Below are 141,377 nucleotides of genomic sequence, written 5' to 3' on the forward strand. Positions count from 1 at the left end.
GAACAGTCGCTCACCCGCCGCTTTACCCTCTGGTGGATGATCGAACACTGCTCGGAAACGGCGAGTGAACTCCAGGTAGTTGTCCCGAGCTGAGTCTGGACTGTTCCAGACTGCGTTAGCCCAGTCCAGGGCCCTGCCCGTTAAACAGGAGACGAGGAGGCTCACACTCTCCTCACCCGAGGGAGCCGGACGCACGGTAGCCAGGTAGAGCTCCAGCTGGAGCAAAAATCCCTGGCACCCAGCAGCCGCTCCATCGTACTCCCTCGGGGGGGAGAGACGTAGTGCGCCGGACCCAGAGGACGATGTAGGTGGAGTAGGTGGTGTCGGGAGTGGGGGAGCTGGGGTAGATGTCGGGAGACCACTCCGCTCCCATCGTTCCATCCTCTCCATCATCTGGTCCATCGCGGTACCAATCCGATGGAGGACAGCTGTATGGTGATGAACGCGCTCCTCCATAGTGGGGAGAGGAGTGGTCGCTGCTCCTGCTGACTCCATTTCAGGTGGTGCGGGCTTCTGTTACGATCTACTAGGTGTGGTGGGTGGAATCAGGCGCAGAGAGCAGGGTTCAGTCGTTTTCCTCAGATTTATTCCCCAGCGCAACAAAAACAGTCACGCCAACACACAGGGCGTAAATACGTTGCTAGTCCAAAACAACAACAGGACTAAACAGTCCGGAGAATAAATACAATAATAAATCACACCAACAAAACACAGAGTAACAAAAACAAGCCCGCACAAATACCCAGCGGGCCTAGTGCCCTTAAATACCATACAAACAAATCCTAATACAAAACAGGTGTACCCAATTAACCAATAACCCAAAACAAACGGAAAGGGAATCGATGGCAGCTAATAGGCCGGCGACGACGACCGCCGAGCACCGCCCGAACAGGAAGAGGCACCAACCTCGGCGAGGTTCGTGACAATGGGACCACGTAGCCGTCATACCGCTCAGGAAGGAGACGCGTTCTGTATCCTAGAGATGAACATACTTTGGTAGGAAAACTGCAAATCAATTCCAGAACAACAGCAAAGGACCTTGTGAAGATGCTGGAGGAAACCGGTACAAAAGTATCTATATCCACAGTAAAACGAGTCCTATATCGACATAACCTGAAAAGCCGCTCAGCAAGGAAGAAGCCACTGCTCCAAAACCTCCATAAAAAGACAGAATACGGTTTGCAACTGCACATGGGGACAAAGATCATTCTTTTTGGAGAAATGTCCTCTGGTCTGATGAAACAAAAATAGAACTGTTTGGCCATAATGACCATTGTGATGTTTGGAGGGAAAAGGGGGAGGCTTGCAAACCGAAGAACACCATCCCAACCGTGAAGCACGGGGTGGCATCATCATGTTGTGGGGATGCTTCGCTGCAGGAGGGACTGGTGCACTTCACAAAATAGATGGCATCATGAGGCAGGAAAATTAGGTGGATATACTGAAGCAACATCTCAAGATATCAAGTTAATCAAGCTTGGGTCTTCCAAATGGGTCTTCAAAATGTGGCTTAAGGACAACAAAGTCAAGGTATTGGAGTGGCCATCACAAAGCCCTGACCTCAATCCTATAGAAAATGTGTGGGCATAACTGAAAAGCATGTGTGAGCAAGGAGGCCTACAAACCTGACTCAGTTACACCTGCTCTGTTAGGAGGAATGGGCCAAAATTCACCCGACTTATTGTGGGAAGCTTGTGGAAGGCTACCTGAAATGTATGACCCAAGTTAAACAATTTAAGGGCAATGCTACCAAATACTAATTGAGTGTATGTAAACGTCTGACCCACTGGGAATGTGATGAAAGAAATAAAGGCTGAAATAAATAATTATCTCTACTATTATTCTGACATTTCACATTCGTAAAATAAAGTGGCAATCCTAACTGACCTAAGACAGGGAATTTTTACTCTGATTAAATGTCAGGAATTGTGAAAAACTGAGTTTAAATGTATTTGACTAAGGTGTATGTAAACCTTCAACTTCAACTGTACATGAGATGAGTAATGCAAGATATGTAAACATTATTAAAGTGACTAGTGTTCCATTATTAAAGTGGTTAAGTGTAGAAGGTGGGATCAAGAAGAGGGCATCCTTTCATTTATTCATTCACTCGTTCATTTATTTTACATGGCTTATGCGGCTGATTGCCAGAAATGTACGTTTTTGTAAAAGACACTTTGTGTTCCGCCTCCTGATAACACATCCAGACATGACCAATCTCTCAGTTCAAGTGTCTATCACTTTAATCTAATACTGTAACTGATGCATAGTCCATCCCTATCAGTTAATAGTCCCTCCCTATTAGCTGTCTCTTACCTGTGACACAGTAGAGATAAGTGATACATGTTCTGGGTGTGAATGTGCTGAGTCTTACCAGATAGTTACTGCCTGGCCATGCTATTACAGAAGTATTACAACTACCCTAAAACACACATGGGCCTTGTAGACCTGTCACACATTACAGCCAGACATTTGGGCTCTGCACAGGGTTGTAAAACTTTATTATTCCTTGCCTCTCTCTCCTATTGCTCTCTGCCTCTCTCCGCCAGGATGGCAGGTAGCTTAGTGGTTACACCGTTGGGCCAGTAACTGAAAGGTTGCTGGATTGAATCCCCAAGCTGACAAGGTCAAATCTGTCATTCTGCCCCTGAACAAGGCAGTTAACCCACTGTTCCCCGGTAGGCCGTCATTGTAAATAAGAATTTGTTCATAACTGACTTGCATAGTTAAATAAATAAAAATATGGACGAGGTGCAGTCATACACTGTAGCATAGCCTTAGGCATACCCTATATGAAGCAATGGGCCTGCCTCTTTATCTTATATGGTGACTGACTGCATGTATAAGACACTTTATGTAAGTTACTTTGTTTTCACTTGTAGAAGTAGTCTCTTCAGTCTACACATTTGTATTTTAAAATGTTTTATTACAGTGGTGACTGCATGGTGATGACTGATGATGACAATATAGGACTAGAAAATACTGATGATTTCTTCCTAACAGTGGACATCACCCATAGACTTTCAGTAATATAATGTCTTCGATGTCTGTGGCCGTGTCTCTAGGGGGGTTGTCTGTTTGAGCAGGTGCTTGCCCTCAGAGAAGTCCTGCCTCTTGATCAGGCATCCACAGAGAGAAAGAGAGAGAGTTTATTTCGCTTCTGTTTATCAATTTCACTTGCTTTGGCAATGTAAACATATGTTTCCCATGCCAACAAAGCCCCTTGAATTGAATTGAGAGAGAGAGAGTAAATACTGTATATACTGTATAACATTTTAAATATCTCTATTATTTTGAAACTTTTGTTCGTGAAATGTTTACTGTTCATTTCTGATTGTTCATTTTACTTTTATTTATTTCACTTCCTTTGGCAAACATATGTTTCCCATGCCAATAAATGCACTTGAATTGAGATAGAGAGAAATAAAGCTAGAGCTAGCAAGTGGCGCGAGAGAGAGATACAGAGGGAGGGAGAGAGAGAGAGAGCGAGAGAGAAACAGAGAGAGAGAGAGAAACAGAGAGAGAGAGAGAAAGAGACAGAGCGAGAGAGAGAGAAACAGAGAGAGAGAGAGAGAGAGACAGAGCGAGAGAGAAACAGAGAGAGCGAGAGAGAAACAGAGAGAGAGAGAGACAGTGAGAGAGAGCGAGAGAGAGAGAAAAAGCTCGCGCGAACGCGCGCGCGAGAGAGAGAGAGATAGAGAGAGAGAGTGGTAGAGTACACCTCGCTATTTCATATGAGTCTATGCCAAGGAACAGCGGTAGCCGATGGTTCGTCTTTTATACTGGGATTAACGCAAAACCGAGGATTTAACCGTCTCTGTTTACGCGGTAAGTAGCCTAAACTAGTTGAAGTAGTATATGGGCGTTTAGTGCTCGTGTACCTCGTTAATTTATGTGGTTAGCCTACGTGTGAAATGTGTGTTATCGCTCCAGAAGTTGATTGAATCAGATAGAGGGAAAGATACGCACTGCTGATGCCGCGGCCGTCTTCGTCTCTGCGCTCTCCATGTAGGCTACCGCTGTGGTACAGTATGTCTGTAGTGAGGATGGATCTCTCTCTCTCTCTTTCTCTCGTTCTTGTGGTATGTGTTATATGATTAATTTAATACCCATTTATGGTTTTTTTTATTATAAAATTGAAGCGTAGCCCAGTCAATAACAGCTTGTGTCAATGTTTGCTGTGGAAGTTCAGTAGCTGGCAAACTAGTCCTTAGTCAAACAGAGGGCCAAGCAAGTCGTCTTGTTTAGCTGTGTGGTTGGAAAGTCATTACTCCATGAAGAGTAGCTACTCATGAGGGTGTATGTTACATAAGTTCCGCTGTAGGTAGAAGGGACCTTTAACAACACCATCATGTTTATCTACTTTAATGGCTCCGGCCTCATTGCTCTGCATTCAAATGGATCAGATACGCTTTGTGTGTAGGCTACACTCCCAGCAGGTAGAGTAGGCCAAACACACACACACTTTCCCACAGACGGGTAGATACAGTGTTGTAGCAGGTGTGGAGCAGCAGAGGAGATAAGCCATTTCACACACACACACACACACACACACACACACACACACACACACACACACACACACACACACACACACACACAATGTGCAGCTGACCTGTGGTAGAGCAGCTGTTCAGCAGGGGTAGAGTAGCCTACACTAAACCAACAAGTCTCCTCTCCTATAGGATTCACTAAAAAAAAGTGTTTTAGCAAACATTCTTATCCAGAGGAACTTACAGGAGCAATTGGGGTTAAGTGCCTTGCATAAGAGCACATCAACAGATTTTTCACCTAGGTGGCTGCAAGGCTACCTGCCGTGCACTGGTGTCTGCCTGGACTGCACTGGTGTCTGCCTGGACTGCACAGGTGCATTCAACAAGCTCTCACAATCTCACTGCAGAATTAAACGTTCAGCCACGTTCTCCAAACGTCAAATTTCGAAGTTGCTCCCAACGTCAAATTTCAAAGAGTTTTTGTTGCTCTTGCTACTCTGTATCGTTCCATTTCTCCAAATGTAAAATGTCAAAGTTAAGGGTTAAGTTTACGCACTCATTCCAAATGGTTAAGGTTTTGGATAAGGTTCAATTAAAAAATATACAAAAACAGTGTTCACGACTGGGATTGAAGACACAATCTTCAGATCCAGAGTCATAGGATTACTTACTTACAGTTGAAGTCGGAAGTTTACATACACTTTGGTTGGAGTCATTAAAACTTGTTTTTCAACCACTCCACAAATTTATTGTTAAAAAACGATAGTTTTGGCAAATCTGTTAGGACATCTACTTTGTGCATGACACAGGAAATTTTACCAACAATTGTTTACAGATAGATTATTTCACTTATAATTCACTGTATCACAATTCCAGTGGGTCAGATGTTTACATATACTAAGTTGACTGTGTCTTTAAACAGCTTGGAAAATTCCAGAAAATTATGTCATGGCTTTAGAAGCTTCTGATAGGCTAATTGACATAATTTGAGTCAATTGGAGGTGTACCTGTTGATGTATTTCAAGGGCTACCTTCAAACTCAGTGCCTCTTTGCTTGACATCATGAGGAAATCAAAAGAAATCAACCAAGACCTCAGAAAAAAATTGTAGACCTCCACAAGTCTGGTCCATCCTTGGGAGCAATTTCCAAATGCCTGAAGGTACCACGTTCATCTGTACAAACAATAGTACGCAAGTATAAACACCATGGGACCACGCAGCCATCATACCGCTCAGGAAGGAGAGGCGTTCTGTCTCCTAGAGATGAACGTACTTTGGTGCGAAAAGTGCAAATCAATCCTAGAACAACAGCAAAGGACCACTCAGCAAGGAAGAAGTCACTGCTCCAAAACCGCCATAAAATGTCAGACTACGGTTTGCAACTGCACATGGGGACAAAGATCATACTTTTTGGAGAAATGTCCTCTGGTCTGATGAAACAAAAATATAACTGTTTGAACATAATAACCATTGTTATGTTTGGAGGAAAAAGGGGGAGGCTTGCAAGCCGAAGGACACCATCCCAACCGTGAAGCACGGGGTGGCAGCATCATGTTGTGGGGGTGCTTTGCTGCAGGAGGGACTGGTGCACTTCACAAAATAGATGGCATCATGGGGAGGGAAATTACGTGGATATATTGAAGCAACATCTCAAGACATCAGTCAGGAAGTTAAAGTTTGGTCGCAAATGGGTCTTCCAAATGGACAATGACCCCAAGCATACTTCCAAAGTTGTGGCAAAATGGCTTAAGGACAACAAAGTCAAGGTATTGGAGTGGCCATCACAAAGCCCTGACCTCAATCCTATAGAACATGTGTGGGCAGAACTGAAAATGCATGTGTGAGCAAGGAGGCCTACAAACCTGACTCAGTTACACCAGCTTTGTCAGGAGGAATGGGCCAAAATTCACCCAACTTATTGTGGGAAGCTTGTGGAAGGCTAACCAAAATGTTTGACCCAAGTTAAATAATTTAAGGGCAATGTTACCAAATACTAATTGAGTGCATGTAAACTTATGACCCACTGGGAATGTGATGAAAGAAATAAAAGCTGAAAGAAATAATTCTCTCTACTATTATTCTGACATTTCACATTCTTAAAATAAAGTGGTGATCCTAACTGTCCTAAGACAGGGAATTTTTACTATGATTAAATGTCAGGAATTGTGAAAAACTGAGTTTAAATGTATTTGACTAAGGTGTATGTAAACTTCCGACTTCAACTGTACCTACTTGATTGTAATTGCACTCACTGTTGCCCCTAGTGTCTGGTTTTGAAGGCAGTTCCCAATGTCCTCAGGACATAGATAGACATCCAATTTCAAAGTCAATCTTTAACAGACCTGGCTGGGTGCTTTACCATTCACTTCACAAAACTGTATGGGCCTACTCTATTTTAATTCTTAACTCTGCATTTTGATTCAGTATGATAATGATTTACAAACAACTTACAAACGGTAAACAAATGAACCAATAATTGTTTATAAGCAGATTATAATCATACCATCTAATACATTGTTCCAGGTATTTATGCTAAAAACATCCTGAAGTTACTCAGTTATATGACTGAATGTTTGAATGCACCAACTTACTTTCCCCCTTGGTACTCTCTGTAACACCTGTTTGTGAGGAGCGGTTTGTGTATTGTGGTGTTTGTAAATGTGTGTGTGTGTGTGTGTGTGTGCGCGTGTGTGCGTGCGTGCGTGCGTGGAGAGGAGAGACAAGATGAGTATGATTCTGCTGTAGACCGCTGAGATACACACCGTCTGTTCCTCACAGACAGTCAGTCCAAGGCCCTAAGGCTGGGTAACCAGGTGTCAACCCACTGGATTTAGACCACAGCCTCCTGAGCAAACACAACACACATAGAGAAAGAAGGAGCGAGGAAGAGAGAGAGGCACACAGTGTCTAAACTCTGGTGCTCAAACACCCAGTGTGACCTAGACCTGCTATCTGAAGACCAACTAGGGTCACCCAGCCACATAATAATTCACAAAGGCGCAGACGACCTGAGAGCACAGCAGGAAAGGGTGGCCACAGCACTCAAGGCCGTGATTGAAAAAGCTTCTTCCACTTTCTCCAACTCAGAAGTGGTTATCTCCACCCTGTTACAGTGAAAATACTTTCACCCTGCTACCATACAGCAGGGTAAAAGCAAGAATTTCCTGTGACTGGACTTCAACAGTCTTTATGACCAGGTCCACCTATACAAAGCAACAGTCCCTACTTTTGCAAGAACCCTTAAATACATCTTCCTCTGCTGCAGCCCCAGCACCTCACACAAGAACAACAGAGCAATGTACACCCCACCCAGACCTGCTAGGGTTCCCCATGAACCTGCACCTAGAGGAGCCACGTTGAGAGGACCCAGGCCGAGAGGACCTAAATCAAGACCACAGCACCACCAGGCACCAGATTTTACTATCTCATCCTGGAATATACAAGGTCTGAGAGTTAATCTGCCTTTGGCCTAAAGAGCAGTAACCCAGACTTCACAAAATAAATCAGAAATACAGACGCATAGTATACAGTGGGGCAAAAAAGTATTTAGTCGGCCACCAATTGTGCAAGTTCTCCTACTTAAAAATATGAGAGAGGCCTGTAATTTTCATCATAGGTACAATTCAACTATGACAGACAAAATGAGGAAAAAAAATCCAGAAAATCACATTGTAGGATTTTTAGTTTATTTATTTGCAAATTATGGTGGAAAATAAGTATTTGGTCAATAACAAAAGTTTATCTCAATAATTTGTTATATACCCTTTGTTGGCAATGACAGAGGTCAAACGTTTTCTGTAAGTCTTCACAAGGTTTTCACACACTGTTGCTGGTATTTTGGCCCATTCCTCCATGCAGATCTCCTCTAGAGCGGTGATGTTTTGGGGCTGTTGCTGGGCAACATGGACTTTCAACTCCCTCCAAAGATCTGGAGACTGGCTAGGCCACTCCAGGACTTTGAAATGCTTCTTACGAAGCCACTCCTTCGTTGCCCGGGCGGTGTGTTTGGGATCATTGTCATGCTGAAAGACCCAGCCACGTTTCGTCTTCAATGCCCTTGCTGATGGCAGGAGGTTTTCACTCAAAATCTCACGATACATGGCCCCATTCATTCTTTCCTTTACACGGATCAGTGGTCCTGGTCCCTTTGCAGAAAAACAGCCCCAAAGCATGATGTTTCTACCCCCATGCTTCACAGTAGGTATGGTGTTCTTTGGATGCAACTCAGCATTCTTTGTCCTCCAAACACGACGAGTTGAGTTTTTACCAAAAAGTTTTATTTTGGTTTCATCTGACCATATGACATTCTCCCAATCTTCTTCTGGATCATCCAAATGCTCTCTAGCAAACTTCAGACGGGCCTGGACATGTACTGGCTTAAGCAGGGGGACACGTCTGGCACTGCAGGATTTGAGTCCCTGGCGGCATAGTGTGTTACTGATGGTAGGCTTTGTTACTTTGGTCCCAGCTCTCTGCAGGTCATTCACTAGGTCCCCCCGTGTGGTTCTGGGATTTTTGCTCACCATTCTTGTGATCATTTTGACCCCACGGGGTGAGATCTTGCGTGGAGCCCCAGATTGAGGGAGATTATCAGTGGTCTTGTATGTCTTCCATTTCCTAATAATTGCTCCCACAGTTGATTTTTTCAAACCAAGCTGCTTACCTATTGCAGATTCAGTCTTCCCAGCCTGGTGCAGGTCTACAATTTGGTTTCTGGTGTCCTTTGACAGCTCTTTGGTCTTGGCCATAGTGGAGTTTGGAGTGTGACTGTTTGAGGTTGTGGACAGGTGTCTTTTATACTGATAACAAGTTCAAACAGGTTCCATTAATACAGGTAACGAGTGGAGGACAGAGGAGCCTCTTAAAGAAGAAGTTACAGGTCTGTGAGAGCCAGAAATCTTGCTTGTTTGTAGGTGACCAAATACTTTTTTTCCACCATAATTTGTAAATAAATTCATAAAAAATCCTACAATGTGATTTTCTGGATTTTTTTTTCTTATTTTGTCTGTCATAGTTGAAGTGTACCTATGATGAAAATGACCTCTCTCATCTTTTTAAGTGTGAGAACTTGCACAATTGGTGGCTGACTAAATACTTTTTTGCCCCACTGTAGATGCGATGGACAGTATATTTGACTTATCAGCTAACATATCAAATTAAAACAATTCTAGCAGAAAACCTAAGAAAACTAACAACAACAATAAATGGTTTGATGAAGAATGCAAAAACCTAAGAAAGAAATTGTGAAACCTATCCAACCAAAAACACAGAGACCCAGAAAACCTGAACCTACACCTTCACTATGGGGAAACACTAAAACAGTCCAGAAATACACTAAGAAAAAAGAAGGAATGTCAGAATGTCAGAAAACAGCTCATTGTGATTGAAGAATCCATAGAATCAAATCACTTCTGGGAAATTGGAACAAACTAAACAAACAACAACATGAAGCGCTATCTATCCAAAATTGAGATGTATGGATAAACCACTTCTCCAGCATTTTCTGCCATATAACAAAGAACCAAGAGCAAACACATATACATGATCATTTGCAAATCAGCTATTAAAGACCAGAACTCTCCAATTACATTGGATGAGCCAAAATACAAACCCTCCAACCCAAAAAGGACTGCGGTGTTGATGGTATACTAAGCAAAATTATAAAATACACAGATCACAAATTCAAATGGGCTATTCTTAAACTCTTCAACATTGTCCTCAGCTCTTGAATCTGCGTCAATAGTAACCTAGGAGAAATCCTCTGCAGTATCATCAACAGCAGACCCCACGTATATACATCCTGCACACCCTAATTGACAACAAAAAAAACTACCAAAACAAAAGCAGTCTTTTCATGGTTTGTTGATTTCAAAAAAGCTTTTGACTCAATTTGGCATGAGCGTCTGCTATACAAATTGATGGAAAGCAGTGTTGCGGGAGATCATGAGATATTATACAATCCTTGTATACATATATCTTTCCATGGCGTGTGACAGGGACGCAGCTTGAGCCCCATTGGTGAGGGCACTGGAGCAGTCTGCAGCACCCGACCTCACCATACTAGACTCTGAAGTCAAATGTTTATTGTTTGCAGATGATCTGGTGCTTCTGTCCCCAACCAAGGAGGGCCTACAGACCTTCTGCACAGATTCGGTCAGACATTGGCCCTGACAGTAAATCTCATTAAGACATAAATAATGGTGTTCCAAAAAAAGGTCCAGTTGCCAGGACAACAAATACAAATACTATCTAGATACCACTGCCCTAGAGCACACAAATAATTATACCTACCTCTGCTGAGGGGAGGATGGATCATAAAAATGTCTGGAGCAAATGGAATGGCATCAAACACATGGGAACAATGTGTTTGATGTATTTGATACATTCCACTCATTCGGCTCCAGCCATTACCACGTGCCCGTCCTCCCCAATTAAGTTGCCACCAACCTCCTGTGCTACCTCGGCCTAAACATCAACATCAGAGGTAACTTCTACAAGACGATTTAAGAGACATGGCAAAAAATACATTCCATGCCATCAAAAGGAACATGGAACTCGACATCCCAATTAGGATCTGGCTAAAAATACTTAAATCACTTATAGAACCCATTGCTCTCTATGGTTGTGAGGTCTGGGGTCCACTCACCAACCAAGCATTCACAAAATGGGACAAACACCCAATTGAGAGTCATGCAAAAATATCCTTCATGTTCATTGCAAAACTCCAAACAATGCATGCAGAGCAGAATTAAGAACATACCTACTAAATATCCAAATCCTGAAAAGATCTGTTAAATTCTACAACCACCTAAAAGGAAGCGATGTCCACACATTCCACCACAAAGCCCTTACCTACAGCGATATTAACCTAGAGAAGAGTCCCCTCGGCCAGCTGGTTCTGGATCTCTGTTCACATACAGACCCAACAGAGCCCCAGGACAGCAACACAATTAGACCCAAACAAATTATGAGAAAACAAAAAGATAATTACTTGACACACTGGAGAGAATCAACCAAAAAACCGAGCAAACTGGAATGTTATCTGGCCCCAAACAAAGAAAATCCTTTACTATGTACAGACCCAATGAGCATAGCCTTGTTATTGAGAGAGGTTGCCATAGGCAGACTTGGCTCTTGAGAGAGGAAGGCTATGTGCACACTACTCACAAAATGACGTGGACTGAGATGCACTTCCATACCTCCTGTCAAAGTTATGACCATATTAGAGACACATATTTCCCACAGATACCACAAACCCATAAAGAATTTGAAAACAAATCAAACATTGATAAAATCTCATAACTGTTAGGAATAATACTGCAATGTGCAATCACAGTAGCAAGATTCGTGGCCCGTTGCCATGAAAACAGGGCAACAGTGGAGCACAAACAACATTATGAATACCACCAATTTTGATCTGTTTACTTATCTTCCCCTACTATTAGTACTACAACTAGTTATACATTGTTAAAAACACTGTCCATAGCTGATAATAAAACATTTGAAACGTCTATTATTTTAAAACCTTTATGAGTGCAATGTTTACTTTAATGTTTTGATGTTGTTTTTTTGTTGATGTTGTTTGTTTTGGCAATGTACATGTTTCCCATGCCAATAAAGCTCATTTGAATTGAACTGAATTGAGAGAGAGAGAAATAGTAAGAGAGAGAGAGAGCGACAGAGAGACAGAGAGAATATAACACTGTTTCATGAGAGCTCTCCTACTCCTAGAGACAATGATAAGCAGCTCTTATCACAGAAACAGTGATTACAGTGTGATTATGCTGACAAACTGCCCATAGAACGGTTCTGTTATTGTTCTCCAATGGGAGACTACAGGAACAGAACCAGTATAGGCTCAGTCCCAATTCTACAACCCCCTCCCCCTCTCTTTCCCTTTATTGCTCTTTCTTTTCCTGGTTTCCTAGCTTTCTTTCATTACTTGATCCTAGGTGAAAGGACTGGATAGGTGTACAGAAGTAAAGCTTTAACCTATCTGCACTCTTAGAGAAAATGGTTCCGAAAGGGTTCTTCGGCTGTCCCCATAGGATAACTCTTTTTAGTTCCAGGTAGAACCTTCTGTGGAAAGGGTTCTAAATGTAACCCAAAAGGGTTCTACCTGGAACCAAAATGGTTCTACCTGTAATCCAAAAATAGTTTTTCAAAGGGTTCTCCTATGGGGACAGCCGAAGAACCCTTTTAGGTTCTATATAGCACCTTGTTTTCTAAGTGCGTAGTCCTTCCAGATCAGTGTTCAAAACAGAAGAGAACATTGTGAGGGAAAGAGCCCATGACCAAACAAAAATCACGTGAAAAAAGCATGTGAACAATTTCAAGTGAAAAACGTGGTTTTCGGACACGTGTGAAGTTTCACATACATTTTTCACCTTTTTCCCTTTTTTTTCACGTTTATTTGTACACATTATTATTTTCATTACTTCCAGCTACATCTGGTTTCCGATCCAGAGACCAACCCTGCTTAGCTTCAAAAGTGAACCAGCAGTGGGATGCAGGATGCTATGTTGATGGAATGAATGTGCCAGAACTTGCAACTGGAAAAAAGGCAGAAAGGCCAGGGCAACATAAGCAAAGATAGGGAAAATTGCAGCAAAGAGGGAATCATTTATTTAATTGCGTTATCATATATATATTTTTTTTAACTTAATGTGAGAATGTGCTCACTTCCCGCAAACTTTAGATCTTGCGTATGCACATCTGTTAGTGGTTGAAATATTGTATTGCAAGCTGGCAAGTAAGTACTTTGTACAAATGGGGGCTATGATGAAAAGCTTATTCATAAAAAACTAAACCAAGAAAACATATTAACAAGAATTCAACCATTTGCCATTAGTGCGAAGAGTGAAAATCTCTGTTTTATTTTTAGCATCTAAAATAAATTGACATAGGAATCTTATTACTAGACATATAAATCTATTTCCGATTTATATGCATAGCCATTGCCGAATATACAGTATTAGTCACCTTTTCTGGCCGTGATGGGTTTATATTCCCGAAAGAGCAATACAACAAAATACCATGTAACCTATTAGCCTAGTAAATAGATAGGCTATATGTAGTCCAAGTTTTGCAATATCATAGGCAGCGCAGTTTATAATACCCGTATACAGTCAAATTTAACAGCTGATCTTACATTGAAGTAGGCCTATGTATCAAGTTTCTAGTTTTTATTGTCACGTGCACAATTACTGCAAGATATTCAAACATTCTGCCAACACAGTAAATAGACCGGTAGTGTATGTATTTGACAGTATGGGTAGGCTACAGTATTGCTGTGCGATAGGAGCGTGACATTATTGCCTATTTAATCTCAGAGCATATACTAAGGCAGGACATACAAACCCAATAATCTACTCATAAACTGAATATTGAACAACAATTTTTCTTTTGCATGCCGTGGCCTAATTCGAATAGTTCCAAATTATACAGCAAATAAGGGCGTTGTTGTCACCATAAAAGGTGAATTATCCAAGATAGCGTAGCAGTCAGGCGTCTTTGTCTTCGTCTCATCGTATCCCGTGTATATATCTTTATATATATATATTTTATATATTTTTTTTTCTGATATATATATCTTTTTTTTTCTTAGCCCCAACTTCAACACACTCTCCTGCAACCCGCCTCACCCAATGTGGTATGGATCTGCTATTTTCTTTACTTTAGAACCGGAACCCCCAACAGAAGCTAGCCAGCTAACTAGCTACTAGCTCGTAGTCAGCTAGCCACTGATAGCGGTCATCAGCTTACCTTTAGCCCGGACAACTCCTGCCAGTCTGCACTTCGAGATTCATCCCAGAGCTGTTCGGACTTCTTTTTCTCCGTATCTCCGGATTCCTACCGAAAGCTTTGAACCTCTTCACCTGGATCATCGCAGCTAGCTAGCTGCTATCAGATTGGCTTCTCCTGACTAACGTCTCTGTCCTGAAGTAAGCACCAATTAGCCTGCAGCTAGCCTATGCTAGGCCCATCTCCCGGCTAGCTGAAGAGGTCCATCAGCACTCCTTGGGCTACAATACCTATTTTGCCAATTGGCCTGGACCCTTTTAATTGCCGATACGGAGCCCCGCCGATCAATCACGACTGGACTACCGATGTAATCTGCCCGAAGGGGGTTTTCAACAGGCTCCTCCGTCGCGACGTCCCTTGAATGCCCATCTGCTAGCCTGCTAGCCGTGGTCCGCTAGCTTTCTAGCGCATACCGGACTGTTAGCTGAAGAGGTCCAACAACCAATTTCTTGGGCTACTATACCTACTTTGCCAATTGGCCTGGAAGCTTCCATCACGACTTGGTCTGCCGACGTAACCCCACGAGGGTGCTACAACAGACTTCTTCCATCGCGATGTCCCTCTAAGGCCCTTCTGCTAGTCTGCTAGCCCCGGCCCGCTAGCTGTCTGAATCGCCGTGTCTCCAGCCCGCCCAGCTACTCAGTAAACCCGGCTACACATGCCTCTTCCTAATGTCAATATTCCTTGTCCATTGCTGTTTTGATTAGTGACTATTGTCTTATAGACAATAGAGACTCCAGCCCAGCCCTGCTCTATATGCAACAGCTAACCCTTTTGTCCCATCTCCCACACATGCGGTGACCTCTCCTGGCTTAATTGATGTCTCTAGAGACAATACCTCTCTCCTCGTCACTCAATGCCTAGGTTTACTTCCACTGTATTCACATCCTACCATACCTTTGTCTGTAATTTATGCATTGAATCTATTCTTTTTTTATTTTATTTTTTGAATTTTTACCCCTTTTTCTCCCCAATTTCGTGGTATTTAATTGTTGTAGTAGCTACTATCTTGTCTCATCGCTACAACTCCCGTACGGGCTCGGGAGAGACGAAGGTTGAAAGTCATGCGTCCTCCGATACACAACCCAACCAAGCCGCACTGCTTCTTAACACAGCACGCATCCAACCCGGAAGCCAGCATCACCAATGCGCCGGAGGAAACACCGTGCACCTGGCCACCTTGGTTAGCGCACACTGCGCCCAGCCCGCCACAGGAGTCGCTCGTGCGCGATGAGACAAGGACACCCCTACCGACCAAGCCCTCACTAACCCGGGCGACGCTAGGCCAATTGTGCGTCACCCCACGGACCTCCCGGTCGCGGCCAGTTACGACAGAGCCTGGGCGCGAACCCAGGAACTCTGATGGCACAGAGTTCCTTAACCACTGCGCCACCCGGGAGGCCCTGCATTGAATCTATTCTACCGTGCCCAGAAACCTGCTCCTTTTACTCTCTGTTCCGAACGTTCTAGATGACCAGTTCTTATAGCTTTTAGCCGTACCCTTATCCTACTCCGCCACTGCTCCTCTGGTGATGTAGAGGTTAATCCAGGCCCTGCAGTGCCTAGCTCCACTCCCATTCCCCTCTCATTTGTTGACTTCTGTAACCGTAAAAGCTTTGGTTTCATGCATGTTAACATTAGAAGCCTCCTCCCTAAGTTTGTTTTATTCTGTGCTTTAGCAGACTCTGCCAACCCGGACAACCTCCACGATAAGAGACAATACTGTGCAGCTGTATTCATAGACCTGGCCAAGGCTTTCGACTCTGTCAATCACCACATTCTTATCGGGAGACTCAACAGCCTTGGTTTCTCAAATTACTGCCTCACCTGATTCACTAACTACTTCTCAGACAGAGTTCAGTGTGTCAAATCGGAGGGCCTGTTGTCCGGACCTCTGGCAGTCTCTATGGGGTTGCCACAGGATTCAATTCTCAGGCCGACTCTTTTCTCTATATACATCAATGATGGAATTCTTGCTGCTGGTGATTCTTTGATCCACCTCTATGCAGACGATACCATTCTGTATACTTCTGGCCCTTCTTTGGACACTGTGTTAACAAACCTCCAGATGAGCTTCAATGCCATACAACTCTCCTTCCGTGGCCTCCAACTGTTCTTAAATGCAAGTAAAACTAAATCCATGCTCTTCAACTAATCGCTACCAGTACCTGCCTGCCTGTCCAGCATCACTACTCTGAACGGTTCTGACTGAGAATATGTGGACATCTACAAATACATTGTTTGTCTGGTTAGACTGTAAACTCTCCTTCCAGACTCACATTAAGCTTCTCCAATCCAAAATTATATCTAGAATTTACTTCCTGTTTTGCAACAAAGCATCTTTCACTCATGCTGCCAAACATACCCTTGTAAAACTGACTATCCTACCGATCATTGACTTCGGCGATGTAATTTACAAAATAGCCTCCAACACTCTACTCAGCAAATTGGATGCAGCCTATCACAGTGCCATCCATTTTGTCACCAAAGCCCCATATACTACTCACCACTGTGACCTGTATGCTCTCATCGACTGGTCCTCGCCTCATATTTGTCGCCAAACCCACTGGCTCCAGGTCATCTATAAGTCTTTGCTAGGTAAAGCCCCGCCTTAACTCAGCTCACTGGTCACCATAGCAGCACCCACCCGTAGCATGTGCTCCAGCAGGTATATCTCACTGGTCACCCCCAAAGCCAATTCCTCCTTTGGCTGCCTTTCCTTCCAGTTCTCTGCTGCCAATGACTGGAACAAATTGCAAAAAGCACTGAAGCTGGAGTCTCATATCTCCCTCACTAACTTTAAGCACCAGCTGTCAGAGCAGCTCACAGATCACTACACCTGTACATAGCCCATCTTGTAAATAGCCCATCCAACTACCTCATCCCCATACTGTTATTGTTTTTCTTCTCCTTTGCACTCCAGTATCTCTACTTGCACATTCATCTTCTGCACATCTATCACTGAGGTGTTTAATTGCTAAATTGTATTTTTTTGCCACTATGGCCTATTTATTGCCTTACCTCCCTTATCTTACTCCTTTATATACTTTTTTCTATTGTGTTATTGACTGTATGTTTGTTAATTCCATGTGTAACTCTGTGTTGTTGTTTGTGTCGCACTGCTTTGCTTTATCTTGGCCAGGTCGGGGTTGTAAATGAGAACTTGTTCTCAACTAGCCTACCTGGTTAAATAAAGGTGAAATTAAAAATTAATTAAAAATGGAGGAGTTTTCAAGGTGGAGTCTAAATTCTGGTTCACACATGCAGTTTTATGATAGGTCTGATTTATAACGGGAAACATGTATGGCATGTGCCAAGTTTATAAATCTCGATATTTTTGTAAGTTCGAAGACTTTTAAGAAATGGTGCAGACAGAAATTTAATGTGAAATTTACACATGATTTTCCTGAGGCCCCAGGGAATTATCAACGTTTTCAGTCACAATTTGCTTTAACCTCATAATAACTTCCATGAAATTGATCAAATGAAGGCTGCTTTAACTTTAATATGGTACAGTAGCTAGTGTAAGCCTAAGCGCTCCTGTCTAGCTAAGCTTCAGCTAACTGTCAGCATTCATGTGACAATGTGAGGATGCTAGCTAGCTAGCTAGCTAACATAACCTAGCTGTGTAGCCTATATTATAATATGAATGACACTGTATGATAACATTACTGTACTTTTATATTTGTATGGGAGGGGTAAACGTTAATTATTGATATGCTAACATTACTTGATCATGAAGCATGTTGTACGTTAACTAGCTACCTAGCAGGAGTTAGCTGTGTAATGTCAGCTAATTGAATGTTTAAGGACGAGAAAATAAACCCTTGAATTGTCTGCACATGCGTGTGGATTGTTGCATTATTCAAGAGTGTAATGTGGTTTGTTTGCATTATTCAGTATTGGAATATGTTTTAGAAGAAAAGTTGCTTGAATTGTTGAAAAGTTTGTGCTTACTGGCTAGGGTCTACTGTGATATTTATGGTCAATTTGAAGTGCGGACCAAGAATGTTGCATTACCAGCCACAAGGAAATTTAAGGCAAGGATTTAATGGGAATTGAAAAGTAGAACATCTTTTCCACCAGTCCACTCCTCAGACTCTCCTTCATCTCTCATAATGGAAATCTCTCTCTCTCTCTCTCTCTCTCTCTCGCTCTCTCTTTCTCTCTCTCTCTCTCTCTCTCTCTCTCTCTCTCTCTCTCTCTCTCTCTCCTCTCTTTCCACTCTCTCTTCTATGGTAGTAAACTGTTTCCATGGAGTCTACAGCAGTTAAAAGAGTTGTATTGGCTACAGGCTATTACAGGGTTGAAGTTGTCTTGTGCTGCCATTACTATCTTTTTTTATATTTATTTTATTTGGGGGGTAGATCAGCTTTAATATTGCAGATAGATTGTGGCTTCCATCAATGTAATTGTCTGCATCATTTCCATTCCCCATGTTTTTTTTGTAAATGTATACAGTACCAGTCAAAGGTTTGGACACACCTACTCATTCCAAGGTTTTCTTAATTTTTTTTATATTTTCTACATTGTGGAATAATAGTGAATACATCAAAACTATCAAATAACACATATGGAATCATGTAGTAACCAAAAAAAAAACAGTGTTAAACAAATCAAAATATATTTTTGATTCTTCAAAGTAGCCACCCTTTGCCTTGATGACAGCTTTGCACAATCTTGGCATTCTCTCAATCAACTTCATGAGTTAGTCACCTGGAATGCATTTCAATTAACAGGTGTGCCTTGTTAAAAGTTAATTTGTGGAATTTATTTAGTTCTTAATGTGTTTCAGCTAATCAGTTGTGTTGTGACAAGGTAGGGGTGATATACAGAAGATTTCCCTATTTGACCAAGTCCATATTATGGCAAGAACAGCTCAAATAAGCAAAGAGAAACGATAGTCCATAATTTCTTTAAGTTTCTTCAAGTGCAGTCGCAAAAACCATCAAGCACTATGATGAAACTGGCTCACATGAGGACCGCCACAGGAAAGGAAGACCCAGAGTTACTTCTGCTGTAGAGGATGAGTTCATTAGAGTTACCAGCAGCATAAATAAATGCTTCACAGAGTTCAAGTAACAAACACATCTCAACATCAACTGTTCAGAGGAGACTGTTTGAATTAGGCCTTCATGGTTGAATTTCTGCAAAGAAACCACTATTAAAGGACACCAATAAGCAGAAGAGTTGGTTGGGCCAAGAAAAACGATCAATGGACATTAGATTGGTGGAATCTATCCTTTGTGAGATGCAGAGTAGGTGAGCGGATGATCTCTGCCTGTGTAGTTCCCACCATGAAGCATGGAGGAAGAGGTGGGATGGAGTGGGGGTGCTTTGCTGGTGACTCTTGTCTGTGATTTATTTCGATTTTAAGGCACACTTAACCAGCATGGCTACGACAGCATTCTGCAGCGATAAGTCACCCCATCTGGTTTGCGCTTATTGGGACTATCATTTGTTTTTCAACAGGACAATGACCAACACACATTTCACCTAGGGCTATTTCACCAAAAAAGGAGAGTGATGGAGTGCTGCATCAGATGACCTGGCCTCCACAATCGCCCGACCTCAACCCAATTGAGATGGTTTGGGATGAGTTGGACCGCAGAGTGAAGGAAAAGCAGCCAACAATTCCTCAGCATTAGTGGTAACTGCTTCAAGACTGTTGGAAAAAGCATTCCAGGTGAAGCTGGTTGAGAGAATGCCAAGAGTGTGCAAAGCTGTCATCAAGGCAAAGGGTGGCTACTTTGAAGAATCTCAAATATAAAATATATTTTGAATTGTTTAACACTTTGGTTACTACAAAATTCCATATATTTTATTTCAATGTGTGGATGTTTTCACAATTATTCTACAATGTAGAAAATAGTAAACAATAAAGAAAAACCTTGGCTAGGTCTGTCCAAACTTTTGACTGGTACTGTATATAAATTATATTTTAGAAATATGTATATTTTTCCTTTATTATTTTCCCTTAACCCCCCCCCCCCCCCCCCCCCCTAAATGGAGTACACTGATGGACAACAACACTTAGGCTCCTACTTCCAGCCTATACACATACATTTTACGGACACAGTATATTTTACAATATTTATCTTTTGTTTGTTTTCAGTCCCATCCTTCAGCTACCCTCAACCCCTCCCATCTATCTCTGAACACCATCCAGTTTTGATTTCTATTTGCAATATATTTTTCAACTGTGCTGTGATGTTTCACAAAAGTTCTGAACCTTTATATTCTTATAGATTCTACTTATTATAAATTTTTTGCCAAGAGTATTATTAGATTATTGATCGATTGACTATGATTTTTTAAGTCACCCAGCAGTGGTATTTGCAGAGTCAGCTCCAGGTAAATGTTCAATTCTTTAGCCATTCCTAAACCTGTGACCAAAAACAAGCTACATATGACAATACCAAAACAAACAAAGCAATATCTGCAGAGCTGGGATGGTTGTATTCCCCATATATATAGCATTCTATTGGTTGCAAGAATTTTGTGTGATAATTTCAATTGAAAAACTTGTTTTGTGTATTAGTTCATAAACCATGTCCATGGAATCGGTACATCAAAAATCTCTTCCCAACTAAGTTCCTATCTATATGGCACACCTGTCAATTTTTTTGGTCCTTAAATGAAACTGATATACTTTTTTATTTATCATAGTTTTCTTTAGCCAATTTAGGTCTTTAAGGCAGGGCCAACAGACAAGGTCTATACTTTCTCCCCCTTTACTTGCCTCTTCCATTTTTGTGGCAATTAGTTGGTTGTAATTTAGAGTAGAGCAGCAATTTTCCATATAATTTTGTTAGCTGCATGTGTGACATAAACCCACCAGTCCTATTTATGGTATTATCTACAAAAAGTATACTTAATTTATTATATTGTTTTTTAAAAATTAATTTGTAAATTTGAGTTTAACAATCATTTTTGTTGTAATATTACCATTACTGTCTTATTTATAACTAAGCTCTATTTCATTTTTAAAATGTTTTTTGCTATGTTTTGTTTCTACCTTAAAATAGCTTTATGTCTGTGCAGTATATATACAGTTGAAGTAGGAAGTTTACATACACTTAGGTTGGAGTCATTAAAACTCGTTTTTCAACCACTCCACTGTGCCTTTAAACAGCTTGGAAAATTCCCAAAAATTATGGTCCGCTAGCTTTCTAGCGCATACCGGACTGTTAGCTGAAGAGGTCCAACAACCAATTTCTTGGGCTACTATACCTACTTTGCCAATTGGCCTGGAAGCTTCCATCACGACTTGGTCTGCCGACGTAACCCCACGAGGGTGCTACAACAGACTTCTTCCATCGCGATGTCCCTCTAAGGCCCTTCTGCTAGTCTGCTAGCCCCGGCCCGCTAGCTGTCTGAATCGCCGTGTCTCCAGCCCGCCCAGCTACTCAGTAAACCCGGCTACACATGCCTCTTCCTAATGTCAATATTCCTTGTCCATTGCTGTTTTGATTAGTGACTATTGTCTTATAGACAATAGAGACTCCAGCCCAGCCCTGCTCTATATGCAACAGCTAACCCTTTTGTCCCATCTCCCACACATGCGGTGACCTCTCCTGGCTTAATTGATGTCTCTAGAGACAATACCTCTCTCCTCGTCACTCAATGCCTAGGTTTACTTCCACTGTATTCACATCCTACCATACCTTTGTCTGTAATTTATGCATTGAATCTATTCTTTTTTTATTTTATTTTTTGAATTTTTACCCCTTTTTCTCCCCAATTTCGTGGTATTTAATTGTTGTAGTAGCTACTATCTTGTCTCATCGCTACAACTCCCGTACGGGCTCGGGAGAGACGAAGGTTGAAAGTCATGCGTCCTCCGATACACAACCCAACCAAGCCGCACTGCTTCTTAACACAGCACGCATCCAACCCGGAAGCCAGCATCACCAATGCGCCGGAGGAAACACCGTGCACCTGGCCACCTTGGTTAGCGCACACTGCGCCCAGCCCGCCACAGGAGTCGCTCGTGCGCGATGAGACAAGGACACCCCTACCGACCAAGCCCTCACTAACCCGGGCGACGCTAGGCCAATTGTGCGTCACCCCACGGACCTCCCGGTCGCGGCCAGTTACGACAGAGCCTGGGCGCGAACCCAGGAACTCTGATGGCACAGAGTTCCTTAACCACTGCGCCACCCGGGAGGCCCTGCATTGAATCTATTCTACCGTGCCCAGAAACCTGCTCCTTTTACTCTCTGTTCCGAACGTTCTAGATGACCAGTTCTTATAGCTTTTAGCCGTACCCTTATCCTACTCCGCCACTGCTCCTCTGGTGATGTAGAGGTTAATCCAGGCCCTGCAGTGCCTAGCTCCACTCCCATTCCCCTCTCATTTGTTGACTTCTGTAACCGTAAAAGCTTTGGTTTCATGCATGTTAACATTAGAAGCCTCCTCCCTAAGTTTGTTTTATTCTGTGCTTTAGCAGACTCTGCCAACCCGGACAACCTCCACGATAAGAGACAATACTGTGCAGCTGTATTCATAGACCTGGCCAAGGCTTTCGACTCTGTCAATCACCACATTCTTATCGGGAGACTCAACAGCCTTGGTTTCTCAAATTACTGCCTCACCTGATTCACTAACTACTTCTCAGACAGAGTTCAGTGTGTCAAATCGGAGGGCCTGTTGTCCGGACCTCTGGCAGTCTCTATGGGGTTGCCACAGGATTCAATTCTCAGGCCGACTCTTTTCTCTATATACATCAATGATGGAATTCTTGCTGCTGGTGATTCTTTGATCCACCTCTATGCAGACGATACCATTCTGTATACTTCTGGCCCTTCTTTGGACACTGTGTTAACAAACCTCCAGATGAGCTTCAATGCCATACAACTCTCCTTCCGTGGCCTCCAACTGTTCTTAAATGCAAGTAAAACTAAATCCATGCTCTTCAACTAATCGCTACCAGTACCTGCCTGCCTGTCCAGCATCACTACTCTGAACGGTTCTGACTGAGAATATGTGGACATCTACAAATACATTGTTTGTCTGGTTAGACTGTAAACTCTCCTTCCAGACTCACATTAAGCTTCTCCAATCCAAAATTATATCTAGAATTTACTTCCTGTTTTGCAACAAAGCATCTTTCACTCATGCTGCCAAACATACCCTTGTAAAACTGACTATCCTACCGATCATTGACTTCGGCGATGTAATTTACAAAATAGCCTCCAACACTCTACTCAGCAAATTGGATGCAGCCTATCACAGTGCCATCCATTTTGTCACCAAAGCCCCATATACTACTCACCACTGTGACCTGTATGCTCTCATCGACTGGTCCTCGCCTCATATTTGTCGCCAAACCCACTGGCTCCAGGTCATCTATAAGTCTTTGCTAGGTAAAGCCCCGCCTTAACTCAGCTCACTGGTCACCATAGCAGCACCCACCCGTAGCATGTGCTCCAGCAGGTATATCTCACTGGTCACCCCCAAAGCCAATTCCTCCTTTGGCTGCCTTTCCTTCCAGTTCTCTGCTGCCAATGACTGGAACAAATTGCAAAAAGCACTGAAGCTGGAGTCTCATATCTCCCTCACTAACTTTAAGCACCAGCTGTCAGAGCAGCTCACAGATCACTACACCTGTACATAGCCCATCTTGTAAATAGCCCATCCAACTACCTCATCCCCATACTGTTATTGTTTTTCTTCTCCTTTGCACTCCAGTATCTCTACTTGCACATTCATCTTCTGCACATCTATCACTGAGGTGTTTAATTGCTAAATTGTATTTTTTTGCCACTATGGCCTATTTATTGCCTTACCTCCCTTATCTTACTCCTTTATATACTTTTTTCTATTGTGTTATTGACTGTATGTTTGTTAATTCCATGTGTAACTCTGTGTTGTTGTTTGTGTCGCACTGCTTTGCTTTATCTTGGCCAGGTCGGGGTTGTAAATGAGAACTTGTTCTCAACTAGCCTACCTGGTTAAATAAAGGTGAAATTAAAAATTAATTAAAAATGGAGGAGTTTTCAAGGTGGAGTCTAAATTCTGGTTCACACATGCAGTTTTATGATAGGTCTGATTTATAACGGGAAACATGTATGGCATGTGCCAAGTTTATAAATCTCGATATTTTTGTAAGTTCGAAGACTTTTAAGAAATGGTGCAGACAGAAATTTAATGTGAAATTTACACATGATTTTCCTGAGGCCCCAGGGAATTATCAACGTTTTCAGTCACAATTTGCTTTAACCTCATAATAACTTCCATGAAATTGATCAAATGAAGGCTGCTTTAACTTTAATATGGTACAGTAGCTAGTGTAAGCCTAAGCGCTCCTGTCTAGCTAAGCTTCAGCTAACTGTCAGCATTCATGTGACAATGTGAGGATGCTAGCTAGCTAGCTAGCTAACATAACCTAGCTGTGTAGCCTATATTATAATATGAATGACACTGTATGATAACATTACTGTACTTTTATATTTGTATGGGAGGGGTAAACGTTAATTATTGATATGCTAACATTACTTGATCATGAAGCATGTTGTACGTTAACTAGCTACCTAGCAGGAGTTAGCTGTGTAATGTCAGCTAATTGAATGTTTAAGGACGAGAAAATAAACCCTTGAATTGTCTGCACATGCGTGTGGATTGTTGCATTATTCAAGAGTGTAATGTGGTTTGTTTGCATTATTCAGTATTGGAATATGTTTTAGAAGAAAAGTTGCTTGAATTGTTGAAAAGTTTGTGCTTACTGGCTAGGGTCTACTGTGATATTTATGGTCAATTTGAAGTGCGGACCAAGAATGTTGCATTACCAGCCACAAGGAAATTTAAGGCAAGGATTTAATGGGAATTGAAAAGTAGAACATCTTTTCCACCAGTCCACTCCTCAGACTCTCCTTCATCTCTCATAATGGAAATCTCTCTCTCTCTCTCTCTCTCTCTCTCGCTCTCTCTTTCTCTCTCTCTCTCTCTCTCTCTCTCTCTCTCTCTCTCTCTCTCTCTCTCTCCTCTCTTTCCACTCTCTCTTCTATGGTAGTAAACTGTTTCCATGGAGTCTACAGCAGTTAAAAGAGTTGTATTGGCTACAGGCTATTACAGGGTTGAAGTTGTCTTGTGCTGCCATTACTATCTTTTTTTATATTTATTTTATTTGGGGGGTAGATCAGCTTTAATATTGCAGATAGATTGTGGCTTCCATCAATGTAATTGTCTGCATCATTTCCATTCCCCATGTTTTTTTTGTAAATGTATACAGTACCAGTCAAAGGTTTGGACACACCTACTCATTCCAAGGTTTTCTTAATTTTTTTTCTATTTTCTACATTGTGGAATAATAGTGAATACATCAAAACTATCAAATAACACATATGGAATCATGTAGTAACCAAAAAAAAAACAGTGTTAAACAAATCAAAATATATTTTTGATTCTTCAAAGTAGCCACCCTTTGCCTTGATGACAGCTTTGCACAATCTTGGCATTCTCTCAATCAACTTCATGAGTTAGTCACCTGGAATGCATTTCAATTAACAGGTGTGCCTTGTTAAAAGTTAATTTGTGGAATTTATTTAGTTCTTAATGTGTTTCAGCTAATCAGTTGTGTTGTGACAAGGTAGGGGTGATATACAGAAGATTTCCCTATTTGACCAAGTCCATATTATGGCAAGAACAGCTCAAATAAGCAAAGAGAAACGATAGTCCAGAATTTCTTTAAGTTTCTTCAAGTGCAGTCGCAAAAACCATCAAGCACTATGATGAAACTGGCTCACATGAGGACCGCCACAGGAAAGGAAGACCCAGAGTTACTTCTGCTGTAGAGGATGAGTTCATTAGAGTTACCAGCAGCATAAATAAATGCTTCACAGAGTTCAAGTAACAAACACATCTCAACATCAACTGTTCAGAGGAGACTGTTTGAATTAGGCCTTCATGGTTGAATTTCTGCAAAGAAACCACTATTAAAGGACACCAATAAGCAGAAGAGTTGGTTGGGCCAAGAAAAACGATCAATGGACATTAGATTGGTGGAATCTATCCTTTGTGAGATGCAGAGTAGGTGAGCGGATGATCTCTGCCTGTGTAGTTCCCACCATGAAGCATGGAGGAAGAGGTGGGATGGAGTGGGGGTGCTTTGCTGGTGACTCTTGTCTGTGATTTATTTAGATTTTAAGGCACACTTAACCAGCATGGCTACGACAGCATTCTGCAGCGATAAGTCACCCCATCTGGTTTGCGCTTATTGGGACTATCATTTGTTTTTCAACAGGACAATGACCAACACACATTTCACCTAGGGCTATTTCACCAAAAAAGGAGAGTGATGGAGTGCTGCATCAGATGACCTGGCCTCCACAATCGCCCGACCTCAACCCAATTGAGATGGTTTGGGATGAGTTGGACCGCAGAGTGAAGGAAAAGCAGCCAACAATTCCTCAGCATTAGTGGTAACTGCTTCAAGACTGTTGGAAAAAGCATTCCAGGTGAAGCTGGTTGAGAGAATGCCAAGAGTGTGCAAAGCTGTCATCAAGGCAAAGGGTGGCTACTTTGAAGAATCTCAAATATAAAATATATTTTGAATTGTTTAACACTTTGGTTACTACAAAATTCCATATATTTTATTTCAATGTGTGGATGTTTTCACAATTATTCTACAATGTAGAAAATAGTAAACAATAAAGAAAAACCTTGGCTAGGTCTGTCCAAACTTTTGACTGGTACTGTATATAAATTATATTTTAGAAATATGTATATTTTTCCTTTATTATTTTCCCTTAACCCCCCCCCCCCCCCCCCCCCTAAATGGAGTACACTGATGGACAACAACACTTAGGCTCCTACTTCCAGCCTATACACATACATTTTACGGACACAGTATATTTTACAATATTTATCTTTTGTTTGTTTTCAGTCCCATCCTTCAGCTACCCTCAACCCCTCCCATCTATCTCTGAACACCATCCAGTTTTGATTTCTATTTGCAATATATTTTTCAACTGTGCTGTGATGTTTCACAAAAGTTCTGAACCTTTATATTCTTATAGATTCTACTTATTATAAATTTTTTGCCAAGAGTATTATTAGATTATTGATCGATTGACTATGATTTTTTAAGTCACCCAGCAGTGGTATTTGCAGAGTCAGCTCCAGGTAAATGTTCAATTCTTTAGCCATTCCTAAACCTGTGACCAAAAACAAGCTACATATGACAATACCAAAACAAACAAAGCAATATCTGCAGAGCTGGGATGGTTGTATTCCCCATATATATAGCATTCTATTGGTTGCAAGAATTTTGTGTGATAATTTCAATTGAAAAACTTGTTTTGTGTATTAGTTCATAAACCATGTCCATGGAATCGGTACATCAAAAATCTCTTCCCAACTAAGTTCCTATCTATATGGCACACCTGTCAATTTTTTTGGTCCTTAAATGAAACTGATATACTTTTTTATTTATCATAGTTTTCTTTAGCCAATTTAGGTCTTTAAGGCAGGGCCAACAGACAAGGTCTATACTTTCTCCCCCTTTACTTGCCTCTTCCATTTTTGTGGCAATTAGTTGGTTGTAATTTAGAGTAGAGCAGCAATTTTCCATATAATTTTGTTAGCTGCATGTGTGACATAAACCCACCAGTCCTATTTATGGTATTATCTACAAAAAGTATACTTAATTTATTATATTGTTTTTTAAAAATTAATTTGTAAATTTGAGTTTAACAATCATTTTTGTTGTAATATTACCATTACTGTCTTATTTATAACTAAGCTCTATTTCATTTTTAAAATGTTTTTTGCTATGTTTTGTTTCTACCTTAAAATAGCTTTATGTCTGTGCAGTATATATACAGTTGAAGTAGGAAGTTTACATACACTTAGGTTGGAGTCATTAAAACTCGTTTTTCAACCACTCCACTGTGCCTTTAAACAGCTTGGAAAATTCCCAAAAATTATATCATGGCTTTAGAAGCTTCTGATAGGCTAATTGACATCATTTGAGTCAATTGGAGGTGTACCTGTATTTCAAGGCCTACCTTCAACCTCAGTGCCTCTTGACATCATGGGAAAATCAAAAGAAATCAACCAAGACCTCTGAAAAAAATTGTAGACCTCCACAAGTCTGGTTCATTCTTGGGAGCAATTTCCAAATGCCTGAAGGTACCACGTTCATCTGTACAAACAATAGTACAAAAGTATAAACACCATGGGACCACGCAGCCATCATACCGCTCAGGAAGGAGACGCGTTCTGTCTCGTAGAGATGAACATACTTTGGTGCGAAAAGTGCAAATCAATCCCAGAACAACAGCAAAGGACCTTGTGAAGATGCTGGAGAAAACAGGAACAAAGTATCTATATCCACAGTAAAACGAGTCCTATATCGACATAACCTGAAAAGCCACTCAGCAAGGAAGAAGCCACTGCTCCAAAACCTCCATAAAAAAAGCCAGACACATGGGGACAAAGATCATACTTTTTGGAGAAATGTCCTCTGGTCTGATGAAACAAAAATTGAACTATTTGAACATAATGACCATCGTTATGTTTGAAGGAAAAAGGGGGAGGCTTGCAAGCCAAAGAACCTCATCCCAACCGTGAAGCACGGGGGTGGCAGCATCATGTTGTGGGGGTGCTTTGCTGCAGGAGGGACTGGTGCACTTCACAAAATAGATGGCATCATGAGGCAGGAGAATTATGTGGATATATTGAAGCAACATCTCAAGACAACAGTCAGGAAGTTAAAGCTGGGTCGCAAATGGGTCTTCCAAATGGACAATGACCCCAAGCATACTTCCAAAGTTGTGGCAAAATGGCTTAAGGACAACAAAGTCAAGGTATTGGAGTGGCCATCACAAAGCCCTGACCTCAAACCTATAGAAAATTTGTGGGCAGAACTGAAAATGCGTGTGTGAAAAAGGAGGCCTACAAACCTGACTCAGTTACACCAGCTCTGTCAGGAGGAATGGGCCAAAATTCACCCAACTTATTGTGGGAGGTTTGTGGAAGGCTACCCGAAGCGTTTGACTGAAGTTAAACAACTTAAAGGCAATGCTACCAAATACTAATTGAGTGTATGTAAACTTCTGACCCACTGGGAATGTGATGAAAGAAATACAAGCTGAAATAAATCATTCTCTCTACTATTATTCAGACATTTCACATTCTTAAAATAAAGTGGTGATCCTAACTGACAGGGACTTTTTACTAGGATTAAATGTCAGGAATTGTGAAAATTTGAGTTTAAATGTGTTTGGCTAAGGTGTATGTAAACTTCTGACTTCAACTGTGTATATATGTGTGTGTTTTCAATGTTGCACTGTATGTACTGTATTGTTTGCACTATAAAATAGTTATATAGTAATGAGGTACACTACAGTAATTACTACTACCTTACATTTCCCTAGCTTCTCAGGGCTGAAGATGCTAGCTGGCAGTCTTGTCCCTGGAGTAGAGGTCGACCGATTATGATTTTTCAACGCCGATACCAATACCGATTATTGGAGGACCAAAAAAGCCGATACCGATTAATTGGCCAACTTTTTTATTTATTTATTTGTAATAATGACAATTACAACAATACTGAATGAACACTTATTTTAACTTAATATAATACATCAATAAAATCAATTTAGCCTCAAGTAAAAAATTAAATATGTTCAATTTGGTTTAAATAATGCAAAAACAAAGTGTTGGAGAAGAAATTAAAAGTGCAATATGTGCTATGTAATAAAGCTAACGTTCCAGTTCCTTGCTCAGAACATGAGAACATATGAAAGCTGGTGCTTCCTTTTAACATGAGTCTTCAATATTCTCAGGTAAGAAGTTTTAGGTTGTAGTTATTATAAGAATTATAGAACTATTTCTCTCTATACCATTTGTATTTCATTAACCTTTGACTATTGGATGTTTTTATAGGCACTTTAGTATTGCCAGTGTCTCTCCTCGCTCCTCCCTGGGCTCGAACCAGCAACACAACGACAACAGCCACCATTGAAGCAGCGTTACTCATGCAGAGCTAGGGGAACAACTACTAGAAGGCTCAGAGCGAGTTACATTTGAAACACTATTAGCGAGCGCTAACTACCTAGCCATTTCACTTCGGTTACACCAGCCTCATCTCGGGAGTTGATAGGCTTGAAGTCATAAACAGCGCAATGCTTGACGCACAACGAAGAGCTGCTGGCAAAACATACGAAAGTGCTGTTTGAATGAATGTTTACGCGCCTGCTTCTGCTTACCACCGCTCAGTCAGATACTTAGAAACTTGTATGCTTGAATGCTCAGTCAGATTATATGCAACGCAGGACACGCTAGATAATATCTAGTAATATCATCAACCATGTAGTTAACTAGTGATTATGATTGATTGTTTTTTTGTAAGATAAATTTAATGCTAGCTAGAAACTTACCTTGGCTTACTGCATTCGCGTAACAACTTGTGGAATGCAACGAGAGAGAGGCAGGTTGTTATTGCATTGGACTAGTTAACTGTAAGGTTGCAAGATTGTATCCCCCGAGCTGACAAGGTGAAAATCAGTCGTTCTGCCCCTGAACAAGGCAGTTAACCCACCGTTCCTAGGCCGTCATTGAAAATAAGAATGTGTTCTTAACTGACTTGCCTAGTTAAATAAAGGTATAAAAAAATCACTTTTTTTTATTTTTTATTGGCAAATAAACGCCTAAAAATACAGATTTCCGATTGTTATGAAAACTTGAAATCGGCCCTAATTAATCGGCCATTCCGATTAATCGGTCGACCTCTACCCTGGAGATTAGATGTTTAGGGCCATAGGATGTGTGACGCGTGATGCACAAATACTGAGTCAGCAGATAGTGTGTGTGTGTGTGACTGTGTGTGTATGTGTGTTCTTAGATGCCAGTAACTGACATCATAATGTTGTGTGATTGAGGCTGTTAATTTGAGAGATTACAATTCCTCATGCACACACACATTGCACTCGGAATTTATATTGCAGCCATGATTACGAGGATTGTAAACATTTGGCTCTGACCCTACTTTCCGTGTCAGTAGAACATAAAATCCTCTGCCAGCTACTGTATAAAACTGAAATGGGGGTAGGAGTGAGCGGTGTTTACAGTGTGTGTGTTCCATTCTCTTCCGTGGCGTAATGACAGAGCAGGAAATAACATACACATACTCTTGGGGTTAATGAGCATGGGCAGTGTAAATGCTTGTTTACCAATCCTAATGTCACACACACACACACACACACACACACACACACACACACACACACACACACACACACACACACACACAGGATGACGTTTAGAGAGCCTTGTCCTTGCGGCAGAACTGAGCGATTTCCACCAGATAGGACAGCTGCAATGTCAAAATTGGCAATATTGTACAAATTCAGGAAAACAAAATTGAGCTTTTGGTGTTAATTTAAGGTTAAGTTTAGGCATTAGAGTTAGCAGTGTGGTTAGGGTTAAGGTTATGTTTAAAAGATTGTATGACTTTGTGCCTGTGCCAGCGACTTACCACTCTGGAGAGCTGCCTCCAGAACATTATTCATGACGAAAACGCTAACCTGCCACACACACACACACACACACAAAGGATAGAGCAGGTCCCCTGCCACGCTGTGTGTGTGTGTGTGTGTGTGTGTGTGTGTGTGTGTGTGTGTGTGTGTGTGTGTGTGTGTGTGTGTCTAAGAGAGACAGAGGGCTGAGTTATTTTTTGTTTATATGTGTGTGTAAGCGCTGGGCTGTCATGTTGTCCACTCTAAACACTCCTCCATCCCTCGTCAGCCCCTGTCCCCCTGGCCAAGCATAGACTCAGGGGTCAGGGGAGAGATGTCACTGTCAGGGCCCCTGCAGCAGACAGGGCTGATGTGTGGAGACAGAGTGATGGATGAAGTCTACCCCTGCTCCTCCCTCCATCCTCATCCTCCTGCTCCTCCTCATTCTTAAGAGTGGGGGAGGAGAGAGGGAGATGAGAAGAGGTGGCTGGAGGTGTGAGGGGGAGGGGGTAGACAGGAAGGGGGAGTAGGATGGAGGGGAGAAACAAGGGTATGGTGATAGAAAGGGAGAGAGGGTGAAAGAGAAGGGAGGGGGACAGTGAGGGAATCACGTGATCGTGTAGCAGCTGCATGACTGAGAGGGCTGTTCCTGGAGGAGCGAGAACAAGACTGAGAGAACGAGAGAGAACGAGAGATAGAGAGAGCAAGACAGAGAGGGAATGAGAGAGAGACGGAGCGTGAAGAAGAAAGAGGGAGAGTGTGAAAGGGAAAGAGAGCGTGAGAGAAAAGATAATGCCAGCAGGAAGAACAGGGAGCCGGTGAGTGTTGTTTGTTATGTCCTAGTGTATGTGTGCCTGGTGTGGTGAGCATGTGTATCAGTGTGTATGTATTTTTGTGAGAGAGAAAGAGACCCAGTGAGTGAGAGAGAGAAAAGATAAACAAACCAAAGCGAGCATGGAAGGGGGAAATATAGAGGCAGTGTGTGCATTCATGTTCGTGTGAGTTATTTTGCTAAATAAGCTCAAGAGCTTGTTAGAGAAACACAGAGAGAGAGAGAGAGAAACAGAGAGACAGAGAAACAGAGAGACAGAGAAACAGAGAGACAGAGAAACAGAGAGAGAGAAACAGAGAAAGAGAGAAACAGAGAGAAACAGAGAGAGAGAGAAACAGAGAAACAGAGAGAAACAGAGAAACAGTGTGAGTGAGAGAAACAGAGAAACAGATAGAAACAGTGTGAGAGAGAGAAACAGAGAAACAGAGAGAGAGAGAAACAGAGAGAAACAGAGAAACAGTGTGAGTGAGAGAAACAGAGAAACAGTGTGAGAGAGAGAAACAGAGAAACAGAGAGAGAGAAACATAGAAAAAAAGAATCAGAGAGAGCGAGAGAAACAGAGAGAAAGAAAGAAACAGTGTGTGAGAGAGAAACAGAGAAACAGAGAGAGAGAAACAGAGAGAGAGAGAAACAGAGAAACAGTGTGAGAGAGAAACAGAGAAACAGAGAGAAAGAGAGAAACAGTGTGTGAGAGAGAAACAGAGAGAGAAACAGAGAGAGAGAAACATAAATAGTGTGAGAGAGAGAAACAGAAACAGAGAGAAACAGAGAGAAACAGTGTGAGAGAGAGAAACAGAAATGGTGTGAGAGAGAGAAACAGAGAGAAACAGTGTAAGAGAGAGAAACAGAGTTAGAGAAACAGAGAAACAGAGAGAAACAGAGAGAAACAGAGAAATGGTGTGAGAGAGAGAAACAGAGAAAAAGAGAGAGAGAAACAGAGAGAGAGAAACAGAAAGAGAGAGAAACAGAGAAATGGTGTGAGAGAGAGAAACAGAGAAACAGTGTGAGAGAGAGAAACAGAGAGAGACAGAAACAGAGAGAAACAGAGAAACATGGAGAAACAGAGTAAAAGAGAAACAGAGAGAAACAGAGAAACAGAGAGAAACAGAGAAACAGAGTGAAAGAGAAACAGAGAAACAGAGAGAGAGAGAAACAGAGAAACAGAGAGAGAAACAGAGAAACAGAACAGAGAGAAACAGAGAAACAGAGAGAGAGAGAAACAGAGAAACAGAGAGAAACAGAGAAACAGAGAGAGAAACAGAGAAACAGAGAGAGATAGAAACAGAGAGAAACAGAGAGAGAGAGAAACAGAGAGAAACAGAGAGAGATAGAAACAGGGAGAAACAGAGAGAGGGGGGCTAAAGGAGTGGGAATAGGAGAGAGAGAGAGGATGTGGCGATGTCTCAACTCACATGCAGCTGTAAGGATCTGAGTGTGTGTGTCTGTCTCTCTGTCTGTCGAAGTGGTGTGGGGGTGGGGCGGTAGAGTGTATGATGCTTGGGTTAAATTCAGTGCTAATAGCTGTATGTGGGTCACTGGGAGGGCAGTGGGGGAACACTAATAATGTTAGTGTGTGTGTGTGTGTGTGTGTGTGTGTGTGTGTGTGTGTGTGTGTGTGTGAGCGTGTGCGTCTATGCGTGTGTGTGTGTCTGCTTGCGTGTGTGTGTGTGTGTGTGTGTGTGTGTCATTGTCACGGCTCTGACAGACTAACCTGACCTCTGACCTTATACTTGACCTCAGTTCCTTCCTATCTCTCAGAGCCGTCACACACGCACTGTTCTATTATGATAGAGAGAATCCAAAGAGGCTAAATATTCCTCATTTCACTTTTTTGTCCTCTTTCCAGGTATGAACCATGAGTCAAAGTCGCGGTCATTAGGAATGATCTCCACTGCAACTCGCACCACGGCGACGGTCAGCCCTCTTACCCCGCTAGCCAACGGGAGTGTGGCTGCTCACTCCGGATTCGCTGCCGCTCTCCGTCAACTGGCCAAACAGGCTGAAGACCCAAGAGGTTAGCACAGTGACCCCCGCCTCATCTTACCTCAGGACAGACAATATCATCTATACAAAATCCATCCATCCATGTTTGTGTGTTAGCTCCTAATGCAGGTAATTACCTGCTATTACATACTCCCTCTCACCCTCTCTTTCCTTCTCTCTCACTCCCACTCACTCTCTCACCCTCTCTTTCCTTCTCTCTCACTCCCACTCACTCTCTCACCCTCTCTTTCCTTCTCTCTCACTCCCACTCACTCTCTCACCCTCTCTTTCCTTCTCTCTCACTCCCACTCACTCTCTCACCCTCTCTTTCCTTCTCTCTCACTCCCACTCACTCTCTTTCACTCTCTTTCCTTCTCTCTCACTCCCACTCACTCTTTTGCCTTCTCTCTCACTCCCACTCACTCTCTCACCCTCTCTTTCCCTCTCTCTCACTCCCACTCACTATCTTGCCCTCTCTTTCCTTCTCTCACACTCCCACTCACTCTCTCACCCTCACTTTCCTTCTCTCCCACTCACTCTCTCACTTCTCTCTCACTCCCACTCACTCTTGTCCTCTCTTTCCTTCTCTCTCACTCCCACTCACTCTCTCACCCTCTCTCTCACTCCCACTCACTATCTCGCCCTCTCTTTCCTTCTCTCTCACTCCCACTCACTATCTCACCCTCTTTCCTTTTCTTTCACTCCCACTCACTCTCTCACCCTCTCGTTCCCTCTCTCACTCACACTCTCTCTCACCCTCTCTTTCCCTCTCTCTCACTCCCACTCACTCTCTCACCCTCTCTTTCCCTTTCTCTCACTCCCACTCACTCTTGTCCTCTCTTTCCCTATCTCTCACTCCCACTCACTATCTCACCCTCTCTTTCCCTCTCTCTCACTCCCACTCACTTTCTTGCCCTCTCTTTCCCTCTCTCTCACTCCCACTCACTATCTTGCCCTCTCTTTCCTTCTCTCTCACTCCCACTCACTCTCTCACCCTCTCTCTCTTTCTCTCTCACTCCCACTCACTATCTCACCCTCTTTCCTTTTCTTTCACTCCCACTCACTCTCACTCCCACTTACTCTCTCACTTCTCTCTCTCTCCCACTCACTCTTGTCCTCTCTTTCCTTCTCTCTCTCTCACTCCCACTCACTCTCTCACCCTCTCTCTCACTCCCACTCACTATCTTGCCCCTCCTCACCCTCTCTTTCCTTCTCTCGCACTCCCACTACTCTCCTCTCTTTCCCCCTCTCTCACTCCCACTCACTATCTTGTCCTCTCTTTCCTTCTCTCTCACTCCCACTCACTCTCACCCTCTCTTTCCCTCTCTCTCACTCCCACTGACTATCTCACCCTCTCTTTCCCCCTCTCTCACTCCCACTCACTCTCTCACCCTCTCTTTACTTCTCTCTCACTCCCACTCACTCTTGTCCTCTCTTTCCCTCTCTCTCACTCCCACTCACTCTCTCACCCTCTCTTTCCTTCTCTCTCACTCCCACTCACTCTCTTTCACTCTCTTTCCTTCTCTCTCACTCCCACTCACTCTCTCACCCTCTCTTTCCTTCTCTCTCACTCCCACTCACTCTCTCACCCTCGCTTTCCCTCTCTCTCACTCCCACTCACTATCTTGCCCTCTCTTTCCTTCTCTCACTCCCAATCACTCTCTCACCCTCACTTTCCTTCTCTCTCACTCCCACTCACTATCTCACCCTCTTTCCTTTTCTTTCACTCCCACTCACTCTCACTCCCACTTACTCTCTCACTTCTCTCTCACTCCCACTCACTCTTGTCCTCTCTTTCCTTCTCTCTCACTCCCACTCACTCTCTCACCCTCTCTCTCACTCCCACTCACTATCTCGCCCTCTCTTTCCTTCTCTCTCACTCCCACTCACTATCTCACCCTCTTTCCTTTTCTTTCACTCCCACTCACTCTCTCACCCTCTCTTTCCCTCTCTCACTCACACTCTCTCTCACCCTCTCTTTCCCTCTCTCTCACTCCCACTCACTCTCTCACCCTCTCTTTCCCTTTCTCTCACTCCCACTGACTCTTGTCCTCTCTTTCCCTATCTCTCACTCCCACTCACTATCTCACCCTCTTTCCTTTTCTTTCACTCCCACTCACTCTCTTTCCCTCTCTCTCACTCACACTCTCTCTCACCCTCTCTTTCCCTCTCTCTCACTCTCTCACCCTCTCTTTCCCTTTCTCTCACTCCCACTGACTCTTGTCCTCTCTTTCTCTCTCTCTCACTCCCACTCACTCTCTCACTCTCTCTTTCCTTCTCTCTCACTCCCACTCACTATCACCCTCTCTCTCACTCCCACTCACTCTCTTGCCCTCTCTTTCCCCCTCTCTCACTCCCACTCACTATCTTGCCCTTTCTTTCTCTCTCTCTCACTCCCACTCACTCTCTCACCCTCACTTTCCTTCTCTCTCACTCCCACTCACTATCTCACCATCTTTCCTTTTCTTTCACTCCCACTCACTCTCACTCCCACTTACTCTCTCACTTCTCTCTCTCTCCCACTCACTCTTGTCCTCTCTTTCCTTCTCTCTCTCTCACTCCCACTCACTCTCTCACCCTCTCTCTCACTCCCACTCACTATCTTGCCCTCTCGTTCCTTCTCTCTCCCTCACACTCACTCTCTCACCCTCTCTTTCCTTCTCTCTCACTCCCAATCACTCTCTCACCCTCTCTTTACTTCTCTCTCACTCCCACTCACTCTTGTCCTCTCTTTCCCTCTCTCTCACTCCCACTCACTATCTTGTCCTCTCTTTCCTTCTCTCTCACTCCCACTCACTCTCACCCTCTTTTTCCCTCTCTCTCACTCCCACTGACTAGCTCACCCTCTCTTTCCCTCTCTCTCACTCCCACTCACTCTCTTGCCCTCTCTTTCCCTCTCTCTCACTCCCACTCACTCTTGTCCTCTCTTTCCTTCTCTCTCCCTCCCACTCACTATCTTACCCTCTTTCCTTTTCTTTCACTCCCACTCACTCTCTCACCCTCTCTCTCACTCCCACTCACTCTCTTGCCCTCTCTTTCCTTCTCTCTCCCTCCCACTCACTCTCTCACCCTCTCTTTCCCTCTCTCTCACTCCCACTCACTCTCTCACCCTATCTTTCCCTCACTCCCACTCACTCTCTCGCCCTCTCTGTCCCTCTCTCACTCCCACTCACTCTCGCCCCTCTGTCCCTCTCTCACTCCCACTCACTCTCGCCCTCTCTTTACCTCTCTCTCACTCCCACTCACTCTCTCACCCCCTCTTTCCTTCTCTCTCCCTCCCACTCACTCTCTCACCCTCTCTTTCCCTCTCTCTCTCTCTCACTCCCACTCACCCTCTCTTTCCTTCTCTCTCACTCCCACTCATTATCTCACCCTCTCTTTCCTTATCTCTCACTCCCACTCACTATCTCACCCTCTCTTTCATTCTCTCTCCCTCCCACTCACTCTTGTCCTCTCTTTCCCTCTCTCTCACTCCCACTCACTATCTCACCCTCTCTTTCCCTCTCTCTCACTCCCACTCACTATCTCACCCTCTCTTTCCCTCTCTCTCACTCCCACTCACTCTCTTGCCCTCTCTTTCCCTCTCTCTCACTCCCACTCACTCTCTCACCCTCTCTTCCCTCTCTCTCACTCCCACTCACTATCTCACCCTCTTTCCTTTTCTTTCACTCCCACTCACTCTCTCACCCTCTCTCTCACTCCCACTCACTCTCTCACCCTCTCTTTCCCTCACTCCCACTCACTCTCTCGCCCTCTCTGTCCCTCTCTCACTCCCACTCACTCTCGCCCTCTCTTTATCTCTCTCTCACTCCCACTCACTCTCACCCCATCTTTCATTCTCTCTCCCTCCCACTCACTCTCTCGCCCTCTCTGTCCCTCTCTCACTCCCACTCACTCTCGCCCTCTCTGTCCCTCTCTCACTCCCGCTCACTCTCGCCCTCTCTTTACCTCTCTCTCACTCCCACTCACTCTCTCACCCCCTCTTTCCTTCTCTCTCCCTCACACTCAATCTCTCACCCTCTCTTTCCCTCTCGCTCTCTCTCACTCTCACTCCCACTCACTCTCACCCTCTCTTTCCTTCTCTCTCACTCCCACTCACTATCTCACCCTCTCTTTCCCTATCTCTCACTCCCACTCACTATCTCACCCTCTCTTTCATTCTCTCTCCCTCCCACTCACTCTCTCACCCTCTCTTTACTTCTCTCTCACTCCCACTCACTCTTGTCCTCTCTTTCCCTCTCTCTCACTCCCACTCACTATCTCACCCTCTTTCATTTTCTTTCACTCCCACTCACTCTCTCACCCTCTCTTTCCCTCGCCCTCTCTGTCCCTCTCTCACTCCCACTCACTCTCGCCCTCTCTTTACCTCTCTCTCACTCCCACCCACTCTCTCACCCCCTCTTTCCTTCTCTCTCCCTCCCACTCACTCTCTCACCCTCTCTTTCCCTCTCTCTCTCTCTCTCACTCTCACTCCCACTCACTCTCACCCTCTCTTTCCTTCTCTCTCACTCCCACTCACTCTCTCACCCTCTCTTTCCCTCTCTCTCACTCCCACTCACTATCTCACCCTCTTTCCTTTTCTTTCACTCCCACTCACTCTCTCACCTCTCTCTCACCCCCACTCACTCTTGCCCTCTCTTTCCCTCTCTCACTCCCACTCACTCTCGCCCTCTCTTTACCTCTCTCTCACTCCCACTCACTCTCACCCCTCTTTCCTTCTCTCTCCCTCCCACTCACTCTCTCACCCTCACTTTCTCTCTCTCTCACTCCCACTCACTCTCCCGCCCTCTCTTTCCCTCACTCCCACTCACTCTCTCGCCCCCTCTGTCCCTCTCTCACTCCCACTCACTCTCGCCCTCTCTCGCCCTCTCTCTCACTCCCACTCACTCTCACCCCTCTTTCCATCTCTCTCCCTCCCACTCACTATCTCACCCTCTCTTTCCTTATCTCTCACTCCCACTCACTATCTCACCCTCTCTTTCATTCTCTCTCCCTCCCACTCACTCTCTCTCCCTCTCTTTCTCTCTCTCTCACTATCTCACTCTCTTCCATTCTCTCTCCCTCCCTCTCACTCTCTCACTCTCTCTTTCCTTCTCTCTCCTTCCCACTCACTCTCTCACCCTCTCTTTCCCTCTCTCTCACTCCACTCACTATCTCACCCTCTTTCCTTTTCTTTCACTCCCACTCACTCTCACCCTCTCTTTCCCTCTCTCTCACTCCCACTCACTATCTCACCCTCTCTTTCCCTCTCTCTCACTCCCACTCACTCTCTTGCCCTCTCTTTCCATATCTCACTCCCACTCACTCTCTCACCCTCTCTTTCCCTCTCTCTCACTCCCACTCACTATCTCACCCTCTTTCCTTTTCTTTCACTCCCACTCACTCTCTCACCCTCTCTCTCACCCCCACTCACTCTCTTTCCCTCTCTCACTCCCACTCACTCTCGCCCTCTCTTTACCTCACTCTCACTCCCACTAACTATCACCCCTCTTTCCTTCTCTCTCCCTCCCACTCACTCTCTCACCCTCTCTTTCTCTCTCTCTCTCACTCCCACTCACTCTCTCGCCCCCTCTGTCCCTCTCTCACTCCCACTCACTCTCGCCCTCTCTCTACCTCTCTCTCACTCCCACTCACCCCTCTTTCCATCTCTCTCCCTCCCACTCACTATCTCACCCTCTCTTTCCTTATCTCTCCCTCCCACTCACTATCTCACCCTCTCTTTCCTTATCTCTCACTCCCACTCACTATCTCACCCTCTCTTTCATTCTCTCTCCCTCCCACTCACTCTCTCTCCCTCTCTTCCATTCTCTCTCCCTCCCACTCACTCTCTCACTCTCTCTTTCCTTCTCTCTCCCTCCCACTCACTCTCTCACCCTCTCTCTCACTCCCACTCACTATCTTGCCCTCTCTTTCCTTCTCTCTCCCTCCCACTCACTCTCTCACCCTCTCTTTACTTCTCTCTCCCTCCCACTCACTCTCTCACCCTCTCTTCTTTCTCTCTCACTTCCACTCACTCTCTTGCCCTCTCTTTCCTTCTCTCTCTCTCTTTCCCTCTCTCCCTCACACTCACTCTCTCACCCTCTTGTCCCTCTCTCTCACTCCCACTCACTCTCTCACCTCTCTTTACTTCTCTCTCACTCCAACTCACTCTTCTCCTCTCTCTTCCTTCTCTCTCCCGCCCACTCACTCTCTCACTCTCTCTTTCCTTCTCTCTCAATCCCACTCACTCTCTCACCCTCTCTCTCACTCCCACTCACTATCTTGCCCTCTCTTTCCTTCTCTCTCCCTCCCACTCACTCTCTCACCCTCTCTTTCCTTCTCTCTCACTCCCACTCACTCTTGTCCTCTCTTTCCCTCTCTCTCACTATCTCACCCTCTTTCCTTTTCTTTCACTCCCACTCACTCTCAACATCTCTTTCCCTCTCTCTCACTCCCACTCACTATCTCACCCTCTCTTTCCCTCTCTCTCACTCCCACTCACTCTCTTGCCCTCTCTTTCCCTCTCTCTCACTCCCACTCACTCTCTCACCCTCTCTTTCCCTCTCTCTCACTCCCACTCACTATCTCACCCTCTTTCCTTTTCTTTCACTCCCACTCACTCTCTCACCCTCTCTCTCACTCCCACTCACTCTCTTGCCCTCTCTTTCCCTCTCTCTCACTCCCACTCACTCTCACCCTCTCACCCTCTCTTTCTCTTTCTCTCTCTCTCACTCCCACTCACTCTCTCATCCTCTCTTTCCCTCACTCCCACTCACTCGCTCGCCCTCTCTGTCCCTCTCTCACACCCACTCACTCTCGCCCTCTCTTTACCTCTCTCTCACTCCCACTCACTCTCTTGCCTTCTCTTTCCTTCTCTCTCACTCCCACTCACTCTCACCCCCTCTTTCCTTCTCTCTACCTCCCACTCACTCTCTCACCCTGTCTTTCCCTGTCTCTCACTCCCACTCACTCTCACTTTCCTTCTCTCTCACTCTCTCACCCTCTCTTTCCTTCTCTCTCACTCCCACTCACTATCTCACCCTCTCTTTCATTCTCTCTCCCTCCCACTCACTCTCACCCTCTCTTTCCTTCTCTCTCACTCACTCCCACGCACTCTCTCATCCTCTCTTTCCCTCACTCCCATTCACTCTCTCGCCCTCTCTGTCCCTCTCTCTCACACCCACTCACTCTCGCCCTCTCTTTACCTCTCACTCCCACTCACTCTCTTGCCCTCTCTTTCCTTCTCTCTCCCCTCACACTCACTCTCTCACTCTCTCTTTCCTTCTCTCTCCCTCCCACTCACTCTCTCACTCTCTCTTTCCTTCTCTCTCCCTCCCACTCACTCTCTCACCCTCTCTCACTCCCACTCACTATCTTGCCCTCTCTTTCCTTCTCTCTCTCTCCCACTCACTCTCTCACCCTCTCTTTACTTATCTCTCACTCCCACTCACTCTTGTCCTCTCTTTCCCTCTCACTCCCACTCACTATCTCACCCTCTTTCCTTTTCTTTCATGCCCACTCACTCTCACCCTCTCTTTCCCTCTCTCTCACTCCTACTCACTATCTCACCCTCTATTTCCCTCTCTCTCACTCCCACTCACTCTCTAACCCTCTCTTTACCTCTCTCACTCCCACTCACTCTTGTCCTCTCTTTCCCTCTCTCTCACTCTCACTCCCACTCACTATCTTACCCTCTTTCCTTTTCTTTCACTCCCACTCACTCTCTCACCCTCTCTTTCCCTCTCTCTCACTCCCACTCACTATCTTACCCTCTTTCCTTTTCTTTCACTCCCACTCACTCTCTCACCCTCTCTTTCCCTCTCTCACTCCCACTCACTATCTCACCCTCTTTCCTTTTCTTTCACTCCCACTCACTCTCTCACCCTCTCTGAGGTTCTGCATTGGAGATGACCCGATACCAACGGTGTCTGAGCAACCCATCAAGAGCCTGGGTAGATGGTACAACGAAAGGCTCAGGGATAAAGATCAAGTGCAGCAAGTAAGGCAGGACATCGCCGACGGTCTTGAGAAAATCAACAAGACCCTACTGCCTGGGAGGCTCAAAGTTTGTGTGAACAGTTTGGACTTCTCCCCCGGGTAATGTGGCCACTCACCGTCTATGAGGTCCCAATAACAACAGTGGAGAAGATGGAGCGAACCATTACCTCATACGTGAAGAAATGGCTGAGTGTCCCACGATGCTTGAGTAACATCGGCCTCTATGGCAAAGGGGTCCTTGAACTACCTCTTACAAGTCTAACGGAGGAGTACAAGTGCTCTAAAGTAAGACTTCAGATGACATTGAAGGACTCCAAAGACCAGACCATTAGCAAGGCTGCACCTCCCCTACAAACTGGACGGAAATGGACATCATCCAAGGCTGTGCAGCAAGCAACATCAGCCCTGAGACACCAAGACATTGTGGGGAATATCCAGCAAGCAACATCAGCTTCATCATAAGAGCTGTTTATGATGTGCTTCCATCACCAAAAAATCTACATCAATGGTATTGGCCTGAGGACTTGACCTGACCCCTCTGCCCAGCTCCAGCGACTCTCAGGCATATAATGACAGGTTGCAAGACCAGCCTCTCACAAGGCCGCTACACCTGGAGGCACAATCAGGTCCTCAAGAGCCTGGCTGCAGCACTTGAGACCAAGAGGAGTGCAACCAATTCATTACCTCCAAAAACAAGCAATCCCGTCAAAACAACAACATTCATCCGGGAGGGACAGAAAAGGCCCAAGTATCCTCCTACAAAGCCAGAAACTGGACACTAGCTATGGCCCTCGGGACTGGAAGATGCTTGTCGATATTGGCCAGCAACTAATTTTTCCACCTGAGATTGCTTCTACCAACCTTAGGCCAGACATGGTACTCTGGTCCCCTTCACGAAAGGCTGTGTACATCATAGAGCTCACAGTCCCGTGGGAAAACTCTGTTGAAGAGGCCTACGAGCGTAAGAAACTGCGTTACACAGAGTTGGCAGCAGACGCAACTCAGCGTGGCTGGAATGCAAAAGTCTGGCCAGTTGAAGTGGGATGCAGAGGATTCGTGGCTTCTTCCACCATCAGGTTGCTGAAAGAACTTGGAATCCATGACAGGCTCTGCGGCAGACCGTCAGAGCAATTTGATGGCAAATCTCATGCGAGTGCATTCCATCTATTGGCACAATGGACAGTTTTTAACATCTCGTCCCGTGTTTTATGATTCTCACTCCCACTCACTCTCTTGCCCTCTCTTTCCATCTCTCTCACTCCCACTCCCTCTCTCACCCTCTCTTTCTCTCACTCCCACTCACTCTCTCACCCTCTCTTTCTTTCACTCCCACTCACTCTCTCCCCCTCTCTTTCCCTGTCTCTCACTCCCACTCACTCTCACTTTCCTTCTCTCTCACTCTCTCACCCTCTCTTTCCTTCTCTCTCACTCCCACTCACTATCTTACCCTCTATTTCCTTATCTATCACTCCCACTCACTATCTCACCCACTCTTTCATTCTCTCTCCCTCACTATCTCACCCTCTCTTTCCTTATCTCCCACTCCCACTCACTCATCCCACCCTCTCTTTCATTCTCTCTCCCTCCCACTTACTATCTCACCCTCTCTTTCCTTCTCTCTCACTCACTCCCACTCACTATCTTGCCCTCTCTTTCCTTCTCTCTCCCTCCCACTCACTCTCTCACCCTCTATTTCCTTCTCTCTCACTCCCACTCACTCTTACACCCTCACTTCTCTCTCTCACTCCCACTCACTCTTGTCCTCTCTTTCTCTCCCCTCTCTCACTCCCAATCCACCATCTCACCCTCTTTCCTTTTCTCTCACTCCCACTCACTCTCACCCTCTCTTTCCCTCTCTCTCACTCCCACTCCTATCTCACCCTCTCTTTCCCTCTCTCACACTCCCACTCACTCTCTCACCCTCTCTTTACTTCTCTCTCACTCTTGTCCTCTCTTTCCCTCTCTCTCACCCTCACTTTCCTTCTCTCTCACTCTCTCACCCTCTCTTTCCCTCTCTCTCACTCCCACTCACTATCTCACCCCCTCTTTCCTTATCTCTCACTCCCACTCACTATCTCACCCTCTCGTTCATTCTCTCTCCTCCCACTCACTATCTCACCCTCTCTTTCCTTCTCTCTCACTCCCACTCACTATCTCAACCTCTCTTTCCTTCTCTCTCACTATCTCACCCTCTCTTTCCTTCTCTCTCCCCTCCCACTCACTATCTCACCCTCTCTTTCCTTCTCTCTCCCTCCCACTCCCTCTCTCACCCTCTCTTTCCTTCTCTCTCCCTCACACTCACTATCTCACCCTCTTTCCTTTTCTTTCACTCCCACTCACTCTCACCCTCTCTTTCCTTCTCTCTCTCACTCCCACTCACTATCTCACCCTCTCTTTCCTCTCTCTCACTCCCACTCACTATCTTGCCCTCTCTTTCCCTCTCTCTCACTCCCACTCACTCTCTCACCCTCTTTCCTTTTCTTCACTCCCACTCACTCTCTTGCCCTCTCTTTCCCTCACTCCCACTCACTCTCTCACCCTCTCTTTCTCTCTCTCTCACTCCCACTCACTCTCTCACCCTCTCTTTCCCTCACTCCCACTCACTCTCTCGCCCTCTCTGTCCCTCTCTCACTCCCACTCACTCTCTTGCCCTCTCTTTCCCTGTCTCTCTCACTCCCACTCACTCTCACCCCCTCTTTCCTTCTCTCTCCCTCCCACTCACTCTCGCACCCTCTCTTTCCCTGTCCTGTCACTCCCACTCACTCTCACCCTCACTTCCTTCTCTCTCACTCTCTCACCCTCTCTTTCCTTCTCTCTCACTCCCACTCACTATCTCTTTCCTTATCTCTCACTCCCACTCACTATCTCACCCTCTCTTTCATTCTCTCTCCCTCACTATCTCACCCTCTCTTTCCTTTTCTCTCACTCCCACTCACTATCTCACCCTCTCTTTCATTCTCTCTCCCTCCCACTCACTATCTCACCCTCTCTTTCCTCCTCCTCACTCACTCCCACCCACTATCTCACCCTCTCTTTCCTTTTCTCTCACTCACACTCACTCTCTCACTCTCTCTTTCCTGCTCTCTCCCTCCCACTCACTCTCTCACCCTCTCTCTCACTCCCACTCACTATCTTGCCCTCTCTTTCCTTCTCTCTCCCTCCCACTCACTCTCTCACCCTCTCTTTCCTTCTCTCTCACTCCCACTCACTCTCTCACCCTCTCTTTACCTCTCTCTCACTCCCAGTCACTCTTGTCCTCTCTTTCCCTCTCTCTCACTCCCACTCACTATCTCACCCTCTTTCCTTCTCTTTCACTCCCACTCACTCTCTCACCCTCTCTCTCACTCCCACTCACTCTCTTGCCCTTTCTTTCCTTCTCTCTCCCTCCCACTCACTCTCTCACCCTCTCTTTCCCTCTCACTCACTCCCACTCACTCTCTCACCCTCTCTTTCCCTCACTCCCACTCACTCTCTCGCCCTCTCTGTCCCTCTCTCACTCCCACTCACTCTCGCCCTCTCTGTCCCTCTCTCACTCCCACTCACTCTCTTGCCCTCTCTTTCCCTGTCTCTCTCACTCCCACTCACTCTCACCCCCTCTTTCCTTCTCTCTCCCTCCCATTCACTCTCGCACCCTCTCTTTCCCTGTCTCTCACTCCACTCACTCTCACCCTCACTTTCCTTCTCTCTCACTCTCTCACCCTCTCTTACTCCCACTCACTATCTCTTTCCTTATCTCTCACTCCCACTCACTATCTCACCCTCTCTTTCATTCTCTCTCCCTCACTATCTCACCCTCGCTTTCCTTTTCTCTCACTCCCACTCACTATCTCACCCTCTCTTTCATTCTCTCTCCCCTCCACTCACTATCTCACCCTCTCTTTCCTTCTCCCTCACTCACTCCCACTCACTATCTCACCCTCTTTTCCTTTTCTCTCACTCACACTCACTCTCTCACTCTCTCTTTCCTTCTCTCTCCTCCCACTCACTCTCTCACTCTCTCTTTCCTTCTCTCTCCCTCCCACTCACTCTCTCACCCTCTCTCTCACTCCCACTCACTATCTTGCCCTCTCTTTCCTTCTCTCTCCCTCCCACTCACTCTCTCACCCTCTCTTTCCTTCTCTCTCACTCCCACTCACTCTCTCACCCTATCTTTACTTCTCTCTCACTCCCAGTCACTCTTGTCCTCTCTTTCCCTCTCTCTCACTCCCACTCACTATCTCACCCTCTTTCCTTCTCTTTCACTCCCACTCACTCTCTCACCCTCTCTCTCACTCCCACTCACTCTCTTGCCCTCTCTTTCCTTCTTTCTCCCTCCCACTCACTCTCTCACCCTCTCTTTCCCTCTCTCTCACTCCCACTCACTCTCTCACCCTCTCTTTCCCTCACTCCCACTCACTCTCTCGCCCTCTCTGTCCCTCTCTCACTCCCACTCACTCTCGCCCTCTCTGTCCCTCTCTCTCACTCCCACTCACTCTCTTGCCCTCTCTTTCCTTCTCTCTCCCTCCCACTCACTCTCTCACCCTCTCTCACCCTCTCTCTCACTCCCACTCACTCTCTTGCCCTCTCTTTCCTTCTCTCTCACTCCAACTCACTCTCTCACCCTCTCTCTCACTCCCACTCACTCTCTCGCCCTCTCTGTCCCTCTCTCACTCCCACTCACTCTCGCCCTCTCTGTCCCTCTCTCACTCCCACTCACTCTCGCCCTCTCTTTACCTCTCTCTCACTCCCACTCACTCTCTCACCCTCTCTTTCCTTCTCTCTCCCTCCCACTCACTCGCTCACCCTCTCTTTCCCTCTCTCTCACTCCCACTCACTCTCTCGCCCTCTCTGTCCCTCTCTCACTCCCACTCAATCTCGCCCTCTCTGTCCCTCTCTCTCACTCCCACTCACTCTCTCGCCCTCTCTTTCCCTCTTTCTCACTCCAACTCACTCTCTCACCCTCTCTCTCACCCCCACTCACTCTCTCGCCCTCTATGTCCCTCTCTCACTCCCACCCACTCTCGCGCTCTCTGTCCCTCTCTCACTCCCACTCACTCTCGCCCTCTCTTTACCTCTTTCTCACTCACTCCCACTCACTCTCTCACCCTCTCTTTCCTTCTCTCTCACTCCCACTCACTCTCTCACCCCCTCTTTCCTTCTCTCTCCCTCCCACTCACTCTCTCATCCTCTCTTTCCCTCTCTCTCTCTCTCTCACTCCCACTCACTCTCACCCTCTCTTTCCTTCTCTCTCACTCCCACTCTCTCTCACCCTCTTTCTCTCTCTCTCTCTCACTCCCACTTACTCTCTCACTCTCTTTTTCTCTCTCTCACTCCCACTCACTCTCTTGCCCTCTCTTTCCTTCTCTCTCACTCCCACTCACTCTCTCACCCTCTCTTTCCCTCTCTCTCACTCCCACTCACTCTCTCACCCTCTCTTTCCCTCTCTCTCCCTCACACTCACTCTCTCACTCTCTCTTTCCTTCTCTCTCCCTCCCACTCACTCTCTCACTCTCGCTTTCCTTCTCTCTCCCTCCCACTCACTCTCTCACCCTCTCTTTCCTTCTCTCGCCCTCACACTCACTCTCTCGTTCTCTCCCTGACTATCCCTTATACTAACTCATTTATACTATCCCTCTCTCTTTCACTCATCTCTTCCATTTGTTTTTCCGGCATCTCTTTCCCTCTTCCTCTCTCTTTCTCTCTCTGTGGATGAGCCCCATTAGCTGATTTTGTGTGTTTACGTGCATGCGTGTGCATGCTTGTGTGTGTGTGTGTTGATTAGTGAGACATCTAATTTTTATAGTAATGGCTTTCTGATGGCCTTTTTGTTGTGAAATTCCCCCCATCTCTCTCTCTCTCCCCTAGGTTCTTCTCCCAATAGTGAGTCTCCAGTCTCCTCTCCAGCCACCAGTCTCAGTTCTCCAGTCAACACTCCTAAGAGGGGGTTGTCAGGACCACTCCAGACCCCAATTCGGGGACACGGCCTTCCCTCCACCCCTTCTGTAGTCACTATCGCCCCCACTCCCACCAAGAGCGGCAGCATTCTCTGGAGAGGAGAAGGGCGCCAGGTAAGAAGTAACACACACAGCACCTTAGAACTCTTCTCTTCACTCCTCCACTTTACTCTGTCTTTATCTCTTTATCTACCCCCTCTCCCTTCTTTTCCTGACGAGGTTATACAGGGGGTCAATGAGCCATGGCGTCATCTCCCTCTCGCTTTCTCATTTTTTCTCCCCCTTATCTTCTCTGTCTTTTTCTGTCTTTCCCCCACCCCACCTGCTACCACTTCCACCATTAAAGAAATAGTCCCAACGTTTATCCAAGTCAATGTGTCAGAATCACCCATCCCTCTCATCTCTATTTCTGTCCCCATCTCTGCTTCTCTCTGAGAGAGAGGGTAAAGAGGGAGTCACCCAGTGGGCCCATACTGGAGAGAAAAAGCAGTAGCTGTAGACGCTGTCTCCAATTGTTATATTTCCGGATTGTGTGTGTGTGTGGTGTGTGTGTGTAGTTTGAGGGAGCTTTGTGTACATTTGCTTTTGTCCCAAGACCCCTCTGTGTATGTGTGTTTGTATTTAAGCTGGAGTGAGGAACCAAGCCCCCTAAACAATCCAGGGGTTAGCCCCCTGAGCAGCCTTTCTCCCCCTCACAAAGAGCAGTCTGTCTGGCTCGGCTTCCTACCCTGGGGCTCCTATTCAGAGAGGGGTCAGCGGAAGAGAGAAAGAGAGAGCAAGGAGAGTGAGGGTTAAAGAGGCAGAGAAATGGACAGAGTGGGGGAGAGAGAAAGAGAGCGAGTGGGGGGGGGAGTGGGGGAGGGAGATGGAGAGAGAGTGGGGGAGAGAGAGAGAGAGAGAAAGAGTGGGGGGGTACAGAGAGAGAGAGAGAGAAAGAGTGGGGGGAGGGGTAGAGAGAGAGAGAGAGAGAGAGAGAGAGTGGGGGGAGAGAGAGAGAGAGAGAGAGAGAGAGAGAGAGAGAGAGAGAGAGAGAGGAGGGAGTGGGACAGAGAGAGGGGAAGTGGGGCAGACTGAAAAAGAAAGGGGGAAAAGGGATAAATAAAAGGGAGTATGAAGGAAGTTAAAGATTGAAAGGATGTGATGTTTTGACTTCCGGTACATTGATGTAGCAGGTGCTTCACATTCAGTCAGAGTACATCCAGTTCAACCAATAAGAACAGCATGTCCTGTGTCTGTAAGGCCAGGGGTCAAGGTGTGTTCTGGGAGCTGCTGCAATTATTTCTGCACCGGATAACCCCAACACACACACACGTGCACACGCACACATACATATATACACACGCAGACACAAGCATGCTTTGTCCCTTGATCCTCCTCTTTACAATGGTGGATGGAGACCAGAGAGAGGCGATAATGACTAGGGAGAGAGATCAGAGAGAGAGATCAGAGATCAGAGACCAAAGACCAAAGAGAGACCAGAAAGAGACTGGAGTGTGTTTGATCATTATTGGAAAGCCTGGTGTGAATCTGATTTCCCTGAGAGAGATAGTCAAAGATATTCAAAGCACAGAGATTTCACTGCTGCAGCCAGAAACCCTGGTTGTTGGAGTGAACCTAGACTTTATTATCCAACACTAGGCATTAGCACTGAGAGCTAATACAAGTCCTCAGCAAGGTTACTCATGTGAGGGAGTAGTTTGGTGGAGTGAGTGAATGAGTGAGTGAATGTTTATACTTTATGGAGAGAGGTAGACAGCAGAAAAAGATGAAGGGTGTAGTATAAGGAGGATGAGTTTTAGGATGTCCCCTCCTGCCCTGATCTAGACTTCCTCTGACATATCAGAAGCACTTCTCCACCCGGGTGGGCTTTTAGTTCGCAGCTGAGAGGTCATCTCCCCTCACTTTCCCCCCTCTTCTCTCCTTCCTCTACCCTACTCTCCTTCCTCTACCCTACTCTCCTTCCTCTACCCTACTCTCCATCCTTTCTCCTCTCGCTCTCCCTCCCTGCCTCAAGGCTCTTAACGTGTGAGTCTCTAACCTTGACCAAGAAGGTGTGTGTGTGTGTGTGTGTGTGTGTGTGTGTGTGTGTGTGTGTGTGTGTGAATGGCGAACAGATATGACAGGGGTGCCAAAGTAATGATGAGAGCATTACTGGCATGTGAGTCAGCGATGCTTGCTGAAAACAGAGTGGGTGGTTGGATTAGCTAGGATGTGACAGTGTTAGGATGCTATGGATAGATCAACATTAAGGGACAAATCCTGACTTGAAAGATGTCCATAAATGGAAGTTCCACATGTTGTGGGTAGGAACTTTTTTGCAAAACAAAGATTGTCTTTCTGCCTCTCTCTCCTGCTGTCTCTCCCTCTCTCTCTGTCAGGCTGAGCTGGGTGTTCTGGGGGTGAGTAGGGAGCCTGTGGGGTCTGAGCCCAGCCTTCCCCAGGAGAAAGGGGCTCATCCTGTCCTCTCTCCTCACATCCTGGCTCACCCATCCTACCCCTTCACCCTCACCCCCAGCTCTGTCATGCAGGACCGGCGACTACAGGGCCTCAGGTGAGCCACTCTATCACCTGGATGCGCACACACACACACACACACACACACACACACACACACACACACACACACACACACACACACACACACACACACACACACACACGTCTCTATACTTGCTTAAACCTTAAAACGCATACACCTCCTTTAACTCCAATTTGCAATCTGATCCCCAACTCCTCCCCCTCCTGTAGTCTACCTGGTCTGGTACAACCTGCAGTTCACTCAGGGGCGGTCCAAGAGGAGTACCTAAGAGGACTACGCCCCTTCGCCACCTCAGATGACCTCCGCCTGCGCTCGCTGCCCCTGGGGCTCGACCCCACCACTGCTGCCCACGTTACTGCTGCTGCTGCCTACTACCACCCTGCCTACCTCCACCACCTACACAGGTCAGTCTATAGACCACCCTACCTATCCCCACCACCTACACAGGTCGGTCTATAGACCATCCTGCCTACACCACCTACACAGGTCAGTCTATAGACAACCCTACCTACCTCTACCACCTGAACAGGACAGTCTATAGACTAGCATACCTACATCCACCACCTACACAGGTAAGTTTATAGACCACCCTGCCTACCTCAACCACCAACTAAGGTCTGTCGATAGACCACCCTGCCGACCTCCACCACATACACAGCTCAGTCTATACCATCCTGGCTACCTCCAACACCTACACAAGTCAGTCTATAGACCAGCATATCAATTCCATTACCTACACAGGTCAGTCTATAGGCCATCATGCCTACCTCCAACACCAACACAGGCCAGTATATAGACAACCCTACCTATACCACCTACACAGTTCACTCTATAGACTACCATGCCTTCCTCCACAAGTCAGTCTATAGACCACCCTGCCTACCTCAGCAGGTCAGTCTATAGACCACCCTGCCTACACCACCTACACTGGTCAGTCTATAGACCACCATACCAACAATACTGGTCAGTCTATAGACCATCCTGCCTACACCACCTACACAGGTCAGTCTATAGACCACTATGCCTACCTCCACCACCTACACTAGTCAGTCTATAGATCACCCTGCCTACCTCCACCACATACACAGGTAGGTTTATAGACCACCATGCCTACTTCTACCACCTACACAGGTCAGTCTATAGGCCACCATGCCTACCTCAACCACCAACACAGGTCAGTCTATAGACCACCATGCCTACCTCTACCACCTACACAGGCCAGTCTTTAGTCCACCTTGTCTTTACCACCTACACAGGACAGTCTATAGACCACCCTGTGTACATCATCTACACAGGTCAGTCTATAGACCACTCTACCTCCACCACATGTCAGTCTATAGACAATCCTGTCTACCTCCACCACCTACACAGGTCAGTCTATAGGCCACACTGGCTACCTCTACCACCTACAGTAGTCAGCATATATACCACCCTGCCTACCTCAATCACATACACAGGTCAGTCTATAGACCACCCTGCCTTTCTCCACCACATACACAGGTCCGTCTATACCATCGTGCCTACCTCCACCACCTCCACAGATCAGTTTATAGACCACAATACCTACCTCTTCCACCTACAGATGTCAGTCTATAGACTACACTGACACCTACACAGGACAGTCTATAGATCATCCTGCCTACCTCAACCACCTACACAGGTCAATCTATAGACCACCCTGCCTACACAAGTCAATCTACAGTGCCTTGCGAAAGTATTCGGCCCCCTTGAACTTTGCGACCTTTTGCCACATTTCAGGCTTCAAACATAAAGATATAAAACTGTATTTTTTTGTGAAGAATCAACAACAAGTGCGACACAATCATGAAGTGGAACGACATTTATTGGATATTTCAAACTTTTTTAACAAATCAAAAACTGAAAAATTGGGCGTGCAAAATTATTCAGCCCCTTTACTTTCAGTGCAGCAAACTCTCTCCAGAAGTTCAGTGAGGATCTCTGAATGATCCAATGTTGACCTAAATGACTAATGATGATAAATACAATCCACCTGTGTGTAATCAAGTCTCCGTATAAATGCACCTGCACTGTGATAGCCTCAGCGGTCCGTTAAAAGCGCAGAGAGCATCATGAAGAACAAGGAACACACCAGGCAGGTCCGAGATACTGTTGTGAAGAAGTTTAAAGCCGGATTTGGATACAAAAAGATTTCCCAAGCTTTAAACATCCCAAGGAGCACTGTGCAAGCGATAATATTGAAATGGAAAGAGTATCAGACCACTGCAAATCTACCAAGACCTGGCCGTCCCTCTAAACTTTCAGCTCATACAAGGAGAAGACTGATCAGAGATGCAGCCAAGAGGCCCATGATCACTCTGGATGAACTGCAGAGATCTACAGCTGAGGTGGGAGACTCTGTCCATAGGACAACAATCAGTCGTATATTGCACAAATCTGGCCTTTATGGAAGAGTGGCAAGAAGAAAGCCATTTCTTAAAGATATCCATAAAAAGTGTCGTTTAAAGTTTGCCACAAGCCACCTGGGAGACACACCAAACATGTGGAAGAAGGTGCTCTGGTCAGATGAAACCAAAATTGAACTTTTTGGCAACAATGCAAAACGTTATGTTTGGCGTAAAAGCAACACAGCTCATCATCCTGAACACACCATACCCACTGTCAAACATGGTGGTGGCAGCATTATGGTTTGGGCCTGCTTTTCTTCAGCAGGGATAGGGAAGATGGTTAAAATTGATGGGAAGATGGATGGAGCCAAATACAGGACCATTCTGGAAGAAAACCTGATGGAGTCTGCAAAAGACCTGAGACTGGGACGGAGATTTGTCTTCCAACAAGCCAATGATCCAAAACATAAAGCAAAATCTACAATGGAATGGTTCAAAAATAAACATATCCAGGTGTTAGAATGGCCAAGTCAAAGTCCAGACCTGAATCCAATCGAGAATCTGTGGAAAGAACTGAAAACTGCTGTTCACAAATGCTCTCCATCCAACCTCACTGAGCTCGAGCTGTTTTGCAAGGAGGAATGGGAAAAAATGTCAGTCTCTCGATGTGCAAAACTGATAGAGACATACCCCAAGCGACTTACAGCTGTAATCGCAGCAAAAGGTGGCGCTACAAAGTATTAACTTAAGGGGGCTGAATAATTTTGCACGCCCAATTTTTCAGTTTTTGATTTGTTAAAAAAGTTTGAAATATCCAATAAATGTCATTCCACTTCATGATTGTGTCCCACTTGTTGTTGATTCTTCACAAAAAAATACAGTTTTATATCTTTATGTTTGAAGCCTGAAATGTGGCAAAAGGTCGCCAAGTTCAAGGGGGCCGAATACTTTCGCAAGGCACTGTATAGACTACCCTGCCTTCCTGCACCATCTACACAAGTCAGTCTATAGACTACCCTGCCTTCCTCCACCATCTACATAGGTCAGTATATAGACCACCCTGCCTACCTCAACCACATATGCAGGCCAGTCTATAGACCACCCTACCAACACCACCTACACAAGTCAGTCTATAACTACCCTGCCTACCTCCACCATCTGCACAGGTCAGTCTATAGACCACCCTGTTTCCCTCCACAACCTCCACAGGTCAGTCTATATACCACCCTGCCTACCTCCACCACCTACACAGTCAGTCTACAGACCACCCTGCCTACCTCAGTCTGGCTCTGCAATTATCAGAGTCAGTTTTTTGCAGATATGGAGACAGAGACCCAGAGACAGGAAGACAGAAAGATGAAAAGACAGACAGGGACACAGGGAGACAGGGGTTTGCAGCAGCCTGTGTGTTTGTGTTTCCAGGATGAGCTGTATAAACGCGACTGAACCCCAAAGTGTGCCTTACTGTTTTCCTTTTCTCCCTCCTTTTCCACTTGTCCCTGTGTGTTCCAGGATGGAGGAGTCTTTGTGTCTTTCTGCACTACGGTCTCAGTTCTACTCTGTACCAGCAGGGGGGGCCTTCCCTCACCTCCACCCCTCTGCCCTCCACATGCAACTGCCTGGGGCACGCTACCCTGGGGAGTTCAGCCAAACACACAGTGCACTGGCTGAGAGGTACAGTAACACACACACGTATAAGACACACACACACACACACCTGCACCTTCCCACACATCACACTGGCTGAAAGGTGTTACACTCATACATGCACACAAACACACACAGTTTGTACATGCACACACACACACTCTGCAGGAAAGGCACAGGTGACTGTTATATTTTTAGAACACACCCCACCATGCTACCATAGACACATCACGAACACACACCAATACACACATCAGTGTGTGTGTGTTCATCCTGTGGTTACCTATTAATTGTTCATCTGCTCTTGCTCACTCATGCTGTTTATGTCTAATATGGTGTGTGTGTGTGTGTGTGTGTGTGTGTGTGTGTAAGTGCCTGCTTGGGCGTGTGTGTGCATAGGTGTGTGTGTTAAACAGTGTGTGGTTAATCTGCCCCATGGTGGGTGTTGCATCTCTCACCCTCTCTCTCCCCTGTGTCCTTGGTGTGTGTGTGTGTGTGTGTGTGTGTGTGTGTGTGTGTGTGTGTGTGTGTGTGTGTGTGTGTGTGTGTGTGTGTGTGTGTGTGTTTGTGTGTGTGTTTGTGTGTGTGTGTGTGTATTTTTTGACCTCCCCCACAGAATACAGATGGAGGAAGAGCTTCGCCAACGAGAAAGGGAGCGAGAGCATGAACGAGAGAAACAGAGGGAGCGTGAGCTTGAACGGGAGAGAGAGAGGGAGCGGGAGAGAGAGAGGGAGACAGAGATGGAAAGACAGAAGGATAGGCAGAGGGAGAGAGAGAGGGAGAGACAGATGGTGAGAGCGGTGAAGAGCCAGTACCTTGCTGGGCTGAAGGCTCTCACGGCTCTGCCGGAGGACAGGGTCAGACCTGGGGAGAGGCTGACACCTAACAGACTGGGTACGGTGTACACACACAGATACATGCACACACACACAGTATAGATGCAATACACACACATTGATTGGTTGATTTCCCGTTAATTATGGACCAGAGATTTATCTTTTAAGTAGAGCCTGATTACCATCAATATCATGCATTATAACATCCATAATGTATTTCAAAGTGTGTTCCTAAAATAAAATGAATCATTCATAGTAAATAACTCATCTATTTTCCCCAGATAAGCCCACCCTCCCTGCCCTCCCAGTACCTAAACCTCTACAGCCAGGCCTCCAGTCAGCCCCTCACCTCATGCCCAGCCTGGTGCCCTCTCAGATGGGGAACAGACACACTGCCTCAGCCTCTTCCGGGGGGCTCCATGGAACACTGCTCTCTGCCATGATGCTCCATCAGGCCAATGGGGAGGAGCGCAGGTTGGCACGTCAACGCAGGCAGGGGCAGGAGAGGGAGGTGTGGCCACCTGGGGAAGGGGTGGAGCCTAGGAGAGACAGCTACAGGTCAGTGTTTAATCAAGGAACAAGCAGTTGAGAAAGGTGGGGTTGACCTGTGTGTGTGTGTTTGTTTGATAACACTACAGTATCCCCCGAGTCAGTACTCTCTCTACTCTGCTGACATCTACTTTTAAATTGGCTGCATCATCAAGGTCAACTTGGATAAAACCCAGTGTGTGTTTGTGACTACATTGTGTTTGTTGTCTTCACAGATCCAACGCCAGCCAACGTGACACAGGCAACAGAGAATCTCAACCTCACCTAGGAGCCCCACCTCCACTCATCTCACCCAAACCTCACCTCCTCCCCCACCCCCCTGCCCCTTCCACCACCCTCTGGAACCCTGCCTCCCTCACTGAGACCCCCCCAGACCCTCGTTTCAGGTTCGACTCCCCTGTTCCTCCATCTCGCTCCCCTCCTAATCTGACCAGAAATGAGCGGTCCCCCAGCTGGGAGAGGGGGGAGGATGGGTGCAGGAAGAGGGGGAAGGACCCAGAGAGGCTCTCGTCTGTCAGGGGACCCATTCTGCAGGAGCCTGGCCTCTGGGACTGGGCTGAGCTTGAAAGATCCACTCACAGTCTCCACCACCATAACCACCTCCACCAGAGTGGTTCGCTGTCCGTCTCCTCCCCCAGCCCCAGCTCCAACCTAGGGGTCCAGCACCACGCCAGCTCCCCATCTCCCTCCATGGACCTCCAGAGGTCTGAACGGCCAGGCCAGGAGCCTCAGAACCCAGTGGTGTACGATGAGATCCTCCAGCAGCACCGCAGGCTGGTCAGCAAGCTGGACCTGGAGGAGAGCAGGAGGAGAGAGGCCAGGGAAGGAGGTAAGAAGAGAGGGGACGGGATATAAGAGAGATGGAGGTGAGGAGAGGGGTGTATGAGACGAGATCTGGTGTGGTCTTTAACATAAATATTGTCGGTGCTCTCTCACTCTCTCCCTCACTCTCTTTCCATCTCTCTCTCCCCCAGGGTATGACTATGATCTAGATGAGTGGTATGATGACAGTGATGAGGAGGAAGTGAGGGCCCACCTCAGAAGGGTAGCAGAGCAGCCCCCGTTAAAACTGGACACATCCTCAGAGGTAACTGCCATGCACGCACACTTAAGAACTGCCACGTCCTTACCATAATGTTGTGTGATTGTTCGTTCTCTGTAATCTGTTTTTTTGTAGAAGGTGTGTTTCCTGCGTGTCTGTGGCCTGACCACGCTGGCCCATCGTGACCAGCTGCTTCATCAGAAGAGGAGGAAGAGGAGGAGGATGTTGAGAGAGCGCAGCATCTCCCCTCCAGCAGTACGAGGCAAGAGGAAGACCTCTCCGCCTCCTGTGGCACCCGCTCCCACCCTCTGCACCACTCTCACCCCAGAGGAGATGAATTGCTCCCCTCAGCTGGAGGACAAGAAACACTTCCTCAACATGTTCAGCCTGTCCCATGTGACCAACCAGCAGAGGAGAGGTAACATACACTACACTAACCCCTATGCACTACACCCTAGCTCTTATTCTCCAACCCCTAACCACTACACTCTAGTGTACTGTAATGCTATATCCCAGGGGTATTCAAATCTTGCTCGAAGAGGTCAAGAGTACCGCTGGATTTCTTTTCTACCTGATAATGAATTGGTGTCCCAGGTCTAAATCAGTCTCATTCTCACCCTCCCCCGTCCGTCCGTCCCCCCCGTCCCCCACACACCCCCTCTCTCTCCAGATAAGGAGAAGATGGAGGGGTTGTTGAAGGCTATAAAGCTGAAGAGTGTGACGTTGGACACCATCAGATACAACCCATTACCCCTCTGTAGAAGCCCCCCTGTTTCCCCAACTGGTAAGACAAACACACACACACACACAAAGGGTAACACCCATGAGATCCTTATACTGCGTTTATGTTTATGTTATCAGGCGAATCAAACGGACTCCACTACCAAGACTCCCCAAGCCCCTCGCCCTCCTACCCCCACCACCCCAACAACCTCCATACAGACCCACTAAAACCATCCACCTATCCACCCAGCCAACCGCCTCCCCTGGCCCCCGACCCCAACAGGAAAGGACTGGGTGGAGGTCACCCAGCTAAGAGGCTCCAGTGCCTCCAGAATGGAGGAGGCCACCCTGGCCATCATTCTCAACAGAAGGTGCCCCTGGCTGTGCAGAACGGGCAGAACATAACCTGGGAAAGATTCATCCCGAAGGACTTCCACCAGTCTGTGTTGCAGTCTACCCACAAGACACTGAGTGGCTCCACCTGCGTTCCAGAGTCCAGTATAAAGTCTGAGCCCTCAGTGCCCTACAACATCCCCCCACTGAAGAGACCAGCCCTCCTCAACACATCCCTACACCCCACCAACGGGCATCACCCTTACCCCTCTCCAGCCCACCATGTACCCCTTGGCGTACGTGATGAGCTGTCAGAGGAAGAGGAGGAGGAGGAGGAGGAAGAGGAGGGAGAAGCCCCTAGGAAGTGGAGGGGCATAGAGTCAGTCTTTGAGGCGTATCAGGAGTATGTGGATGGTGCGTTTACCTTTGGGCTTTATTTGGGATGAGTCAAATAAAAATACACCGGTTTCATCTACAAATATGTTTGTTTTTTATGTTTTTGTCTCACTTGCTGCCCCCCCCCACACACTCATGTTCTCACCCTCTATGCCGCTCTCTCTATCGGTCTTCTTCTCTCTGCCTCTATGACCCCATGTCTCCCTTTACCCTCCTGTCGCTCTCTCTATATCTCTCTTACCCTCTCTCTCTCAGAGCGGTGTATGGAGAGACAGGTTCTTCACAGTCAGTGCCGGAGGCTGGAGACTCAGAACTACACTCTCAGTCTGACAGCTGAACAACTCTCACACAGCATGGCGGTAAGAACCTCAAGGCCCATAGATGCACAAAGTGTCCTCGAAGTCCACATATACACAGTGTCTCAGAGTAGGAGTGCTGATATAGGATCTGTCCATACAATCTTATTTATTATGATCTAAAAGTGGAAAGTAAAGCTTGATCAGCACTCTGACTGACAGTCTGTATGTTTCTGTCTACACTGATGTGCTTGTTCACCCCCACTCTCACTTTTAGTGACACTCTCGATCTTTATCTCTCTCTTGCTCCCATCCCTCTCTTTCTCTCTCTAGGAGCTGGTGAGTCAGAGACAGAGGGTGAGAGATGAGAGAGAGAGGCTGCAGGCTCAGCTGGAGCACTTCAGGAAGTGTCTGACCATTCCCAACGTGCACTGGGGCAAGGGGCAGGCCAAAGGTCGCCCCTCCCCGGTGACCCCCTGCCCCGCTGCAGACCGACAGACAGACCGACGACCGATGACTGATGGAGTGAGAGAGGACACTGAATTGGTTCCCAGTCAGAGGGGGCAGAGGGGGAAGAGAGCTCTGGACTGGGAAGGAAGACAGGATGATAGAAAGGGAGGAGGGAGAAAAGGAGGACAGGCCCTGTAACCTCACATGCCACTCTCCTAGACTTTGTCGTGTGGTCAGACTCACAGACTCACAAGACTGGTAGTCTAAAAGCTAGGGGACATAGCTACATAAGGGTATGGCATAATATTGGGACACACTTTAACCAATCGTAGACTTTGGGATGAATACAATGAGCAGTCACATGTCCTCCCTTTCTCCCTCTATGGTCTGGAAGGGTTTGGAAGCAACCAATAGCCAGCCAACCAACCACTGAACTGAAAGGACTTGAATCAGCCAAGATGCACTTATAGACCTAGAAGAGCTACTAGTGATCCTACTAGTGACAGTACTGTTGAAACTACCTAGAACTAAACACTGTGTTGTAGAGCTTTTACTATTCTGGAGCTTTTTTCACTTGGGTTCATGGAAGAGCAAAAACACAGGTGCAGAATATTTAAGACAGTGTTTCTATAAGGAAATAACTGGAGGTTTTGAAAAATATATTTTTAAATCAGGTTAAATACATTTTTAAAGGATTTAGAAGTCTCTGTTATGTTTTTAATAATTATACCATTGATAATGTAAATTGCCTACCTATTAAGCCAGAATGTTGTATGTTTTATTATTTTAATTATTGCTATTTAAAAGCCTTCTTTAGAATAAACATTTGGGGTAAAAACAAGATGCTTGGGATAATTTTGTGCTGTTGCTGGCCAGTATGAAATATTTAAAGAGAAGTAAACATTTTAGAAGCGCTGTATGTTAAAGGCGCTCCATAAAAGTTGTGTACTATGTCATCGCGTAATTGCTCTCGAGCCCCTGCAGCTGTGCACAAAGACATGCGCGTGCTTGGGCTTACTCTACAACCTCATTGGACAATGCCATGTCGATCTGATCCCACTTTAAGCAGTTTGGGGAGGTGAGAAAAAAGTACCCTGGAGCTGGTCCTTTCGGTTCTGCCGCCCTAGGTGAAACCAAAAAATGCTGCCCCCTGCAAAACTAGAATAATCCCCGTAAGCAAAATGACATTGAACATAGGTATTTTCTAGACGTTGAAGTTAGGGTAAATGTAGGTTATTAAAGTTGAAAAGAGGTCATTTATAGACGTCTATGTTTGGCTCAAATCAAGGCTGGTCCATAAATGTATGTCTGTGGACGTTGAAATCAAATCTGAACCAAACATAGATGTCTATGATTAGTTCAGATTTGGTCTGGACCGGACCAAAAACCAATGTCTGTGGCATTCAAGGCTGGTCCAGACTGCACCAAAAAAATATGTCCAAAAGGCGTCGCCGTCGGTCATTGCTTACTGAGGTAATATGAGGAGGAAATATAATTTTATGAATGTCCATCTATGTGGTAAACCTACCCTTTAAAATTAAAAAAAGACATCCAAAAGACGTTGGCTCGTGCTTACTGGGGTGTAGCCTACCATGTCAGCCACAATGGAATTTTATAAATGCCCATTCATGTGGTAGGACCACCGTTTGTAAAACAAGCCGATGCATTGGTTTAATTAGTTATGATACCTGTGACTAATCAATTTGGCTATTTAAGCTCTGTATATCAGCTACTCAACTTTATCAGGAGTTATCGTGAGCCTGTTTGCAATGTGTTTACACGGCGGGGAAAGCAGAAGTATTTTATTTTTCACTGTGATCAGCTTGTACAGATACAAACTTTAAACCATTGATCATGACAAAGAGGTGAAACTCCTGGACAACAGCTGTGATTGTCCATTCCATTTTGTCCATTTTACTTTGTTTGACCTATCCTGTTTTTAGGATATGTTGTTTGTTAAAATTACAGCACATATTTTATTTGATTTAGCACCATTTAGGTTAGTTAGGCTATTTGATCGGAGAAACCTGCATGATGTAAAAAAGTGCCCTTCTCATTACATTGTCTTACATTTTATCTCCATTCTTTGGCCTACATAAATGGCTACATACCCTATCTACCATATCCTATATCTGCTACATGATTTATGTTAGATTATTTTTTTGACGGAACGTTGGTGGAGTGCCGCAGCTTTGAGTCTCTCCAACAGCACCCTGGAGAGGCACGCTGGGAATGAGGAAGCAACATATTGTTCGCCCCTACCTTTGACAAAGTGGGCACTGCTTATCACAGGGCGGAATCAGCGATCACCTAAATATCCCATATGCCACTGGTTGAGAGAAATTGTCATTGTTTTGGGGCAGAAATATGTGAGGTTTTATGTATTGTTGCCGCCCTCGTCAATCTAGCCTAATCCCGCCTAATGAGCGGGCAGATGGCTGTGCGCTGGAGGCGGGGGGACACGAAGGGTAATATTTCGATAATGATAGCTATTTTATCTTCTTTTAAGCTGAGTCCCAGCCACAATCACCTTATAACCTGTCTGTCATTGAGCCATCTTCTGCCACAGGACAGAAATGACAAATAAAAGTCACACAGCTAATTGTAAACAGATGGTCCCCATGCTGACACAGGTTTACCACAGAGACCTACTGCACATTTTAGTAATGACGGGTCATCTCTCTACATCCTTTTGACTTTAGAGGAACTCAGCCCTTTCCATTGCAGATACCCAGTCTAACCCCAAAGTCTGCCCGCTCTACCTCACGCCTAACCTAGCCTACCTACAGTACATAACCACTACCCCCCCCCCCTTCCCCCACAACAAATGAAAAACAAAACAAAGACACATTCTGTGAAATCATGTTTCTACCTGCTCTAGTTAATCTTTTGCTTGTAGGCCTATAATGTAATATATATTTATGTAAATATTGCTGTAATTTTCTGATGAAAATGCAAATAAAATGTTTGTATAATTTAGAATTTGTCTAGATCAATGTCAATGGGATTTACCTGTACAAATAATCCTTTTGATCAATAAACGTTTAAATTGGAGTCATCGTTGACAACATTTTACTCCTCAGCTAGGCTACATCTCCTGTCCATCCACTCTGAACTGGGGGGGTTTATTGTATTTTTTTTTTTTTTAGATCAGTACAGATGAGGAGACAAGGAAAGGAAACCACTGTGTACTATGTAGACTCTAAGATCTGAGAAGAGAGTAAAGGGCATTGAACCATAGAAGAAAGGTAGAAAAGCTTCAAGTATTTACATGTAGTTTATGCCCTCTGCTGGCCAGACCTGGTATAACACTTTATTGGTCAATTGCACACAAGTTCCAACCAAAATGTTACTTCTCCGAAAGACACACGCATACATACAGGTTTTGGAGAGGTGCGAGAGGGTGCCACATTGGGGACCGGGGAACTGCTGTTGTGGGGGGCTAAGTGCCTTGCTCAAGGGCACAACGCCTTACAATGGCATCTAGGATTTGATGCCAGCAACGCAACGGTTGCTTGCTCACTTCCTCCAGGACTTTTCCCCCGGAGAACTGGCAAATCTCCGGTTGCTGGCTTGCCTCTCTAACCGCTAGGCTACCTGTCGCCCCTCTGATTCTGATGCTGCTCAGTCTTTTAGAAATATGATAAAAAATCCATAGTTATACCAATCAAAATGCTTTAAAACTCACAAGGTGGAGCATTTGTACACTCCAGGGAAAGTGGAGACAATCAGACCATAAAAAACCAGTGGTAAAACAGAGACGGTTTTCATATTTTTGTTTATTTATTTATTAAAGTTACAAGGGAAGCACATTTATTCATTAACTTATTTGCCTTTAAAAATGTGGGAATTTCTGGTCTTCTACATCCTTAAAGGATTAAAACAAATAACGCTTCAAATACAGTATATCTCTCATTATTGAAAGGGAGTGAATACACATACTGTAATGAATAATGTGTCCTGACGCTAAATAGCTAAAGGGAAAGGGTCCTGTCCACTCACTGATTGTTGCTTCCAACAAGTTTGCAACTCATCAAACAGTGAGAGCAGACATTATGTATTTTCTTCAGATGTTTGTTGTTCTGCTTTTGTGCCAAGTTGAATGTGTAGAATACATGTTTTCCCTCAAATTATGCTCAATTTGCTAATAGCCGACATAGTTACACACTATGGCTGTTCTCTTGTGGTAACCATTACAATACACCACAGTGTCTGGTGCCCATGTTATTGAGACGCAGTTGGCATAATGCTAAAACTACACTCATAATGTATTAGGATGCTAATGCTAACTCAAACCATCTCAAAGCTGAGGCTTTCCCATGTCAGTACAGACAGTGCATGTTTTTCAATGCAATAATTTCTCAAAGAAATGCAATTTTCCTGTCTCATTGACTCTCCTGTTCTTAGTTTAATGGAGGCAAAAGACAAATTACAGACAAATATAAACAATAGCTTCACCATCATGTGGGACTGCGGTGTGGGGCCTGTTCTGTCATCTGTAACGTCACCCTGCACCCTAATACTTAAAATTATGTTAACTATATTATTATACATTTGACAGTTGTTGCATTTTGTGAAAATGAAAACAAAGGGATTAAATCAATTGTGATTCAATTCTTGTGTACGACTAGGATGTCCCCAATGAAAGCTATGATGAATTTTCTTAAAGAAATACAGATGACATCTCGTCTTATGTGACCTGGGACAAGAGGCCAGTACACCCCCCTGTAGCAGGCTTTACGGCAGTATTACGGCAGTGTTTTGAAGCATTATGACATCTGCTTTGAGCAAAGGGTCCACATTATTATGGCAGTAATATACACCCGGCTCCTAAAGTTTAGGACCTCAACCCTTTTCAGTTACTGTACATGTCACTAGTAGCATATTGAATTGATGCACAATGTTTAGAAAATCATAGGTAGATCTGTCATGTACAGAATGGACAATATCCTCTATTGTGTGGAACAGACACCCATTCACATTGCATTTCTATCTGAAAGTCTCATATAGAATGTGCCCTATAGAATATCATAGGATTAAGCACACCAATCTGGGGATATGATTGGGCCCATGTACTGTACTGTGGCATGAATGGGACACCCTGTGTAGGTTGATGAGCCTTGACCAACCTCTCCATGAACACAATAGTAGGAGAGGAGAATCCTGGAGCACTTCCAATGTGGTGCTGCTGAGTTAGAGATCAAAGTTTGAAAAACCCAAAACACTGCTTGCCAGTCTGGGTATGTAGCTGTACTCATCTAGCCTGGGTGCCAGACAGTGTGTTTCTGCTTAAGCCCAACATGATGTCACAACAGTGAACAAAGGAGTTGGCCACAGCAGAAACAGCCAGACACCCAGGCTAGATAAGTTCACTTGCACACTGACAGTGCAGACAGAAGAGACCATTTGCATAAGAGAAAGGATACAGAGATGCAACATGCCTTTGGAGGATCAGATTCAAATCAGGAGAAGAAAAAAACAAATCTAATTAAAACTAAATGCTTCACCTTTACAGGACAATTCGATTTGAAACTAGCTTGCTATAGAAGGAATAAAACCATAGATTATAATAGGATTCACCATCTGGCACATTAACTAGCACTACGCAAGTCAAATACCTATTATAGTTGAACACAAGCAATAGGCAAAATTCCCCTACACCCCACAAGTACCCAGGTACCCCTCAACACCTCCCAGCCCAGTCCCACACAACAACCCAATCCAACCCCTAGATCAGGGCAGTCCAGTTTTATCTACAGAGGGCCAGTGATGTGGCTCCTGTACCAACCAACACACCTGATTCAACTAATTATAGTCTTCCATAAAGGTGTGTTAGTGCTTGGGTGGAATGAAGCCTGGTCATGCACTGGCCCTCAGTGGATACGACTGGACACCGCTGACATCTAGACCCATCCATCACACATGAGGTGTCTTTTCTATATTTCTACAGCAAATAAGCTCAACAAAGCACTACACAACTTAACTTCTGGATCATGCCACAAGGTACAAAAGGATGCTTAGAGAATGAAACACTTTCCTAAAACGGAGAGGAGGAGGGCTAAAGGAGTGTCTGGTGGACAACAGTGGGAGTTTGTTTAGTGACAGACAGCTCCTGGGTTGATAGTAGTTCATCTCTGTGGTTCTCTCATCCAGAGCAACAACAATGTGTCATGCTGTGTGTGTTAGGGTTGTCACAGAGATGAGAAACTACTATGGCTCTAGAAGTCTGTTTCATTTCCACCTGGGTCAGTTGGGTCTAACAATATGAGGTTCTCTCTCTCTCTCTCTCACACACACACACACACACTCTCTCTCAGGTGTTAAGTGGTGTGGTAGGTTGTCTTTGGTTGGTGAGCTGATGCTCCTGTCTACGGGGTGAAAGGCGTGTTTACAGAACAGTTTCTATGACAACCAGGGTGTGGTGGGTTGATAGGCTTGCATACTGGCCTCTGGGGCAAGGCCTGAAAGATGGGTCAACAACAGCCATATTGGATAGGTGGATCTGGATGAAACCCACCAACTGGTCCTCAGGAAGGAATGATCCTTGTTCCTGATGGTAGCTTCCAACCCCGTCCAAAGGAAGGCAGAAGATGACTTTCGAAATGGTGTAATTCCTCATTGTGGTAATAACTCCAGAGAGAGGGGGCCATGCACTAGAGACAGAGAGCTTCTGGTAGAGCATGGGGAGGAAAAAAATAGCTGTAACTGTTGAAACAGTGTTTCACTCACCAAATACAGAACAATTCTGAGAATTAAAAATCTAAACTGTGGTGGGGAGGGGGTACTGAGTAAACATTCCATCCCTGTCTCCGTCATGACAATGACAGTCTGACAGTCTTGTCTTCCCATGATGCTCTGCTCTCACCCTATCGTCGGTTCCATCATGGTTGGGTTAATCAGAATATCATCCAGACCGCAGGAGGGCATCTAGGATCATGGGAATGCTGCACTCCTTTCTGGGTAGGAGGGGGTAATAATGTGGGTGGGGTGGTGTTGGTAGAGGGCTATGGGTAAGTAATAAAGAATACCTAGACGAGGGGGAGACTGACATTTCACACCGCCACTTCTCATACATATAATCCATAAAAATCCTTGTTTGTTTAGTAATAAAACAATTGCCTTGTTTAAATATGAATATAATAGTTTGCTTCTGCTCTTTAGGAAATGATAGTCCGTGTGGGTGAGGGGAGGGCGGTTGCCAGCCCTTCACTACAACTCCATGTCCTGAGCCTCATCCTCAGAGAAGTCAGACATGGAACTCTCAGACGAGGAGTCACCTCCCTCCTCTTGCTCCTTTAGAGCCTCCTCTGTCGCATACTTTTGGAGATACTCTGGAACAGAGAGAAGGAAAAGAGTCAGACAGTCGATCGTGTGTGTGTGTGTGCGTGTATGTATATACAGTATGTATATGTGTGTGTGTATGTATATACAGTATGTATATGTGTGTGTATGTATATACAGTATGTATATGTATGTGTGTATGTATATGTGTGTATATACAGTATGTATATATGTGTGTGTGTGTGTGTATATACAGTATGTATGTGTGTGTGCCGCACCTTTGATCTTGTGTTTGTAGTCCTCTGGCCGATGCAGGTACATGGCAGCAGCGTCTCCGTTGAGAGGGTCGATGGGGTTGGGGTAGGCCAACAGCTGGGGCAGGAATGACTCAAAGATGTTGGTCAGGTCTGCAAGGGGAGGAGGGACGACCAGTGTTTTACATTATGGGGGTTAAAGAGGTGCTAATGTGCAACCTTTGACTCAAGGTAAACACTCAATGAGCTGTACTAATTGCACAACTAGTCCAACCGTACAAGTTGAACTGCAAAACAACCCCGCCACATCACAGGTATTTCATTTGGAGGTTAGTTGGCCTCACAATGTTGCATTTCATATCCAGTCCTGTCATGATGGCCTCACAATGTTGCATTTCATATCCAGTCCTGTCATGACAAATGACTACTAGGTCTCTGTTCAGCTCTCACCATCAATACAACAGCCTATCTGCTACAAGCAGTGAAGGGGCCAACAACTCAAACCAGAACAGGTGATCTGTTTCAGTCATGTTAAAACCGATTGACCCTGCTAAAAAAGACATTATAATGCCACGTCTGGTATGTCCCACTGACACAGTGTTCCTAATCGTTGAAACAAGAGTTCAAATCACAGTAACAAGGTCAATTCCTTGTACGGTTAAATTGCTAGTTCAGTTTTCAATGATAGGAACTTCTGTATGGCAATCATGCTCAGCTATTCACAAGGCGAGCCATATAAAAGCCTTATAAACACTAAGTTGAAACATTGTAGACCTGTTTTCCTAGTCGGTCGCTCTTATGTCAGCTCCTCACAGCTGCTCCCAGCAGCCACCAGCCCAGACATGATCATAGAGAAAGGGTACAGTATGTACCCATGTCATGGAACAAACCATTCAGTGAGTTTCAAACATTTCCAAACTGAAGTGGTAGCATGTCCATTTTGAAATCAATTCTGAACGGTTACTCACCATACAGGGCTGTCCACGTCTGGTTGATGACATCTAGACACACCGTCCCTGACCTGAAGGAGAAGGGAGATGAGAGAGCAGAAAATAAACAGAATTGTGAGCAGCATTTTGTGATATAACAAACATGATGTATAACTGATAAGATTGTCCAGGCCTATACGTCAACATACCGTACATTAGTTGCAAACTACTAAAACGATATCATCAAAATGAACTTACGCTTCATCAATGTTGGGATGAAAGATTTTATTAATGAATCCTGTGAGGAGAACAATACAGTTAGTTTTCATAGAAAACCTGTGTTATTGTAATTTCCACGATGCTTTAACCAGTTATGTTATTAGTTTCTATTACATAGAGATTGTTGACAGATGCATTTTTGATACTGTACCTATAGATGGAGACTTGAAGGGGTATTTGTCTGGTAAGTCTACTCGCACCTTCCATACACCTCCTTCATACGGTGCTAAAAACAACAACATTTGATTAGAAACACACACACACACACACACACACACACACGGAGGAAGATTGCCTCCATATAGCCTACCATACAGATCTTTGCATAGACACAATGAGCCCAGTGAGAAGCCAACGGAAGTCATTAGGCTGTTTATGAAAACACTTACTTCCTTGTGGGCCGTAGAACTTGACCACAAACTCATTGAGTCCGCTGAGGATGGTGACCTCATGCTTGCTCTCGATGCTGAGCACTTGTTAAGGAAAAGACACGACTGAACGTGACTAACGAGAAAGCTACAGTACAAACAACACACATTTTAAATGAAAGTAAACAAGCCAATTAAAATGAGCCACAATCAGAATCCAACTAGTTGGGTGAACTGGGTTCCGTCCCAAACGGTACTGATCAAAAGTAGTGCAATAAATAGAGTGCCATTTGGGACTCAGCCCTGGTCTGAGGTCAGTAGAACCAGTGTGTGTGTGAGAGAGAGATACTCTGGGCTAAGGTCAAACATAGGATCGATAACGCCAGCCGTGGTGTCTGATCAATAATGTAGTGATCAGACTCAGCCAACACACAAACACTTACCCTAACCAAAACTAACCACACAAATAACTAATACGTTACCTCACTCTCTTATAACAAACAATGTCATATTATAACCAGAAATAGCCTAACTTCACACAATAACCAGAATGACCCAACACCCTCAGGCTCTACCCAGAACTAACCAAATGTGGGTATCAGCTTCTCTTCTTGGGAGAATAGGAACCGAAACAATAGGAAAGCACCAGTGTCCCATCAACTAGTCTAGGCCTCTGGGAGACAATGCTCTGGCCTGATGAGGACCCCCGCTGTGGAGCTACATGCTGGGCATCAGTCACCAGGGTCTATGGATGAAAACACCTTCCACATTCTGACACCTGTGCCCTGTATTGTTTTGACCAATGAATTGAGACAGTTCAGTTGGCCAATGTTCAAGTTCACCTGGGTGAACAAGATGAGGCTGTGGGAGGGAAAAGAATGGGAGAGAAGAAAATAAAGAGTGAGACTCTCCAAACTTAGTAAACGTTTCGTAAAAATACAGACGGCTACACTTATTACTCAATTGTAAACTTGCTACTTCTCAACCCCTACTTCCGGGGGCAGCGCACAACATTCACCTGACAGTTGCCCCCCTTGAATCAGGGCAAACACAATTGTCTCATTGATCAAACACTCCTGTAGTATAAATAGTAATAGCGGAGCTGAAATGTAGACATTTTTCTAATATTTGAGACTTGTTCTATTGAGTTTTTACCTGAAATTGCAGCAACAGCATGTTACATTCTGAAATGGTCACAGTAGCTGCCAGATGCACTGGCCCTCAGTGTGGATACGACTGGACACCGCTGACATCTAGACCCATCCATCACACATGAGGTGTCTTTTCTATATTTCTACAGCAAATAAGCTCAACAAAGCACTACACAACTTAACTTCTGGATCATGCCACAAGGTACAAAAGGATGCTTAGAGAATGAAACACTTTCCTAAAACGGAGAGGAGGAGGGCTAAAGGAGTGTCTGGTGGACAACAGTGGGAGTTTGTTTAGTGACAGACAGCTCCTGGGTTGATAGTAGTTCATCTCTGTGGTTCTCTCAACCAGAGCAACAACAGTGTGTCATGCTGTGTGTGTTAGGGTTGTCACGGAGATGATAAACTACTATGGCTCTAGAAGTCTGTTTCATTTCCACCTGGGTCAGTTGGGTCTAACAACATGAGGTTCTCTCTCTCTCTCTCACACACACACAGAAATTGTCACAGTAGCTGCCAGATGCACTGAGCCATGTAAAACTATGGAAACCCATCCCACTACCAAAAACATGTAAAACAGGATATGTTTTATAACATTGTTTGGTCATTTCAGATGTGGCACCACAGGTCCTAGAGTGTATGAATTGTTTTCCTGGGGCCTAACCTAACCAACTCCCACCCTAGTTGTAGCGAATGACACGCTAATAAATCAGCTGTAAAAAAAAATACAATTAAACGGTTTTATATGGGCTTTGATGGGACAAGATTATTTTTCTAAATCAGGCCATATGATTATTTATTTTTACACCTAGAAAAAACCCTACCCTAGGGAGGATGAAAACATTAAAACACTTTACCCAAAAACAGACAAATGTGATTGGACAACAAAAGAAAGAACAGGGCCGAGCTCGCTGTATTGCAAAGGCATTGCGTAGGACTTTGCATCTGCAATTAAAAAGATACTCATACAGTATGTCATCACTACTGTGTTAATTTATTAATTCCAGTCAATCATTTTTTATATTAAGCTGTAGGTAGCCTAGCCATCAGTGTGAATATACATCAAATTTGATCAAATTCTCAGAACACAAATAAATGTGCCTATTTTAGGCTATAAATTCATAGCTTAGGCTACAAAAACATGACATTACATTTCCCCAGGCCCAGATGGGATCAGAGCGCATAGGCTTCTCTAGGCTACCTGCAGCTGTGGATGTTATCAGTAGATAGACTGATCAGACTGAAGCACAGACTAAATGTGTACGTTGACAAATCATGTGGCATTTCAGTAAAAATACATTTTAAAAATTGGGTGGCGGGTATGGGCTTCCAAATAAAACGCTTGGTCGGGGTGAATTCCCTTATACACACATTTTCAGTCGCCTTTTGCTTTAACCACGTAATGATTTGTATGACATTGATAAAAATGAAGCCTGGTTTGTTGTAATGTTGTAAGGTGCTGTACTTGTACATGCACGTGAAAGGGTTAATCTGTCATTTTTTATAGGCTAATGTAACTTGATGAAGACATGCTGTTACAGCAACTCTTTGCTTTTGTCTTGAAGCTAAAATGTAATGAGTGTAGCCTACAGATGAGAAGATAAACCCTTTAATTGACTGCACATACATGCTTGTGAATAGTTGCATTATTCAATAGCGTAATATGGTTTGGTTGCATTATTTAATAATGTAATATGTTTCAGAAGAAAAGTTTGTCATTGTTGAATAGTTTGTGCTGGCTAGTGCCTACGGCAATATTTATGGTCAATTTGAGCTGCAGACCAAGAATATTGTGTTGACCAACGAAAGGCAAGGATGTAATGTGAATTAAAAAGTAGAATTCTCTTCTGCAACTCCGCTCCTTCATATCTCGTAGAGGGAATAGGGCCATAGAGATAGCTAGATAACATGATATGTTTACAGATCTAACGCGCCACTCCAGTCCACATCAAGAAGATTTTGCTTCGGTTTTTATTTAATCTCATTCATTTCTGTATCAACCACCAAGGGCATAGGAGCCGTGGAGGACATAGTTGATAGTTATGAAGTAAAATATTTGCTTTGTGTGTATTTTATTTTGTCTCTATTGCCATTGTCCTAACTGGAAGGTTTAGTGAATGGGTCCATAGTATGTCAATAGGGCTAAATTGCTAGCTAGCTACCCACGGACAATTGACCTTGCATAACATTAGTTTTAGGTCATTTTAGCCTGTTTAACAAGCTGGCTACCTAGATTATTATTCACATGTAGCTAGCTGATAGTTAAAGTAAAACATTTGCTTTGTGTATATCTTGTTTCTTCTCCATTGTTGCCATTGTCCTGGCTAAAAGAAGGTTTAGTGAATGGGAGTTGCAGTGTGGTAATAGTGGGGGAAGTGTGATTGCTTCTCAAATTAATTCTAGTCTACATATTGAGAAACTATATCCTCCTGATTCCTGTTTACAAGCAAAAACTCCAAAAGGAAGTACCAGTGGCACGTTTAATATGGAAGTGGTCCGATGCGGATGCTAAAGTACAGGACTGTTGTTTCGCTAGCACAGATTACAATGTTCCGGGATTCATCCGATGACATTGAGGAGTTTACCACATCAGTCACCTGCTTCATTAATAATTGCATCGACGACGTCGTCCCCACAGTGACCGTACGTAATTATCCCAACCAGAAGCCATGGATTACAGGCAAAATCCACACTGAGGTAAAGGCTAAAGCTGCTGCTTTCATGGACCGGGTTGCAAAATAAATGGCAGGAGATTTTCGATGTACCAATTCCATACACTTGACTCAGAGTCTTTCAATTTAAATGATTACATAAAATTCTTGCCACCAACATAATGCTATATATATGGGGCATACAACAATCTCAGCTCTGTAGATTTTGTTGTGGAGAGACAGAATCAATAATAGCCCACCTTAACTCATCCCCATACAGTTCTTTTTTTTGCTCTTTTGCACCCCAGTATCTCTACTTGCACATCATCATCTGCATTCTCAACTGGCCTACCTGGTTAAATAAAGATGGAAAAAAATAAAACTGAGCTCAAGGCTAGAGCTGCCGCTTTCAAGGACCGGGACACTAATCCGGACGTTTATAAGCAATCCCGCTACAACCTCCGACGAGCCATCAAACAGGCAAAGCACCAGTACAGGACTAAGACCGAATCCTACTACGCCGTCTCTGACCAGGGTTCGTACAAACAGTGGCAAGTCAAATTCAAGGACTTTCAAGTACTTTTTCAAACACTATCAATTTGTAATAGTTCATATTATGCAATTGTTTCTAGTCGCCACCAGATGCCAGTATATTGCCACAACCTTATGAAAAAAACTAGTTAGTATTCAACACTACCTGACAAGTTCTACTCAATAATAAATGGTTTTACTACATACATGGAGTGTTAAGTCAGTACTGATGATGTTGTAATTTGAGTAGTGATGAGCAGAGATTTTGTACATGCCTACTGGTGAACACATTTCATATTAGCATTACTACACAATTCCAGCTTAATGACTGTTTTTATTGGGCATCTACTATTTAATAGCTACAAAAAAAAGTGTCTTGCTTCTGACTGGCAGCTTTAGGGAGAAGGGCAGATGGGCTGTGTGAGGAAAACGGCATGTGAACAGCCACCAGAACAGCAGGAGCATGGCTGCTGCTTGATAAAGCGGAATATTGTTTGCGTTCCTTGAGGTTGCTGCAGAGAATGTTGAACTGACGCTAGCGCAGGATGCAGCACTGTGTCCTTCCCCTTTCATGTGGCTCTTCAGGGCCAATTCACTCATGCTCGCAATGTCAAAGTTGCTTTTTCTGCACCTTATGCAATCATGTTTCATGAACTGAAATAAAATATATATTTTTTTAATTAAATATGTACAAAAGGCAGGATTGAATCTACATTTTAGCTATTGATGTGAGGTTTGGCAGCACCTAATCAGTCAGTTAGATACCTGCCTGGCTGAGTGGCAGTGTGGGTGGAAACCACAGTGCGAAACAAGTGAGGAAATAAAACTCAGTTGTCTGCCTAGAAATTACATTTGCAAGACCAATACGTTTTCATAAACACATTTGATTATTATCTGTTCTCCTCTCATTTTAATTCAAGTATTTTTCTTGTACCAACTTGATTTTAGAGTGCCAAATTCAAGTACTTTAAGCACCTTGTGCGAACCCCGTCTGACACTTGTCAGATGTGGCAGGGTTTGCAAACTCACGGATTACAAAATGGAAACCCAGCCGCAAGCTGCCCAGTGACGCAAGCCTACCAGACGAGCTAAATGCATCGAAGCGAGCATAGAATGCAAGCAACACTGATCCATGCATGAGCGCACCAACTTTTCCAGACGTAGTCAATGCGACTAAGACCATTAAACAGGTTAACTTTCACAAGGCAGCGGGGCATTACCAGGACGGGTACTCAGAGCAAGCGCTGACCAGCTGGCAAGTGTCTTCACTGACATTTGCCCTGACCCAGTCGGTAACATGTTTCAAGCAGACCACTATAGTCCATGAGCCCAAGAACGCCAAGGTAACCTGTCTAAATGACATGGGGGGGGGCATCAGGAGTGCGTGCTTAGTCCCCAATACTCCCTGTTCACCCACAACTCCGTGGCCGCACACAACTCCAACACAATCATTAAGTTTGCTGATGACACGACAGTGATAGGCCTGATCACCAATGAAGATGAGACAGTCTATAGGGAGGAGGTCAGTGACCTAGCAGTGTGGTGCCAGGACAAAAACCTTTCCTTCCATGTCAGCAAGACAAAGGAGCTGATCGTGGACTACAGGAAAAGGAGGGCCGAGCACGACCCCATCCACATCGACAGGGCTGTAGTGGAGCGGGTCGAGAGCTTCAAGATCCTTGGTGTCCACATCACTAAGGAATTAACATGGTCCTCACACACCAACACAGTTGTGAAGAAGACAAGACAATGTCTGTTCACCCTCAAGATGCTGAAAAATATTTGGCATGGGCCCTCAGAACCTGAAGAAGTTTTATAGCTGTAACATAGACCGTCTTGACTGGCTGCATCAAATCAAACTTTATTAGTCACATGTGCTGAATACAACAGGTGTAGTAGACCTTACAGTGAAATGCTTACTTATGAGCCCTTAACCAACAATGCAGTTTAAAACAAAAATACAGATAACAATAAGAAATATATGTAACAAGTAATTAAAGAGCAGTAGTAAAATAACAATAGCGAGACTATACACAGGGGGGTTAGTTGAGGTAATGTGTACAAGTAGGTAGAGTTATTAAAGTGACTATGCATAGATAACAACAGAGAGTAGCAGCTGTGTAAAAGGGGGGGGGGCAATGCAAATAGTCTGGGTGGCCATTTGATTAGGTGTTCAGGAGTCTTATGGCGTGGGGGTAGAAGCTATTTAGAAGCCTCATGGACCTAGACTTGGCGCTCCGGTACCGCTTGCCGTGCGGTAGCAGAGAGAACAGTCTATGACTGGGGTGGCTGGAGTCTTTGACAATTTTTAGGGCCTTTCTCTGACACTGTCTGGTATAGAGGTCCTGGATGGCAGGAAGCTTCACCGCTTGGTATGAAAATGCATCAGGCCGAGCTCCCTGCCATCCAGGACCTCTATACCAGACGGTGTCAGAGGAAGGACATACATTTTTTTAAAGACTCCAGCCACCCAAGTCATAGACAGTTCTCTCTGCTACCACACAGTAAGAGGTACCAAAGCCTGGAACCAACAGGACCCTGAACAGCTTCTACCCCCAAGCCATAAGACTGCTAAATATTTAACCAAATAGCTACCCGGACTATCTGCATCAACCACCTCTTGCATGAACTCTTTTGACTCATCACCAGGGTTGGGTAGGTAACTTTCTAAATGTTATCCGTTAAAGTTACTAGTTACCTGTCCAAAATTGTAATCAGTAATGTAACTTTTGGATTAACCAAACTCATTAACGTAATCTGATTACATTCAGTTAGACTTTTAGATTAGTAAATTACCAATTGAACAACATCTATTGCAGGATAAATCAATGTTACAGTTTACATAACTGGCCATATATGGATGTAAAATGTCTCTTTATGGGTTGGTTATGTAGGCTTCTTGAAACCCATCGCTTTCTACTACATACAATAATACGATTCATTTCTATCTTTACATTAATAAAGATACAACTACAGCTTTCCCCATCAAATCACATTGTATTGGTCACATACACATGTTTAGCAGATGTTATTGCAGGTGTAGCGAATTGCTTGTGTTTCTAGCTTCTAGCTTGTGTTTCTAGTGGAGTAATATCTAACAATTCACAACAATACACACAAACCTAAAAGTAAAAGAATGGAATTATGTAATATATAAATATTAGGATGAGACATGTCAGAATGGCATAGACTAAAATACAGTAGTCTTTAAGTCTATCAAAAGTGTACAAGTTTGAGCATGTGTCCATTAGGCCTATGGATTATTAAAACATGTATCAGCATGAATTAGATTGAGCAATAAAACAATATTTTTCTCTGTGCATTGTTGGGAAGGGCCCGTAATTAAGCATTTCACTGTTAGTCAACTCCTGCTGTTTACGAAGCATGTGGCAAATACTGTTTGGTTTGGATAGTTCTGGCTGTGTGATAAACTGATAGTGAAAGTTTTGAAGCCAAGAATACTTGCTAGCTACATAATTGCTTATGCAATTACTATCTTAGTCTCCATCATAGGGTCATGGCAGGATAGTGACAGCCAGGCAGATAGTGAGAAGTACCTCTTCAAGCGCATAGAGTTCAGAGACTGGTGATTAGTCATAGTGTCAATCAATCTGATCTCTGATGTAAGGACAGCATCTTAAGTCTAGAGGGTGTATTGCATGTGTTAGCTTCATGCAGGAGAATGGCAGCCATTATTTTATTTTGTGTAGAATTAATCATTTCTGTTTGACATTTCATGCCTAACTTCTTTCAAATTAAAACAGTTTGTTGCTGGTTATTATTACAGTATGACAACTATTATAAGTTGGAAATATTACATTAAGTTTCAAACCATACAGTATGTAGAGCACCGGTAGGGTAAGCCCAACAAAATATAGGTTTAGACATTTCCAACATTTAGAAATGATTCTAAGGAAAGTGGAGAGCAAATGAAATAATAATATCTCATATGAAGTTTACTTTACTTACAAATTGTTTAAAAAGACATCCAAATATTTGATCAAAATGTGTGAAAAGTCTGGAGTGGGCTTAATGGGTACCAAGTGTACCCTTTAAAGGCCCCTGGGTGTTCCAAATAAGTCCACCTCTTAAATAATACATTTGAATTCATTTCCAAACTTTCCAAACTGACATTTCTTATGTAATATTTGATCATATTATCTCCCCTAAAGTTAAAATAAACTGATCATTGCTATTCATCACAGATGTAGCACTCATAACAGCGGGGTGTCCAATCGTATCCACAGAAAAATGTGGACTTTGGCTATTATTCTTGCCAACCAGTGCACACCTGACTCTATTAATCAACTAATCATCGACTTCAATCAAGACATGATTAGTTTAATCAGGTGTGTTAATGCTTGGTTAGAACACAACCCTGCACCCACACTGGGCCTCTGTGGATAAGAAGCATGCACAGCCATGCCCTAACGTAAACAACTTTCAATGAATTCTCTGAAAGGTGGGGGACCTAAACAATGGATGAACCTGGATGAATGAAAGACAACAATGCCCTCACCTGAAAGTGCATGATTAGTCACCCAATTGTCATCTTCTTTTCCATTATTTGTTTCCATTTTTGGCCACCCCTTGTAGGGTTTCTATCGCTGATGTCCCTCAACCCTGATCTTATTCTTCTCTTTCTGCATCAACGACTGCCTGTCCATTCAAAACATCTTGGAGATTGTTTAATATATCCACAGTAACAGTCACACTGGCATTCAGTACAGTATGTATGAACGGCCATGGCCCTAAGACTGATTGGACTGTAATCAGAGTAAGTACCCCTCTGCAAGGCCCCCCTTAGCCTTGTAAAGGTGCCCATTTGTAAGTCCGGATTTGTCTATATCCTTTACTCAAATGTCACTAGAAATTTGCATTTAAAACCTGTTTTTCAACAACAAAAAATCTGGGGGCATGCTCCCGGACCCCGGTAGCAAAAACGTTCCCCCCCCCAACGTCAGAGTCGCTCCTATGCAGCTGTCAGCCATGTATTTATTGGTTTATCTATCTATTATGTTCAGTCTGTCTTGGTTTGCAGCTAGGCTTAAGTCACAACATCAAGAAAAAAAATGTTTTATTGGGTTTAGGAACAACTGAACAGGAGCAGGATTGAAGAACACTGGCCTAGACTAAAGGATGGGAACAGGGCAGTCAGCAGTGACTGTGACCTACAACAGACAGGACCTATAAATAAGGCTGGCTACAATGCATCTCTGTCTTGTCTTTCCCCTAGGGCCCAGGGCTGATGCGTGCACACAGACAATACCAAACACTGAAATAGTCCGTAGGTACAAAGGGAAGGGACTAGGGCCTGAAATGGAACCCGTCCCCAGAGGTCATCATGACAAACAGTCATGCGTTCTACATTGAGCATGCTCTACATTTACCTGTTCCTCTGCTGCCTGGAGTAAACAAAAGACATGCCCTCACACTGAGTGGCTGATATACACTACATGTGGACACCTGCTCGTCGAACATCTCATTCCAAATTCATGGGCATTAATGTGGAGTTGGTCCCACTTTTGCTGCTATAACCCCCTCCACTCTTCTGGGAATGCTTTCCACTAGATGTTGGAACATTGCTGCGGGGACTTGCTTCCATTCAGCCACAAAAGCATTAGTGAGGTCAGGCACTGATGTCGGGAGATTAGGCCTGGCTCGCAGTCAGCGTTCCAATTCCATCCAGTTCCATCCCAAAGGTGTTCGATGGGGTTCTGTGCAGGCCAGTCAAGTTCTTCCACACCGATCTCAACAAAACATTTCTGTATGGACCTTGCTTTGTGCACAGGGCATTGTCATGCTGAAACAGGAAAAGGCCTTCCCCAAACTGTTGTCACAAAGTTGGAAGCACAGAATCGTCTAGAATGTCATTGTATACTGTAGTGTTAAGATTTGCCTTCACTGGAACGAAGGGGCCTAGTCCGAACCATGAAAAACAGCCCCAGACTATTTTTCCTCCTCCACCAAACATTACAGTTGGCACTATGATTCGGGCAGGTAGCATTCTTCTGGCATCCGCCAAACCCAGATTTGTCCATTGGACTGCCAGATGGTGAAGCGTGATTCATCACACCAGAGAAGGCGTTTCCACTGCTTCAGAGTCCAAAGGCAGTGAGCTTTACACCACTCCAGCTGACGCTTGGTATTGTGCATAGTGACCGTAAGCTTGCTGCTCGACCATGGAAACACATTTCATGAAGCTCCCGACGAACAATGATTGTGTTGACGTTGTTTCCAGAGGCAGTTTGGAACTGGGTAGTGAGTGTTGCAACCGAGGACAGTCCATTTCTACGCGTTACAGCACTTGGCGGTCCCATTCTGTGAGCTTGTGTGGCCTACCACTTTGCAACTGAGCCGTTGTTGCTCCTACATGTTTCCACTTCACAATAACAGCACTTACAGTTGACTGGGGCAGCTCTGGCAGGGCAGAAATTTGATGAACTGACTTGTTGGAAAGGTGGCATCCTATGACGGTGTCATGTTGAAAGTCACTGAGCTCTTCAGTAAGGCCATTCTACTGCCAATGCTAGTCTATGGAGATTGCATGGCTGTGTGCTCAATTTGATACACTTGTCAGCAACAGGTGTGGCTGAAATAGCCAAATCCACTAATTTGAAGGGGTGTCCACATAATTGTGTATATAGTATATCATGCACAGCCCACATTTCTCCACTGGTGCTGGGCTAAAAACACTGGATTTACTGTGTACGGGTTTTTCTACCAGGCTTTACAATGTTCTCTTATCAGGTAAGAGAGCAGAGGCTTCACATACTAATATACAAGATCCAGTGCCAGAGACAACAGACTATGCTGATTTGGCAGGCACAAGGAAAGGACAGATTTACCACAATACCCAGCCCCCACCTAAACTTCAGGAACACCCACACGTGTATAAACCCACAAGTACACACGTGCATGCGCGCACACACACAGACACAAAACATGCTAAGACAAAAAACAAACATCTCAAGATGACACACAATCATGAAAGTATCTCTCCCTCTCCAACACATTCATGTTCCTCAGAGCGATGGCACTCAATAGGCCACTGCTCATTTGATGTTTAGCCTACTGTACTGTTCATTATTTATCCAGTGGATGAATGTTATGCAATTTATATTAATGTCGAGAGAGAACTGCCTAGGAAGGAAGCTAATTACTCATGATATCCATGCATTGATTTCAAACCAGACAGTATGTTAGGGGGGTGGGAGAAGGAGGACGCAATAGCTTTACCAAAGAGGGGAAATGTCATTGTGCATGTTTTCCCAGGTGTATTTAGCAGGTAGTCTATCCTAACCTATAGAGTGAGTAGACATCAGAAAACACACTGTCATGAGAGATTAGGTTACTAGATATTTTTAAACCCTACAGTGCTATTATCCAAAAGACACCAACCGTTTGCAACAACAAAATCTAATGTTTTCTCCAAAACCTTGACATGCACACTGAATCATCTCCAACGGATTGTTTTCATAATGGCAGGTGGGCCTCAGTTTATGGCCTGATAGGAAGTCAGTAGCTAGGCCTGTCTATTGCAAGCCCCCCATCCGCTCCCTGTGGAAGCAGGGTTTAGTGTAGGTCAGTGCTGTCCGGGGTCCTTTGGACGCCCATACCCTAAACCTATACCTTAACCATTGTCCATGTTCCCAAGAATGGAAAGGTAACTGAACTAAATGACTATCGCCCCGAAGCACTCACTTCTGTCATCATGAAGTGCTTTGAGAGACTAGTCAAGGATCATATCACCTCCACCTTACCGGTCACCCACTCCAATTTGCTTACCGCCCCAATATGTCCACAGACGATGCAATCGCCATCACACTGCCCGATACCATCTGGACAAGAGGAATACCTATGTAAGAATGCTGTTCATTGACTATAGCTCAGCATTCAACACCATAGTACCCTCCAAGCTCATCATTAAGCTCGAGGCCCTGGATCTGAACCTTGCCCTGTGGCCGCCCCCGGGTGGTGAAGGTAGGAAACAGCACCTCCACTTCGCTGATCCTCAACACTAGGGCCCCACAAGGGTGCATGCTCAGCCCCCTCCTGTACTCCTTTTTGCCTTATGGCAAGGTGCTCCATCATGCTGGAAAAGGCATTAATCGTCACCAAAATGTTCCTGGATGGTTGGGAGAAGTTGCTCTCGGAGGATGTGTTGGTACCATTCTTTATTTATGGCTGTGTTCTTGTGAGCCCACTCATGGCTTCATGGCTGCAAAATTGTGAGTGAGCCCACTCCCTTGGCTGAGAAGCAACCCCACACATGAATGGTCTCAGGATGCTTTACTGTTGGCATGACACAGGACTGATGGTAGCGCTCACCTTGTCTTCTCCGGAAAAGCTTTTTTCCGGATGCCCCTAACAATCGGGAAAGGGATTCATCAGAGAAAATGACTTTACCCCAGTCCTCAGCAGACCAATCCCTGTACCTTTTGCAGAATATCAGTCTGTCTCTGATGTTTTTCATGGAGAGAAGGGGCTTCTTTGCTGCACTTCTTGACACCAGGCCATCCTCCAAAAGTCTTCGCCTCACTGTGCGTGCAGATGCATCCACACCTGCCTGCTGCCATTCCTGAGCAATCTCTGTTCTGGTGGTGCCCAGATCCCGCAGCTGAATCAACTTTAGGAGACGGTCCTGGACTTTCTTGGGCGCCCTGAAGCCTTCTTCACAACAATTGAACCGCTCTCCTTGAAGATCCGATAAATGGTTGATTTAGGTGCAATCTTACTGGCAGCAATATCTTTGCCTGTGAAGCCCTTTTTGTGCAAAGCAATGATGATGGCACATGTTTCCTTGCAGGTAATGATTGACAGAAGAAGAACAATGATTCCAAGCACCACCCTCGTTTTGAAGCTTCCAGTCTGTTATTCGAACTCAATCAGCATGACAGAGTGATCTCCAGCCTTGTCCTCGTCAACACTCTCACCTGTGTTAACGAGAGAATTACTGACATGCCAGCTGGTCCTTTTGTGGCAGGGCTGACATTTTTGGGGATTCAGTTCATTTTTGTGGCAAAGAGGGACTTTGCAATTAATTGAGATTCATCTGATCACTCTTCATAACATTCTGGAGTATATGCAAATTGCCATCATACAAACTGAGGCAGCAGACTTTGTGAAAATTAATATGTGTCATTCTCAAAACTGTACAGGTGCATCAAAGCTGGGACCGAGAGACTGAAAAACAGCTTCTATCTCAAGGCCAACAGACTGTTAAATAGCCATTACCAGCACAGAGAGGCTGCAGCCATGGTTCGAGCCCAGGTAGGAGCGAGGAAAGGGACGGAAGCTATACTGTTACACTGGCAATACTAAAGTGCCTATAAGAACATCCAATAGTCAAAGGTTAATGAAATACAAAATGGTAGAGAGAGAGAAATAGTCCTATAATTCCTATAATAACTACAACCTAAAACTTCTTACCTGGGAATATTGAAGACTCATGTTAAAAGGAAGCACTAGCTTTCATATGTTCTCATGTTCTGCGCAAGGAACTGAAACGTTAGCTTTCTTACATAGCACATATTGCACTTTTACTTTCTTCTCCAACACTTTGTTTTTGCATTATTTAAACCAAATTGAACATGTTTCATTATTTATTTGGGGCTAAACTGATTTTATTGATGTATTATATTAAGTTAAAATAAGTGTTCATTCAGTATTGTTGTAATTGTCATTATTACAAATAAATAAAATATATATATATATTTTTTTTAAATCGGCCGATTAATTGGTATCTGCTTTTTTTTGGTCCTCCAATAATCGGTATCGGTGTTAAAATCATAATCGGTTGATAAAATCCAAGTATATACTGTATTCTATTCCATCTACTGTATCTCAATCTATGACAATTGCTCTTCCATATATTTATTTATTCTTAATTCCATTCCTTTACTAAGACTTGTGTGTATTAGGTATTTGTTGTGGAATTGTTAGACATTACTTGTTAGATATTGCTGCCCTGTCTGAACAAGAAGCACAAGCATTAACATCTGCTAAACACGTGTACGTGACAAATATAATTTTATTTGAACCATTTTAATTGTCAACGTCAATGGGAGGAGGGGAGCAAGGAGCCCCGATAGCACCACCCATTTTTTGTCACTCGAGCAGCCGTTTATCTAGTCCCACCCCCTACCAGTTTCCGGATAGTAACAGGCTGACCAATCAGGGCGCTAGCTGTCGCTACAGGAGCACAAAAACAAAACAATTCAACTCACGCTGTCTAAACCTAACCTTTCAGGCAAATTTCACAAACTAAGCGCTAGATTAAAAAACTATAATGTCCATCTACATTCTGATAATTTGGTGAAAAGGGCTACAATTTGGGGCGCAGGTAGCGTAAGCTTAGTGGTTAGAGCGTTGGGCCAGTAACCGAAAGGTTGCTAGATCGAATCCCCGAGCTGACAAGGTAATCTGTCGTTCTGCCCCGGAACATGGCCGTCATTGTAAATAAGATTTAGCTAAATTAAGATTTATACAAAAAAAATACAATAAACGTTAACTAGCGCCAATGAGAACTTTGATAAAATTCGGAATTCAACTTGCTACCATTACATCATAGTTAGCGTTGGAGAAATGCAAAACATAGTTACAACATGTACTACTTTAGGATGGAAATACATTTAACACAAACATTTCCCCATTATTATAGTACATAATTTCCACATGACTCAAGGTTGGAAAATCAAAATGGTTAAAAACAAAAACACTGGCAAACTTGACACGGCAGGGGGACATGTAAACGATTTGTAAACAAGAGAGCGATGCAATATTACTGATGGTTAACCATGCAGCTAACGTTATAACAGCAGGAGTGTCAACGTGAATGACTTCACAAGGTCGAGATATAATAGCAAGCGAAATAGCTTAGATAGGAAAGAAAGGCCAGTAAAAGGACGGACGACCGATTGCACGCAGAAAATGGTGCCTACAAGGCCATCGTCATTGTTTAGCTTTTCTAGTAATCGTCGTTCAAGAGATACAGCTAGCTAGCTATGTGTTGCATAAAATAAATCAGGGTTTGTGGAAAACAACCAAGGGTTGATGAAAGCATCACTAACATTAAGCACGCTTATTAGCTTGATAAATGATAACAACAGGTATTGGACGACATTTAGGAAGTTTTCTGATCTGAGCAAACAACTAAATAGCATATATTATTGAGGGTGAAATATTTAGCCTAGATCTGACCCAGCTATGGCTAACTGAAACGAATAGTGTGATGCTTCATCTAAACGAAATGTTTCCTACTTTTGTTGTCATAAAACCCAACAACAGCCGTTATTGTTCGCTTACACAACATGCTGTATTAGCTAGTTATTTGATGTGTCATCAGTAACCAATACATGTAATTACAAAAGTTGTAGATAGTTGTCACTACAATTTATGATTAGCTAAAGACGACAAAGATTGTTTTGCCTGTCTGTTGTTTTTGCTCAGAAAAGGATACAGTTTCACCACGTCGGTATCCATTCGCCTCTTGCCTGGACTTGGCGAAGACATTTTTGTAACGTTATTCCTTGGCTAGCTCGATACTTTACTTCGATGAGGCAATCTATTCGAACTATATGTTCTGCCTTTTCAGTTTGTCCATCGAACGAAATATTTCAACATTCCTCGCTTTCTCTCAACAACACTAGCAAATGTCTGAAGGGCTGCGTTCAGTAACTACGCTTTTACGTTCTGGAACGTTCAATTGAACGGAAACAGTACTGTACTGAACGACCAGTTGAAACGGGAAGGGGGGCGCTGTCAGCTTGTCCACTGCCCTTCAAATACGTCACTCATTGGTTCAAACCACACCCACAGAACGAGAGCAAACGTACCTCTCAGTTTGTTCAAGAACGTACAATAACATTTTGTGGAACGTGTCATTCAGTTCAAACCGTTCCGCAACGTAGCAAACGTTCAGCGAACTGAGCGCACATCAGGTCTACTCTCTCTCTCTCTCTCTCTCTGCCTAATTCTGTACAAATGTCTGTCCCGTCCTGAACAAAACAATCCCTCCGCCAGTGACATCAATCCCAACTAAGCGACATTCAATGACGAGAGAGGAGAGCTTGTGTCGTGTTCATGTACTATTCGGAACTAGGAAACTCGGAAATGTCCGACTTGCTGATTTGTAGAAAGCGGCATGTATATAACTACAAACAGTTAGCTATTTCCGAGTTTCCTAGTTCCAACTATCGCTTGAAAGCGGCATTGGAACATAGAAATAGACTTAATAGACACGACAACCATCGACATCGTTTTCTTCCCACAGATGCAAAGGAGAATTTCTACACACAGCGAATGAAAATTACTATGATAAATAATGCTTATGAACCATGGCACCGGGTGAAAACACATCATAAAACAAAACACTCATTAACTCTGGGCTCCCAAGTGGTGCAGCGTTCTAAAACACTCCATCTCAGTGTTAGGGGGGTCGCTAGTGTTAGGGGGGTCGCTATATATATATATATATATATATATATATATATATATATATATATGACATTCCTTAAAGGTAAAGAGTGACCCTGGGGCGCTACAAGCTATATCCACACCTGATAAAATATGTTATAATGATGGTAAGAGATGCTATACTTTTTGTGTGTTTCCAAAACTAAGGGGACATCTGCCTTTTCATTTTCAATGGGCATGACAGCTATGGCTACTCTTCCACAAGCCTTCTGTTGACATATAAGGGTACTAACAGAAGTGTTGGCCCAAAAAACAACAGCTATACAGATAAGATTGATCACAATGTGGGGTTCTGGAGAACAGTGACCTTCACTAACAGCACTGAGATACCATAAGGTTTTTTGGATGTGGCCCATGTGTCCACCTTTCCCCTCTTTCAAATACATGTTTATTTTGTTTACTTTGCTATTAAGAGACCTAACAATATATTTTTTTGTTATTGATCAATAATGGAAAAACCTTCTGGCATTGATGAAAAAAAAAGCTACTAAGGATGGTAGCTGACGCTATAGCCACTCCTATCTGTCATATCTTTAATCTGAGTTTATACAGTCGTGGCCAAGTTTTGAGAATGACACAAATATTAATTTTCACAAAGTCTGCTGCCTCAGTTTGTATGATGGCAATTTGCATATACTCCAGAATGTTATGAAGAGTGATCAGATGAATTGCAATTCATTGCTAAGTCCCTCTTTGCCATGCAAATGAACTGAATCCCCCAAAAACATTTCCACTCCATTTCAGCCCTACCACAAAAGGACCAGCTGACATCCTGTCAGTGATTCTCTCGTTAACACAGATGTGAGTGTTGACGAGGACAAGGCTGGAGATCACTCTGTCATGCTGATTGAGTTTGAATAACAGACTGGAAGCTTCAAAAGGAGGGTGGTGCTTGGAATCATTGTTCTTCCTCTGTCAATCATGGTTACCTGCAAGGAAACACGTGCCGTCATCATTGCTTTGCACAAAAAGGGCTTCACAGGCAAGGATGTTGCTGCCAGTAAGATTGCACCTAAATCAACCATTTATAGGATCATCAAGAACTTCAAGGAGAGGGGTTCAACTGTTGTGAAGAAGGCTTCAGGGCGCCCAAGAAAGTCCAGCAAGCGCCAGGACCGTCTCCTAAAGTTGATTCAGCTGCGGGATCGGGGCACCACCAGAACAGAGCTTGCTCAGGAATGGCAGCAGGCAGGTGTGAGTGCATCTGCACGCACAGTGAGGCGAATACTTTTGGAGGATGGCCTGGTGTCAAGAAGGGCAGCAAAGAAACCACTTCTCTCCAGGAAAAACATCAGGGACAGACTGATATTCTGCAAAAGGTACAGTGCCTTGCGAAAGTATTTGGCCCCCTTGAACTTTGCGACCTTTTGCCACATTTCAGGCTTCAAACATAGATATAAAACTGTATTTTTTTGTGAAGAATCAACAACAAGTGGGACACAATCATGAAGTGGAACGACATTTATTTGATATTTCAAACTTTTTTAACAAATCAAAAACTGAAAAATTGGGCGTGCAAAATTATTCAGCCCCCTTCAGTTAATACTTTGTAGCGCCACCTTTTACTGCAATTACAGCTGTAAGTACAGTGAAATGCCTTTCTTGCAAACTCAGAACCCAACAATGCAATAATCAATAACAATGTAATACTAGAAAAAAAACACATGAGAAATAAGAACACAATAAGTAAGTAAGCATATTTTTTACAGGGCCAGTTCCAATACCATATTTACAATGTGCAGAGATACTGGAGTGATGGGAGTATATGTATAGGGGTAAGGTGACTAGGCATCAGGATATAAGATAAACAGAGTAGCAGCAGCTTGAATGTGAGTGGGTGTGCTTGTGTGTAGAGTCAGTATAAATGTGTGCATGTTATGTGTGTCACACACTGATCTGTTTCACCTGTCTTGTGCTCGTTTCCAAATCCCCACCAGGTGTCTCCTATTTTTCCCCATTATCCCCTGTGTACCTGCGTTTTCTGTTTGTCTGTTGCCAGTTCGTCTTGTTATGTCAGGTCTTACCAGCGTTTTTTCCAGTTTCTCCTGTTCTCAAGTTTTGTTTTGTGGTCTTCCCGGTTCCGACCTTTCTGCCTGTCCTGACCTTAAGCCTGCCTGCCGTTCTGTCCCTGATTGACTCTGCCTTGGATTACGAACCTCTGCATGCCCTCGAGCCGTCATTTGCCTGTCCCTTTGTTATAATAAATATTCTGAGAATCAAACTATCTGCCTCCTGTGTCTGCATCTGGGTCATATCCTGAGTCGTGATAGTGTGAGTGAGCAGATGATGGAGTGAGTGTGTAGGGCCCAGTGAGTGTGCGTAGAGACACAAATAAAAAGGTCAATGAGGATACAAGGTTAACTCAGTCTGTGTAGCTATTTTGTTAACTATATATCAGTCGTCTTGCTTGGGGGTAGAAACTGTTCAAGAGCTTGTTGGTGCCAGACTTGATGCACCAGTACCGCTTGCCGTGCGGAATCAGAGAGAATAGTCTATGACTAGTGTGGTTGGAGTCTTTAACGATTTTCCGGGCCTTCCTATTCCACTACCTGAAATGCAGTGCATTAAAGTATTTAGACACTTGAATACTTTCCGAATGTACTTGTAGATGTCCTGGATGGCAGGGAGCTTGGCCCCAGTGATGTACTGGGTTGTCCGCACCACCCTCTGTAGAGCCACAGCTGTAGAACTTTTTATGGATTTGAGGGCCCATGCCAATCTTTTTCATCCTCCTGAGGGGGAAGAGGCGCTATTGTGCCTTCTTCACAACTGTGTGTGTGTTTGGACTATTTTAATTCTTTAGTGATTTGGACACAGAGGAACTTGAAGTTCTCGACCTGATCCACTGCGGTCCGTCGATGTGGATGGGGGCGTGCTCGCCCTCCCGTTTCCTGTAGTCCACGATCAGCTCCTTGGTCACCGGTGATCAGGCCTACCACCGTCGTCAGCAAACGTGATGAATTTTGTGCATGGCCATGCAGCCGTGGGTGAACAGGGAGTACAGGAGGGGACTAAGCACAAACCTCTGGGGGCTGCTGTGTTGAGGGTCAGTGTGGCGGAAGTGATGTTGCCTACCCTCACCACCTGGGGTAGGCCCATCAGGACGTCCAGGAAGGTGTTCAGACCCAGAGTGCTAAGCTTGGTGACGAGCTTGGAGGGGACAAGTGTATTGAACGCTGAGCTGTAGTCAGTGAACAGCATCCTCACATCGGTATTGCTCTTTTCTAAGTGGGTGAGGGCAGTGTGAAGAGCGATTGAGATTGCGTCATCTATGGATCTAATGTGTGCCATAACCAGCCTCTCAAAAGCACTTCCTGATTACAGAAGTGAGTGCTACAGGGCGGTAGTCATTGTAGCATAAATCCTTACAGTTATTGGGGACAGGAATTATGGTGGCCTTCTTAAAACATGTGGGTATTTCAGACTGGGACAAGGAGAGGTTGACAATTACTGTGAACATGCCTGCCAGCTGTTCTGCGCATACGCTGAGAACGTGCCCTGGAATTCCATCTGGCCCCGCGGCCTTGAGGGTATTGACCTGATTAAAGACCTTTTTCACGTCGGCCTTGGAGAGCGAGATCACTCAATCCTCTTGGTCGGTGACGGCACTCACACCCGGCATGATGTTGTTGTTGTCAAAGCGTGCATAAAATGCATTGTGTTCGTCTGGTAGAGAAGCATCGTTGGGCAGGTCACGGTTTAGTCTTCCTTTGTAATCCGTAATGGACTGTAGCCCCTGCCACATATGGTGGGCGTTGGAGCCTGTGTAGTAGGATTCAACCTTATTCCTATATTATCCTCTTGCTCGTTTGATGACTCTGGGAAGGTCATAGCGGGACTTCTTGTACTTGTTCCTGTCCTCGGCCATAGCCTCAGGGTTGTCTGCGATATCTCTGTGTGCGGTAGCCCTGTCCTTTAGTTTAGTGCCAACCTCTGTGTTAATACAGGGCTTTGATTGGGGAAGCAGCGAACCCTCACCGTGGGTACAGCTTGCTGCCAGCTCTTAGCAAACTGTTGAAAAAATAGTGTTTGACCAAATACAATGCTATTTCACTGTAAACAAATGAACAGACTTTCAGCATGCTTATATAGAAGGGCACTCAACGCACTGCACTGACACAAATTACCGATGACTGGTTGAAGGAAATTGATAATAAGAAGATGGAGGTAGTTGTACTGTCAGATTTCAGTGCAGCCTTTGATAATATTGACTATGACCTGTTGTTGAGAACCTCTGCCATAAAATGGATTCAGAGCTATCTAGCTAACAGAACTCAGAGGGTTTTCTTTAATGGAAGCTTCTCTAATGTAAAACATGTCAAGTGTGGAGTATCCCAGGGATGGTCTCTAGACCCTCTAGTCTTTTAAATTTACCAATGACCTGACACTGGCATTAAACCAAGCATGTGTGTGCATATATGCTGATGATTCAACCTTATACGCATCAGCAACCACAGCTAACAAAGAGTTGCACTCTGTTTTGGAATGGGTGGCCAGTAATAAACTGGTCCTGAACATCTTTTTAAGTGGGAGAACTTGCACAATTGGTGGCTGACTAAATACTTTTTTGCCCCACTGTATATAGCGCAAGTAAACAGCAAACCTGGTTAAAAAAAAACAAATAAAGCACAATGGCTCTCCCCCATGTGACCTACTTGTTGTGTGTATGTACTGATAATGTTTTAGTATGTGTAACTGATAGATGCACACACACCAAATCAAATTTGATTGGTCACATACACATATTTAGCAGATGTTACTGCTGGTGTAGTGAAATGCTTGTGTTGCTAGTTCCAACAGTGCAGTAATATCTAACAATTTACAACAATACACACAAATCTAAAAGTCAAATTATGGAAATAAGAAATATATAAATATTAGGACAAGCAATGTCAGAGTGGCATTGACTAAAATACATTAGAATATAATACAGTATATCCATATGAAATGAGTAAAGCAGTATGTAAACATTATTAAAGTGACTAGTGTTCCATTATTAAAGTGACCAGTGATTCCATGTATATGTATATAGGGCAGCAGCCTCTAAGGTGCAGGGTTGAGTAACCGGGTGGTAGCCGGCTAGTGATGGCTATTTAACAGTCTGGAAGTTGTTTTTCAGTCTCTCAGTCCCAGCTTTGATGCACCTGTACTGACCTCGCCTTCTGGATGATAACGAGGTGAACAGGCCGTGGCTCGGGTGGTTTATGTCCTTGAATATTTTTTTGGCCTTCCTGTAACATCGGGTGCTGTAGGTGTCCTGGAGGGCAGGCAGTGTGCCCCCGGTGATGCGTTGGGCAGACCGCACCACACTCTGGAGAGCCCTGCTGTTCCGGGCGGTGCGGTTGCTGTACTAGACATTGATACAGCCCCAACAGGATGCTCTCAATTGTGTATCTGTAAAAGTTTGTGAGGGTCTTTTAAAAAAAAAATTACCTTTATTTAACCAAGCAAGTCATTTTAGAACAAATTCTTATTTTCAATGACGGCCTAGGAACAGTGGGTTAACTGCCTGTTCAGGGGCAGAACGACAGATTTGTACCTTGTCAGCTCGGGGGTTTGAACTTGCAACCTTCCGGTTACTAGTCCAACGCTCTAACCACTAGGCTACCCTGCCTCCCCACAAATTACTTTGTGAGAGTCTTAGGGACCAAGCCAAATTTCTTCAGCCTCCTGAGGTTGAAGAGGCGCTGTTGTGGGTGGACCATTTCAGATTGTCAGTGATGGGTACGCCGAGAAACATGAAGCATTCCACCTTCTGCACTGTGGTCGTCAATGTGGATAGGGGCGTGCTCCCTCTGCTTTTTCCTGAAGTCCACGATCAGCTACTTCATTTTGTTGATGTTGAGGGAGAGGTTATTTTTCTTGCATCACTCCGCCATGTCACTCACCTCCTCCTTGTAGAGTGTCTCGTCATTGTTGGTAATCAGGCCTACTATGGTTGTGTCGTCTGTAAAGTTGATGATTGACTTGGAGGCGTATGTGGACACGCAGTCATAGGTGAACAGAGAGTACAGGCGGGGGCTGAGCACGCACCCTTGTGGGGCCCCTGTGTTGAGGATCAGTGAAGTGGAGGTGCTGTTTCCTACCTTCACCACCTGGGGTCGGCCCGTCAGGAAGTCCAGGACCCAGTTGCACAGGGCGGGGTTCAGACAAAATATTATTCTCAGAGGCTACCTGGAACATATCCCAGTCCGCGTGAACAATCTTGAAGCATGGATTCCGATTGTTCAGACCAGCATTGAATAGACCTAAGCACGGGTACTTCCTGTTTGAATTGCTGCCTATAGGAACAGAGGAGCAAAATGGATTTGTGATCTGATTTGCCAAAGGGAGGGTGGGGGAAGGCCTTAGAGAGAAGGAAGAGAGAATAGCAGTGGTTGAGTGCTTTTCCAGCGCAAGTACTACAGTCAATGTGTTGATAGAACTTCAGAAGAGCTTTCCTCAAATTTGCTTTGTTGAAAGCATTTTGTCTGTAATGTATTTTTCGTTATGTGTCGGACTAAGTGGAGGCTCCTCGGAGGAAGAAGGGGAGGACCATCCTCGGCAATGAATTTCATAAAAATTTAAATATTAAAACATTTAAAAATGTTATCATTTTTATATAAAACTATACTAAATATATTCACGTCACCAAATAATGGATTAAAACACACTGTTTTGCAATGAAGGTCTACAGTAGCCTCAACAGCACTCTCTCTAGGGTAGCACCATGGTGAAGGCGGAGGACAGCTAGCTTCCGTCCTCTTCTGGGTACATTGACTTCAATACACCCTTCCATAGACTTACACAGTAATTATGATAGGTTGGAGGACGTCCTCCGGAAGTTATCAGAGCTCTTGCAGCATGAACTGACATGTTGTCCACCCAATCAAAGAATGAATATAATACGGAAAGCAGAAGCTACAGCTATTTTTTTATTTTATTTTTTACCTTTATTTAACAAGGCAAGTCAGTTAAGATCAAATTCTTATTTTCAATGACGGCCTAGGAACAGTGGGTTAACTCCCTCGTTCAGGAGCAGAACGACAGATTTTTACCTTGTCAGCTCGGGGATTCGTTTTTGCAAACTTTCAGTTACTAGTCCAACACTCTAACCACTAGGCTACCTGATATCAAGCATTACAGTGCATAAAATGTGGTGAGTAGTTGACTCAAAGAGAGAGAAAGACAATAGCTGAACAGTTTTGACCAAATTACTTTCTTCAAACAGGAAGGAGAAGCAAGAGAGAGAGTGTTATTTTGTTCACTTTCAGTTTCACTTGCTTAGCTAGTAAATGCAGCTAGCTAGGTTAGCTTTCTCAAACACCCTGCTCAAACAGAAGGATGCTATGTTAGCTTCTGGCTATGATTATTCAACACAACACTGGACATCTTCCAAGCCAAGGTAGTGTAAGCTTTTGGTTTTACAAATGTATTGCCACCGATGTAAGTGCTAAACTGCTTACTGACTATACATTGTAACGTTAATGCATGATTGTAGCGGGTTTACTAACGAGTTAGTTCTATTAACTTTGTTAACTATGACGTAAGCTAATATGGCGACAACTATGTCGGCTGTGTGTAGCCGTTATGATATGGTTTGGCTTGTAAAGTTTTTTTTTGCCTGGTCATATACAGCTAATGTGTTGTGCATTGAAGTCCACAAAAGAAGAGAAAAGGTGAGAAGAAGAGAAGAAGATATGTCACAGTATAACTTTAGACCGTCCCCTCGCCCATACCTGGGCGCGAACCAGGGACTCTCTGCACACATCAACAACAGTCACCCTCAAAGCATCGTTACCCGTGCACACCACCGCTAACTAGCTAGCCGTTTCACATAGATGCCAGAAGGAATACAACGTAGCTGCCATGAAAGTGAACAGAATTTAAGTGTGATCAGGGGTGCATTCATTCCGCCAATTCTGTTGAAAAACGTTTTTTAAATGGAACTAAACGGGGGTAAACATACCTGTATTTGTCCAATAGATACTCTCATTTGCAACTGATAGACTAATGATTACACCCCAGATCAGCTAGATGCAGGCAAGAGTGTGCAATGCGGTATTGAATGTGTCACTGTCTGTCAATGTGTCAGCTCAAAATTTGCTCTCGACCTGAGTTCACCTACGCTGTAGACTTTCATTGATAGGCTAGGTTGTAGTAACCTCAATATGGGTACAGGGAACATTTTAGTATCATGTAGTAGCCTAAAACTATCAATGTTACATGAACTGGGTTAATGGAATATAAATGACAGTCATCCAATATCCTGTAACAGAAATAGGCCATGCTCCCTCATAATAACGGCACCGACCGCGACTGGTCGGACACCAGTAAGACTAGCTGCCGCCTGTTAACCCTGACTACATTTACCACCCATCTGCTTGGAAGTTTGTTTGCAAACAGTTTAAAACCCATTTCCCAACGTTTTAGAATACTGTAACTCTTGAATGCCTTCTCGATTATCTGATTGGCTGGAGCATTTCATCTGGCGTGGACGACGTTTCAAGTTGACGTGGATGCATGTCTAGCGAACTGGTGTTTAGTTTTTTTTTTTGTCCTTATCACGGTTTGTTGCGACATCATTTCAATCGATGAAAGTTTTTTATTTACTGTTAGTTACCTTTTCAAAATGTCCTTTGTTGAAGATGGTGAATGTAGTCGCGGCTTGTATCAACTCAACAAATTCGAGAAACTGTCGGGGAGGCCTCCCATCAGAGACTCAGGTTTGTAGCTAGCTGAACTGTTATTTTTCTATCTAGCTGCTATCCATGTAAAACTACCTAGCTAGAATTAGTTAGCTAGCTAAAGTAACTAACTGACGGGCAATCAAAAAAAAAAAACGAGTCAGCGTAATTGTTTAGGAAGGCATATCTTCGAATTACAATATTAGAGACAGGCGATTAACTTTATCTTGGACTTTAACCAAGTATTTTAGCCAGCTAACGTTAACTAACGTTAGCTCAGCTTGATACGGAAGTCAACTGTCGTGCAAAGAAGACTGACTAATGGTGGGAAGCATACATTTTCCCTCTGCAATCCATTGCCAGTCATTTGTACTACTGACTTTGCTGAGTAGATCTAAATGTATTTCCATAGGAAATATTGTAGTATTGACCAATCAGTGGCAACTACAGTTTTGAAACAACTCAAGTACTGATGTAAGGTTGGAAAAGTATCTTTGACTCGAGTCAAAGATACTCTAGGTTCTGAGGGGCTGGGTAGTGTCAGCCACTTATGTGGTAGCTTCACCACCAAGGCTGTGTCTCTCTCTCAAATTAAATTTTATTGGTCACATACACATATTTAGCAGCTGTTATTGCGGGTGTAGCGAAATGCTTGTGTTCCTAGCTCCAGCAGTGCAGTAGTGTTTAACAGTACACACATCTAAAGTAAAATAATGGAATTAAGAAATATATAAATATTAGGGTACCTGTGTGTGTTTGTCATACAACAATGGACAAGCCATTTGTCTAGCCTATTTGGTTAGACACTAAGCAGGCTTGAACTGAACTCCACCAAAAGCCTATGTTTGGGGTGGAATGTTGGTCTGTCTGCTTTTGTAATGTTTTTGTGGTTTTGTTCTCCGCTAATTGTGTCTGTGTGTGCACATGTCTGTATCATGGCTGGTGATTGTGGTTGGTGATGACTGGCAGGCTCTAAGAAGAGAGTAAGATGGCTTCAGGCTCGGCGGATCTTCTCCCCTTCGTGCCCCAACTTCCGCATCCCTAATAGGTTTCTGAGAGAAGGTGGGTAACTGTAACACCCGAGACTGCAGCCAAGACCACCTCTCTCTTCACCGACCAATACTAACGCAACTCTAGTGCCCTCAGACTAAAGAATGAGGGATTCAATTTAAGCTGTCCCGGGTTGAACAGGGATAGCAGGGTGCGCCATGCTAAAATTGAACAGTAATCAGCGCCATTTGGTCATCTTGTCAACAAGGCATCATGAAGCATCGTTCAGAAACATCTCTTTTCCATGAAATCTGTTTGAATTTTCAAACTAGGTTTCATTGGGAACGCAGATTAAACATGCAGATTTATCAAGCTCAATCATTTTTGCATAGAAATACACATTCTCACATATTACTCCACATATTTCACCTACTGTACGTCACTTTTGTTTTGAGCTGCTGTTGGCCAGAACGGGGCATTAATGGAATCCCCTCAATGGCAACTATGTCTCCTACAGTTGGTCAAGCACGAATGTCCTATCTGCTCTTCCACCTCCTCTCTCACTCCCTTGTCCAGTCTGCAGTGCTTCTCTTCTCCCTCCTCTCGTTTCCCCATGACTCAAGGAAATCCACTTGTACCACTCTGCTTCCTTCTCTCTTCCTCCTCTCTTCCTATCTAAACAGCCTCTTCCTCTCCCTTGTAATGGTTCTCGGTCCACTCCACCTCTTCTCTTCCTTCCTGTTCTCTTATCACTTTTCTTACTCTGATTGGCCCTGGTTCCTCCTTTCCTCTTGTCACTCATCCTCTTCAGCTTTCTTTATTGGACCCCGGGAGGCTTTCTCTCCCTCAGTGTCTCTGGGTTTGGATGTACGTTTGTCATGGAGTGTTCTGAGGTCTCGCTTTCTCTGTTCTATTTTTCTTTCTGTGAGTCGGTCATGTTGCTCCTATAACGATTGTCCTAATTGTTATAGGAAGCAATTGACCTCCGTGTGCCTATGAGAAGAAAAAAAATCACCCAAATGATAATGGTTGCAATGATGACTTCACTGTACCGCTGCCCCTGAGTGCCATGGAGAATACACTGAGCGCAGATTCATGACCGTCATGCTTGCACCATTACTACAAAGAAAATTGCTTGTTACTTCAAAAAAAGAAATTGTGCTCCTAAATTTTTCAACGTAGGCTCATAAATTAGAAAGTCAGTGTAGAGCCCTTGACCTGTGCCTCCTATTTTCCTCAGTGTCTGAAAGTAGATCCACTTGACTATTTGATCTGTTATTCCACTAAAAACATTCCTCTGGTCTTTTCAACAACAAAATATCTTGAGGCTCAATGATTCCATAGGGCTGTTTAGTCCTTTGCTGTTTACTCAAAGCTCATCATACTGATGCCTGGATATTTAATCAGTACACACGGTGAACTCCACCACCTCCACAGTGGAAATGTTACGAAGTATGTCAATAAGATATGGTTCATTATTCATTTAACATGCAGACTTTCTCCTAAGCCTGTCATATAGGGAGTACTTTAACCACATGCTTGCTTATGTGATGGCTAGGCCTATCTATCTAGATGCTTAAATAATCAGAAATGTTTTAGCATTTGCTTGTTGAAAGCGGTCTGTTTATGCAGCCATGTTCTTGGTAATCTGTGCAGCAGATTACATAATGGCTCTGGGTGGAAATCTGATGGAAACCCCCTGGATTACTTCACTGCGTTTTATTATACTCATTTATGTCTCTAGATCGGCTGTCTGTGACACACAGCTGGGAAATAACAACTAGGCCTACATATCTATGGCTTTTCAGCCCATGCAAATCATGTAGGGGCGGTCAAGTCAACAAGGGTAGGATACGTGTTTTAGATTGAAATCTAGACAATGTTTCAGGCTCCATTCCAAATAACGGCCCCTTCTGCGCTGTTGTTCCTGCCCTCATGAATCTGGCTGGACTAAATAGGTGAAAACCATATGTCAGAAAGAGAAAAGGTGGCACTATTGCTTAAAGATATCGCAGAGATCCACAAAGGGCACTAAAGAAGTGCAAGAGGAAGGACAATTCCCCTGTAACCCTGTCTCCTTCTCTCACCCTTGCTCCCTCTTCCATCCATGAAACCCCACTCTTTACTCACCTCCCCCTCAGGTCACTGTGCCCCCCCGGCCCGCAGCGGGCACCGTTGTGTGGCAGACAATGCCAACCTGTATGTGTTTGGAGGATACAATCCTGACTTTGAGGAGGCAGGTGGCTCGGAGAACGAGGACTACCCTCTTTTCAGGGAGCTGTGGAGGTTTCACTTCGCCACGGCTACCTGGCAACAGGTCCACACAGAGGGCTACATGCCCACCGAGCTGGCTTCCATGTCAGGTAAGGGATTAAGTTGAAGATTGTCTGTCCCTTTTATGTACCCATCGATCCATTGCAAAATTAACTTCCTTAACCATTATTATCCGTTCCCGGTCAGACTGAGAACAGACCGTTGAACAGTTTGTTTTGTGTTTTTCTCTGTTTGTCTCAGCTGTCTTACACGGCAACAATCTATTGGTGTTTGGGGGCACTGGGATTCCTTTTGGAGAAAGCAACGGGAATGACGTCCATGTCTGCAATGTTCACTACAAACGCTGGAAACTGCTCAACTGCCGAGGGAAGAAACCCAACCGAATCTACGGGCAGGTAAAAAGCTCTCATCTGTTGACCACCTGAGCTGTCCCACTGACACATCGTGTGGTCTGTGGAGAGTTAACGGTTAGCTTTAAACCTGGGCTGTGGCATTTTCCATTACTCCTACAGTGCTACTATAATGACAAAGCAAAAACAATTTTAGTAATGTTAGCAAATGTATTACAAATACAAAACAGAAACATTTACATAAGTATTCAGACCCTTTACTTTGTTGATGCACCTTTGGCAGCGATTACAGCCTCCAGTCTTCTTGGGTATGTCGCTACAAGCTTGGAACACCTGTATTTGGGGAGTTTCTCCCATTCTTCTCTGCAGATCCTCTCAAGCTCTGTCAGGTTGGATGGGGAGCATCGCTGCACAGTTATTTTCAGGTCTCTCCAGAGATGTTCGATCGGGTTCAAGTCCGGGCTCTGGCTGGGCCACACAAGGACATTCAGAGACATGTCCCGAAGCCACTCCTGCGTTGTCTTGGCTTTGTGCTTAGGGTTGTTGACCTGTTGGAAGGTGAACCTTTCCCTCAGTCTGAGTTCCTGAGCGCCCTAGAGCAGGTTTTGATCAAGGATCTCAGTACTTTGCTCTGTTTATCTTTCCCTCGATCCTGACTACTCTCTGTCCCTGCTGCTGAAAAACATCACGATACCACCACCAACTTGCTTCACTGTGGGGATGGTGCCATGTTATCTCCAGACGTGAAGCTTGGCATTCAGGCCAAAGAGTTCAATCTTGATTTCATCAGACCAGAGAATCTTGTTTCTCATGGTCTGGGAGCCTTTTGGCAAACTCCAAGCGGGCTGTCATGTGCCTTTTTACTGAGGAGTGGTTTCTGTCTGGCAACTCTACCATAAAGGCCTGATTGGTGGAGTGCTGCAGAGATGGGAGAACCTTCTAGAAGGACAACCATCTACACAGAGGAACTCTAGAGCTCCGTCAGTGACCATTCTCTCCGATTGCTCAGTTAGGCCATGCGGCCTGTTCTAGAAAGAGTCTTGGTGGTTCCAAACTTCTTCCATTTTTCCATGTCTTCTTGGGGCCGTTCAATGCTGCAGAAATCTTTTGGTACCCTTCCACAGATCTGTACCTTGACACAATCCTGTCTCAGAGCTCTACGGACAATTCCTTTGACCTCATGGCTTGGTTTTTGCTCTGACATGCACTGTCAACTGTAGGACCTTACATAGACAGGTGTGTGCCTTTCCAAATCATGTCCAATCAATTGAATTTACCACATGTGGAGTCAAATCAAGTTGTAGAAACATCTCAAGGATGATCAATGGAAACAGGATGCATCTGAACTCAATTTTGAGTCTCATATCAAAGGGTCTGAATGCTTACATAAATAAGGTATTGATGTTAATTTTAATACATTTGAAAAGGAATTGAGAAACATATTTGCTTTGTCACTCTGGGGTATTGTGGGTGTAGATTGATTAAATACAAATCCTCAATCTCAGGATGAGTCTGTAACGTAACAAAATGTGGAAAAAGTTAAGGGATCTGAATTAGAGGTTGACCGATTAATTAGGGCCGATTTCAAGTTTTCATAACAATCGGAAATCTTTATTTTTGGACACCGATTTGGCTGATTAAATTTTTTTTGTTGTTGAGATATATATATATATATATAAATAAATAACATCTTTATTTAACTTGGCAAGTCAGTTAAGAACACATTCTTATTTTCAATGACGGCCTAGGAACGGTGGGTTAACTGCCTCGTTCAGGGGCAGAACGACCGATTTTTACCTTGTCAGCTCGGGGGATTCAATCTTGCAACCTTACAGTTAACTCATCCAACGCTCTAACTACCTGATTATATTGCACTCCACAAGGAGCCTGCCTGTCACACGAATGCAGTAAGAAACCAAGGTAAGTTGCTAGCTAGCATTAAATGTATCTTATAAAAACTATCAATCAATCATAATCACTAGTTAACTACACATGGTTGATGATATTACTAGTTTATCTAGCGTGTCATAGCGTGAAAAAGGACTGTCGTTGCTCCAATGTGTTCCTAACCATAAACATCGATGCCTTTTCTTAAAATCAATTACACAGAAGTATATATTTTTAAACCTGCATATTTAGCTAAAAGAAATCCAGGTTAGCAGGCAATATTAACCAGGTGAAGTTGTGTCACTTCTCTTGCGTTCATTGCATGCAGAGTCGGTGTATATGCAACAGTTTGGGCCGCCTAATTTGCCAGAATTTTACGTAATTCTGATATAATATTGAAGGTTGTGCAATGTAACAGGAATATTTAGACTTAGGGATGCCACCCGTTAGATAAAATACGCAACGGTTCCGTATTTCACTGAAAGAATAAACGTCTTGTTTTCGAGACGATAGTTTCCGGATTCGACCATATTAATGACCCAAGGCTCGTATTTCTGTGTGTTATCACGTTTTTACTAAGTCTATGATTTGATAGAGCAGTCTGACTGGGCGATGGTAGGCGCCAGCAGGCTCGTAAGCATTCATTCAAACAGCACTTTCATGCGTTTGCCAGCAGTTGTTTATGACTTCAAGCCTATCAACTCCCGAGATTAGGCTGGTGTAACCGATGTGAAATGGCTAGCTAGTTAGCGGGGTGCGCGCTAATAGCGTTTCAAATGTCACTCGCTCAGAGACTTAGAGTGGTTGTTCACCTTGCTCTGCATGGGTAACGTTGCTTCGAGGGTGGCTGTTGTCGATGTGTTCATGGTTCGAGCCCAGGGAGTAGCGAGGAGAGAGACGGAAGCTATACTGTTACACTGGCAATACTAAAGTGCCTATAAGAACATCCAATAGTCAAAGGTTAATGAAATACAAAATGGTAGAGGGAGAAATAGTCCTATAATTCCTATAATAACTACAACCTTAAACTTCTTACCTGGGAATATTGAAGACTCATGTTAAAAGGAACCACCAGCTTTCATATGTTCTCATGTTCTGAGCAAGGAACTTAAACGTTAGCTTTCTTACATGACACATATTGCACTTTTACTTTCTTCTCCAACACTTTGTTTTTGCATTATTTAAACCAAATTGAACATGTTTCATTATTTATTTGAGGCTAAATTGATTTTATTGATGTATTATATTAAGTTAAAATAAGTATTCATTCAGTATTTTTGTAATTGTCATTATTACAAATACATTTTTAATCGGTATCGGCTTTTTTGGTCCTCCAATAATCGGTATCGGCGTTGAAAAATCAGAATCGTTCGCCCTCTAGTCTGAATACTTTCCAAATGCACTATATATGACTTCCTTCCTTTGTCTTTCCTAACCTCTGATCTGAAAAGATTGGCTCGGTCAAAGTAAATAACTGACACAATTATTTACATTGTTAGTCTGACCTACTGTATGTAACAAATCACTTGACCGTAAGGACATTCCCCACAACCATGCTCTCTCCCTCATTCCTTCCTCTCTCCTTCCAGGCCATGGCCATCATTAATGGCTATCTGTATGTGTTTGGAGGGACGACAGGCTACGTCTACAGCACAGACCTACACAGGCTGGACCTGACTACCAGGGAGTGGACCCACCTCAAGCCCAACAACCCCCCTACAGACCTGCCAGAGGAAAGGTCAGTCACCCCTCACCTCTTAATCTTCTGGTAGTCCCCCCCCCCCCCCCCACACACACACACATACATCTTAATCTCTCTTTCAGGTACAGACATGAGGTGGCCCATGATGGACAGAGAATATACATCCTAGGAGGCGGGACTTCCTGGACATCATATCCCCTAGACAAAGTACAGTACAGGATGAGAGAACACTGTATGTAAGGTGGTTGTTTTACTGACATATTTTAGCATGAGGGTTTACGTTCTGTTCCCCCCTCAGATACATGCCTACAACCTAGAGACTAACTCCTGGGAGGAGATTATCACGAAATCTCATGAAAAAATAGGTTGGTTGCACAAGGGTCTACTGTTGTTCATATACACATTACCGTGCACGCCTGTAAACTGATGTGTGTTCTGTTGTTGTCAGGGTATCCTGCAGCACGACGGTGTCACAGTTGTGTCCAGGTCAGGCAGGGTAAGAACTTTACATCTATTTACTAGGTTTCAGCTCTGTGTGTCCAGGCTAGGGTTAATTTTCAGTAATATTGGTAAATAACAGGTAATTTATGGTAACTTTGGTAATTTATACTTGATTAACTTGCCAAAATGATTTTAAATCCTATGTAGTGCCTTCAGAAACTATTCCCACCCCTTGACCTTTTTCCACATTTGACCTTTTTCCACATTTGACCTTTTTCCACATTTGACCTTTTTCCACATTTGACCTTTTTCCACATTTGACCTTTTTCCACATTTGACCTTTTTCCACATTTTACCTTTTTCCACATTTGACCTTTTTCCACATTTGACCTGTTACAGCCTGAATTTTAATTGGATTCAATTGAGATTTTGTTACTGGCCTACACACAATACCCCATAATGTCAAAGTGGAATTATGTGTTTTAGAAATTGTACAAATTAATTAACAATGAAAAGCTGAGATGTATTTTGTCAATACGTATTCAACTCCTTTGTTATGGCAACCCTAAATACGTTCAGGAGTGAAAATGTGCTAAAGTCCCATAATAAGTTGCATGGACTCACTCTGTGTGCAATAATAGTGTGTAACAGGATTTTTGAATAACTACCTCACACATACATCTGTAAGGTCCCTCAGTCAAGCAATGCATTTTAAACACAGATTCAAGACCAGGGAGGTTTTCCAGTGCCTCGCAAAGAACAGCACCTATTGTTAGATAGGTAGAAATAAAAAGCAGGCATTGAATATCCCTTTGAGCATGATGTAGTTTTTAATGACACTTTGGATTGTGTATCAATACACCCAGTCACTACCAAGATACAGATGCCATTCCTAACTTAGTTGCCGGAAAGGAAGGAAACCTCTCAGAGATTTCACTGTGAGGCCAATAGTGACTTTATGGGAGGTAATGCTGTAGTTACTCCACAATACTAACATAAATGACAGTGAAAAGAAGGAAGGCTGTACAGAATAAAAATATTCCAAAACATGCATCCTGTTACAATAAGGCACTAAAGTAAAACTGCTAAAAATTTGTCCTGAATACAAAGCCTTATGTTTGGAGCAAATACAACGCCACTGAGTACCTTTCTTCATATTTCTAAGCATGGTGGTGGCTGCTATGTTATGGGTATGCTTGTCATCGGCAAGGACTAAGATGTTTTTTAGGATAAAAAGAAACGGAATAGAGCTAAGCACAGGCAAAATCCTAGAGGAAAACCTGTTGGGAGACCAATTCGGCTTTCAGCAATAAACCTAATAACAATAAACCTAATAACCCAAATGTACAATAGTTGCTTACAAAGATGACATTAAATGTTCCCAAGTGGCCTAGTTACAGTTTTTACTTACAGTACCAGTCAAATGTTTGGACATACCTACTTATTCCAGGGTTTTTCTTTATTTGTACTATTTTCTACTTTGTAGAATAATAGTGAAGACATCAACACTATGAAATAACAACTGGAATCATGTAATAACCAAAAATGTGTTACATTTATCAAAATATATTAGCCCCCCTTTTCCTTGACAGCTTTGCACACTTGGCGTTCTCTCAACCAGCTTCATGAGGTAGTCACCAGGAATGCATTTCAATTAACAAGTATGTCTTGGTAAGTTGTGGAATTTCTTCAATGCGTTTGAGCCGATCAGTTGTGTTATGACAAGGTAGGGGGGTATACAGAAGAGAGCCCTATTTGCTAAAAGACCAAGTCCATAATATGGCAAGAACAGCTCAAATAAGCAAAGAGAAACGACAACTTTAAGACATGAAGGTCAGTCAATATGGAAAATGTCAAGAACTTTGAACGTTTCTTCAAGTGCAGTCGCAAAAACCATCAAGCACTATGATGAAACGGGCTCTCATGAATATACCGCTACAGGAAAGGAAGACCCTGAGTTACTTATGCTGCAGAGGACAAGGTAATTAGTTACCAGCCTCAAATTGCAGACCAAATAAACGCTTCACAGAGTTCAAATAGCAGACACATCTCAACATCAACTGTTCAGAGGAGACTGTATGAATCAAGCCTTCATGGTCAAATTGCTGCAAGAAACCACTATTAACGGACACCAATAATAAGAAGAGACTTGCTTGGGCCAAGAAACACGAGTAATGGATATTAGACTGGTGGACAATAGTCCTTTGGTCTGATGAGTCCAAATTTGAGATTTTTGGTATTAATTGTGTCTTTGAGATGCAGAGTAGGTGAACAGATGCTCTCCGCATGTGTGGTTCCCAGCGTGAAGCAAAGAGGAGGAGGTGTGATTGTGTGGGTGTGCTTTTCTGGTGACACTGTCTGTGATTTATTTAGAATTCAAGGCACACTTAACCAGCATGGCTACCACAGCATTCTGCAGTGATATGCCATCCCATCTGGTTTGCGCTTAGTCCCACCATCATTTGTTTTTCAACAGGACAATGACCCAAAACTTACCTCCAGGCTGTGTAAGGGCTAATTGACCTGGGAGAGTGACGGAGTGCTGCATCAGATGACCTGGCCTCCACAATCACCTGACTTCAACCCAATTGGGATGAGTTGAGTGAAGGAAAAGCAGCCAACAAGTGCTCAGCATATGTGGGAACTCCTTCAAGACTGTTGGAAAAGCATTCCAGGTGAAGCTGGTTAAGATAATGTCAAGAGTTTGCAAAACTGTCATCGAGGCAAAGGGTGGCTACTTTGAAGAATCCCAAATATAAAATGTAACACTTTTGGTTGCTACATGATTCCATATGTTATATCATAGTTTGTCTTCACTGTTATTCTACAATGTAGAAAATAGTCAAAATAAAGAAACCCTCGAATGAGTAGGTGTCCAAACTTTTGACTGTTACTGTAAATCAGCTTAAATCAATGGCAAGACTTAAATGGCTGTCTAGCAATGATCAACAGCCATTATGGGGTATTGTGCGTGTAAGTAAATGGGTGAGGGGAAAAATCTATTTAATCCATTCTGAATTCAGGCTGTCCAGGGATATGAGTCCAGGGATATGAGTCCAGGGATATGAATACTTTCTAAAGGCATGATATAGTATATATTTTTTATGTCCATATTGTGCATTTAGTTTCTAGGGGATAGCCATTTGGTTCACAAGAAAATAGGCTAATGAAAAGCATCAAATCAATAATGGAATTTAAAATTAACTCAGCAACTCTGGACTTCAGAACTTCCACCAGTTTGGCACCAAAACATATACATTAAAGATGTATTAAGAAAATGATATTTCATGCTAAAACCATGTTAAACACAATGGTATTCACTAAATTGATGTTTTATATTTAAGATCATGTTTTACAGCTTTGTCCAAACATTCGGATTCAGAGGTCGAGACAGCATGTGTGGTAGTCAAACAGCAGGTCCGAGACCAGTAGCACGTCCGGTAAACAGGTCAGGGTTCCATAGCCACAGGCAGAACAGTTTGAAACTGGAGCAGCAGCACGACCAGGTGGACTGGGGACAGCCAGGAGTCATCAGGCCAGGTAGTCCTGAGGCATGATCTTACGGCTCACATCCTCTGAGAGGGAGGGAGAGAGAATTAGTGGGAGCATACTTAAATTCTCACACGACACTAGATAAGACGGGAGAATTACACCAGATATAACAGACTGACTCTAGTTCCCCAGCACACAAACTATTGCAGCCTAGATACTGGAGGCTGAGACGGGTGGGTCGGGGGACACTGTGGCCCCGTCCGACGATACCCACGGACAGGGCCAACCAGGCAGGATATAACCCCACCCACTTTGCCAAAGCATTGCCCTCACACCACTAGAGGGATATCTACAGACCACCAACGTACTACCCTGAGACAAGGCTGAGAATAGCCAACGAAGGTCTCCCCCACCACACGAGCCAGAGGGGGTGCCAAACCAATGCTTCCCATAGCTGTCAAGTTGGCTGGATGTCGTTTGGGTGGTGGACCATTCTTGATACACACTGGAAACTGTTGTGTGAAAAACCGAGTAGCATTGCAGTTCTTGACACAAACCGCTGCGCCTAGCACCTACTACCATACCCCTGTTCAAAGGCACTTAAATCTTTTGTCTTGCCCGTTCACCCTCTGAATGGTGCGCGCGCACACACACAATCCATGCCTCAAGGCTTAAAAACACTTCTTGAACCTGTCTCCTCTTCATCTACACTGATTGAAGTGGATTTAACAGGTGACCTCAATAAGGGATCATATCTTTCACCTGGTCAGTGTGTCATGATAGAGCAGATGTCTTAATGTTTTGTTCACTCAGTGTATTTTACATGTGATAAGGCCACACACAGGGCCAGAATTAATTGCATAAATGTGATAATCTGAAGTACCCATTACCAAAATTCTGGTAGTTTACTGGTAAACTTTGAAAGTTACCAATAACATACCGTCCCTTTGCTTCCCTAGTCTAGGCTATGGACTGGAAGTCCGTGTTCATCCCTCTCTCTTCCCCCTCAGAGGTGTTTCTATGTGGGGGTTACAACGGGGAGCTGATCCTAGCTGACCTGTGGAAGATCAACCTGCAGACCTTCCAGTGGACCAAGCTACCCACCGTCATGCCTGAGCCTGCTTACTTCCACTGTGCTGCAGTCACACCGGTCAGTACATCACACACACGCACACTTTTCTGGATGTACGATTTTCAATCACGTCTCTCTCTCCTCCCTCTCCTCTCCCAGGCTGGCTGTATGTATGTGCATGGTGGAGTGGTGAACATGTCAGAGAACAGGAGGACTGGGTCTCTGTACAAGGTGTGGCTAGTGGTGCCCAGCCTGCTGGAGCTGACCTGGGAGAGGCTGCTCAAGGCCTTCCCTCGCCTGGCTCAGCTCTCCTCCCTGCAGCTTCTCAGCCTGGGCCTCACACACACCCTCATCCAGCGCCTCAAGTAGACCACCATGCCCTCACGGCTGACGTGGGAACAGGACAAAGCAAGGACAGCGGTGAAGGCCAACGGATTGTGGATGGAACTGAGTTGACTCCCTTTCCTGCCACCACTGAGCAGAGGGACTGAATGGCCAATGGAACAATGAACAGTTGTGTTGGCATATCTGGGAATGGACTGAGGGATGAGAAGCGATGTATACATAACGTTGTGGACATAACGTCAGGTCATCCTCAAACATTGGATGCCTTTTAAAAAATGTACGTTTTTAATGTGTGCACTTTGACTGAGTTTGAAATCCCAAGTGGAATGTTTTAAAATTTGTGTTGGAGTCCCTGGGACCTGGTCTATTTCGGGGTTTGTTTGCCTTCATATTTCATTAGCCATGGCTTACCTAGGAGAGTGGAGTTTTAGTAGAACTTGGGAGTTCACTGAATGCTACTTCTTTCACCCTTTTATGTGTTTGCATGCAGCTGACCACACTAATCATACCCGTTATCGTGAGTATCGTTTCAAAGGGCTCTACAGTCTCTAGGCAAAAGCTCTGCAACGTAGCCGATGGAGGTTAGTTTGCGTAGCTCTCTACGTAGTATTACGTATTTTCTTTTTTTGTGCTGCTGAATTTTTAGAACGTGACGCAAACGTAGCTCCGTAGACTGAAAACCACTATGGAGAGCCCTTAACTCTACTCATTATTCCTCCCACCTCCCACCACACACATGCTGTTCAAAAGGGAATAGCGGAAACTTTAAACTCAGTGGTGGTTTATTTCCTTAATGCCTAAAGGGACATTTTTTAATTTGTCTCTTTTGATACTGTGATGTATAGGTTCCTGAGGGAGACAGACCAGGTACATGATGCTGATAGACATGGTGTCTTGTTGTTTTCTGTAAGGAAGCCCACTGGTAAAGAAACAGCTGCTGCTATGTCCACTGACCGGTCTAATACGAATTGGTCTCATCTAGCAGGCTGGTGGGGCAAGGCATTGATTTAGGACAGACAGGGCAAATCTGGTTTGGTATACTTGAGCCAGTGTGACTATGTGAACCCCCTGTGACAGCACTGTGATTCTCTAGAGCCTGAGTCTTACAACTTCCATTCTTAGACACACTGATCACACAGCGGGAGCGGTGTGAAACTGTACTGTAGCTCCAAAGTGAAAAGAGCTTGCCATTTATTTCATTTAGTGCCTTTTCAGATAATTTTTTCCAGTGTGACAACTGTATTGGTTGTGTAGAGTTCTCTCTTTACCACGCATGTGTCCCTGAAGCATGGCTTTTAACTTTACTCCTAGTCACTGACAATATGGAAATGTCCATATAGCCCTCCACCAGTCTCTGTTCCCCCATGCTTTACTAATGAGCCATTGACTCGCTCATCTTTTAATGTTGTCCTCCTTCCACCTATTCTGTTTACTGACCTTTGGTCAAACCATTCTGTCCATTACAGTTCTTTTTATTTGGGTTTCTGAATGTCGATCACGCATAGTGAACCCTTAACTTGTGAATTTGTTTGGACAGACTATGTATAGAGTCATTTGGTATGGTGCAGCCCAATATGGTGACCGGAGTGTGGGTGTGTCGAAAGGAGTGGGTGTATGGAAAGTGAATCAGCTAATTGGGCAGATTTGTTGCCACTCGACTGTTTTGCCTGTCAGTTTAAGCCAGTGCGAATGACTAGTGCACCCGGTCTTGTATTGCTCCAGCACTACACGGCGGACTCAAATAACCAAATCATCATTTGTTGATTTATTTGAATCAGCTCTGTAGCGCTGGGGCAAAAACCACAACGTGCACCTCTTGGGGTCCCCAGGAAACTCTGGTGTAACCTAATAGCAGAGTACTACAATCCTTTCCACGCGCCCACTCACCCATACTCCGGGCGTCATATTGGGCTGCAGCTACCCCCTTCTGCATTTATCCTATTTTTGCTTTTAAAGATGTGCACCATGTCTTCAGGTCATTTTAACATTAAACCAAACTGGAAATGTATCTGGTGGAAAAACCAATGAAATCACGACTCTGCCTTTTTAACTTTTCAACAATGTTTAATCTCTAATATCCCCCACATTTTCCCTGTCAGACAGACTGATAGCATGTAACTCACATGTCACCTCCGGTCCTCCTTTTTTTATACTATAGTTTCTGCACAGAACACAGGTGCTCAGTCTGAAATCAATGCCAATCCTCTTGCCCCCTGGCTACTACTTGTAGATCTGGAAGACTAGCGTTGGCTTCTGACATGTTTCTTACACCCACTCACATCTTTTAGGATCATGAGAAGTATCAAGGGATAGTGCCTAAGGGTTGAGTTTGGACTGGGAAATTTGCCTTTGCTATAACTCTAATTTTTGGGAAACTGTGGGCTTCTGTATGAGACACTGCACCCAGTGGTCTGTTTTGTTGGTGATCTATGGAATAGATTTTGGAACTCCATGTCAACCTGTGAATGTAGTCACTTTACACACGCTGTACTGAATGTGGATGGACAAACAACCCGACTCTGCACAATTAAAGGCAATCATGATGATGCTGTCATGACTCCATTTAGGTTTTTTAATTGAATTGTTTGAATCAATAAATGTACTGTAAGCACTTTTTAAAAAACGTTGTTTGACTGGTGTATTATTTGGCCTGAAAAAATCCAGGTACTATGTAGTTGATTTAACTGACTCCCTTTCAAACAACTTGTTTTGACTGTATTATACTGAACAAAAATATAAACGCAACATGTAAAGTGTTGGTCCCATGTTTCATGAGTTGAAATAAAAGATCCCAGAAATGTCCCATAGGCAAAAAGTGTATTTCTCTCAAATGTTGTGCACAAATTTGTTTATATCCCTGTTAGTGAGCATTTCTCTTTTGCCAAGACACTCCACCCACTTGACATGTGGCGTATCAAGAAGCTGATTGAACGGCATGATCATTACGCAGGTGCACCTTTACAAAGGCCACTCTGAAATGTGCAATTTTGTCACAACACAATGCTCAGATGTCTCAAGTTGAGGGAGCGTGCAGTTGGCATGCTGACTGTAGAAATGTCCACCAGAGCTGTTAACAGAATTTAATTGACTGTTCATTTCTCTACCATAAGCCGCCTCACATAGTTTGAGAATTTGGCCGTATGTTCGACCGACCTCACAACTTCTGTCCATGTGTAACCACGCCAGCCCAGGACTTCCACATCTGTCTTCTTCACCAGCAGGATTGTCTGAGACCAACTACCCGGACAGCTGATGAAATTAAGTATTTCTGTCTAGATTTAAAGTGTTCTGAAAAATGTACACAAACTATGAGTTCATAAGGAAACAAGTGAATTGAAATAAAAATCATTAGGCCCTAATCTATGGATTTAACATGACTGGGCAGGGGCACAACCCTTGGCCAGGCCTAGCCACTCCGTTTGACTTTTCCCCACAAAAGTGCTTTATTAATCTGATTTGTAAAAAAATACATTTTGTAATGCAGGAAAAAGTCCAACTTTGATAATTGTCATGCTTGGGTCGGGTGGATGACAGACTTTTGACAAGTGAAGTGGCTGACGTTTAAAAGGTTCCATTAACCATAGTGATCTGGAAGTCTGGATAGGCCCTTTGACATTTTCAAATCCTTAAGGTCTTTCAGAATGATTTATCGTCAAATCAACTGTGGCTCGTTAAACACCCACACATTTGGCTATTAAATGTATTTATTCCTTTGCATTAAAATACTTTTAGCATTGACAAAATAAGTTTGACATCTTCTAAACACGTGTTAAATGTACAAAAATACCTTCTTTACAGAGGCTGCTGAAAACACCCTAGGGCTTTTCAAACAAGTACAAAAATAAAAACAAACCTAAGACAGGGAGAGAGGCCCAGTGTAAAGTTTACCAAACTGTACACCGACTAATCATTCCTCTTTGTCAGTTGAATGTTGTCCTCCAGTTTGCATAGCTTCTATTGAACATTCTCAGTGATGGTTTTAAAAGCAATAATATTAAACAGCAAGGTAGTACGGTACTAAGGTTTGGTTGGTGCGTAAAATCAGTCAATTCAGAGAAGTGGTTCTAAGAAAATATGTAGATTATGATTTGACAGAAACAGATGAGTGACTAAATGTAGCGTGGAACAGGAGGGTTACAGTATATATGTTGTTAGCTGGAGTTGTGAGACTGTGCGGACACTACAGTGTTCAACACTGAAATGTTTCACCAACTGTTAGAATTGTTTTTGAACCGCAGTCCAGAGAAATTTCTAGATGTTCTCTAGCAGTCTGCACACAACATTCAATTCCATAAATAACTTAACTAAGTAAAAAAAAACATATTGAATGCAACTTAGTCTGATATAAAAGGTAACAAGATGATGCTCAGATTAGTCCCTCAGCAGCCAGCTGGCGATGGAGCGAAGAAGTAGGATGCCAGGAGGATGAGGTAGACCACCACCAGAGCAGTGCCTGACCAGAGGAGAAAACTGTCCAATTAAACACTTAATCCACTAGAGGGCAGTTCTCTATCATGCTCAAATAATCAATATCCTACAATGACCGGCAACAGATGGACAAGGATGATTTGGTTGGATCAATGATCATTTCAACGTGTTAATTGATTACCTTAGCCTGTGTACAGTGTAGTTGACTGTTTCTGCATTGAACAACACTGTTGTTTACAATGCCACGTTGGCTGATGCAGAAACAGTCAGGCATACAGGTTGGGATGGATCGCTCTGAGGCAAACCCTCCAGTCACGCCTTACCTTGGAAGTAGTCCGATTTGCCATCCATGAAGATGTAGTTGACGAGGACCACGCTAAAGATGCTGGCCCACAGATGCAGGTCACAGAATATTAGCACAAAGCCCACATCCTGTCATAACACACACACACAGGAAATGACTTGTCTGTTTTTACCATCAACATATTTATTTTCTATAGTCTACCATGGTATAACTATGGTCTTTGGGTGAGCTGACAAATCAAATGAAAAAAACATTTAAAAAATCCATCCATGAAAATTTAAGCAAAGCCAATTCAGAAAGGAAATCAAAGTGCCCGCCTTAGCTGACATCAGCTGAGAGTGCACCAATTAGATGCTACTTTAGTAACAATCACGCCTACCTTAGTTGGAGCTCCATTTAATCTGACCAGGTTCTGCTCCTGCTACATGGTGTTTCCTTTCTCAACTGCACTTATATTATTGATTAGTTATCAAGTGACAGGTACAGTCAAGGGGTAGTGTCTTACGTAGAAGGCGTTGAATAAAACAAGCAGGGGGATCTGGAGCATGCAGACCTGTACAGCGATGCAGCTGCCCACCTCCAGGCTGGGAAAAGCAACACAGAGGAACAGTCAGTCACTCCCCATCAAACACTTGTTGCAGTCAGATAATTCCTGCTAACCAACAGGTCACCATTGCAGTTTTTACCCCGTCAGATCATGTGGTTAGGAAAAACAACTGTTCATGACCTCTGTTAGTGAGGACCCACCTCAGACTGATGTTGTTCTGAAGGGCAAACTGGATCCCGTTGACAATCTCCGGGATCTCAGGTACCATGGCCAGCACGGTTACTCCTATGAAGTACTGATGAACAACGAGAGGGATAGTGAGGGTTGAGAGGAGAGGGAGCTATAGGGAGATCATCATGATGACAAGACAACCGTGTGTGGTGTGGTGTGGTGTGGTGTGGTGTGGTGTGGTGTGGTGTGTGTGTGTGTGTGTGTGTGTGTGGTGTGGTGTGTGTACCTGTGAGATATTGGGCTGACTCAGTATGGGCTGGATGTGTTCAGTGGTGACATCAGCGCAGGCTGACATCAGTAGAGTGGCTATGATGAGGATGGCCAGAGCTCTCCACCGAGACCAGTGGACAACTGCACCATGGTGGCCGGTCACTGCAGACACACATAAACACACAGTTATGGATGGCTGTTACTTATACAGTTTATAACTGTGTGTGTGTGTGTGTGTGTGTGTGTGTATTTTACCCTTACCATGTCCCTCGCCAACGTGAATGTCGTAGATGTGTGAGTGTGTCTTCAGTGTGAAGATTAAACCAATGATGTAAGCAACAGGCAGAAGGAAGGAGACCGTGTACACCAGTGGCCTGAGACACACACACAAATACACACACAAATAAAGATGAGTATCACAATTCTTTACAAAAGTATATATATATTTTAAATATTCACTAAGATCATCGAGTTACAAAAAAAGTACTAATAATTTGGAGCAGAACCTCTCAACACTCACTGGATGTGGCTGTGGAACAAGGTGTAGTTGTTCTCACTCTGTTGGTAAGATGACAATATATCATCAGGTGAAATACTCAGTGCCACACGACTGTCTGATACAGTACTATACAGAAGAGTGTTTCTGTTACTTTGCGAAATTACAGTTTGACTGTGTGTCTGTTGATGATTGAACGTTACAGTTTGACTGTGTGTCTGTTGATTTACAGTTTGACTGTGTGTCTGTTGATGATTGAATGTTACAGTTTGACTGTGTGTCTGTTGATTTACAGTTTGACTGTGTGTCTGTTGATGATTGAACGTTACAGTTTGACTGTGTGTCTGTTGATTTACAGTTTGACTGTGTGTCTGTTGATGATTGAATGTTACAGTTTGACTGTGTGTGTCTGTTGATGATTGAACGTTACATTTTGACTGTGTGTCTGTTGATTTACAGTTTGACTGTGTGTCTGTTGATGATTGAATGTTACAGTTTGACTGTGTGTGTCTGTTGATGATTGAACGTTACAGTTTGACTGTGTGTCTGTTGATTTACAGTTTGACTGTGTGTCTGTTGATGATTGAACGTTACAGTTTGACTGTGTGTCTGTTGATTTACAGTTTGACTGTGTGTCTGTTGATGATTGAATGTTACAGTTTGACTGTGTGTGTCTGTTGATGATTGAACGTTACAGTTTGACTGTGTGTCTGTTGATTTACAGTTTGACTGTGTGTCTGTTGATGATTGAATGTTACAGTTTGACTGTGTGTCTGTTGATTTACAGTTTGACTGTGTCTGTTGATGATTGAACATTAGTTTGACTGTGTGTCTGTTGATTTACAGTTTGACTGTGTGTCTGTTGATGATTGAACGTTACAGTTTGACTGTGTGTCTGTTGATTTACAGTTTGACTGTGTGTCTGTTGATGATTGAACGTTACAGTTTGACTGTGTGTCTGTTGATGATTGAACGTTACAGTTTGACTGTGTGTCTGTTGATGATTGAACATTACAGTTTGACTGTGTGTCTGTTGATGATTGAACGTTACAGTTTGACTGTGTGTCTGTTGATGATTGAACGTTACAGTTTGACTGTGTGTCTGTTGATGATTGAACGTTACAGTTTGACTGTGTGTCTGTTGATTTACAGTTTGACTGTGTGTCTGTTGATGATTGAATGTTACAGTTTGGCTGTGTGTCTGTTGATGATTGAACGTTACAGTTTGACTGTGTGTCTGTTGATGATTGAATGTTACAGTTTGACTGTGTGTCTGTTGATTTACAGTTTGACTGTGTGTCTGTTGATGATTGAATGTTACAGTTTGACTGTGTGTCTGTTGATTTACAGTTTGACTGTGTCTGTTGATGATTGAACATTAGTTTGACTGTGTGTCTGTTGATGATTGAACATTACAGTTTGACTGTGTCTGTTGATGATTGAACGTTACAGTTTGACTGTGTGTCTGTTGATGATTGAATGTTACAGTTTGACTGAGTGTCTGTTGATGATTGAATGTTACAGTTTGACTGTGTGTCTGTTGATGATTGAACGTTACAGTTTGACTGTGTGTCTGTTGATGATTGAATGTTACAGTTTGACTGTGTGTCTGTTGATGATTGAACATTACAGTTTGACTGTGTGTCTGTTGATGATTGAACATTAGTTTGACTGTGTGTCTGTTGATGATTGAATGTTACAGTTTGACTGTGTGTCTGTTGATTTACAGTTTGACTGTGTATCTGTTGATGATTGAACGTTACAGTTTGACTGTGTGTCTGTTGATGATTGAATGTTACAGTTTGACTGTGTGTCTGTTGATTTACAGTTTGACTGTGTCTGTTGATGATTGAATGTTACAGTTTGACTGTGTGTGTCTGTTGATCATTGAATGTTACAGTTTGACTGTGTGTCTGTTGATTTAGAGTTTGACTGTGTCTGTTGATGATTGAATGTTACAGTTTGACTGTGTGTCTGTTGATGATTGAATGTTACAGTTTGACTGAGTGTCTGTTGATGATTGAACATTACAGTTTGACTGTGTGTCTGTTGATGATTGAACATTACAGTTTGACTGTGTGTCTGTTGATGATTGAATGTTACAGTTTGACTGTGTGTCTGTTGATGATTGAATGTTACAGTTTGACTGAGTGTTGGTTGATGATTGAATGTTACAGTTTGGCTGTGTGTCTGTTGATGATTGAATGTTACAGTTTGGCTGTGTGTCTGTTGATGATTGAATGTTACATTGTGACTGTGTGTCTGTTGATGATTGAATGTTACAGTTTGACTGTGTGTCTGTTGATGATTGAATGTTACATTGTGACTGTGTGTCTGTTGATTTACAGTTTGACTGTGTCTGTTGATGATTGAATGTTACAGTTTGACTGTGTGTCTGTTGATGATTGAATGTTACAGTTTGACTGTGTGTCTGTTGATGATTGAACGTTACATTTTGACTGTGTGTCTGTTGATTTACAGTTTGACTGTGTGTCTGTTGATGATTGAACGTAACAGTTTGACTGTGTGTCTGTTGATGATTGAGCATGACTAAGCATTACTGACCAGGTCGTAGTGACAGTTGCGGCAGGCGAAGGACCCGCTGGTGGTGTTGTCCCCCGTGGAATTGGTGCAGTTGTCACACACCAGGTTCCCATACGCCTTAGAGAACAGCGTGGGGGCAAACACACCTACAGAGACAGGATGAGGAGAGGGTAAGCCAGGGGAATAAAACATTTTTGAGGATATGTGGGTCTTGAGGGTCTTGGGTACGAGGTGAGAAGTGGTTTAGGGTTGAAGGTCTTGGATACGGGGTGAGGAGTAAGGACGAAGGGAGGAGTTGGTGGTGAGGAGGTCTGGACTCACCTCCCACAGAGATGAAGAGCAAGGCAGAACTGACCCCAGCTGAACGACTGTTAAACCTCTGCTCCCTGTGTCTCAGCCCTCCTATGATCATACAGATCCCCTAGAGAGGTAGGGTGAGCAGGAGTGGGTGGTTGGGGGAGGAGTAAGCAAAAAAGAGGAATAAGGAAAAAGAGACGTATTACATTTCTGTGTGTGTGTGTGTGTGTGTGTGTGTGTGTGTGTGTGAGAGAGAGACTCACAGGGATGAAGAGGATGCAGCCCAGCAGTGTGCCGGTGAGGGCAGATTTAACTATCTCCTGCAGACAGGCATTACCAGCGCGGTGACCCCTCAGCAGGGCCGTGATATAGAAGGTCATCTCTGTGATGGAGCCAAAGGTCGCATTCACCACCGCCCCCACCGCAAAGTTGCTCTGGGCAGAGATACTGCAGAAGGGATAAGGGACATTGTTCATATGACTTTGTTGTGGCCAATTGTTTTTATTCAGCTTTAAAATAAAGGGTAATACGAGTATTCCTAGTCATGTTTTGCTCCTCAAGTATACATGTACTGTATGCATGTTTATGGGAATATGTAGGGGAGAGTGGGGTAAGATGAGCCATTGTTTTTCATTCAGTATCAATCTGTCAAGGGAAATATAGTTCCCATTCTAACAAAGATATCTGTCAGGATGCTGTGTATCCCTGGAAATAAAGACAGAATTCATGTAAACATTACAGTCTTGAAAACATAGCTTGTCCAAAAAAAAGTTGTCTCTTGGCACAATTTACCCCGGGTTTTGCTAGCTACACATTTCTGTACCGATTGAAATATTATCACTGCCTTTTTGAAACCATGTATATCCTCATTTCCCAAACACCATTAAACACAATCAAAGTAGCTTTTTTGTCTTTGAATCATTTTTAACCCAATGAGTCCCACTGTAACACCAGCGTGTTTTAGACTTCTATCCCCTTTTAAACATAGTGTGTATGCGCTACATACATACTTATGGGTTGTACCATTGGATCAATCAATTTCTTCTGCATCCGTAGATACCGACCATTAATGGGGGCTGAGCAAGACCGGGCCTGGGTCTTTTTACAAAAACGTCTGTAGAGTGAATGGTTTGAGCTACAAAGCATTAAAAGCGAACCATGAAAAGCTGAGACTCTCACAAACAGGTAACATGTTTTGCTCACAAGAGTCGTTAGAAGGTGAGGGGTTCTTCTACATAGAAGATCACAGGAAATCCCAGGACACATATACTGTAATAAGCTCACATAGTTGCTGTCACAAACTCCACAGAGATGTCACGGACTAGTTGTATATTCATTTCCAAGGGAGCAAACAATTGCTGTACTTACAGCACTCATTTGTCAATATAACTCACGAATGCAACTGTTTAATATCAAATTGTGTTGTGTTCTACTTGTAGTCCTGGTTGTCCTGAAAAGACAATTGTAAAACACTTCACTGTGAGGATAAATATAAGAGCTGGACATGCAGCTGATTGAAAGTTAGATACATGAAAAGACCATTTTTGCTGGGGTCTCAGGACTGATATGGTTGTTAAGCATCTTTTAACACAGGCTTAACGCCTAACAAACACTTTGTACTTTTTAAAACACTTTTAACACAGGCCCTGTTGTTACCTCATATCCCAGTGATAATGACTTACATTACACCTGGGAAGAAAACTCTTACATTGGCTCAACTTACCCCAAGGCAAACATTTTTACTATTAGCCCACACAGCTACAGGGATGTACTTTCATGCTAGGTTTAGGACCTCATATTGACGCTTAAAGAGACCCCAACTGATGTATAGAACAATCTTTATTTTTGTTTATATACAAGCATCACGAAACCTCAACACAATAAATTCATTTGACTTGGTGAAAATCTGTTTCTTTTGGACACAACTGTTTACCACTTTTTCCATGTGGTTTCTTCCTTCACAGACTCCATGAAATGATGACTTCTTCCCAAATATTATGGTCAAATTGTTCATTTTGTGTATGGTTTCCAAGAAACAAGGGTGGCTCAACATACCCCACTCTCCCCTACAGTATTTGTGTGTGAGTGCGTGTGCTGACCTGGCGATGCCCATGCCGATGTAGTAGGACAGAGGAATGATGGAGCCGACTGCTGTGGCAAACTTGACCTCAGAGCTGGCAAACTGGTTTCCTTTATCTACATAGCCAATCACCAGGGACACTATCACCAGGGGAAGGAGGTCTGATGAAGGGACTAAGGAATTCAACATGTAAAATGTAAATCAAATGACTGGTCCAAAAACAACCCCGGCCTAGTCCTTTTGGCCCCAACACTATAGGCCTTGTGATAAAGGATACTGACAGCAAACACATTGATACCATCCACAGTGTATTTGTAGTAATACCAGTTGACCGCGTGGTAGCAGCACAGCAGCGCTCGAGTCTCACAACCCTGAGGCTGGAAGTCATACAGGATATTACAGTTAGTAATAATACAAGGCTTCTTTACTGACAACTAATCCAGACAATCTTATTCATTTTATCAGCTGCTCACCAAGGCCTTAGATTTTCTAAAACAGGTGTGTTACAGCAGGGTTGGAACAAAAGCCTGCATAGCCAGCTCCCGAGGAGGAGATCTGGCTATACCTGGCTTAAATGCTTAAATTATCAGCGCCCTGTCTGCCTGCCCTGCCCCTACCTTCCTCTTTGAGCAGGTGGAGACCGAGAGGTTCTCAGGGGGCATGAGGAGGATGGAGGCCAGGGTCCGGGCATTCATCTTGGCCACGGGAATGGTGAACACCAGCAGCCAGGAGATCAGGCAGGCCAGGGAGTGAACCACAGCCAGCAAAGGATAACCCAACAGCAGCCACACATACGTGCTCACACGGTGCTACATAGGATAGAGGAGACAGATAGAAGGTATACATCACACGGTGCTACATAGGATAGAGGAGACAGATAGAAGGTATACATCACACAGTGCTACATAGGATAGAGGAGACAGATAGAAGGTATACATCACACCGTGCTACATAGGATAGAGGAGACAGATAGAAGGTATTCATCACACAGTGCTACATAGGATAGAGGAGACAGATAGAAGGTATACATCACACAGTGCTACATGGGATAGAGGAGACAGATAGAAGGTATACATCACACGGTGCTACATAGAATAGAGGAGACAGATAGAAGGTATACATCACACGGTGCTACATAGGATAGAGGAGACAGATAGAAGGTATACATCACACGGTGCTACATAGGATAGAGGAGACAGATAGAAGGTATACATCACACAGTGCTACATAGGATAGAGGAGACAGATAGAAGGTATTCATCACACAGTGCTACATAGGATAGAGGAGACAGATAGAAGGTATACATCACACGGTGCTACATAGGATAGAGGAGACAGATAGAAGGTATACATCACACGGAGTGGCTGCAGATCCAACCTTTCTGGGCCCCTCTTCCCGACAGCTAAAGGTCTCGAAACTTCTGCGCATGACACTCTACTTTACGCACAGTCTCTGCTCTACTCGTAGATAACAGGCTACTCATGGCGAATGGTGCTCGTTTAATAAAGTTAAATCAAAGCTGAGTCAATGTCTGCAATATCACATAATGATAGCATTCTACATAACAGAGCCGAATATAGTAGCATAGTATAAAGTTACTCTAAGACAAAAAAACACCACCTCAATCCTTATGAGATTTTAGGATGATTGTGTGAAGGGTCGAAATGTTCTCATGTGGCCAAAACTCAACAGCGCACGCCACCAGGCAAAATACGTGCTTTGTTTGAAACTAAACACAGATAGGCTATGCTACTGTATACAGGTGCTGCATGGACGTTTCACCAGTAAAACTTGAATGATTATCATTCACAATTGACAGTGGGAAATGTGAAGGGAGGGTGACCACAAAACAATGTGTGCGTAAAGAAAAAGTAAACAAACATGAAAGGTACAGCAGAAAGGTACAGCAGAAAGGTACAGCAGAAAGGTACAGCAGAAAGGTACAGCAGAAAGGTACAGCAGAAAGGTACAGCAGAAAGGTACAGCAGAAAGGTACAGCAAGCTCATTGACGACTACAAGAAGCGTTTGTCTCCGCAGTTATCTTGGCCAAAGGCTGCGCCACCAAGTACTAGCGCCGGCGTGCCAATACTATTGTCCATGCCATTTGTCTTTATTTTCTAAATCAAATGTGTAAACTTAAGTTCAGAAAAATAAAACTGGTTCTGTAATGTTGAAAATCCAATAACAAGGTGTGGTGATCAAAAGTTTGTTGTCTTGTATTTTAGTAGATATTGGGAATTATTTAAGAAAAGTGCATGGGTGTCAACATATTTGTCCGCAACTGTATACAAGCCCCCGCATCACACATCAGACTCTTACCCAGTAGGGCTTGTGCTGTGGTGGCCCCTGTAGCAGGTCTGGAATGGGCTCTTCAGTGGGTGATGGCAGGAGGATGGGAGAAGTGTCCTCATTGTCCTCCACATCCTCTGGGATGGCCTCACAGTGGGGGAACCTACCACAGCACCTCTCTACACCTCCTCCCAACTAGAGGGGGAACACAAGAGAGTTTAGCCCAGACACAACATTCATTCTCTTAGAGGACATTATCCGTCTGTCTGTCTAATCTTTGCCCTATAAGTCATCACATGTTCAACAATGTTCAACAATCTAGCTGTATTCTAGCTATATATTCTAGCTATTTTATATGCGATAACATAGACCTTTAAGTCTACATGATTGTTGTGGACATTTGCCTTTAATGGCTTGTGGTGGGGAAAGGAAACAGGGACTTCTGCTACACAGCCACCACAGACAAACAGACAGGAAGTGAAGACAGGAGCTGAAACAGATGTGGTGTATCTTAACAGTTTTAACTGACTTCCTCTAAACTGATCTTTTCCAGTGGAAGCAACATGATGGACAAAACACATATTACTGTACCTCCTGTATGGACTTCCCAAATGGCCATAAGAAATACCAAGACAACTTCCAGCACATCTTCCCTAAAAGCAGAGAGAGCGAGAGAGACCCAATCATTTCTAAAGGAATCATATGTTAGGATGGCAGTATGTGATAATCCCACCCTCCACAAAATACAAAGGTTTCATCTCAGATTGGAGTCCACCAATTCAATTGATAATCGAAAATTGATTATCGAAAATAATGGCGCCGGAGGGGATGGCTGCCGTTTTATGATTCCCTAACCAACTGTGCTGTTGTGTGTGCTTTTTCGCGTTATTTGTAACTTATTTTGTACATAATGTTTCTGCCACCGTGTCTTATGACTGAAAAGAGCTTCTAGTTATCAGGACAGTGATTACTCTCCCAATACTGGAGGAATACTTTTTCTTTGATGAGTCGGACGGGAAGGATTTACTTCAGACGTACAATCATTGGATAATAAAATATACGAGCTATGAGCACCTACATCCTACCAACGGAACATAAAAAACTGTAATATCTTATGATTCACCAAGTTCTGGCTGAACGACGACATGAATAACAGCTGGCGGGTTGTAAGCTTTTTCGGCAGGATAGAACAATGGCCTCTGGTAAGACAAGGGGTGGGGGTCTATGTGTATTTGGAAACAACAGCTGGTGCACGAAATCTAAGGCCACAAAGGGAAGCACAGCCGTGAGCTGCCCAGTGGCACGAGCCAACGAGACGAGCTAAATTACTTAGAGGAAAATAACACTGAAACATGTATGAGAGCATCAGCTGTTCTGGACGACTGTGTGATCACACTCTCCGATGTGAGTAAGACCTTTAAACAGGTCAACATTCACAAGGCCGCAGGGCCAGATGGATTACCAGGACGTGTACTCCGAGCATGTGCTGACCAGCTGGCAAGTGTCTTCACTGACATTTTACACCTAATACCAACATACCTAATACCAACATGTTTCAAGCAGACTCCCATAGTGCCTGTGCCCAAGAACACTAAGGTAACCTGCCTAAATGACTACCAACCCGTGGTGACTACCAACCCCCCCAGGTGGTAAGGGTAGGTAACAACACATCCGCCACGCTGATCCTCAACATGGGGGCCGCTGAGGGGTGTGTGCTCAGTCCACTCCTGTACTTCCATGACTGCATGGCCAGGCACGACTCCAACACCATCATCAAGTTTGCCGATGACACAACAGTGGTGACTACCAACCCCCCCAGGTGGTAAGGGTAGGTAACAACACAAGCCTGATCACCGACAATGATGAGACAGCCTACAGGGAGGAGGTCAGAGACCTGGCCGTGTGCTACCAGGACAACAACCTCTCCCTCAACGTGATCAAGACAAAGGAGATGATTGTGGACTACAGGAAAAGGAGGAATGAGCATGCCCCCATTCTCATCGAAGGGGCTGTAGTGGTGCAGGTTAAGAGCTTCAAATTCCTTGGTGTCCATATTACCAACAAACAATCATGGTCCAAACACACTAAGACAGTCGTGAATAGGGCACGACAAAGCCTATTCTCCCTCAGCAGACTGAAAATATTTGGCATGGGTCTTTAGATCCTCAAAAGGTTCTACAGCTGCATCATCGAGAGCATCCTGACTGGTTGCATCACTGCCTGGTATGGCAACTGCTCAGCCATCCACGGCAAGGCACTACAGAGGGTAGTGCGTACGAACGACCCAGTACATCACCGGGGGCAAGCTTCCTGCCATCCAAGACCTCTATACCAGGCGGTGTCAGAGGAAGGCCCTAAAAATGGTCAACGACTCCAGCCACCCTAGTCATAGACTGTTGTCTCTGCTACCGCACGGCAAGCAGTACCGCAGCGCCAAGTCTAGGTCCAAAAGGCTCATTAACAGCTTCTACCCCCCAAGCCATAAGACTCCTGAACAGCTAATCAAAGGGCTACGCTGCTGCTACTCTCTGTTTATTATCTAGGCATAGTCATTTTTAACTCTACCTACATGTACATATTACCACAATTACCTCGACTAGCCGGTGCCCCTCCACATTGACTCTGTACCTGTACCCCCTGTATATAGCCTCGCTGTTGTCATTTTACTACTGCTGTTTAATTATTTGTTACTTTTATTTTCTATTTTTTGAACTTATCTATTTTTTTCTTAAAACTTATTAAAACATTGTTGGCTAAGGTCTTGTAAGTAAGCCTTTCACTGTAAGGTCTACCTACACCTGTTGTATTCGGCGCATGTGACAAATCAAATTTGATAACACAGTACTGCCAAAGGATAGACAGTACTGCCAATGGAGATCCATACCATATGGTACTCCAATGATGGTGATGAACATCAGTATGCTGACCAGGAGGTAGGCCAGAGACACCCACCAGCCAAACAACAACACATACACCACATTTCCACAGGTGATCAGATGACCTAACATCAGAGACACAGACAGAGAGAAATTAGTGATGACGACATGTAGTCCTATTCACAGCAAGCCATGATTGAGGACTTCGGGGTTTGTACCGAGTATCACAGTGACATCTGTAGAGTTGACTACTTTTCCTCCTTACATGCACAAATACACAAAAAAAAACCACACAAACACTCACCTGTGTGTGGTTTGATGGCGTTGAGCTCTGAATAGAGCTCCTTGACCACATCTGACCTGTCCTCAAAGGGACGCTCCGTCACATGACTCTTCCACTTCCTAAATCCAAACTAAAACACGCGCGCACACACAGCGAGAGAGTAAATGTGCACATATGATTTAGACAGTTCATTTGAACCTGTACTGTACAAAACATACTTCCTAACTTCAGATTTAGTGAATATTTGTTTTCATTTCAACAACTCTACTTGTGATGTGCTAGACACCCTGCGTACAGTGGCAAATCAGCAGTTAAAACAATGACAAAGCCTTCTCCCCAACACTATTTCAGTAAAACAATGACAAAGCCTTCTCCCCACCACTCTTTCAGTTAAAACAATGACAAAGCTTCTCCCCGCCACTATTTCAGTTAAAACAATGACAAAGCCTTCTCCCCGCCACTATTTCAGTTAAAACAATGACAAAGCCTTCTCCCCACCACTATTTCAGTTAAAACAATGACAAAGCCTTCTCCCCACCACTATTTCAGTTAAAACAATGACAAAGCCTTCTCCCCACCACTATTTCAGTTAAAACAATGACAAAGCCTTCTCCCCACCACTATTTCAGTTAAAACAATGACAAAGCCTTCTCCCCACCACTATTTCAGTAAAAAGCGGGGGATAAGGCTGGAGAAATGTAACAACTCTCAATTTCAACGACAGAGCTATGGATGCAAGGAATGACCATGATATCAAAATGATAGTTTTAACCATGTTAACATTTTACAGCAGTGGGCTAAATCAGGGTCACAGAGTGTTTCTTGGTAGTCTTAAACAAATCTACTTTGAAACAAACGTATACGCCTCACACACAAGGTCATGGGCTTAAAAAAGACACCTGTACCATGTCAGATATAGAGTTTAAATTATTTTAAATGTTGAGTTTGCGTCCCAATATTGCACTTCATATACAGTGCCTTCGGAAAGTATTCAGACCCCTAAACTTTTTTCACATTTTGTTACGTTACAGACTTATTCTAAAATTGATTAAATCGTTTTTTTCCCCATCAATCTACACCCAATACCCCATAATGACAAAGCAAAAACAGGATTTTAGAAATTTTGGCAAATTCTTCAAAACACAAAAAATAAACAAAAAAATTAACTTGGCCGGGTACGAGCCCGGGCTGCGTAGAGATGTCCTTGTCCCATCGCACTCTAGCAACTCCTGTGGCGAGCCGGGCACATGCACACTGACATGGTCGCCAGATGTATGGTGTTTCCTCCGACACATTGATGTGGCTGGCTTCTGGGTTAAGCAAGCAGTGTGTCAAGAAGCAGTGCGGCTTGGCAGGGTCGTGCTTCAGAGGACGCATGGCTCTTGACCGTACGAGAGTTGGAGCGATGGGACAAGACTGTAACTACCAATTGGATATCATAAAATTGGGGAGAAAAAGGAGAAAAACATCAATAAAAATAAACAACAAAAAAATCCTTAATTATTACATTTACATAAGTATTCAGACCCTTTACTAAGTACATTGTTGAAGCACCTTTGGCAGCAATTACAGCCTCGAGTCTTCTTGGGTATGACGCTACAAGCTTGACACACCTGTATTTGGGGAGTTTCTCCCATTCTTCTCTGCAGATCCTCTCAAGCTCTGTCAGGTTGGATGGGGAGCGTCGCTGCGCTGCTATTTTCAGGGCTCTGGATGGGCCACGCAAGGACATTTAGTCCTGAAGCAACTCCTGCATTTTCCTGGCTGTGTGCTAAACTTCGATAAACTTTGCCCCAGTCTGAGGTCATGAGCGGTCTGGAGCAGGTTTTTATCGTGGATCTTTCGGTACTTTGCTCCGTTCATCTTTCCCTCGATCCTGACTAGTCTCCCAGTCCGTGCCTGTGAAAAACATACCCACAGCATGATGCTGCCACCACCATGCTTTACCGTTTGGATGGTGCCAGGTTTCCTCCAGACGTGACGCTTGGCATTCAGGCTAAAGAGTTCAAGCTTGGTTTCATTAGACCAGAGAATCTTGTTTCTCATGGTATGAGAGTCTTTAGGTGCCTTTTGGCAAACTCCAAGCAGGCTGTCATGTGCCTTTTATTGAGGAGTGGCTTCTGTCTGGCCACTCTACCATAAAGGCCTGATTGGTGGAGTGCGGCAGAGATGGATGTCCTTCTGGAAGGTTCTCCCATCTCCACAGAGGAACTCTGGAGGCTTAGTCAGAGTGACCATCGGGTTCTTGGTCACCTCCCTGACCAAGGCCCTTCTTCCCCAAGATTGCTCACTTTGGCCCGGCGGCCAGTTCTAGGAAGAGTGTTGGTGGTTCCAAACTTCACCCATTTAAGAATGATGGAGGCCACTGTGTTTTTGGGGCCCTTCAATGCTGCAGACATTTTTGGTACACTTCCACAGATCTGTGCCTCGACACAATCCTGTCTCGGAGCTCTACGGACAATTCCTTTGACCTCGTGGCTTGGTTTTTGCTCTGACATGCACTGTCAACTGTGGGACCTTATATAGACAGGTGTGTGCCTTTCCAATCATGTCCAATCAATTGAATTTACCACAGGTGGACTCCAAACAAGTTGTAGAAACATCTCAAGGATGATCAATGGAAACAGAATGCACTTGAGCTCAATTGCAAGTCTCATAACAAAGGGTCTGAAATCTTATGTAAGTAAGGTATTTCATTTTTTCAAACTCCATTTTAGAATTAGGCTGTAACGCAACAAAACGTGGAAAAAGTCAAGGGGTCTGAATACTTTCCGAATGCACCATATATGAATGCAGCTGCCACTGTATTGAAGCCAATGGACACAGTTTATTATAGTGCACTATGCTTTATTACCGGTGACAGGTTCAGTACACTACATTCTGTATGCATTTTCTTAAGTCTTGTGGATCAATGCACTGCTCTATTTTAGTTTATAAAGCCCCCGTACAAACTTCTGCCATGCCTTACATCACTGTTAAATTACAGATATACGAGTCACCAGACCGGATCACAGGGATGGTCAACTCTGGAGATCCTTTTGGTCAGCATTGAGTTAGGTAGATCCGCGTTTAGTTCATTTTGCACCTTGTGGAATGATCTCTAGAATTCTACAAAGTTGGATGTTTTGGTGTCGCTAGGACATTTCAGACAATTGGTTGATTACTTTTTGACTGAGGAATGTGTTTGTTTTTCAGGATCGTGTTTTGTTAGTGACTTTTCTTAAATTCCTTGTAAAAATGTGTATGTTTTGATTGTGTTGAAATTGTAAGTATTGTGAATTTGTATGATTGTGTGCAGGGCTGCATCCCTGGGATGGATCAAAATCTTTCATTCATCTGCAATGTTGTTGATTCTGCTTCATATACTATACTGTACTATATACCCTGTAGTTGTTGGCTAGTTTGTTGGCCTCCACTTCGTTCTCTGCTCTGATAGTGGTCTTGTTGGTGGCGTCCTCCCATACATCCTCAGAGGCATGGGCGCTGAGTCCTGAAGGGTGAGATGTATTCAATCATGTTACAATCGAACTCTATTGAGGTTAATAATAACAACCAAAAGTTTATCTCTGGCCCGGTTCCATTTCAACCCTTACCGCCCTCTCTTCTCCTAGTGCTATAGTACCAAAATGTGACTGGACCTTGTACTCACGTGTGTGTGTGGACGGACATTTTGGCGTGTAGACACCTGGTCCGGGGAGGAGGGAGGGGGAAAGCGAGGGGGTGCAGGCATCCCTCAGCTCGGAGTGCAGGCTGGCCACACACAGCCGATCACACATTGGCCCGTGGAGGTGCCCCCCCCGGTGATCTTGGTCCCATGGAGAATCTGCAGGGAGTGGACGAGGGGAGGAGATGTAGCAATGGCACAAGAGGTTCTGGCCATGACCCAAAGTGTTTGGTAAACACTGGTCTAGCGTGTGGTGTCCTGGTGGAACTTGAGAGACATGTTAAGACCGTAGGTCAGAGACAATGACCCTGTACTTCATGTCTGGAAGAGGAGGAGAGGCATGACAGACATACACAGCCAGACAGACATACACAGTCAGACAGATGGGCACAGACAGACATAAGCTGGGCTTGTTCACGGAGACAAAACTCTGCCTGAAACAAGACAGGCGTGCCTGCCTGGTCGGTTATTTTCAGAATGTGCTTGATGGTGGCAAATAAACTTTATGACCCAATATATTACACTATTTATTTAACCTTTATTCATCCAGGTAAGCAGTCATGCAATGCACTTAGGCCAAAGTGTGATCTAATGTTCCCCTGACTTGTTTTTCTGTACCAAGGCTTCTCATAGTCACAGTAGGCCTGCAGTAACACCTGCTAAACTGTGTACATGACCAATAACCTTTGATTTTAGTAAAATACAGAAGGATTAGTATCACTTCCCTTTACCAGTATAAATACAAACGATGTTCTTGAACTTCCCCATCTTTCTGCCTAAATGTCTTCAATGTCCCTTAAGGTCATACAGTTTCAACTGCATGTTACAAACATTTAATGATTCCTGTAACCAGACGAGGTAGACAGACGTTATCCAATGTTGATACTAGCAGGCCGCCAGCCACAAACAGGGGCAGTTCCTGTCCTTAACACTGAAACATCAAACTTGTGAGACTGGTAATCGGTTCTTACAGCACCCACTACCATTCAGTGACATTATTTGTCCATGGGGAAAAAGAGCTACTTCGTAAACACAGCACTGCCTGTTAGACTAAAATGAGTAGTAACCCTGAATAAGACCTAACCACACACTGACCAAAAAGTTATTTAGTTGGCATTTACGCATGTCCCCATTACCAGTAAAACATCATCAAAACCCATTTCTTTCACTTACTTGCTGTGCTGTTTCGTTGTTCATTTGTTCAGTTTCATCCAGGATTTCATCATACATGTCAAACAGTGAAGTTTCAGCTCTGTCTGTCCGTGGCCTCTCTTCCTCGGTGCGCACTGTCACTGTGTCCGTTTACATCTTGTCCAGCTCTGTCTGTCCGTGGCCGCTCTTCCTCGATGCCCACTGTCACTGTGTCCGTTTACATCTTGTCCAGCTCTGTCTGTCCGTGGCCTCTCTTCCTCGGTGCACACTGTCACTGTGTCCGTTTACATCTTGTCCAGCTCTGTCTGTCTGTGGCCGCTCTTCCTCGATGCCCACTGTCACTGTGTCCGTTTACATCTTGTCCAGCTGTGTCTAACATTTCACGTAAACCCTGTTTCTTGTCTGCATCGAAGTAGCGGGTCTGGTACCTAGCATCGAGCTAGGTGGCGACACAGTAAAGTGGCTCAGAGAGAATGCCACCAAATCACTTGTTCACAGCCTCTTGTAGAGTACTTTTGTAAGTTTTAACCCCATGGTCTGTGTTGGCAGTTTTGCTGAGCAGGTGTTTCAATGCCATGACAGAGGGTTTCACGTCTGCTACAGACACAGTTGATGAGCTTATTTCTCAGGTCAGTTGTTTGAATGGAGCGAGGAGTGTGTTCATGTTTCCATGTTTCAAACATGTTCTCAAATGCCATTGAAATGGATACAGCGGTATGAGAAACGGCACATTCTTGAGCATGCAATACGGCTTTCCTCAGTACGAAATCCTCATCGACCCACTGTGCTGTCAGACTCAGCATGCTCATGAGGCTGACATTGCTGGTCCAAATGTCAGTTGTGAAGCTAATAGCAGTGATGCCCATAGCAAGTAGCTCATGTGCGTTTCAACAATACTGTGTAACTCCGGTAGGGCAACATCTGAAAAATTGTGCCTACTTGGTAGTGTGTACCGAGGCTCGAGGTGCTCGGCCAGTCGGCGAAAGCCAACATCATCCACAACAGAGAATGGTTGATTGTCAAGGGCAATGAATTTCATTATCTTGGCGTTAATGAATTTCGCCCGAGTTATCTCGCTGAAATATTCTTACTCTTTCAAATGACTGCTGGACTTTAACTTGTTTAGTTCTTGGAAGTGTGCGCTTAGTATTTTTATGTTTTTGTTCTGTGTAGAGCTGTATTTTTCATGGCGTGGTTACGTCATCTACCTATGTTATATAGGTATGTACCTCATCTACCTACGTTATATAGGTATGTACCTCATCTACCTACGTTATATAGGTATGTACCTCATCTACCTACGTTATATAGGTATGCACGTCATCTACCTATGTTATATAGGTATGCACGTCATCTACCTACGTTATATAGGTATGCACGTCATCTACCTATGTTATATAGGTATGCACGTCATCTACCTACGTTATATAGGTATGTACCTCATCTACCTACGTTATATAGGTATGTACCTCATCTACCTACGTTATATAGGTATGCACGTCATCTACCTACGTTATATAGGTATGCACGTCATCTACCTATGTTATATAGGTATGCACGTCATCTACCTACGTTATATAGGTATGTACCTCATCTACCTACGTTATATAGGTATGCACGTCATCTACCTATGTTATATAGGTATGCACGTCATCTACCTATGTTATATAGGTATGCACGTCATCTACCTATGTTATATAGGTATGCACCTCATCTACCTATGTTATATAGGTATGCACGTCATCTACCTACGTTATATAGGTATGCACGTCATCTACCTACGTTATATAGGTACGCACGTCATCTACCTACGTTATATAGGTATGCACGTCATCTACCTATGTTATATAGGTATGCACGTCATCTACCTACGTTATATAGGTATGTACCTCATCTACCTACGTTATATAGGTATGCACGTCATCTACCTACGTTATATAGGTACGCACGTCATCTACCTACGTTATATAGGTATGCACGTCATCTACCTATGTTATATAGGTATGCACGTCATCTACCTACGTTATATAGGTATGTACCTCATCTACCTACGTTATATAGGTATGCACGTCATCTACCTACGTTATATAGGTACGCACGTCATCTACCTACGTTATATAGGTATGCACGTCATCTACCTACGTTATATAGGTATGCACGTCAGTTTGACATCGGTTTTGCACATCGGAGTTAAAATAGACATCAATCCGATGCCGATGTTGGCATTTTTAGCTAATATCGGTCAATTCAGATATGCTTACCGATATATCTTGCATCCCTAGCGCGTAGTGTGTAAAAATCTTCTGTCCTCGGTTGCAACACTCACTGCCGGGTTTCAAACTGCCCCTGGAAGCAATGTCAGCACAATAACTGTTGTCAGGAGAATCATGAAATGGGTTTCCATGGCTGAGCAGCTGCACATGGCTGGAGTGGTATAAAGCTTGCCACCATTGGACTCTGGAGCAGTGGAAATGCATTCTCTGGAGTGATGAATCCCGCGTCGCCATCTGGCAGTCCGACGGATGGCAGAACTATACCTACCCCAATGCATAGTGCCAACTGTAAAAGTTTGGTGGAGGAGGAATAACGGTCTGGGGCTGTTTTTCATGGCTCGGGCTAGGCCCCTTAGTTCCAGTGAAGGGAAATCTTAACACTACAGCATACAATAACACTGCCCTTTCCCACCTTGACAAAAGGAACACCTACGTGAGAATGCAGCTCATTGACTACAGCTCAAGCGTTCAACACCATAGTTCCCACAAAGCTCACCACTAAGCTAAGGACCCTGGGATATAACACCTCCCTCTGCAACTGGATCCTGGACTTCCTGACGGGCCGCCCCCAGGTGTTAAGGGCAGGCAACAACACATCTGCTACGCTGATCCTCAACACTGGGGCCCATCAGGGGTGTGTTCTTAGTCCTCTCCTGTACTCCCTGTTCACCCACGACAGTGTGGCCAAACACGACTCCATCACCATCATTAAGTTTGCTGGCGACACAACAACGGTAGGCATGAGAGGGAGGAGAGGAGGTTAGAGACCTGGCAGTGTGGTGCCAGGACAACAACCTCTCTCTCATTGTGAGCAAGACAAAGGAGCTGATCGTGGACTACAGGAAAAGGCGGTCCGAACAGGCCCCCATTAACATAGACGGGGCTGTAGTGGAGCGGGTCGAGAGTTTCAAGTTCCTTGGTGTCCACATGACCAATAAAGTATCATGGTCCAAACACACCAAGACAGTCGTGAAGAGGGTACGACAACACCTTTTCCCGCTCAGGAGACTGAAAAGACTTGGCATGGGTCCCCAGATCCTCAAAAGGTTCTACAGCTGCACCATCGAGAGCATCTTGACCGGTTGCATCACTGCCTGGTATGGGGAGGCAGGTAGCCTTTTATTTGCTTTTTATTATCTATGCATAGTTACTTCACTCCTACTTACATGTACAAATTACCTTAACTAACCCGCACATTGATTCGGTACCGGTAGCCCCTGTATATACCTAGTCACTCGGGGGGCTCCCGAGTGGGGCATCTCAGTGCTAGAGGCGTCACTCACTACAGACACCCAGGCTGAATCACAACCAGCCGTGATTGGGAGTTCCATAGGGCGGCGCACAATTGGCTCAGCGTCGTCCGGGTTTGGCCGGGGTAGGCCGTTATTATAAATAAGAATTTGTTCATAACTGACTTGCCTAGTTATAATTTTTCACTTTAGTTTATTTGGTAAATATTTTCTTAATTCTTTCTTGAACTGCACTGTTAGTTAAGGGCTTGTAAGTAAGCATTTCACGGTAAGCTCTACACATGTTGTATTCGGCGCATGTGACAAATAAAGTTGAATTTGATTCTAGACAATTCTGTGCTTCCAACCCTGTGGCAAGAGTTTGGGGAAGGCACTTTCCTGTTTCAGCATGACAATGCCCTCATGCACAAAGCGAGGTCCATACAGAAATGGTTTGTCGAGATCGGTGTGGAAGAACTTGACTGGCCTGCACAAAGCCCTGACCTCAACCCCATCTAACACCTTTGGGATGAATTGGAACGCAGACTGTGAGTCAGCCCTAATCTCCCAAGATTAATGCTCCTGTGGCTGAGATGTTCGACAAGCAGGTGTCCACATACTTTTGGTCATGAAGTGTATGTATCCAATGGACTCATCCTACAAAGTAGGCTGTCTTTGATCGGATACTTTCTAAATGCATCCTTCTGTCCTCCCTTCCTCCAATCACTGATATGACCACATAACTAGAATTAGATTCTATTCTTATGGATATGACTGGGGATGATTGGGTAAAAGGTCAAAATTGGGGTTGAGGAAAAGCAAAAAGTCCACAATGTTATCACCTATCTAGTTAAGTAAAAAAAATAAAAAATAAACTGTATTGTAGCTCAATCCAAAGGGGAGCAGCATAATGAATTCTAAAATTCTGAGCAGGACATTTGACACAAGGGAAAAAATCCTGCATGACAGGTGTGCGAGCATATGTTGGTGACGGTGTTATAATACTACTGTTTTGTCGGGACTGATGGTCTGTTTATCTTTTTATGGTTGTCGTTATATGGAGTAGGCCTACAGCTCTATCTAGTTGTCCTATCAGGGACAACAGTTTGGTGACAACTAGCATTTTAAATCGAACCCTTTTCCTAACCTTAACCTAATTCTCCTAACTTGCCATGTTAATTCTCCTAACTTGCTGTGTTGTTAGTTCTACTAATTTGCTACGTTAACTCCCCTAACCTGCTATGTTAGTTCTAACCAGCTATGTAAACAAACCATCAGTCCCTACAAACCATCTGTATCACCACACCTGTTGCTAGCCCAAAGGCCGGCAGATGGTGATATTGAGTCATTTACATTTTACAGTCTGCATTGTATGCAGCAGGCAATAAACCCGTATCTCAGTGGACCGGTTCTTCCTCCATTCGGTCTGCAAAGGCATCGATTTCCACCTTAACTATATTTAATGGCAAGAAGGCTGGCGAAAAAACGGGAAAAAATATGCGTACTTTCTTTATGAAACACGATGTTCCACCACCATGCTAAAGTGGCTAATGCCTGCAAACACTTATCCCAGATGTTGCATATCCCATGCCGCCATCTGTTTGCAACCATCTGTTGTTTACCGCTAGTTGAACGAAGGACGCGACATCAGGAAGTATCATTAGCATGGGGTTGGAAATGGTGTTTCGTAAAGAAAGTATGCATATTTTCAACAACAAAAATACCTTCTCTCCATTAAATCTAGTTCATGAGGAAATCAACGCATTTGCAGCCATAATGGAGAACGTTGTAGGTAAGAACCGGTCCAAGGGGGATACCAGTGTATTGCTGGCTGCATTCAACGGCTTTTGATGGTAAAATGAAACCAGATCAATATCGCCATCTGCCGTTTTTGGCCTAACCTGTAGTGTATTCCGTGTGATCATACGTCACAGGTTTATTCTCAGATTTTGATTTAAGTGACCACGACAATAATATATTCATTCAGTAGTAACACAGTCATTATCGAAAAAGGATAGGCAATGCACCTGTCTTTTCCCTTTGTTCAATTTCTTGAAATTACACTGTAGCCTAATGTGCATGTATTAACATGTAGGTATTATTTCGCGGTAGGATTATTTATTATATGACAGATTTTTTTTTTAAGCACATCGACGATACGAAGTATATGGCTGGTGTGTTAGTTTACATAGCCTAAAAAAAGTTTAGCATCGCACAACACTAACGTTAGCTACATCAGTAATAGGCTATTTAGCTCGGCCTCACCTTGACTGTCGATGGTTGATCTCCGCCGTCGACTCTCTGTGTCTGTTGACATGTGTGGGCTGGAGAGAGACAAATCAGTCTCTCAGTCAGTTATAGTAATGGGTTCCATCACGCGCTTCTTGCTCAACCTTGTCGTATGACGGCAGAGAGTTCTGCGCTCACGGATTAGGCAACATGGAATTATGGGAAGCGTAGTGATTACTGCACTATATGGGCTGTGTTGTAGGCTAGGCATGTAGACCTTTACTGGGAAGGTTTTCCTATTCATTTGCCATTCCTCGTAATACAGTTTGAGTGGGCATATGCCTGCCTATCTCTTGGTCGCTCGTCGGGCTGTCGTGTGCATCCTTTACACGTTTACAAAAGAAGACGTGCCGCAATCTCCACTCTTGTGAATACTGAACTGAAAATGAGCATCGCATGATCATAGAGAGAAAGCGTTTGTGTGTACCGTGAACTTCTCAAAACCTTTCACCAGAGGAAGTCTCAAAGACAGCCTATGCTTGCATTTGACAGCCTGTGAGGCCTTGTACCCATCCGTTTAGTCATGTTGTGGTGTCTGTTTGGCACTGTGAGACAAGTGAGATGCACAACAATAACCACCTATATTTGATATGTACACTACATGAAATTTAGATTCTGATCCATTTACTGCATTCAGAAAGTATTCACACCCCTTTACTTATTCCACATGTGGTTGTGTTACAAACTGGGATTACAATTGATTAAAAAATTATAACATTTGAACAAAATGAATGAAAAATACATAAGTCAACCCTGAGTCAATACATTTCAGACTCATCTTTGATAGCGATTACAGCTGTGAGTCTTTCTAGTTAAGTCTCTTAGAGCTTTCCACATCTGGATTGTGCAACATCTGCCCATTATTCTTTAAAACAACGTTTAGGCTCTATCAAATTGGTTGTTGATCATTGCTTGACAACCATTTTCAGGTCTTGCCATAGATATTAAAGCAGATTTAAGTCAAAACTGTAACTCAGCCACTCAGGAACATTCAAACATTCACTGTCTTCTTGGTAAGCAACTCCAGTGTAGATTTAGCCTTGTGTTGTAAATTATTGTTCTGCTGAAAGGTGAGTTCATCTCCCAGGGTCTGGTGGACAGCAAGACTGAACCAGGTTTTACGCTAGGATTTTGCATGTGCTTAGCTCCCTTGCGTTTATTTTTCTTCCTGGAAAAACTCCCCAGTCCTTAACGTTTACAAGCATACTCATAACATGACTCATTTTAAGCTGCATTACTTTAATGCCTTGTTGCAAACATAATCTGTGTTTGAAATTCCCTGGTCGACTAAGGGATCTTACAAATAATTGTATGTGTGGGGTACAGAGATGAGGTAGTCATTCAAAAATAATGTTAACCACTATTATTGCACAAAGAGTGAGTCCATGCAACTTATTATGTGACTTGTTAAGCACATTTTTACTCCTGAACTTATTTAGGTGTGAATACTTTCTGAAGGCACTGTATAATTGATCCTGGCTTGGGCCAGATGAACATCAGATATTTACATCAGTGAAAGGCATTTGGTATTTTATTAGGATCCCCATTAGCTGTTGCAAAAGCAGCAGCTACTCTTCCAGGGGTCCACACAAGACATGAAATAGTACAGAACATTAATAGACAAGAACAACTCAAGGACAGAATTACATTAATAAAGCCTAAATAACAATACATACACACAAACTATCTTGACCAAATAGGGAAGAGGCGTGGTGCCATGAGGTGTTTCTTTATCTATTTTTTAAACCGGGTTCGCTGTTCATTTGAGCAATAGGAGATGGAATGGAGTTCCATGCAATAATGGCTCTATATTCTTGAATTTGTTATGGATTTGGGAACTGTGAAAAGACCTCTGGTGGAATGTCTGGTGGGGTAAGTGTGTGTGTGTGTCAGAGCTGTGTGTAAGTTGACTATGTAAACAATTTGGGGTATTCAACACATTTGTTACAAAAATAAGAAGTTAAGGGTGGTTGGCTATAACAGGGTTGGATTTGCTGTACACTGCCATGCCAGCATGGGAAAGGCCAGTAGCTGAATGGAGGTCTTAATTGCACTCATAAACATGCATGGTATCAGTGTGGAACCACCTGCTAAATATCATGGTGGAGGAAGGAGTCTCCTAATTACATTAATTTAGTTGGAGTCCGCAATAAATAATCAAAATAAATATTTTGCCTGTGAAATATTGTTCCATGTTTTGTGGTTTATCATCACTGTAAATATCCAGCAATAGTTACTGTGAAAACAGATGTGGCAGTAAAAAATGATTTATGACTAGCAATTATGACTACAGTACCTGCCCTTACATACCATCAAGACCAGAATAGGGATCTCCTGGAAAGAGATGTTTAATTTAGCCCAAAACAGGAAGGGATGGAGTGACCTTGTGGAGCCCTTATGAGCATTTAAGATTGACATGGTTGTTAAATGCCAAATGAAATGTGTGATTATATGCTATACGGTGGAGGCTAAATATATTGTCTTAAATATTATCTTTTTCTTCTAAACTAACTTAACACTGAAAAAAACTTTCCAGGCGTTGTTACTGGATTATCAATCTTGCATACTTTCAAGGCCCCCAGTACCAGAGGCAGCAAAGCAAACCCACAGCATTATCAAACCTCCCCCATGCTTCATTGTAGGAAGGGTGTTATTTTCTATGAATGCTTCATTTGGTTGTTGGTAACATAGGAAGACCACACTGCTGAAAGAGACACAGGAAAGCCCAATTGAACTTTTCAAAACCCCAACTGGGAAAATGTTGTGGACCAATTAAACAAAATTACACCTATTTGGCAATACAGATCAGCTCTGTTTACCAATGACCAAATTAATAATGAAAAGAAAATAACACCTTCCTACAATTAAATATGGCGGAGGTTCGATAATGCTGTGGGGTTGGTTTGCTGCCTGGAACGGAGAGTGAATGGAATAGCATCAAACAATGTGTTTGATGTATTTGATACCATCCTCCAATTGCACACCAGCCATAACCACAAGCCCGTCCTTCCCAATTAAGATGCCACCAACCTCCTGTGTGTAATGTCAGTAACAGCTCTGAGGTTCCGTCTGAATGAAAGATAGTGATTACTTATTCGGTGGGGTTTATCGGCAGTTGGCATCCAACTGTGCATTACCGCCACCTACTGTACTGGAGTGTGGGCCAGAGACAGGGAGAAATTAAATCCTACTTGCCAGCCCTGTTTCTCTTAAAAAATATTAAATATTTGAGACTGTATCTAACGACGTTCCACTCAACATCCTCCCTCATACTAGATCTCAGCCTCTCTTTCTCTGTCATACTGCCAACACTGTATCAATACATGCTCCACTGTCTCCATTTCTTGGCAATAATCCCACTTTCCTGCTAGATGCTTTCCCATCACATGTAAAGTCTTATTCAACCGACTATGTCCCACCCTTAATCTTGTAAAAAAAATAGCCTCCCCTCTTGTCCCTTCCTGTCGTCCTCCCCGACATTCCTCTGTACTTCAAATAAATGCCTGCCCTTAGTATCTCTATTCCACTGCTGCCATCTCTGCACAATTACTCTCCATATCAGGCTTTTTGCCTCTGCCTTGGTCATTGAAACAAAATCAACATCCCCAGTACTAAGTGCTTGTTTAGCAAGTACATCAACTACCTCGTTCCCCTTCACCCCCCACATGGGGGCTGGGACCCAAGTAAATCTTCTGTATACCCATTTGTCTAATCCCGCCATAGGTTTGTAAGACCATCATAAAGTGGGTCTTGTCTGCTAGGTGAGCTAACGGACTGCAGACTCATCAACACTGTACATGAATCAGAGACAAATAACTACTGTCTGACTTGACTTCCTCCACCCACTGCAAGGCCAACAGTATGACCATCAGCTCCGCCCTATATACAGCCAGATGATCTGTAATACGTTTCCTGACTGTCACCCCACATTACTGCACTACAAATGCTGACCCAGTACATCCTGTCCTTGGATCTTTTGAACCATTTAATATACAGTATCCAGATGTCTATTAAACCAATCAGATGGATCATCACCCTCCCTGTCTTTCTGTAGTCTCTCCAACACTTCTAGATCAACTACTGGAGGAAGGAGGAGCCATGGTGGGTTTACAGGAATAGCTGCCGTTGGACTAAACTCCCTTCCATACAGTTCCATCTCTCTCGCCTGGGTATTACCCAGCATGCCTGTAAAATCCCTTTCACAGGATGAGACACCCCATGTCCCTGTAGGTTGACCCAATAATGAATTGCCAGCTGCTGTCTCCTAATCTCCAATCGCATATCCCCCCCATCTCCACCTGTAGTGCAGACACTGGGGAGGTCTGAAACAACCCACTACATATTTGTAGTCCTTGCCCCTGTATGACAACGCATCATTTACATCCTCCCTCCTATCCAGCGCTCCAGGGTGCTCATCTTGTTCTCTCTGCCCCCTCTGACAAATTTGCCGAGCTATGCACTTGGACAGACGCTTTGGCCATCATCTCTGCCTTCGCATCTGTTACTGCCATACCATCCCCAGTCGTCAACACTGGATAATCCCACTCTCTTCTAATGCCACTCATACTCTTAAATCATCTACCACACTTTTCCCCACAGGTGTCACCCTTCCAATGGTAACAGGACCGACAGAAATATGACCACTTTGCCTGACGGACAGTACTCCTCCATCCACCATGGGACAGCTTTCCTCCTCCTCCCTGAACTCTTAGGTATAGCCTCAGTAGCTGCCCCCACGCAGTTATTCATACTATCCTCCTCCCCCCCGAGGCAAGAGCGTGATTAGCTGCAGGTTGGAGTATTTACTATCCTCCTCCTTCAGGTGGTGGTGCTTGTTCATAACAAGGTTTAACGGAGGTGTGTTACGACCAATGAGGGGTTGGGGATCTTGAACAATTATTCTACAGGAAATATTATACAAATACCAGAATTCCTATAATATCCTCAAATATTCTATATGTGCAACTTGATATGGTATTTGGGTTACTATGACATTTGGTTTGAAGTGACATTGAGGATTTGAGCATGCTTTTAGAACCCTACTAGAGCCCTACTACTCCCATTGTTTCACTAGCAGCGGTGCTAATGCTGGCTGTGGGGTAAGTAAATAAAGAAAACCAAGCCATATTTTTGGTCATTGTCTCTAAGGATAAATGGATTAAATCACTTTTTGTCAATAAAAGTATATTTCCCATTTTGGTGTTCCAGCCCTTTAATAAGTGGCACTTTTACCACATAAATATGACAACATTTATGTTTACTTCAAAATTATGAAAACTAAATGATACTACAATCAAATTATGTTAAAATCAACTTTAGAGCTAAATGTGGATTGCACTTTGAAAAAAATATGCACATTAAGGGAAAAATATATATTTTCGTTTGACAGAATATGCAAAATAACTGTCATTTTGTAAAAATAGTCTGCTTGGGTTTGTTTTGTTTTTTTACATTTCAGATAACATTATTTACATATCTAATGATGTTTTGATAAGAATTAGGTTGATAGTTTGCTATGATTGTTGCTTTTTCCAATAGTTTTTCTATTGGTGTCAAAATGACCCATTCATGTTGGTAGTATGAGGGTTAAAAGGTCCAATGTAGCTGTTATTATCTTTACATCAAATCATTTCTCGGTAACAATTAAATAACTTATTGTGATGGTATTTTTTTAAAATCATTTTAATTAAAAACAAAAATATCTTAGTAGCAAAGAGTGTTTCTCAAGTAAGAACTTTGCTAGGAATGTCTGGGAGTGGTCTGAGTAGGAGTAGTTTTTTTTTTAAGTTTTTTTTTTTAGTTTTTTTTTTTTATATATAGTTATTTCCTTCTGAGTAGGAAATAACAGAAAACTAGCTGTTATTGGCAGAGAGGTTTGGAACTCTAATCTGTATTGGTCTATTATACGACTTGTTTGGGTCCTGGACGCTGAGCAGCGTTCCAAGCCGCAGTTACAGTGCATTCGGAAAGTATTCAGACCCCTGAACTTTTTCCATATTTTGTTACATCACAGCCTAATTCTAAAAGGTTTTAAAAAAAAATGTATTCCCTCAATCTACACACACTACCCCATAATGACAAAGAGAAAACATTTTTTTTTTTCTTTTCGCAAATGTATTCTAAATAAACAGAAATACCTTATTTACATAAGTATTCAGACTCTTTGCTATGAGACATGAAATTGAGCTCAGGTGCATCCTGTTTCCATTGATCATCCTTGAGGTTTTTCTACCACTTGAAGTCCAACTGTAGTAAATTCAATTGCACTGGTGTAAAGTACTTAAGTAAAATGACTTTAAAGTACTGATTAAGTAGTTTTTTGGGGTTATCTGTACTTCACTATTTATATTTTTGACAACTTTTACTTCACTTCATTCCTGAAGAAAACAATGTACTTTTTTACTCCATGCATTTTCCCTGACACCCAAAAGTACTTGTTACATTTTGAATGTTTAGCAGGACAGGAAAATGGTCCAATTCACACACTTAAGAGAACGTCCCTCGTCATCCCTACTACCTCTATTCTGGCAGACTCACTAAACAGTGTACCCCTGGCTGTGTGCCCTTGGCTATTCGTATATACAGTTGAAGTGGGAAGTTTACATAACCTTAGGTTGGAGTCATTATAACTCGTTTTTCAACCACTCCACAAATTTCTTGTTAACAAACTATCGTTTTGGCAAGTCGGTTAGGACATCTATTTTGTGCACTACCCAAGTAATTGTTCCAACAATTGTTTATAGACAGATACTTTCACTTATAATTCACTGTATCACAATTCCAGTGGGTCAGATGTTTAAATACACTAAGTTGACTGTGCCTTTAAACAGCTTGGAAAATTCAAAAAAATTATATCATGGCTTTAGAAGCTTCTGATTGGCTAATTGACATCATTTGAGTCAATTGGAGGTGTACCTGTGGATGTATTTCAAGGCCTACCTTCAAACTCGGTGCCTCTTTGCTTGACATCATGGGAAAATCAAAAGAAATCAGCCAAGACCTCAGAAAAAATATTGTAGACCTCCACAAGGCTGGTTCATCTGAAGGTACCACGTTCATCTTTACAAACAATAGTACGCAAGTATAAACACCATGGGACCACGCAGCCATCATACCACTCAGGAAGGAAACGCGTTCTGTCTCCTAGAGATGAATGTACTTTGGTGCGAAAAGTGCAAATCAATCACAGAACAGCAGCAAAGGACCTTGTGAAGATGCTGGAAGAAACAGGTACAAAAGTATCTATATCCACCATAAAACAAGTCCAATATTGACATAACCTGATAGGCCGCTCAGCAAGGATGAAGCCACTGCTCCAAAATCTCCATAAAAAAAGTCAGACTACGGTTTGCAACTGCACATGGGAACAAAGATCGTACTTTT

General features: G+C 43.9%; 4 protein-coding genes across 22 annotated transcripts; 2 read left to right on the top strand and 2 right to left on the bottom strand.

The window, feature by feature from the left end:
• Positions 1–3,549: 3,549 nt before the first annotated feature.
• Positions 3,550–60,502, top strand: LOC110522073 (genetic suppressor element 1). Of its 4 annotated transcripts, none has more exons than XM_036976702.2 (15): positions 3,550–3,828; positions 34,438–34,605; positions 48,396–48,598; positions 50,863–51,035; positions 51,233–51,427; positions 54,902–55,063; positions 55,653–55,930; positions 56,154–56,430; positions 56,637–57,250; positions 57,396–57,508; positions 57,599–57,881; positions 58,134–58,247; positions 58,325–58,933; positions 59,171–59,274; positions 59,545–60,502. In XM_036976702.2, the coding sequence occupies exons 1-15, from the start codon at positions 3,735–3,737 to the stop codon at positions 59,857–59,859; spliced, it is 3,702 nt and encodes a 1,233-aa protein (XP_036832597.2). In that variant the 5' UTR covers positions 3,550–3,734; the 3' UTR covers positions 59,860–60,502. The 4 variants fall into 4 exon arrangements, with proteins under 4 accessions (XP_036832597.2, XP_090086295.1, XP_090086299.1 ...); XM_090230169.1 differs by having other exon boundaries at positions 3,686–3,828; positions 34,438–34,703; XM_090230173.1 differs by lacking the exon at positions 3,550–3,828 and adding an exon at positions 32,415–32,577 and having other exon boundaries at positions 34,438–34,703.
• A 2,922-nt stretch (positions 60,503–63,424) lies between these two features.
• On the bottom strand, positions 63,425–85,211 carry LOC110522154 (ubiquitin-conjugating enzyme E2 H). Its single transcript, XM_021600298.3, has 7 exons — positions 84,567–85,211; positions 68,794–68,870; positions 68,556–68,630; positions 68,384–68,423; positions 68,165–68,217; positions 67,221–67,349; positions 63,425–66,992 (listed from the first exon to the last, which is right to left on the bottom strand). The coding sequence occupies exons 1-7, from the start codon at positions 84,617–84,619 to the stop codon at positions 66,871–66,873; spliced, it is 549 nt and encodes a 182-aa protein (XP_021455973.1). The 5' UTR covers positions 84,620–85,211; the 3' UTR covers positions 63,425–66,870.
• A 7,621-nt stretch (positions 85,212–92,832) lies between these two features.
• LOC110522113 (kelch domain-containing protein 10) lies at positions 92,833–109,424 on the top strand. Of its 16 annotated transcripts, none has more exons than XR_016494831.1 (11): positions 94,036–94,287; positions 95,218–95,310; positions 97,380–97,601; positions 97,753–97,907; positions 101,339–101,487; positions 101,574–101,658; positions 101,750–101,816; positions 101,900–101,947; positions 104,369–104,567; positions 106,395–106,534; positions 106,616–109,424. XR_016494831.1 is itself a non-coding variant. In XM_090230243.1 (10 exons), exons 1-10 carry the CDS (start codon positions 92,927–92,929, stop codon positions 106,823–106,825), a joined length of 1,209 nt encoding a protein of 402 aa, XP_090086369.1. In that variant the 5' UTR covers positions 92,833–92,926; the 3' UTR covers positions 106,826–109,424. The 16 variants fall into 16 exon arrangements, 11 of the variants coding, with proteins under 11 accessions (XP_090086369.1, XP_090086346.1, XP_036832626.2 ...); XR_016494830.1 differs by lacking the exon at positions 104,369–104,567 and adding an exon at positions 105,251–105,432; XM_090230243.1 differs by lacking the exons at positions 94,036–94,287; positions 104,369–104,567 and adding an exon at positions 92,833–92,966.
• Positions 109,425–110,487: 1,063 nt separating this feature from the next.
• cax2 (cation/H+ exchanger protein 2) lies at positions 110,488–134,420 on the bottom strand. Its single transcript, XM_036976727.2, has 20 exons — positions 133,971–134,420; positions 127,037–127,210; positions 126,771–126,877; positions 123,409–123,517; positions 123,113–123,229; positions 120,820–120,881; positions 120,259–120,423; positions 118,556–118,747; positions 118,216–118,315; positions 117,958–118,099; positions 116,122–116,305; positions 115,883–115,982; positions 115,583–115,707; positions 113,042–113,079; positions 112,783–112,895; positions 112,538–112,683; positions 112,281–112,375; positions 112,039–112,117; positions 111,553–111,661; positions 110,488–111,254 (listed from the first exon to the last, which is right to left on the bottom strand). Exons 1-20 carry the CDS (start codon positions 134,020–134,022, stop codon positions 111,181–111,183), a joined length of 2,283 nt encoding a protein of 760 aa, XP_036832622.1. The 5' UTR covers positions 134,023–134,420; the 3' UTR covers positions 110,488–111,180.
• Between the last annotated feature and the right edge of the window lie 6,957 nt (positions 134,421–141,377).

This window comes from Oncorhynchus mykiss, chromosome 1, assembly GCF_057628025.1.
Source record: "Oncorhynchus mykiss isolate SJ-2025 chromosome 1, ASM5762802v1, whole genome shotgun sequence".
NCBI lineage: Eukaryota > Metazoa > Chordata > Actinopteri > Salmoniformes > Salmonidae > Oncorhynchus > Oncorhynchus mykiss.

Coding starts and splice junctions, on each gene's coding strand:
- LOC110522073 (XM_036976702.2), top strand. CDS start 3,735: ATGAGTCTATGCCAAGGAACAGCGGTAGCCGATGGTTCGTCTTTTATA. Junction 51,036..51,232: donor CGGCGACTACAGGGCCTCAG/GTGAGCCACTCT, acceptor CCCCTCCTGTAG/TCTACCTGGTCTGGTACAAC. Junction 57,882..58,133: donor GACCAACCAGCAGAGGAGAG/GTAACATACACT, acceptor CTCTCTCTCCAG/ATAAGGAGAAGATGGAGGGG.
- LOC110522154 (XM_021600298.3), bottom strand. CDS start 84,619: ATGTCTTCGCCAAGTCCAGGCAAGAGGCGAATGGATACCGACGTGGTG. Junction 68,871..84,566: donor GATACCGACGTGGTGAAACT/GTATCCTTTTCT, acceptor ACAAGTGCTCAG/CATCGAGAGCAAGCATGAGG. Junction 68,218..68,383: donor CATCCCAACATTGATGAAGC/GTAAGTTCATTT, acceptor CTTCTCCTTCAG/GTCAGGGACGGTGTGTCTAG.
- LOC110522113 (XM_090230264.1), top strand. CDS start 94,194: ATGTCCTTTGTTGAAGATGGTGAATGTAGTCGCGGCTTGTATCAACTC. Junction 101,817..101,899: donor GAAATCTCATGAAAAAATAG/GTTGGTTGCACA, acceptor TGTTGTTGTCAG/GGTATCCTGCAGCACGACGG. Junction 101,948..106,394: donor TTGTGTCCAGGTCAGGCAGG/GTAAGAACTTTA, acceptor CTTCCCCCTCAG/AGGTGTTTCTATGTGGGGGT.
- cax2 (XM_036976727.2), bottom strand. CDS start 134,022: ATGTCAACAGACACAGAGAGTCGACGGCGGAGATCAACCATCGACAGT. Junction 123,518..126,770: donor AACTAGCCAACAACTACAGG/GTATATAGTACA, acceptor CGCGTGTTTTAG/TTTGGATTTAGGAAGTGGAA. Junction 123,230..123,408: donor CGCCATCAAACCACACACAG/GTGAGTGTTTGT, acceptor CTCTGATGTTAG/GTCATCTGATCACCTGTGGA.